The following is a 143,203-nucleotide window of genomic DNA, read 5'->3' as shown; positions in this document are numbered from 1 at the left end:
GTGGTATATATCCTGACGGACTAATGTGATGCGTTCAGATTGGCTCTCCAAGCACGCAGAGCAGCGACCTGGCGGTTAAAGAGCTGCCTGACATTTGGAGGCTGTGTTTTCATATTTTTTTAATACATGACAATGTCCCCGTCGAATACAATAGCAACAATTTGTCATCCGGGGAGTAGTGATTTTAAACAAACACTGATTGGCTTCCACCAATGAAGCGTAATAAAAAACATTTTTGGGTAAGATTTAAGGCCATGGGACATGATGAATGTCAACTGCAGCTCAACAAATAGACCATTTTGAAAGAAAAACCTGTCGTTGTATGCTTCAGTGTCTGTTTTGCATTGCAAATAACTTAAATTCCTATAGTTGAGACGAATGAAGGAATGCCATACTTGTGCTTGCTACTCACAATAAATCCAGGGACTGGATTCTGAGTTATATCCCATTCACTGGTTTAGCCCCACAGCCTAGCGGCCGAACAGGACACATTACACGGCTGAACCTTTGGACAGGAAGTCACTTCCACCTTCTATTGAGTGAGCTCATCTCTGACTGTGTGGCACGCAAGGCAAGGGCAAGACCCAGATTAGAACCCTGAGGCCTGGGTCGGTGGGGTTTGACCCCATCACAGCGCTCCTTACCTCTGGCCCTTTGACCAGCTAGTAGCTCTTTCTAAATACCCTTCCTGTACGACCCCCACAGAGTAATCCACTCGTTTTTGGGAATGCCAATTTCTTTGCTGTCAACCCTGTCAGCAACCCTGACATCTCTATCACAGATGCACAGATTAGAAGAGTATATTGTGTTTGCCTGACAAAACCCATCATTTTTTTCATCAATTTACAACGGCCACCAAATGACACACAACCGTTGGCACAATATGATCGTTATTTCTACATTAAAGAAGTCCTTTGGCTAAAACTGCTGTTTCGTGTCACAAAGACCTGAGCTAACCATGGACCGTCACTTCCTGGCCCGTGGTCCTCCGTTGGCCGTACCCGTCGGCGCCATCACCACACACAGCCATCAGGTTACCATAGAAACCATACAATAGTCTGTCAGAGGAGGGTGTAGGGGGTGGTGGCGGTGGATGCTGGCTGTAATCTCTGCCTGATGCCATCTGGGCAGCTGGGCAGATCTCTAACAAGGGCTCTGCTTCTGGCCTTAACACAGGAAATGATGAGGATTACACCAGAAAGAGAGCGAGGTGGAGTGAGAGACAGACCAAGAGAGGACAGGCTACCAGCAGAAGGATTACATGTTTGTGTGTGACTCTCTTGTGTTTCTGTGGCTGTGTGAATTGGAAGTGAAAGAAGCATATTTCACACATTTTTAATTCTGCACAGGGAGTAGAACCCTCGCTACAAGTAGAATTGTACCTTCATCACACGTTGAATGGCCGTTGAGACAGAGTTTTGTAGCAAGAATGGCATTGTGTTCTAGCTAATAAAGATGTTTTGTTAGGTACACAAGGAATTTCTGAAACACACACTTGATGTAGTCAACGTTGTCTTCACCAGAAATTACTTCCGTAGTAAATGGGAACCGGTGGGAAATGACGATAAGCGACGATGAGTAACAATGTCAGGTTAGGTTGAATACACCATGTTGATAGGGCTAGGCTTACACAGAGTTTTAAAAGTACACATTGTCTTATGGTCACGTTTTTGCCACACTGCTCATCAACATAATCACGATGTGATTTAGATTATTTAACCTAATCCAGGATTGGACAAGGTTAAATGTTTGTCTTTCAAGCTTCTTTCATCGCATCATTAGATCCTGGGGAGACTTGGTCTGAGACAGGGCGCACTACACGTTTTGACCACGCCTCATTCCCCCCTCACGTCCTAGCCTCAAGTTCACCTGAGATCGGGGGGTAGGGGTTCATTAATAATTTAATCAGCATCAGTGTACACGTCGTAGGATTTGTCAGAAAATATGACAACCGTCCACAAATCGGTAGTCTTTACGTTGGAGTGTCATGCCACTTCCGGGATGCCACGTCACAAGCTTTCGACCGATCCCTCTTCCCCCTCGTTCATAATCGCCTCCCAAGCTGAAAGAGCTGAAATTCTCTGACTGCAAAATTCTGCTGGAATCGGGCTGAATTGGTGAAGTCTGATCCTGGCTGATTACTGATACTCAAGTCTAAGCAGGCCTATGACTAGACACCATATGTCCACTCTTTCTTGCAGCTAGGCCTACAGTATGCGTCATTCATTGCAGCTCCACACACAAAAAGCATGACTACCCGGTGGATATCTGTAAGTGGGTTGGCATAATTCATGTCCCTCTCTGAAACCTCCGCCGCACCAGAAGGCCTTCTATGTAAGGATTCCTCAGCGGTGTGGGGCCCTCTTTCAGCCATTCAACTGGGCTGCTCATTCTCTCTTTTTCTCCCGTTGCAGTTTAACTCGGTTTAACCTCAAAGTCCGGAGTCAAGTTGCGTGGGCTGTGTGTGGCAGTGGAGAAGAGCCCCTGGTGCCCATATCCTTCTCCCACTGCCAGCCCATGCATCCCTCCCTCCCCCGTCTCTCTGCCTCCCCCTCTCTCTCTCCCTCTGTCTTTCTCTCTCTGTGTCTCTTGCTTTCACTCCTCTCCTCCTCTCTCTCTCGGGGTCTCTTCTGCTCATTAGTGATTCAGAGGGCTGTCTCATATTGCCCCCCCCCCCCCCCCCCCCGCACACCACCACCACCTCGCTCCCCAGACACGGCAACTCAGACAGCGGTGTCTGCTACCAACAACTCCCCCCGCCCGACTCCCCCCTTAGCCCCCCCCCACACCCACAGCAGCCACCAGCTGACCCCAATCAGCCACAGGGTCTGCTCTATTGTCTGGCAGAGGAAGGGAGAGGCACGCACGCACACACACACACACACACACACACACACACACACACACACACACACACACACACAAAAGGCTCACACAATCACACACGCGCATGAACACACACACAGACAGAGGGTCAGGGATAGAGAGATATAGACTGTCTATTCTGGCTCTGTGACTCCCAACCCCCAACCTTAACATTTTAGATCAGTTTCTGTGTCTGTCTCCTCTCTCTCTCTCTCTCTCTTCACCTGACCTCTCATCTCCTCTTCTCTCTCTTCACCTGACCTCTCATCTCCTCTTCTCTCTCTTCACCTGACCTCTCCTCTCCTCTTCTCTTTCTCTTCACCGGACTTCTACTTTCCTCCTTTTTCTTCTCCTCTCTTCTCCTCTTCTCTCCTCTCCTCCTTACTCTTCTCCTCTCATCTCCTCTACTGTTGTCTTCTCTCCTAATCTCTCCATGTCCCTCCTCTGTTCCCTATCCTACCTTGTCTCATCCACCTCTCTCTTTATCCTATTTGTCCTCCCCTTCTTCTTGCGTTTTTTAGCTCTTCCGTTTTCCAGACTGGCATGAAAACCATGGATGCAGTGTGTGTGTGTGTGTGTGTGTGTGTGTGTGTGTGTGTGTGTGTGTGTGTGTGTGTGTGTGTGTGTGTGTGTGTGTGTGTGTGTGTGTGTGTGTGTGTGTGTGTGTGTGTGTGTGTGTGTGTGTGTGTGTTATGCAAAGTGCTTTTATAACGGATCGGCTTTGTGTTGCTAACAAAGTTATCATGCAGGGGTGTTGGATTCGTGGGCTAGTCTGATCGGCCAACTCTCCAGACGCAAGGCATGTAAATTTCTCTTTTGGGTTTGTTTTCTGGGCAACTAAGACAAAGGCATTCCTCCATCTCTTTATGCATGTTTGGATGTGTGAGTCACTGAGTCCGGGCGCTCAGCTGTGAACTAACACACAAAGCATCATTAGCCCCTTTTATGCAAAACAAATGATTGTCTTTGACCGCCAGGCCGCCTTGATGGAACTCTAGCTGGTCTCCTCTGAACGTAAGGTCGCTTGGCCGGGGGTCTCACTCTTTCAGACAGCATTAAATTGAATTGACTCCCTTGTCTTGTGAGCTAATGTTGGACCAAAAAATGCACCAAAAAAGTGTCCACTTATTTAAGATTTATAAAAAAAGAATAGCTGCGTTTCATTTCAGCACCAAGCACTAAAAAGGACCTGAAATAACTACAATCCAAAAATCTAGTATGGCACTGCAAGTAACCAATAGATGCCTCTTATGCTGGGAAGATCCCTTGTAAAACTGTTCTTCATCCTCTTTCACAGAGCACAATGAAGGGTTCACGGTGCGGCCATGAGAGTTTCATTACAAGGATGCGCCTACCAGCATGTTCTACAGGAAGCTAGGGTCCTTGTGGAGCTGGTGAGCCGGTCCGATCCCCTCGAGATGCTGGGTCCTCCCACTGTCCTCAGCGACCTGATTGATTTTTGACGAATGGCCTTGCGTACATTTTAGAGTGCTGCTGTCTCACTCAAACAATGCTCTTGTTGTTGTTGTTTCCCTGGGCCATTACGGAGTATGTTGGTCCGTCAGTTGTCATGGCAATAGCTGGTATGTGTGTGTGTGTGTGTGTGTGTGTGTGTGTGTGTGTGTGTGTGTGTATGTGTGTTCTTGTGTGTTGGAAAGGCAAGAGGAAAGAGGTTCTGAGATAAAAAAAAAAGGGAACTTTTGACCAAACATTCAACTGAAAGCCCTCTCTCACATGACTGAAACGAACACACACACACACACACACACACACACACACACACACACACACACACACACACTCACACACTCACAAACCTCATTCCACGCGGTAACAACATTGCTTTCATAGCGCGCCTGTTCCAGCCACCTACAGGAAAGCCAACGTAGCGCACTCTTCCCCGTGGGCCCCTGCTCTCCGCTGGGGTTCAGTCACTGTGGATGGTGGCTGTGATGGCGAGGAACAGCGCTCCTCCACGCCGCGGCAGGAAGTTCCTGTTTGAATTATTAATATAGGTCATAGTCATGGCATACACACCCAGTGCCCGGCCCGGCCCGATGCCGTCCCAGCACTGTCCCCCCATACCCTGGTGTGCCCCGCTGCCACAACCTCCATGCCCACCAATGACCCCCTCCCCTGACGTCTGCTTAAGCCCTCTGAGGTGCAGCCTAACCCATCTGTTGGACAGATTAACTCAGCAGTTCACCTACATAAGGCTGGGCTGAAGCGCCTCGGCTAGAATAACTCCTTATGAAGGAGAATAAAGCCACCGCTTCATTGCAGGAAGTATAGATTCCTGCACGCACATGCACACACACACACACACACACACACACACACAGATACACACACACACACACACACAGACACACACACCACACACAAGCACTACCACTAACCACTACCAACTCTGACAGGGCTGTCTCACTATAGCCGCAAAATATGATAAATGCTGTATCATTTACCAAGTGTGTTCTATATTTATTATAAATGAGCATATTTAGAGCAGGTCTTTATGAATACAGACCATTAAATATTAAAGCAGATAACAATGTCCCTGCTTACGAAGAAGTCCAACATGAGAGTAAACCATTCTCATTAAGGCTTAATGGTTTCCTTTTTATTATTGGCTATTTGGAAATCGCAAAAAGAGCAAGCCGTAGCACCAGAAAGGATGAAGGTGGTAACAGGTTTGGGCAAGAAGCCTTCTGCCACACTTACTGAACCACCGGTAAACGACAAGCAAGTTGGCTAGCAACAAGATGGCTTGGAAGTTGGCCTTTGAGTTGGCCAGCAAGCTAGCAAACAAGTTAGCATGCGTCTTAGCCTTTAAGTTTGCTAGCTAGAGGGTTGGCTAGCAAACAAGCTAGCTTGTGAGTTGGCTAGCAAGAAAGTGGACGAGCAACCGAGTCTCTAAACTCTTCGCTCAACTAGAGACCATCTTGTGGGCTGAGCACACATTTGATGAAACAGACTCAAATAATGACATCCATTTCCAATGTGTTAGAAAGCTCTTTCCCTGTTACAAACTGATTCACTATATCTCTAGTTTGCTTCACTATGGAGAATGGGGGCAGAGAATCATTTCCGCTAATTTCCTGTAAAAACTTGCATTGCATATCTCTGATTGTCTGGTTTCGTGAGAATAGTTGACCGAGTTTGCTTGTGAGATTGCTTGTGTGTTGGGTAACAAACAAGATAGCCAGCAAACTAGTTAGCTTGCGGGTTAGCTTGTGAATTGGCTAGCAAGGGAGTTTCACATTATTTCATGCTGCAGGCTTTTTCTTTGACAAGTGCTATATTTATTTAGCTAGAGATAAAACAGATAATTTTTCACATGATGAATTGGGTCTACAGTGTGTATGTGTGTGTCTGTGTGTGTGTGCGTGCATGCCTGTGTGGGTTGTGTCAAGGAGAGGGCTCAGTGATGCTCCAGTTAATACATGACTCTCACTGCAGTAAATGTCTGGCCCAATGTCAGAATGTCTAGCAGCAGTCGCACTGTGTGTGTGTGTGTGAGTGTGTGTGTGTGTGTGTGTGTGTGTGTGTGTGTGTGTGTGTGTGTGTGTGTGTGTGTGTGTGTGTGTGTGTGTGTGTGTGTGTGTGTCTGAGAGCGAGGCCCCCTCCCCTCCCCAAATAGAGACAGACGTGCCCCCTCAGCTGTTTTTTGTCTGCAGGAGCACATGGTCACATGGTTATGGCCGAGCGACAGCGGCACAGATAGAGAGAGGGAGACTCAGACTGCTGGGGTTGCAGTAGACGCTGGGGGGCCACGTAGCGCGGCGCGGTGCCGGGGCGGGCATCACATCCAACAGCATCCCGCATTCTCTTCAAGGAGCCCATCCATTCTCCTTCCATTCTCCTTCGGTGCAAACGGCTTTACTTTGTCTTTCATATATATGTTTATTTTTTGGGTTGTTTGTTGGGAGTCGGACTGAATCAATAGACACAGCCTTGACTCAGAGTCTTAAAAAAAAGTAGACAAAAGAAGCGTACCCACGTCTCACCGTGGTTACCGCAACCCTCCCCCGCCTTAAAGATTTTGTGAAAGATGTCAATTTTTATCTCGGCCTATCAGAGGGCTCCCTCGGTACGGCCGAGCTCGCCAGGAGTTGAACTCCCAGAGCGGCACTCCCAACAGCACGAGCGAGCGAGGATGAAAGAGAGCGAGTGGTTGGTGGGTTAGTTGCTCTCTATTGCCAGCCTATTGAGCACACTCAGGGTCAGGTGGTTTTGAATGCTCTATGTTTGCATTTAACTTGGGAGGTCTGGTAACTAACCAAATGTATATATACATCACTAGCCAAATATATTCAAATATATATATCTATAAATAACTGGCCAGGCACACACCCGTGTACGGACAAGCAACCACTTGCATGCAGTGTTCCTCGAAAGTTGATCCCTAAATATCAAGGCCTGGTTTTAACATTGCTCTGCTCCCCTGAGGGAACCCTGCTTCACAGACACACACACACACACACACACACACACTCAGATATCTCAACATGTACAAAATAAATATATACACGTATTTGACGTCCGATACCATTATATGAAATATAAATTATTCCCTTAGACTTTCATTGTTCACGTGCACTTTTGGCTTCCACGTGCACGCATGAAAACGCACAGCGGGTCTATTCATGGTGGGTCTGTCGGCCGGGAGAGCCCCCCGCACCCAGGTTCTGGACCTGACTAGCTATACAGCTCTACCTCCACCCACCCAGACAACTCCCCCTCCTCCACCTCCACGTGACTGCATCCTCTGCAGCCGCCCAGCCTCTGGCCGCTCCGCTCCAGACGTCAGCATGTGAAATAGGTATTTATTTAGTTGTGTTGTCGTCGTAGTCATCTCCAGTTCCGTTGCCCGGCATCACGCCGCAGGTTCAGCAGCCGGTCAGCGCGAGTGTTCCAGCAGGGGAAAACAAACTAAAGTTCCTTAGGCTACTTAAATTTCTTTGCAGACATGAACTTCCTGCTTTCGGTCTCATACTGCCTCGCCTCGCCTTCCTCTCTCTGTAGCTCTCTGTCTGCTCTCTCTGTCGCTCTCTCTGTCTCTTTCTGTCTCTCACTATCTCTGTATCTGTCTGTCTCTCTCTCTCTCTGTCTGTCTGTCTGTCTCTCTCAATCTCTGTTTGTCTGGCTGTCTCTCTCTCTGTCTGTCTGCCTGTCTCTCCCCCTCTCTCTATCTCTCTTTCCCCACAGCTCTGTTGCCTTTTCTCTTCTCTCCGCTTCATCTTTTTTTCCCTCTCTCGGTCTTGTTCTCTCTTTCCCTCTCGTTAATCCTGCCTGCCAGGCTTCATGGCTGTTAAGCATCTCAATCAGAGAGAGGGCGGAGGATAACAAAAAAGTGGTTGAGGTGGAGACGCGGTGCTTGTGGTTGGTGGGTGGGGGTGGTGTAGGCAGGCGGCGGGGGGTTGGGTGAAGGGGGTGTGGGTGTTATTTTGGAGGACGTCACTCATCTGGCAAACTCACTGAGGGGAGAACGTAAGCCTGGCGGGTTGTTTTGCTCCGTTGCCCGGGCACAATGAGAGCCCATGTGCAAGGCATGTTTCCTCACAGGGCTGGCCAGTGCTGGCTGTCATCACCGAGAGCGGGCAAGACACATGGAGTGGGAGAGAGAGAGCAAGAGAAAGAGAGAGAGAGTGACAGACAGTGACAGTGACTCATAGCTGAACGCAGCAACACACCAGCCTATTGCTGCTTTTTAGGGGATATATTTCGTTTCCCTTTTGAAATTGGAAAACCGGTTATGTCAATAAAGACGGACTGGAATGCTGGAGTGGAATGTTCTTCTCCGTGTCTGGGATAAATCAGCGTTTATGACTTTTTTTCCCCCAGAAGGAGAGTGTGTTGACGGTTCATCTGAAATGAAAATCAGGATGTGATCATACTCCACCTCCCACCCACCTCGCACACCCCGCATGTGACCCGCTTTTGACCTCTTTTTATTGTATCTGCCAAAAGGAGGGTGGGTTTAGGGAAGGAAGGAGATAGTTTTGTGTTCCTACTGTTGCTTAGAGGGGTTGCGTCCTCCACAGCGCATGTTTCAACACACTCCATGGTGGGGGGGGGGGGGTTAGAGGGGAAGCGGAGGGTGTAAGTGTTTGTGCTCGGGCTGCGTTACTGCCGAACACAACGTTGCGCGTTACGCGTAGGGATGACACAACGGAGAAGAATCCCACTCGCTGGCGCCATCTCCCCCCCACTCTCTGTCTCTCCACCCTTTTTTTGATTCTCCTCGTCACCCTTCTCCTCATCTCGCTCTGCTCCACCGTGTCCAAGATGAGACGATGCCGCCGCTTCCTGTTCTTCAAGAACATCTGTCTGCCTTCATCCCCCGTACCGTCTCGCTCATTTCTTCTCATCCTCCTCCTCAGTTGTTGTTTTGTTTTTTTCTCTCTCTCTCTTTCTCTCTTTCTCCCCCCCCCTCTCTCCCTCTCTCTCTCCCCCCCTCACTCTGTATCACCCGCTGCCTCTGTTCTCCGTGTCTCGCTTGCTCGCTCTCTCGGTAAAGAATTCCCTCCCGTCCCCCTCTTTTCTGCGTCTCATGCTCCTTCCGTCTGTGCCTCTGTCTGACTCCCCTCCCAGGGTGCAAACCTGGCAGCTCCCAGGTGACTCCGAGGGGGGTCCTCCGCTATGCTCTGTTTCAAAATAGTTGTTTTTTTTACCATATAAATACCACCTGTAAGGAACCAACTAGCTGGCTGATGTGCTTATTTCAGGAGGCATTTTTAGCTAATGCTGGCTAATTAACCAGCATTAAAATAAAAGAAAAAACGATCAAATTGGTCATTTGGTTATTTGATGGCGTTCTTGACCAATCACACTAACGATAATGTTGATAGCCACTAGCGGATAATGTAAGCTTCGTAATGAGGCATGGCCAGTTGACAGGTCCATGGTGGAGCTAGCCGGTTTCATAATGAGCCAACCCATAAACACGCACAAACCTGGCCTAGACTGACCTTGGTCATGGCTTACAAATTGACATGCACAGGTATAGACATAGAGGCAAACACAATCATGTGACTACACACACTCACACACACATACGCACAGCCTCTTAGCCCTGACCCCAGTGTGACCCTGCAGGCTGGTTCAATCTCCCAGAGCGATGGAGGCTAGAGAGTCTGTCTGGCTTCATGACAGAGTTGGGGGAGGGGGGGGGGTTGGGCAGTGTCTAGACGCTGTCCTGTCTGGCAATGGTACACACACACACACACGCACACACACACACACACACACACACACACACACACACACACCTGAGAAGTCAAAAGCCTAGCTCGAAGGGGAGGGGGGGGGCGTTGTGTGTGTGTCTGTTTATGATTATTTGAGTAGTTATTTTGTCCTTTTTTGGTCTGTGGTATTACAGTGCGCAATTTCCATCCTCATTTTCCCTGGCGTTAAAAATGTGTTGAATTGAAATTGAAGAGATTTCTGTTGATTCATACATTTTGCTCCCTCTCTTGCTCCCTTAACTCTTTTCTAGGAACATTACAAATGTCTGAATATTCATAAAACTATCCCATATTGCAATATTAATGCCATATTATCTCAAAAGCCCCTCTTTCCGCACTCCTTTGGTCATGTTCTATTCATGCAGGATGAGGCGCTAGCCGTCCTGTTGGTCGTAGCATGAGATAAAAGGACATGCCGCAGCCAATCGGTGCTCTGAAGCACAATATCTCCTCCAATCACGTCCATGTCAGCGTTAACCGTACCCCAGTCTTTCAGTTTGGCTTTTCTTGAGCTTTTTTCTGAGCGTTCCTGTCATAAAATGATCATTAACTTACATACCACGAAACGATGAATAGAGAAAGAAACGTGCTCTCCAGTTTCCAGGTTCTTCCGAGAACGCTCCATTGGCACCCAGGGCCCGGCACGGTCCAAGCTGACGGGGCTACTCGTGTTGAATATGAAATATTCATCTGCACTCCGTGTAGCTACCTTGGAGCTGAGCTGTCTTAGTATTAGTGTGAGTCCGACAGGGCGCTCTGACACAACACGCAGATCGTTACATCAAAATCATTACACTCATTAGAAAGCATCCCTTCACACACCCAGTCCTGCCAACTGGGGACGTCTTACGATGTCTCTCACCTCATGCACCTTGTTCAGCTCTGGCTGTCAAGATGGGGGTGAACCTCCATCCTCTGAACCAATGGTGGGGAGTAGGGCTGCAACTAACGAGTACCTACTTATTCGGTTAATCAAGTGATTATTTTTTCCATCAATCAATTAGAAACTGGCATAAATAATAGCAGTAACCAGAGTCTTAAATTGGCTTGTTTTATTTGACAGGCAGCCAAGAGAAAGGAAAGTATCTATGAACCAAATATTTTAAATACGGATGTATCGTGCATCAAGCAGTCTGTTATTTGTACTTGGTAAATGACCAAAACGTTTAATTGATTATACAGATTTTATTAGATTGATTTTCGGTCCAATGACTAATCGATTATAGTTGAAGTCCCTAGTTTGCATTTGTGGAAACAGGAAGTGATGATGATGGGGGGGGGGGCACAGCTCGTTCTATCCCATCCTGTCCCTTTCTGTCTTCTTGTTCTCCATTTGGTTCCCTCCATTTATTCAATTTCCCTCAACCCCCTTACTGTGTGTCAGACCCAGAAACCAGCAGAAGGAGAGATGACTGCTAGCTATCTCCCTGCCACCACCTTTCTTGTCTTTGTTTCTTCTCCTTCCCGCCTCGCCCCCGTCGCCCTCTCCTCTCCGTTGTCCTTTCTTTCCGCCTCTCTTCATTCTCTCTCTGTCTCTCTTTACCTTCTTCCTGTATCTCATTCCCCCCTCTGTCTTTTCATGTTGTCTTCTGTCTCTCAACCTTCCTTTGTTACTGGGCTCCACACTCCCGCAGAATGGGCTCAATCCTCAAACCCACTCCTCAAACACAGAGAGAGAGAGAGAGAGAGAGAGAGAGAGAGAGACAACACATGCCTGCACGCACACATAAACACACAAGCACAGACACACACACGCACAGCCTCTCTCCGCAGGGTTAAACGCTACTAAACTAGTTCATTTATTTCCACAGAGAGAGAATTACCGTAGGAAAGATGGAAGAGGGCCGGGCGCAGTATCTAGGCAGGTCTTTTGCATGTGGAGCTCAGTTGCGCACACGCCCGTGCGCGAGTGCACATGGCCCGTGCACGAGTGCACACAGAGCATGGCATAGAGAGCCTGCCGCTGCCAGGCTGTTATCAAGTGTCTAGACTTTGACAGTGCACCAGCTCCCCAGGGGAGCTAGGTGTGTGTGTGTGTGTGTGTGTGTGTGTGTCGGTGTGTTTTTCTCTCTCTGCACTCCCTTACTGCTTTTTCTTTTCCTCCTTCCTCCAGCAATTCTCTGTTTTTTGTTGTTGTCTCTCGTTCACTCTCTTGTTTTCTCGTTCTCTCGTTCCCTCGTTCTCTCGTTCTCTCTCTCTCTCTCTCTCTCTCTCTCTCGTTCGTTCTCTCTCAGCTCTCCGGTGAATGTCTGTGTCTTTTTCTCCGCATAACTGTGTGTGTGTGTGTATGTGTGTGTGCCAGCCAGGTCGCTGCCATGGTACCCCAGCAGCTCCAGGCCTTGTTGATCACGGCACCGTGCCCAAGGATTACCATAGCAACGGCAGTGGCAGCAGACAGTGCAGTGTGTGTGTGTGTGCGTGCTTCTAGTATTTTACAGAAATAAAAGTGTGTGTAGTAATGCATTCAGATCCTGACCTTGAACAGGTATGGTGGTCACTAGTGACAGTGTTGATGTAGTCAGTAGTTACATTATTACGGTCAGTTGTAACAGTACGGTGGTCAGTAGTAACAGTATGGTGGTCAGTAGCAGTATGGTGGTCAGTAGTAACAGTATGGTGGTCAGTAGCAGTATGGTGGTCAGTAGTAACAGTATGGTGGTCAGTAGCAGTATGGTGGTCAGTAGTAACATTATGGTGGTCAGTAGCAGTATGGTGGTCAGTAGTAACAGTATGGTGGTCAGTAGTAGCAGTATGGTGGTCAGTAGTAACAGTATGGTGGTCAGTAACAGTATGGTGGTCAGTAGTAACAGTATGGTGGCCAGTAGCAGTATGGTGGTCAGTATTAACAGTATGGTGGTCAGTAGTAACAGTATGGTGGTCAGTAACAGTATGGTGGTCAGTAGTAGCAGTATGGTGGTCAGTAGTAACAGTATGGTGGTCAGTAGTAGCAGTATGGTGGTCAGTAGCAGTATGGTGGTCAGTAGCAGTATGGTGGTCAGTAGTAACAGTATGGTGGTCAGTAGTAGCAGTATGGTGGTCAGTAGCAGTATGGTGGTCAGTAGTAACAGTGTGGTGGTCAGTTGCAGTATGTTGGTCAGTAGTAACAGTATGGTGGTCAGTAGTAGCAGTATGGTGGTCAGTAGTAACAGTATGGTGGTCAGTAGCAGTATGGTGGTCAGTAGTAACAGTATGGTGGTCAGTAGTAACAGTATGGTGGTCAGTAGTAGCAGTATGGTGGTCAGTAGTAACAGTATGGTGATCAGTAGTAGCATTATGGTGGTCAGTATTAACAGTATGGTGGTCAGTAGTAGCAGTATGGTGGTCAGTAGCAGTATGGTGGTCAGTAGTAACAGTATGTTGGTCAGTAGCAGTATGGTGGTCAGTAACATTATGGGGGTCAATAGGACTATGATGGTCATTACCTGTATGACACCCTATGTTATGACAGGTCACAGAGTGCGTCCCCCAAATTCCTCCAAAATCACCAGACCGATAACAATTGATTTAGGCTCACCCGTTGTCTGACCGAATCAGATCTGTCAATGTGAAGCATGGATGCTCCCATTTTCCATCACTAGTCTGTCATTTATTTTCTCTGGTATTGTATCTCTCTTCTTCTGCACCACTTCAGCTACCAAGTTAAAATGTTAACCTTTCTCTGTAGCAGGTAGTATTTTTCCATTCCTACATATCTTCCACCTGCGTTCAAAACCCGTTTTTTTTGCTAATGACACCATTAATGTGTCACGGTTTCTGTTGAAGCATGCGCATGCCACTCACAATGTGTTTTTCCGAAATATGGACGATTTCAATGTTCTGCTTTGAGACGGACCCGCAGGCTTTATCAGAACGCAGGAAATGACTTCATACAAAGAGATATGGAAAGAATGTGACAGAGAGACGGGGCAGGGAAAAGAAAGGAAACAGGATCAGGGGAAGAAAAGTGAGATTGAGAGATTCCGCCGAATGGTGAATATCCATCTGAAACCCTTTTTTGTCAGGATGATGTGGGTTCTTTTGTGTTTTTTGTCAAGCTGTCTTTTGTCTTCTAGCCCAAACGACGTAGACTCTTTTACTGCTTGGCAACAAAATATATTTTATGCAAATTGTACCTCTTATGTTGAATGGTAATATTTGGTTTGAATCAATACCTAGTTCATCTCTCATTACAAGATGGATACGAAAACAGTAAGAGTATAAAAATGTACTTTTGGATCCCATTTCTGCTCCACACTGTCTGCAAACAAACCAAACCACAAATATTCAGAGACTCTTAGTAGGTGTGGTCGCACTCAGGGTCTCCTTCCAGGCAGAATTAGAAGTGTTTTTGAGGGTACTTTTTGTTACCATAAAAGCCTCCTTTTTGTACAAAAAGCCTCCATTTCACTCACCTCACCCCGACATTTTGTTCGGCTTTCTTGTTGCGTTGCTCCCAGACCCGGAGCTGGGACTGAACTTTGGGATATTTTTTTCTGTTTTCTTTCCTTTAGTTGTTTTTTCCTATTTCAGTGTTTTCATAAAGTTTTGTCTCAGCTCCAGGGCTTGTTCTGTTGCTGTGATGCAGGCCTGGCTTTCATAATAGATGGAGCCTCGTCTCTCTGGCCTGATAAAAGAGGCATTTCTTCCCTTTCGGCCAGTTGGGCCGGCCCGCCTTACCGCTGTACAGACAGCCCCCTGTATCTCAGCCCTCTTCCACCGGTGAATCATCTGAAGGTCTACACATACCCCATGAGTAGCTAGACTAACCGATACCAGGCGAGCTGATACTAGACTACACCGTGTCAATTATGTTGGGCAATTGGCTGAATATCTGGAAAAGCTTTTACTTTCAATTATCATAGAAACTCTGTTGAAATGCTTCCAATGTCGGGTTATTTGACCAGTAACCACCTGACACCGGACTGGTAGACCCAGATGGTGACCAGGTCTTGTGATGGTCTCAAGACGGCCATTAGCTTGGTGGCCATAAAGGTCTAGCCATCGCCTACTCATTAGCCACATTAGTCACTCCCCCGTCCGGCAGAATGGGGCTCAGCACACGGCTAGTGAGAATCAGGCCTTTTTTTTTCCATTTCAATCGGTGCATCGTTCAAAAAACACGTCTCTGTAGTCTCATTGTTGTCTTTGTGCAGGAGCTAGTAAGCGACTCTCAGTTCCACACACAGTATATTCTTCTTTGTTATTCTACAGGTGGCGTTGTGAGGCATTGACAGGGTGTTAGTGACTACACAGACGCTCTCTAAGAGCATCGCTACGAACCTGCGTTGGCGACTAGCGATGTCCCTTTTTCTGTTTCTTTTCTCTTTTTCTTTCCGCCCCCCCACCCCCACCCCCCTGCCTCTGAGTTTGTCGTGTTTGTTGCCTGTGTTGAGTCAGCTGAACTGTCTGACCTCGTACTGGCCTTTTCACACACACACACACACACACACACACACACACAGACATAGAGAGAGAGAGAGACACACACACGGACACACAGACACACACACAAACTCAGACATAAACTCACACACACACAAACACACTAGCATTGACAAAGCTGCTCATGTACAGATGCAAACAAAAAAAGGTTGGAAAGCTATAAATGTGTGTGAGTTTGTGTGTGCATTTGTTTGCTTGTATTTGTTTATGTAGCTGGCTATCTGTGCCTGGCCATGCTGTTGTGTGTCTTTTTGTCTCATTTAGTGCTTTTACTATCTCTGAAGGCCGCCTACTATAACACTAACTCTTGCCTTGATATGATAATCTTGAGAAAGGGATGCATGGATCTGTTCATAAGGTATAAACACTTTTGTGTCAGCTAGAGATGCCTACAAAAGTCTTCCGTGTGGATCAAAGACAGACCTCTCCTTGGCTGGGTATTGTCGGTTTTTCATTTTCAATCATTCATGTTCTGTGATGATAAACACTTTCATGTTTGTTTGTATGATGCCATGCTAGATACACAGTTTCCTGTACCAACTGAAAAAGAATACAAGTTCTGTCTTCAAGTGTAGCGCTTTGGTTTGAACTATTCAGTTCCTCTTGCTGTGATCTTTTGTGGGAGAACTAAGAATCCAACAAATGTTTAGTGAGCTTGGAAGAATGACAAAGTCGGATGATGATGGTGGCAGATGAAGATGCAGACGTTGCCATATGACGCTACCAAAACCTGACCAAGAAAAGAGTGTTTGGAATGAAAACAGCTAATTTATGATATTCGTCATAAATGCTTCACAATTGCCAAGACCAGTATGGGCTTTGGCTAGATTGTGTCTGACCCCACCAACATCAGCACCCGGTCAGCAGCACGGCCCGCGACATGTGTCCGGTATTAACGCCAGTCTGTGAAAATGTTCCACACGGCGGTGTATGTGTCTACAAATAACCCTGTTGGCCTGCACCCACCAACGGGGGGGGGCGGGGGGTTCACATGATTCGACCCGGTGACCAAACAGGCAGAGTTGTGTTTTTTTTTTTTTGGGGGGGGGGGGCACTTAGCATTGACGTTACATTTTATTTTACGTAACCCAGTGCTGGTGTGCAGTGACGGCAGAGTTCTGCGTGTGGGCTCTCGACGCGATGCAACACCTTCTGTAGTGCAGGGCGGAGAGACCTACACTGCGGTGAAGTGGAAACGAATGGACTTCCGGTGAAGCTGTGACGTCACCGCGCAGTGTGGACGAGGTGTTGAGCAGGAGCTGAGGGTGGTGGGGGGTGGGGGTTTTGAAGCACTCTGGCTTCCGGAGCCTCCAGCTCAAGAGAGATTCATCACCACTACCGCATCCGCCTGCACCACTGAACACGCTGTTCTGAGAGCTCTCAGCGCCGGCTGGTACAGCTGGGATCGGCAGGGAGGGGACAGACCCCTGGACCACCACACAGCCCGTCCCTTAATGCTGCTGACTTAACCTGTCTCTCTCACTCGCTCGCTCTCCTCTCCTCTCCACTGTCTCTCTCTCTCTCTCTCTCTCTCTCTCTCTCTCTCTGCTGTCTCTCCACTGTCTCTCTTTCTCTCCACTGTCTCTCTTTCTTTCCCTCTCTCTCTCGCTCTCTCTCTCTCTCTCTCTCTCTCTCTCTCTCTGCTGTCTCTCCACTGTCTCTCTTTCTCTCCACTGTCTCTCTCTTTCTGAACCCCTCTCTCTCTCTCTCTCGGGTGTAATGATAGACCATTGTTTTGATTCAATAACATTTTCCATTAAGAGATTCCTTCTTGGATGTAATTAGAATTCACAGTAGACTATACTACATTTGGAGCTACACACAAAACTGTGACTTTGTTGAAACAAAATAATAAAAATTGCCGATGGCACTTGATAGCTTTCAGGGCTTTTGTCTGAGAAAAGAGAGAGAAAGAGAGGGCTCTTAGAGTGGAGGAGATGGGGGGAGAGAATGGAGGACATGGTGAGAGAGAGAGTACTGAGAGCGTAGGAGATGGGGATAGTGAGAGGAGGAGATGGGTATGGAGAGAGGAGGAGATTGGAAGAGAGCGAGGAGTCTAAGAGGAGGAGAGGGGTATGGAGAGAGGAGGAGATGGGAAGAGAGCAAGGGCTCTGAGAGAGGAGGAGATGGAACTCGTTATGTCCTCAAATAAAGATGCGTTGTCCAAATGACTACAGCTTTTTTGATTTTCATTTCATTTGGAAATGTTAACGGCCCTAAAAGCTTAAACTCGTAGCTACCAGCCAAGATGGATGTGTATCTTCTTGTAGTGTCACTTTGTCTATCTTGGAGGACTTTATTTCAGTTGAAATACTTTGTTTATGTTGGGGGAGAGGGGGGGGGGGCAGATGTGTCTCATGTGTTTGGAGACCGGGGCGGGCTGAGTGAGGCGTGGTGGCTTTGGTTTCTTGGAAGGCTTATTTTTTGAACGTTGACCCAATTTCAGAGACCCCTCCCTGCAGGCGGACTCCTGTGGTTAACACAGAGCCCCGCCCCCCACTGCCCCTTCCAGCACACACACACACACCCACCCGAAAAATGATAGCGCAGGTTTAGAGGGTTTTCTTGTTGCTTTCCCCATTTATTTCTTGCATGGCCCCTACGTCCTCCATCTTTGAGGATAAGTGTTGTAAAGGAGCAGGCTCGTGGGCCCCGGCGGTGCTCCTTATTGATATTACAACCCGACAGCCCCTCGGCGCCTTAAGGCACTCCGGCTGCCTGCTCGGGCAGCCATCTGAAGCTTCCCTCTCTGGCTCGCGCCATCGTAAAGTCTGGATTATTCTTTCCGTTTTCCTTCCATAAACACTGCCTTCCTCTGCCCTCCCCCACCGCCCTGCCTAGCCTACCGGCTCGTTGTCCGCACTTTCACTTCTGTTCACTCGGGTTGTAAAACAGGACGCGTGAAGCGGCTCTTTTCTCCGTTTTTTTCTGAAGCTGAAACTTTGTTGGGTATGTTGGAGGGAGGAGTCACTTTCAGCTCCTTTCCTGCTGCCTCCCTGTGGTTATCATACTCGTGGAGGAGCGGTTATCGTGACCCCTCTGCTGCGGGCTCCGCCCTTCCCCCCGGAATGCTGCGGGGGATCTCGGCGGCGGCCTTCTGGCCTTTGAGGGCGGTTTACTTTTCAGTGTCTACGCTGGGTAGCTGGCTGATTGCTGATTGAATCGTTCATATGCTGGACAATGCTGGACCCGACAGACAATTTTTGGACATGGCAGAACAAAATACGTAATGTGTCTCATTCATAAGGGAGGGTGTTTTTCCCCTCGCTCGGCACTATATGCAGGGGCTGGTCATGTTGTTAAACACCATCAGGGACCAGGAACTCTGAATGGCACGTAAACAGTACATTTTAATAGTACAATTACTGTTACTGACTAATACTGGGAAAGGTTTGTCTAGGGCACCGTGCATTCTCACAGTAGCAGAGACAGCCAGACGGACAGACACACTACAGTGATTCAGGGTGAGAGTCAGAGGGCAGAATGCAGGCCAAGACCACACAAGGTCAAGACCCAGCCTCAGAGACACAGCGCTGACTCAGTGGGACCATTGGGCAACAGAGGAACAAGGGACAGAAGATGAGAGGAGAGGAGAGGCGGCGGGCACATGCAGATCAGGAGAGAGGGAAGGAGGGAGAGAAAGATGGCTGTGGTCGGGATGGAAGAGGAGGAGAGGGAGGGGTCAGATGGAGGGCGATGGACGGAAGGGATCAAAGAACGTTGTGTCGTCCACAGTCTGTGATGGAGAGGTTCATGGGGAGGAAGAAAGAGAGGGAAGAAGGAAGAGGGGACCGTGTGGAGGCAGTCGGTTCAGACAATGAACAGACGCCGCGAACTGTAAGGAGTCTTTCATGAGTGTCCTCCCCTTACCCTTGACCTCAGCCTACGTGTGTGTGTGTGTGTGTGTGTGTGTGTGTGTGTGTGTGTGTTGGTGTCTTGGCGTCCGTTTATCTCCTACATGTTGTCTGCAGGAGAAAGATACTACGCTCATTCAAAGACTACACAAAGAGTCTGTTGTACCCAGGGACAGCGCTGGCCATAACTTCCTTACAGCATTTCAATATGATGCGATGTTCACTCCTGTAAAGATGTAAAGAGACTTGAAACTCACACACACATAAAAACACACACGTAAACATAAACACACACAAAACACACACACAGAATGGCTGAGAGTAAATCTGCCCTGTGCTGCCCCCTCGTGGTAAATGCATGTCAAGACGTTCTTGACAATGTATTCAACTGGATCTTTCAATAAGAGTCTGTATTTTCTTTTTTGCTGTAATTTTGTTCATGACATAATAGGTCAATGATATACATATTTATTCCAAAGTTATCATTGTAGTCAATAGGTAGATCATTGTTATTGATCTTCTTGTCTTCTTTTTTTTAATGTTTTTTCCATTAAATCACCAACTTGATTTTATTCCTAAATGGAGGGATGCCAGTTCCTGGGCCCAGCTCATGTTCTCGTTCCATTGTGTCTCGGTCTGGGCAGCAAGGTGGGGGTGGGGGGGGGGATAGTAATAAAACCCAACCCACAATGTCCTTGTTGGCAATGTCTCCAACAGCTGAGTTAGAATCAGTTGTAAATGTTTAATGTTAACCACCCCCTCATTCTCTCTCTCTCTCTCTCTCTCTCTCTCTCTCTCTCTCTCTCTCTCTCTCTCTCTCCGTCTCCTGTCTCTGTCTCCCTGTGCAGCTGAACTGGAGTTTGTTCAGATTGTCATCATCATCGTGGTGATGACGGTGATGGTGGTGGTCATCATCTGCCTGCTCAACCACTACAAGCTCTCCACCTGGTCCTTCATCAGCCGCCAGAGCCAGGCCCGACGCCACCAGCACGCCCTGCAGCAGGTAGGGCTCGCTCCACACCACTGTCTGTCCCCGCCTGCAGGTGTCTGTGCTGTCTCCCCTGGTAACAGCTGCGGTAGAGCCAAGTGGTCCGCCGAAAGATTCTGGGAACAAGCCCCCCCCGATGTATGTTGTGTGTGTTCTCGGCGGCGCCCCTGTTTACCAAAAAAATAAGTGAAGCAAATGTTTTTCACCATATGTATCACGTCAATTTGCCGAATGCCATCTCCTTTTCTGTAATCAAAGGAAATGATCGAATCAGGGAGAGCGACCCTGTTCCCAATCAGAATTCCCACTGAGCGTTGTGTTGATGAATCGAATGCAGAGTGAGTCCAGCCCAGTCTGGCTATGAGCAGGGCACCGAGCCCGGTCCACTTGTTGCCTACCTCTCTCTCTCTCCTTCTCCGGTTCTCTCGCTTTCTACCTCTCTCTCTCTCTCTCTCTCTCTCTCTCTCTCTCTCTCTCTCTCTCTTGTTCACTCGCCCGCTCACTCTCTTGCTCCATTTCTTTCTTTCCCTCTCTCTCTCTCTCTCTCTCTCTTACTCTTTCTCTTTCTCTTTCAGTCTCTCTCTGTCTCTGTCTATGTCTCTCTGTTTTTCTCTCTCTCTCTCTCCCTCTCTCTCTCTCTCTCTGTTTCTCTCCGTCAGCCCCTTGATGTTTAATTCACCACAGCACTGTCTAGACAGCTGAGGCTCTGTCTGTAACACACACATCCAGAGACAAACACACTCACACACACAAATCAAGAGATAAACAAACACACACACATCCAGTGACACACACACACACACACACACTCAGCAATACCTATTAGTCTCTTTCTTTCCACAAGCAAAATCAAACCAAAGCAGAGACTTGGCTCAAGGGGGCTTAGCATATGACACACACACACACAAACACACACAAACACACACACACACACACACACACACACACACACACACATGCCCATGCACATGCACAAACAACCTTACACACACACGCAGACATGCACACGCACCCACGCAAACGCACTACAGCAGTTTCAATCCACCCATTAATCCTTTTTCATGCCTGTCTTGTTTTTATTCTAAAACAACTCTGGAAACCTGCTGAAAGAATAGTATAGTATAGTTTTATAATATAATGCTAATATATGTAATTTTTATGTATAGTATAGTGTAAAAGCATAGTATACAAGTATAGTAGAGTTTCATAGAATACATTTGTATGATAGTTAGTATGATAATATAGATAATATCATATTATAATACAACATTACAATACTATACTATATTAGTATAGTATAGCGCCATAGTATAGAAACGTATGATATTTATTCTAACAGCAGTATAATTGTATAATAGAATAGTGTACAATACATTACAACTTTCTCCCTCTGACTCCCTCTCTCCCTCTTGTTCCTTCTCTCTCTCTCTCTCTCTCTCTCCCTCTCCCTCTCTCTCACTCTCTCTCTCCCTCTCTCTATCTCTCTCCCTCTCTCCCTCTCTCTCCCTCTCTCTCTCCCTCTCCCTCTCTTCCACTATGTACGCTAATGACAGCATGCTGACAAATAAACGGTCCAAATGTCATAAATGTAATCTGCCACCAGCAGCAGGCTGGCGAAGCTGTGAGGGAAAGGGGTTGGGGGGGGGGTTGCAAATAGCCTGAATTGATGCATGTTTGTCTGTTATTTTATTTATTTATTTATGGTTATCATGCGCCCGCAACACCAACAAAAAAAAAATCCAAACTTATACCTGATGAAAATGTATTCCAAAACCAGGCAAATAAAAACCAACTATTAGGCGTCTTTTCCTTTTATTCATGCTCCATCTTTCCTTTCCTTTTGGCCTTTGAGCCCGGGCCTGTAGCCTGTAGCCGTCGATTAAACACAACACTGTAGTGTCAGGCCTGGCCGCTTCCTAGGCTTCTAGCCTTCGCTTTGGACCAGGAGCCACTGTGTTCCTATCAGTGGTCTTGTAGTCCAAGAAATAACAAGCAGGTACTTTCCATTCTCCTTGGGAATAGAAAGTGGTGTTTGCGTTTGCGTGCACGAGGCATGCTGACATGTCTTTGTGTGACTGTCTTTCGGTGCTAAAATGTGAATAAAGGTGGGCCAAATTGTTGTTCTCCTTTTTATATGCTACCATCCTACAGGTCTTTACCCAAACACCTGTTTTGTCCCCTGTGTCTCTCTTCCTCCCCTCTCTACCTTCCCCACCCCTCCGCCCTGCTCACAGGACGGCTGCCTGTGGCCCTCAGACAGTGGCTCTCGGCAGAATGCCTCAGAGGTAAGACCCCCGCCCACAGCCTCAGCAGCGGTGACACCTCCGGCATGGGGGGGCAGGGAGGGGCCGGTATTTACTGATATACTTATTGATCCCATAAGGAAATCCCTCTTCTGCATTCAACCCAGAGAGAACATTTTGTGTACATTGCACTGTCACCAATGCTTAAAGACATGGCTTTTAAAAAGTACTCCCCAACATCATCTCCTTCTGTTCTCTATTCTACTCTACTACTACTCGACTACTTTTTTTTTTTTACCAATTCCTAACTAAAGTCGTATTTTTTTTACACTGCTTAGCCAATGTTAATGTTTATAATCCATGCCAATTAAGCTTGGCAAAGCTTTCGGATTGAATCGAATGGAGAGCGAGAAGGAGAGAGAGGGGGGGGTGGGCAGGGGGGGCACAGGTATAGATGTACAGAGGCAGGGGAGGGAGGCGATGTCGCGGTGCGTCGGGGGGAGCGGAGAGCCAAACACACGCTCCCAGGGTGAGACGCTGAGGAGTGTGGGTGGCTGAAGCTCGCCGGGAGAGGCAGCGTGTGCGTGTGTGTGTTTTCTGCCTGAGGGGGGATGCTTTTTGGTGCGTCATTAATCACCAACACCTCCCCTGACACTGTCTAGACAGCCGTCTGAGAGCTGCCCTGCGCTGCTCCCTCTCCCTCGCTCTCTCTCTCCCTTTACACCTCACCTCTCTGTCTCTCTCTGTCTCGCTCTCTCTCCTTCTCCCTCTCTCTGTCTCTCTCTCTGTCTCTCTTTCTCACTCCCTTTACACCTCTCTCTCTCTCTCTCTCTCTCTCTCTCTCTCTCTCTCCCTCCCCCTCTGAGTGTCGTGGTGCTGTTTATTTCCAGTGTGTCACTAATTGAAATCGGTCGCTCTGGTAATGGCTGGCTGGGAGGCTGCGGCAAACATGTTGCAGAATCCAAATATATGAAGAAGAAGAAGCCGAGCATCTCGCGGGCCCCGTCTGAAGAGCTCATTACGGGCCCCGAGGGAGCGGGTGGGCTGGGTGGTCTCAGGGTTGGTAATGGGCGGAAAGGAGCGAGCAGTGGTGGTGGGAGCTGTTAACACCACAGCTCCCAGTTCACCTTTATTTGGTGGTGTGGGCTGGGGAGGGCGGTTTTGGTGGTTGGGCTGGTGATGGAAACCATTCATCCACCGGTGCTCACTTAATGTCTGTTCCTTCCACTTCTCTCTCCCTCCCTCCCTCTCCCTCTCCCTCCCTCCCTCCCTCCCTCCCTCTCCTTCTCCCTCCCTCCCTCTCCTTCTCCCTCCCTCCCTCTCCCTCCCTCCCTCTCCCTACCTCTCCCTCCCTCTCCCTCCCTCCCTCTCCCTACCTCTCCCTCCCTCCCTCCCTCTCCCTCTCCCTCCCTCCCTCCCTCCCTCCCTCTCCTTCTCCCTCCCTCCCTCTCCCTCCCTCCCTCCCTCCCTCTTCCTCCCTCTCCCTCCCTCCCTCCCTCTCCCTCTTCCTCCCTCTCCCTCCCTCTCCCTCCCTCTCTCTCCCTCTCCCTCCCTCCCTCCCTCCCTCCCTCCCTCCCTCCTTCTCCCTCTCCCTCCCTCTCCCTCCCTCCCTCCCTCCCTCCCTCTCCCTCCCTCTCCCTCCCTCTCCCTCCCTCCCTCTCTCCCTCCCTCTCCCTCCCTCCCTCTCCCTACCTCTCCCTCCCTCCCTCCCTCCCTCCCTCTCCCTCCCTCCAGGTGCTGTACGCCCCCCAGGCGCGTGAGGCCCGCTTCGCCGCGCCGTCCTTCATGCAGCGGGACCGCTTCGGCCGCTTCCAGCCCACCTACCCGTACCTGCAGCACCAGATCGACCTGCCGCCCACCATCTCGCTGTCGGACGGCGAGGAGCCGCCGCCGTACCAGGGGCCCTGCACGCTGCAGCTGCGTGACCCGGAGCAGCAGATGGAGCTGAACCGCGAGTCTGTGCGGGCGCCCCCCAACCGCACCATCTACGACAGTGACTTGATCGACATCGGGGGGGTGGGCGTGGTGGCGGGCGGCGGCGGCGGCGGCGGCGGTGGCGGCGGCGGCGGCCCGCGGCCGCCCAGCAGCAATTCTGGCATCAGCGCGGTGAACTCGTGCAGCCGCGGCCGCATGGAGGGCCCGCCCCCGGCCTACAGCGAGGTGGTGGGCCCCTACCCCGGCACGGCTTTCTTTCTACACCAGCACAGCAATAAGCAGAGGGCGGGCGGGGGCCCCGGTGGGGGCCCCGGGGCCAGCGCCGTCCAGCCGCAGAGCCGGAGCCGAACGGAAAGCACAACAGCACCTGCCAAGGCAAAGGACGGCCCGCCGGACGGCATGGTGTAGGGACTACCAGGGTCTGGGGGGGGGGGAGGGGCGGGGGGCCGAGCTTGGGGGTCTGGGGGGAGGCACCTTCACCCCCACACCTTAAGCGGCTCGTCTCTCCCTCTCTTCCGACCCCTGTCTTTACAACCCCCTCCCCCCCCCACCACGGGGAGCAACCCAGCGACACCTTTGAACGCTGAGTCTCTCTCTCTCGCCCCCCCCCTCTCTCTCTCTCTCTCTCTCTTCACACTCCCATGCACAAGTTAATATCAACCTTAGCTACAACAAGTGGAGAAGCCGAGCATCTGTTTAGTGATGTAATTTCATTCTTAGTATTACCTGTTCAGACAGCAGCACTGCGGGGTAGTGAGACATATGCACTGCAATGCGCGGAGAAGACAAACATTCAATTCTAGCAGTGATCAGAATGACTCAGATGTTCCTTTATTTTTTTCAATCATCGCTTTTATGTTTCTCTCCCCTCCTCGTCTTCTGGGGGTTTGGCACTGACTCTCTCTCCCCCCTTCTCTCCCCCTCTTTCTCCCTGCACCCCCATGGAGGCTAAGGACTAATAGGATTAAAATATATTTTCTTTTCTTTTTTGTTCTTTTCTTTTTTTGTCCCTTTCATTTGGACCGGGACCTGTGCACAAGCGGAACTCAGAACGTGAGAACTCGGAACGTGAGAATTCTGGAACGTTAGAACACGATGAAAACGCGACAAGACAACTAAAGAGACGAGACACACACACACACACACACACACACACACACACACACATACATACACACACACACACACATACACACACACGAGAATTAATCCAAATCATAGTGCCAAGGTTCAGAGGGGAGCAGAATTGGGGGGGGGGGGGGGGGGGGGGGGGTATCTTTAACATTCAAGACAAACACAAAAACTCCTGAAAAACAAAAAGAAAAGCTCTCCAAAAGTTGCACTATCTATTTGTTGTAAAAAACAAAACAAACCTAGAAGAAGAGGGAGCTTCTACTCTATGTGTGTAATGGGGATACTGAACTTGTTTATATTTTTGTCCTTTTTCATGACTGAACTTAAGCTCCGGGTCGAACCAGTTCGGAGCAAAAAAAAAAGTATTATAAGCTTATTTTTCCTTTTTTTTTGTTGATTTGTCTTTGTTGTCTTTTTTTTTCTATTTGAGAACCGCAAGTAACACTTGTACCCAGCCTAGGACACCGCTGTCTGCGTCCGCCACAGACACAGTGAGACTTAGTAAGAGGAAGAGCTTGAATATTCCTACGACCTCACGCGCACCTTCTTCCACTGCTGGAGAGAATGGGCTTCTCTCCGGTACCTGCTGGATGGACCATCAGCCGGGGCCCAGGCTTCCTGGGCATCGCTCCCGGCCCCTGCAGACATCCGCTAAGCACCACTGCGGCTTTTTTTAGTTTTTTTCGTAGCTAAAGTCAATGGCAGAAACTACACGGAAATCCTTTAAAAAAAAAGAAAGGAGTAAAAGGCGTGTTTAGTTAAGGTCATGTATTTTTGTTGTTTATTGGTTGTTTTTTATTTTATTCTGTGGTGCAGCGACTTGTCCTCGTTATCGGCCTCAAAATCAATGTCTGTGCCTCCAAGCCGGAAGAAAATAGGTGACACATGCACGGCATGAGGCCTTGAACCACATGTATCTGTTTCTTGTTATGATCACCGGAGAACACAGAAGACTGACTAACACTATCCTAATGGTCCATCCAGCAGCTAGCTGGCAGCAGCTCCTTCTCTCCCAGAACAACCCCGAACCCCTCCCCGCCCACCCTCCTCTGAATAGCTTACAGTACCTTCACCCCCCCCCCCCCCCCCACACTCTCCTTACAATCGAATCACGCGTGGTTCCTTCCATCACCGCCATGACAAAGAAGGAAAACCATTCGACAACTTGAATTAAAAAAAGGAAACGAAACAAAAAGACAAGAGGACTCCACCCTAAAAGGCTCAATGTTTTGTGTTCTACCTAAAGTGGAGACCGCCGTCTACGTCCGACCCCGCCGCAGTAATCAGGGTCCACCAAGCTGCCCATGGTCGGAGTCAAGGGCTATGGAAGGGTCCATGTTACTATGATTATTATTCTTTTTTTAATATATAAAACGAAAACAAAAAATATTTTTGGGGAGAAAGAGATCAAAAAAAACAAAAGGAGAACTAGCCTTTTTCTCTGTTCATCGTTGCCTTCTCTGCTCTCGTGCTTTCACTGTCGGCCCTGGTTCTCTCTCCACTCCTCTATCTCTCCGCTCTCTATCCCTTTCTTCTATATCGCTCCTCTCTATCCCTCTGCTCTCCCTCTCTCTCCATGTTTCTCCCCATTACTCGAAAGCATTTGAAGCCAACGCCCACCAGCTTTCTCCCACAGTGTTTACAGCCCTGGCCGCCTCCCCCTCGCTCATTCCATCCTTCCATCTGTACCCGAGACGATGCAGAGTCCGCGAAGCCCTTTAAAATTGACTGGAGTGGAGGCCCTGTTTGGCAGGGTACACTAGTGTAGTATTCTCTGCCCCTTTATGTGCACGTGTGTGTATGCGTGTATTTGTGTGTGTGTGTGTGTGTGTGTGTGTGTGTCTACAGATGTGTCTGTCTAATATTTCCCTTGCCAACACAGAAAAGCACTTAATTTCCTCCAGGAGCTGTGTGTGTGTGTGTGTGTGTGTGTGTGTGTTTTTGGATCATCTTAGTTCACCTACTTGCAGCTCGATAATTAGTAAAGGAAATAGGATCAAAGGACATATTGGTTATGTAGCGCCATTCACTGGAATCTCCTCATCACTAATTTCATTTCATAGCTTCTCATTCAGAGTAAAGCAGCTGAATCTCCACTATGCCATTGGTCGGAAACAGGCTCGATAAATAAAAAGGAAAATTAACAGTCCAGAGTTGCATTAAGCATCGTGTTCTTCGCCCCCCATCAAATCCAGAGGCAGATCCCAAGCCTGTGACACCCCTTAATCTGTCATGCCTGACGTCCAGACGAAAGGGCAAAGGGTTGCCTTCCCCCAAGTTTGTATATTCTCAGCTCACGGGGTATCTGGTTAGAGTAATGCTGATCTCTGATGAGGATGAGAATGATGATGATGAAGACAGCTGGAGGCTTGGTTTTGAGTTAAGAGGGGGAGAAAGACATCCTTTGCATTCTTATTGGTTCCTTGATCTGCCATCTAGAATGTTTTCAGTAGGTGTTTGTGTGTGTCATGGTCATCTTTCAGGTCATTCTCGTTTTTGCTCTGCTCTTGTGTATCCGTGTGCATGCGTGCGTGCGTGCGTGCGTGTGTGTGTGTGCTAGCTATAACATTGCTGCTGTTGCTACCGCTGCTGCTACCGCTACTGTCGTTGCTACTGCTGCTGGCCGAGTCCCCTTCAGACCTTCCCTTTGTTCCCGTCTGATCCAGAACCCCATCTGACACTCAGAGACCGGGCCATCTGCAGTCAATAGTTGTTGAAGGGGGGGGGCGTGGAGCTTGTTGTCATACTTTTCCAACGTTTTCTTTTTTTTCTGCTCTTTTTGTATTCACCAATGAAAGCACATAAAGAGCCAGAATCAATGATTGTCGCCACCGCCTCGCTTTGATTTTGCAGTCAGTCTCCCGCCCACCTCCTCCCCGGAGTCCAGCAGCACAGTGGAAACATTGCCCCCCCCCCCCTTGCCACCCCTACACCCCTTCTTACCCTCTGACTGTCAGACCTCGCTGTTTAAACCATTCAATGTCCTTCATCCCGCCCTCCCCTCTCTCCCTCTCTCCATTCACCGTGCTTTGGCGTCAGCCCGTTCAGTCCATCGCGGTTATCACCCGTATGTACAAATGAGGATATAAAGATGAATTTTATGTTTTCTACAAGGAGGTTTGCATGTTACTATTATGTGAGTTAATACGGTGCCTAATGTTCAAGTTTTGAGCAGACCACACCCCCGCCAGGCCTCGTCTTGGACCCGGTACCATCTGCTGTTCCCATGGGCCCCCTCTGCTCGGGGTCGGGGAAGAACAGCCCTTTCTGCAAACACTCTCCAAAGACGCTCCCTATTTCAGACCGAGCACTAGGACGGAATATAAAAGCCCTGCTCCTCTGCTGGCTATGACAGGCTTTGTAGCGCTGACATGCCCCCAGGCAGAACAAACCCCACTGCTCTCCGGCACACCGCTGCAGCAGCTCCCTTCTAACAATCAAGTTTTTTCCGGGGGAAAAAAAAGCGGAATTAAATTGCACCGCAATGAGAGTTATTATATTATTATGATTATATTTATTATTTATTCTTTGAGGGACCAAGCCGCCACTCAGGCTCTGTGCAACAGTTGGCCCCCCTGAACCCCCCCGCGGCTCCAGACCGGACCTGGTCCCGGCAGGTTTGCTGTCGCACAGTTCTCCAGAGAGACCAGATCCCGCGTTGGGTTTCGCTTCGGTTTAGATCACCAGTCAGTGAGTGTTTGCAGAAGGGGCCCCCAGGCCTTCTCCTCCGGCCCTCGTAGCGCCTGCTGGGAGCCCAGGGAGAGCGGCCGAGGGCAGGCGTTGAAGCGGCGGCCTGGGCAGCGTGTGGAGCAGACATAGGAACCCACTTGCACTCAAAAAGCTCCACCTTCGTTGTGCCTCACTTCCAACGGTGCTTTTTTAAGTAGTCTGTGTTTCTTTGTGTTTGTTTGTAAGGTGCTGTATATAACTAGAAGATATATTATGCACATATCCTGCCCAATGGGTAGAAACCACACAAAAACATGTTGTGAATAATGTAACATAATGTATAGACAATATAATAAATTTTAAGAAAGCAGCATCAACTTTGTAAATGCCTACCGTTAAAAGAAAATGTGCTTTGTTTTTTTTCTTCTTTTTTTAACAAGAAAACATGGTTTGCAAAAGTATGCTTATAGAAATATGGTTGCAACACATAAAAGTTATTACTTAAAATATTTTGCTATGAATATTAGTCTGTAATGATAAGGATGAACTAACCTCTGGATAAAGGAAATGGTCATAGAATGTCAACAATCGGTTTCTCTTAAAAGAAAACCCTTTTTACCCTTTTTTCAATCGCCTGTGTGTTAATACTGGACACGCACCTTTAAAATAATCAACAAATAAAACATTTCATAGTCTTTACAAAGCTTTCTCCCAACCCTTGTTTGCCTGGGTATTATTTGGGGGGAAACTTCCAGTAGAAAAATCATTGTAATCTTGTTTGTAACTCGTGAAAGAAGGTGAACATAGCCAAACTAGGAGAAGCCTCTGTGATCAACTAACATGGAAACAAAGCCGGTTTCTAAATAACTAGCTTTACTCATGTTCACACAAATTATAGTTTCATGTGATTCCAACACCTTTTTTTTTTCTACCTGCCAAAAGCTTACACTTGCACCACTTATTTGCAGCAAACAAATTAGTATATTTACAATAGCTCTATTTCTGGCTCAGTATATTCTGCTTCGAGTTGTGTACAACCAAACAATTATTTCATTTCTCCACACTGGCATTCTTGTTTAGTTTTTGACCTGACGAGAGAATTATGAATTATGGGCAACAGATCAAAGGAACACGGTCATTCCCTCTGGTCGAGAATTCAGAAAGGTGAGCCAGCCTCAACGACTGACTGAAGTTAACTGATGATTTATGCCGTTCTGCAAAATGTCTTCAAATTTTGTTTTTTTAATTATATTCTTTTTTTTTATATATATATGTTACAATGTTATATGTGACACAGTATATTGGAACAAGAGTCATGTTTAACCTGCAGTTGTTTATTTACAGTATGTACTTAGAATAACTCCACTGTACAAAATAAATACGCAGAGCATGTTTATCCTTATCTATATATGGTGTACATAGCAACACGTCATTTTCTCTTCAGAGCACCAAATAAGTGGCAAGTTGTGTCATTTTTAGTTTTCTCTTGGGTGAGGCCTCTGCTGCCAGCTCTCGTCTCTCTTACTAGACTTTCTTTTATTTTTTCTATTTCCTGCACTGGCTTGAAGAACCTACTCGGGCTCAGACTGATAACACGATATGTATATACACACACGTATACAAATGTGTTTGTGTACATATACATATGTATATGTGCCTTTTTGTGCGTTTGTGTGTGTGTGTGTGTGTAGATATATATCCTTCCGTGCAGTGAATTATTTTTATTTTTCCTCTTTCCAATTACATGTCTGTTCTCAACTACTGACAACAAGTAGCTGTTTTCTATCGTTCCGGATCTGAATAACCATGTTGATGATGATAACCACATTGTCTCTACAGTTTAGTATTCTCTCTATCCTCCACACACGTAAGACTGCTTCCACCATGGGTTTCCTTACATCTGTTTGCTTTACAGTACTAATCCTCTCTCGTTGCCCCTTTGCCCTCTGTGCTGAAATATATCTGACTGTATATGACTACATACAATACATATACAGTAAGTATATATATATATATATAAATATATATAAACACAGAGGTAAAACTGTTGTGTATTTTGCCTCTTTTTATTTAAGCAATTGTGATGTAATAGGTTTTAGATCTAAGGTCTGTTATTGCAATACTTTTACAGAAAATAATGGGAAAATAATTAAAAAATGTTGCTCAAAGTGCTGTTGTAGTCAAAGATTTTATGCTTGTACTTATGCTGTAGTCAAACTGCAGCGTAATGAATAAAACTTTAAAAGTGATTACTCAGTTGGTTTCTCCGTTCATGTTTCACCCCAGTAATTATACCAATAGGGTTTTTGTTTTTAATGGGGGGATACCGTGGTATCTAACTGTATCTCCCTGCCTCGACAGTGATCAATTGCATACATGGGGTGGATTTTTCCATTCAATTGTTGGTCCTTTACAGTGATGCAGGTAGCCTCCTGTCAGCCCAGGTTGCTAACACCCATCATTACAAAACACTAAACTAAATGACTTTTCTCTGTTAAACACAAACAATAGACAATGTCCTCGCCAAGTCTGGTCTCTTCGAGACACATTCACAATATAAATTGCATAAGGAAATACAATGAATTTCTTAAATCATATTCTGGGAATTTATGTATATTTCATCTCACCGAGACCTTGTGAATTTATTGAAGGAACCATCTGGTAGCCTGTCAAAACTTTTAACACTAATAAAAAAAGAAAACCAAACCAACGCTGTAGTGGCCAGAAGGGCAGCGGGGAGGGGAATGGAGGGAGACACATTGTCCGTGTCCTCTGTGTGAACTTCCGTCAAAATATTAAAAATTCTGTTTGCATTTTGCCTGCTAGGCCCTGGCAAAGGTGAGGCTAAGGGTTGGAATAGAAAATTATACACACTCTGTGCTACAGTCTAGCATGTCGATAAGACTCAATGAAATGCCTATCTGGCCAAGCAAGAGATAAGACAACCTTTGTAAATGGTGAGGGTTATAAAAACCTTAAAGATTTAAGGAATTTATGTATTTATGTTTCGTAAAAGGGAGCAGACAAAAGGGATAGTGAATGAATTCATTGTTTTTCCCTCAACATATTTGAAGGCTTGAGTAAATCAAGAGGCACAATGTGACCATTGTAAAGCACTGAACATATAGAAAAGTTATTTTATGAGGAATTATTAGGAAGGGAGAACATAAAGCATTTTAAAAGCCCACACTAGCTTTTTCTTGTACCTGACACTTCAGGTGCCCTCCCAAGCCCTCATAATGGTTATAAATGCTCGGCTGATCCAGGTATGAGGAGATCCACAGGTAGGCTATGTAGCGCGAATGGGTTAACAATGCCTTCATCACATAGTAGTCAGCAAAGATAAAGGGACTGATTGTACTTCCATAAAACAAATATTGTAGTCGTACAATCTACTGCTCATTAAGTGAATGCACAGGCAGATTTGGGATGAAGTAGGGCCTACTTACGGAAGTTTACAGGTAGGCTGCAGACATTGGGGATTAAAGAAACTGTCCGTTCGTTGGCTGATCTCCCTGTCTGGGTTTGAAGTGCAGCCCTTTGTTCCCCTCTCACCATTGATTTGCAACTGAGTGGAGTGAAAATGCAGCAAAAGGATTTTTAGAATACAAATCATGTCTTGTCCTCAGTGTCATACCCCCTAAGGGAGAACAGACAGGTGTGTGTGGGTGCGCGTGTGTGCTTGTGTGTATGTGTGTGTGTGTGTGTGTGTGTGTGTGTGTGTGTGTGTGTGTGGGGGGGGGGGGGGGGGGGGGGGGGGGGGGGGGGGGGGGGGGGGGGGGGGGGGGTGTGGGGGGGGTGTGTGTGTGTGTGTGTGTGTGTGTGTGAGAGAGAGAGGTTTTTTTAAGGCTAGAAAAATACATCCGGCACCTGGTTTGTTCCAACTGTATAAACAGTTGTTCATTACTTTGGACAGTAGAGGTCATTGTAACTCAAATCAGACCATCCGCGAGGGGTGCTTAACTGACTTATAGTTACATGAAGCAGACAGTTGGAAGAACAGTACGAGAGAAGACAAAACTATTTTTTCTGCGGTTTTTGTGCATTAGTTACACTGATAAGATTAAATGTATGCAGCTCCTATACATTATATATGCAATTTATTACTGCTTAAAATTCGACCATATGCTGACACGCTCAATTGGTTTATATGAATAAAACATTATATTAAACACCTCAAACTACTTTTTGGATGGTAAAAAATCCTGTGGCTTTGATGCATAGTTGGAATAATTTCCATCACATTCTACCTAATGTAACTCTTTAAGTAATAAATCACCCTTTTCGCATATTTTGCTTAAAAAACACTTATCTTCCATCAAATACCATTTTCTCCAAAATGTCATTTGACCGTTTCAGCCTCGACGCTGCAGGGTTGAACGTCCTTCGGCTTTCATTTAACAGGCTAAAAGGTCATTACGGTTGATTAAGGACGGGTTTTACTTAGGTTTAGGTTGAGTACTGCGTGTCTGATGCTATAGCTAGTAGAAATAAGGTTGGGTTTGTTTAATTAAACCCTTGAAAGGGCTGTTGGATTATATGTATGAATACAATTTATTCCACACAAAAAAATATCATAGGCCATAATGAGCTTTAAAATGTAAGAAACAAAATGTAACAGTAGTGTGACAAATTTCTTCCCCAAATTTCCTAGCCTGCCAAATTGTAAGCTTCTGTCCACCCCTTCCCCAACTTGGCAGCAATTTGGCCATGTTTGGGGAAACGCATTGACCTACAGGCTATTCAAGGGCTTGCCTGCTTATTTTCAATCTGATGCTGGGGGTGGCTGTTGTTGATGGTGGCTGCTGCTGCTGATGGTGGTGGCCTCTGCTGGCGGTTGCTGGTGGTGGTGGCGACTACTGCTGCTGGTGTTGGCTGATGCTGGCCACGGCTGCTGCTGGTGCTGGCCACGGCTGCTGGTGCTGCTGGTGGTGGCTGGTGCTGGCGATGGCTTCTGGTGGTGGCTGGTGCTGCGACGGCTGCTGGTGGTGGTGGTGGCTGCTGGTGGTGGCTGCTGGTGCCGGCTGGTGGTGGTGGTGGCTGCTGGTGGTGGCTGCTGGTGGTGGCTGCTGGTGGTGGCTGGTGGCTGCTGGTGGTGGCTGCTGGTGGTGGCTGGTGGTGGCTGCTGGTGGTGGTGGCTGCTGGTGCCGGCTGATGGTGCCGGCTGGTGGTGGTGGTGGCTGCTGGTGGTGGCTGCTGGTGGTGGTGGCTGCTGGTGGTGGCTGCTGGTGGTGGCTGGTGGTGGTGGTGGTTGCTGGTGCCGGCTGATGGTGCCGGCTGGTGGTGGTGGTGGCTGCTGCTGGTGGTGGCTGCTGGTGGTGGTGGCTGCTGGTGGTGGTGGCTGCTGGTGGTGGTGGCTGCTGGTGGTGGTGGCTGCTGGTGGTGGTGGCTGCTGGTGGTTGCTGCTGCTGGTGGTGGCTGCTGGTGGTGGTGGCTGCTGGTGGTGGTGGCTGCTGGTGGTTGCTGCTGGTGGTGGTGGCTGCTGGTGGTGGTGGCTGCTGGTGGTGGTGGCTGGTGGTGGTGGTGGCTGCTGGTGGCGACTGCAGGCTGCAGCTGCTGAAATAAGAGGAGACTGGAGGCTGCGGACGGTGTTCCCGGGAATGGAAAGGCCAAATACATCCATGGCTACCAGTAAGGTGTGGCAGTGGCCTAGATGTTATGACCTTAGGTGAGGAAGTCTGCTGTGTTGAAATTACCTTCTTAGTCTGACTCTTTGTGCCAAGGTACCCCTTGTTACGGTTGTTTACCTTCCTCTCAGCCCTGATGCACTTTGCAATCCTTAACCTCAGTCTGATGTATGCAGAGGATTGTTTTGGTTTATTAATCACTTATAATATTCCTGCCTGTTCCTTCAGTTGGTTCTTGTTTTTCAAGTTAGATACACACGCACACCTGTTCACACATTAGTTGTTCTTGTTCCACACATGTCCAACCTTGTACTATTTATTGATACCCCCTAGCTCTACTTTATTTTTCTTGTTCACACTAACTGTAGGTTTACTTTGTTGTTCTTATTCAAATTTGTTTCCACTTGTTTTTTGTTCCACAAACCTCAGCCTGATATATGTGGAGAGTTTTTTCTAAACACTCAGAACCTCAAACACTTCCCCTAAAACCCCTGGCTCCAGCTTTACATGCTACATCCTCCTTTGCAGGTTGAGGATGTTAGGCAGTGGAATTTGCATTTGCTGAAGGGTTTTATAACCAGTTGGGCCAGTGGTCAATTTTATATGTATTGCTTTTTTAATTGTCTCCTTTCCCCACCGTATTCCTCTCTTATTTTTCTGTCCGAGGGCTCTAATTTGGTCTCTGTTAATTATTTGTGTGAACTTTTTCTTCATTCATCTAATGAAATAGTGTGAGATGATATTCTTTAATATATTTTATACTTTGTGTATGGCTTAGTCTTAAAATGATCATGGTTGTGTAGTCAACTCCTGCCTCATCAGAAGATGTGGGCTGGACACTAAATGCTGAACGGACTCTTGCTACTCTGCTACTCTCCAGGTACTTGCACACCGCCGCGCTGCAACCGCACTTATAACCGCCTCGCTGCCGGAGGGTTCAGCGCGGCGGTGTGAAGGGCCAGGCGTTTTCAAAAGCGGCTGCTGCTGCCGCCGGGCGGCTGCCGCCGAAAGTTTCAACACGGGGAAAGCTGAGCGGTAGGGCAAAATCTGTGCGCGTTCACGTGGGCGGCAACCGCTTCCTGGTTTACAGCCGCTTTTGTAACCGCCTCCCCTCTGCCGCCCTTCCCTCATTGAAATGAATGGAGGCGGCGAGTTGCCGCGCGGCGGTGTGAAAGCAGCTTCAATCGTTTTCTCAATCGCTCTCTGACCACGTGCTTTATCCGAAGCGACTTACAATGACAAGTACATTTGTCATAAGAAGTGAAACAATATATCGCTGTCAGTACAGTAAAGATGTTCATAGAGCCAAGTGCAAGTACTAACAATCGCTAGGCTAATCCATTCCCCGTGTACAGCAATGCTAGCAGCTACTGCAGATGTTACACAATTAAGTACTATTAATAAGTGCAATGTAGATTAAGTGCGTACAATAAGTGCGTACATTGTAATGGTGGCCGGAAGGGGCTGGGTAGCTATGCAGAGTCGAGGTGAACTCTGAACAGGTGAGTTTTGAGTCTTTTGCGGAAGCTGGTGAACGACTCTGCGATCCTGTCATCAGCAGGGAGCTCGTTCCACCACTGAGGTCCCAAAACAGAGAAAAGTTGTGACTTTGTTGATCGACCTTTGTTTGCTCTTAGCGATGGCGGTACCAGACGTCAAGCTGAGATAGTTGAGCTGAGGGATCGAGCTGGGGTGTGTGACTTTACCAATGCTTGGAGGTAGGCAGGGGCAGTCCCATCGACTGCCTTGTATGCCAGTACCATCATCTTGAATCTGATGCGAGCTACTACAGGGAGCCAGTGGAGGTCCCGGAAGAGGGGGGTCACATGGGAGAACTTCGGTAGGTTGTACATGAGGCGCGCTGCCACATTCTGGATGCGCTGCAAAGGTTTAATCGCAGAGGCAGGGAGTCCAGCCAGGAGCGAGTTGCAGTAGTCGAGGCGGGAGATGACCAGTGATTGGACTAGAAGCTGAGCTGCTTCCCTTATGAGGAAAGGCCGGATCCTGCGGATGTTGTAAAGTGCAAATCTGCAGGATCGGCCCACCACAGTGATGTTTGTGGTGCAGCATAACTGATTGTCCAGTACCACACCGAGGTTTCTGGCAGTTGGAGAAGGAGATTCAGTGATGTTCTCAACAGTGACCAGTAAGTCCATGTGTGGGCAATCTTTCCCTGGCATTGGGAGGAGCTCAGTCTTGTTGAGGTTAAGCCTCAGGTGATGGGCAGTTGTCCAAGTGCTGACGTCTGCCAGACATTCAGGTATGTGTGTTGCTATCAGGGCATTGTCAGATGAGGGGAAAGAGTTACATTTATATTTGTCTTTAAGAAGGTTGTCTCATATCTGGCTGTAGGTGAGTCTTGAAACTAAGAACTTTAACGTTTTGCTAAACGTTTTAACGTTTAGCATTACAATTGGTTGTGCTAACTTTAACCCTATTGCCGCTGTGTTAGTTTTGGCTGCCATCATTGTTTTTTAGTAATAGGTCGTTGAGACTAGTTTCAGTCACAAGGTGACAACAATAGGCTTGATTGGTGGGCGGAGCTACCTTGTGCATTTAAAGGCTAGCTATTATTAGCGTCAGGACCCTGCAAACGAAGACCCGGGAAACAAAGACTAAGGGAGACTCTCTGTGGGAGTCAAGATCCGGGAAACAAAGACTAAGGGAGTCTCTCTGTGGGAGTCAAGACCCGGGAAACAAAGACTAAGGGAGTCTCTCTGTGGGAGTCCCTTGAGGAAGACCAGGGAAGCCACCCTATTGTAGCTATGTGTCGTACTTTACTCATCGTCAGGACTTCCACTCATAGACGACGCCACCATAGATCCTCTGCCCAGTGCAGCAACCCCATCCAATCAGTGCCATCCACCGACCCTTGCCTACACTGACCTTGAAGTGATGGGAGGACTCTGGAACTGCCAATCAGCGGTCAAGAAGGCAGACTCCATTTCGGCCTATGCGTCCCTCATGACCCTCCACTTCCTGGCCCTGACAGAGACTTGGATCACTCCAGAGAACTCTACTACTCCTGCTGCCCTCTCCACCGTCTGCTCATTCTCACACACCCCAAGACCATCAGGGCGAGGAGGAGGGACCGGACTCCTCATCTCGCCGATGTGGTCCTACCAGGTCCTTCCACTAGAACACTTGGCCAGATCTGCTTTTGAACTCCACGCTGTCTCTGCCACCCTTCCTATCAAGCTCTCCATTGTGGTGATCTACCGTCCTCCAGGTCCCCTTCGTGACTTCTACGACGAGATGGATGCCCTTCTTAGCTGCTTCCCTGAAAATGGCACCCCACTCGTTATCCTTGGCGACTTCAACATCCTGCCAGAGAAGTTGCACTCTGAATTAACCAACTTTTTTGCCACCTTTGACTTAACACTCTCCCCTCCTCCCCCCACACACAGGGCCGGGAACCAACTTGACCTGATATTCACAAGGTCCTGCGGCACCTCTGCTCTCTCTGTTACCCCGCTCCCAGTGTCTGACCATCACTTTGTTGCTTTTTCTCTCCCCTTGAAGTCCTCTCCCGCCCTCCTCTCTAGTCCCCACATTGTCACCACCCGCCATAACCTCAAATCTCTCTCTCTCTTTGCCTCAACTGTTTTGTCTTCATTACCTTCTGTCAAACGATTCTCTCAACTATCCACAGAAGAATCCTCAGACACTCTGCTATCCTCCCTCTCCTCCTCTTTGGACTCCCTCTGTCCCTTCCACTCCAGACCTGCGTGATCCTCACCCCCCCCCCCTCCTTGGCTGTCCGAATCTCCGCAGACTTATAGAGCAGAGTAGCAGGCAGCTGAGAGGAAATGGAAGAGATCAGACTGTCCTAATGATCTATCTCACTATCTTTTCCTTCTCTCTGATTTCACTTCCACTGTGTCAACAGCCAAATCTGCCTTCTACCGCACCAAAATCAACTCCTCTGCCTCAAACCCCAGGAAAATGTTTTCCTTGTTCTCTTCCCTCCTCAACCGTCCCTCCCCTCCACCTCCTTCCTGCCTCACTGCTGATGACTTCGTTACCTACTTTACACAGAAGGTAAAGGACATTAGCTCCTGGAGGATGGAGGCAGGGATAAATCCGTGCCTCCATCCTCCCTGCTCCCATCCCCACCTCTGTCTTTACCCAATTCATCCCTCTCACCTCTGAAGAGGTCAACAGAATAATAACATCTAACCATGCCACCACCTGCCCCCTTGACACTATCCCTTCCTCTCTCCTCCAGGCTGTCTCAAGCGACATCCTGACATTTCTCACCGCACTTTTCAACTCTTCCCTCTCTTCAGGCATTGTTCCAGCGTCTTTCAAGACTGCCAGAATAAAGCCTCTCCTCAAAAAACCGACCCTTGATACCACTGACATCCAGAACTACAGACCGGTATCTCTTCTTTCATTTCTCTCTAAAACACTGGAACGTGCCATCATTAACCAACTGTCCTCCTATCTCTCATCTAACAACCTCCTTGACCCTCACCAGTCAGGCTTCAAGAAGGCACACTCCACTGAGACGGCTCTCCTCACAGTGACTGAGTCCCTCTGTGCTGCCAGAGCCTCGTCCCTCTCATCGGTTCTCATTCTCCTCGACCTGTACGCAGCATTTGATATGATAAACCCCCAGATCCTCCTTGCCACTCTCGCTGAACTTGGCATTGCTGAATCTGCCCTTTCCTGGTTCACATCCTACCTGACGAATCGCACTCATCAGGTAACATGGAATGGCTCCTTGTCCAAACCTTGCACGCTTGAAACTGGTGTCCCTCAAGGCTCGGTACTGGGGCCTCTTCTGTTCTCCCTCTATACCAGATCCCTGGGCTCTGTAATTACATACCACAGCTTTTCCTATCACTGCTATGCTGACGACACTCAGCTATTTCTCTTGAAAAATCGCCCGGAAAAAAAGAAATCAGACCAATGTGATTTTTTTTCGACAAAATAGGTTACATATTGCTTTAACTTGCTTGAGAAAGTACCCTCAGTATACAGTATTTAACTTCAACCTAGTTGAAGTTAAATACTGTATACTGAGGGTACTTTCTTACCTGGGAATACACTTTATTCCAAATGTTTAAACTGGAAGTATGTTTGAATTATATTTGAATTGGTCATGAAAGCCTTCACAAATTCCAAACAATTAAACATGTTTTTTTTGTATTTTTTGCATTTTGATTTAATTAGCCATATCTTATAAGTGTATAAACAGATTTCTGACGGTTTGAAATATATATCAACTACTAAAGTACTTTTATTAATTTTTTTTAGGTTCCTTAATGACATTAGCCTATTAAGTACATTGTAAGTACATCGAAAATAGCACAATTTTAGTACCTTAATCATGCATGAGACGGTAGATTAAATGGATCGAGTTCACTTCATTTATGTAATTAGTGATAGGTTTGCAATAATCTTTTTAATGTGTTTCTATCCAGCACAATTTGACTCATTACATCTATACATTCTGATTTTTTTCCAAGACAAAACTTGTCAGCCTGCAAACAGACTTTCAGGACAAATTAAATGAGGTGCCATCATCATTTAGCCTAACAGTTTGCAATGTGTCTAAAGGTTTTACAAGTATTCGAAAGACAAATAACTGTTTCAACCTTACCCACAGAAAAACAATTTAAAAGAAAAAAATCTTGCTACTCTTTTATGAACCATTTTCATTTCAATACATGTATCAGATACAAACAACGCAATATATTAGCTTTGGCTATCTGATAAAAAATACATTAGAAAACTTAATTTCAGTTATTTAAAAAAGACACAGGGAAATGTGCAGCCTTATGAAAGGCTCTGATGGACTTGTACACATAAATGACACCATTCATTTTAGGCTTTATTTGACTTCCACCTAAATCGTATTATCCACGTAGCCGTTTCAGATTCCGTTTTGTAACAAAGGTTATAAAACGTCATTTTGGACGTTTTTGACGATGCATAGCAACCCAAAACCTTTCTCCAACTGAAACTGCAAGTTATGGACCAATGATGTATTTTATTTCTAAATCTCTTGCACAAGTACAAACTCTTCAGTAAGCCTTGCGCTAACATTGTCCATTAAGTAATTAGATGTTGTCTAGCCTCAGCTTAAGAGGGTGATTTGTGGTCAGCCAAGGACAACTAGAGATGCTATTTACACTCAAGCAGACAGCTGGTGAAACGTTTGAGGACAACGGTAGTGCAAATATCTTCAGAACAGGTCTGGGAAGTGCCATGTCTTGCTAAACGGACCAACCAAAATCATAATTTTGAGACGCTTGCATTGCTCTACTTATATCAGATATGTCAGTCATCACCCTTCCCTAGTCGACTTTCTTCCTGAAAAAGGTTTTGCCCTCCGACACTTTGTCTTTGGTCTCTTGCAGTTTCTCAGAGAACTTGTCCTTGGTCTCCTCCATCTTTTCAGAGAGTCGCTCTTTTGTCTCTTCCATCCTCTCGGAAAACATTTCCTTCGTTTCCTCCATCTTCTCCGAGAGCCTCTCCTTCGTCACCTCCATCTTCTCTGAAAGTTTCTCCTTGGTCTCCTCCATCTTGTCCTGGATGTAGTCTTTGACGGGCGGCGGTGTGGAGAAGTAGCCGTGCCTGCGTAGGTACTGCACCGAGAGCGACGTGCCGCCCAGGGTCACAGTGTATCTAGCTGGGGTCGCAATCTATAGGGAGGAAAACAGACCGCGTCAAGCCAACTGACCAACCAACAATCAACCCACGGGTAAGAAGTAAGGGATAAGACATCATAGCAGAACAGAAACAACCAGACATGTGGCCGCATGTGCATTTCCTGAAGGAAATGCATGTGGTTGCATAAGCCAACTCGTCATGGCGCAATATTCCATGAGCCGGAATGGTAGCGCTTTTGTTTGTTTGCGAGGTATAGTGCTCCACGTCGCTTAAGAGGTACTTTACTCTCAGGAGACCTGCTTATGCGCGGTTTCTATACGTGTACCAACTTTGACAACTCTGAGTTGTAGGAGTTGATAATAACGCGAAATAGGGAGAATAATAATAAGTAAGATGATCACAGTAGTGTGGCTTGCTTTGCAACCACATCAATTATTGTGGGGTTGCACTTACTTTGTACATGGCATATGCAGTGAGGGCGTAGCCACTTGAAGAATTTCTCAAAAGGCCGACTATTGACTCAGGCAAACCGATCAACTCCAGGAATGGCACGACATTCACACCCCTGAAACAACACAAATACGTTGCTTAATAGAAAAATCAATGTGTTTCTGTATGCCAACAATGGACTTGGTCTCACAAAATTGAAAAGAGACTAACATCAGAAACGTGTTCCATTGTGCTTGCCTTTTATCCCAGTGACTAATTAAGGAGAGGGTTGCTTACTTCATAGCGGCGTAGTAGAAGGTTCCAAGCCAGATGGAGGAGGTGACCAGGTGCACCGGGATCATCACCTTCCCATACTGTTTGAACGTCCTCTTGAACCTCTGGATCAAGCCTATGGACTTGTCCTGCAGCGGGTCTATCTCCAGGCTCTCCTCTCCAGGCAGGGTGGAGCCCCCGGCGCCGGAGCCCGCGGAGCCGGCCTCACCTGCGCGGACCGCTTGAGGAACCTGCGCCTGGGAGTGAGGAGGAGGCAGGGCTTCTTCCTCGGTGGGCTGTTGTTTGGGATGCTGCACTGCATGGCTTGCAGCGGAGACAGACAGCTGCCGATGTGAGCCCGCTGCTAGGCGTGGCGAGAGGAGCACGCAGCAGCAGAGCGGGCCCAGACGTTCAGAGCCGGAGAAGCGCACTGACAGCCCGCGCATCGCTGACACCTGCCGCAAGACATGATGGGAAAGGACGCGCTGCATCATCCTCTTCTTTCCCTCTCCCACCTCCACTGAAATAAGCAACACAAAGGGCGTCTTTATTTACAACATTAAGTCCTTATATCTTCGGATTTGTTGTGTATGCTTACAAGAACCCTTATATCTTCAAATCATTTAAAGATCGCTGCATACAACATCCAAATAAACTCAGGTTTTCTACTTTGTAAATTCTGAGGTTAAGTACCATCAAAAAGCATTTGACACCCATCACATGTGCTCTCAGCGGTCAATGCCTACTACTACTCCTCTTTATCAATACTGCTTATCGATTTTTTTTATTGCAAATGAAGAACAAGACATTGCTTACATTTTTGTTAAATTTCCTTAGTAGCACAGCTTTGAATGTTTTCATAACTACAATAAACGCTACAATATTGTGAAAATATTATGTTTTGTATAAAATATAAATAAATAGACAGTAGCATAGAGAAACACGGATGGGGTATGCCTGCAGCTGGGCTGCAAAAAAGGCCTCCAGCATTATTTGTTATTATTAGTCAGCCCTATTATTAAACGTTAGAGGGTGGCGCTGGAAAGGAGTAAGGTGACACAGCTGAATTATTAGCCTATATTGTTTAGGGGACAACCCTGATAAATAAATCAATAGAAAATATATTTCCTTAAAATCTAAATGTGAGGGGATGCAGAGGGCTCCAACCCGGACTTAAAAGACAGGCTTGGACAGGGAGTTTCCTCTTTTGACTGACTGACTTGGGAATAGCGAACAAGTATTTTAATGAGAGTTACAAGGTTTACCTATATCTAGCCTAAATTAATAGAAAATATATTTCCTTAAACTCTCCAATATCGATAGCAGCACTGGGTACATCAGAGCTTGTAAAGAAACTTGGACTTTGGCAGATGTGATTTAATCACGGCTAGAGATCTTTTTATAAATCAACTGTTGCTACCACAATTACATTAATCATACATGACGAATAACATGTTATGTGGGTTATACTACCAACTGGCACACCCACCTTGAGTTTCAGTGTGCCTACCTATAATCTTCAGAGAGAACATTATATTATTCAATCTAGATTCTAAAGGGTTTATATTGTGCTCTTAAATTAACAGATGCCTTGAATAGTATTTTATTGAATTAAACATTCCACACACCCAATTACAATGACCCTTAACATGCTAGAACGGATGACATTTACCATCCGTTCTAGTTTAACTTGATAAGTGGGTAACAAATGTATCTTCTCGATACAAGCCCACCACCAAATGCCTTCATTATTTGAGATAAACAGTTAGGAACTCAGGCATGACTTGGACCTGAACGAAGACATACCTTATATTGCACGTACACAGAGTAATGGAGCTTCCTTGACCAAAACAACGTATGAAGCGCTTTATGGCTAACACACTGAGATAGTGGCTCACATTAGTAGCTAGCTACGGTTAACAATATTTCTAAGCTAGTTAGTTGACATTGGACTGCGACGACTGGGGGATAAGGCGAAACCCACGTCTTCGAAGTGGTGAAACCGGAGTCATAGGCATTAAAAAGACTTTCTAGTAGGTAACATTACGACACCCTTACAGAAGACGTCAGAAGGCTACGGCCTATGAACTGCAGCCAAGCCAACTTCGGAACGCTGTTTGACTTCAGATAGCACGGCATGATGCTAGCCTGCAACGAGTTAAGTCAAGCTAGGTTCCCAACAGAGATAAACTGGTTGTTATTATACCCACATAATAACAGTTTTACATAGGAGCATCGGGACGGAAACAACGCATTACATACCTTCAATATATACAACGATGTGAGGACAGCGATTCCCGTAGGACCAAAAGCCATATAACCATGCCCGAGGTGTCAACCAAGGACCTTAAGTTGCATTGACTGCTGGTGCGACAGCACGCATGAGTTTCCGCATGTATTTCCACCGTGTGATGCACGATGGGAAATGAGGTTTCTTTGGGGGGCACACTGTGGCACCTCCGCGTACCAAACCCTGTTTGGTTTAATTTATATCTGCATGTTTGATATTTTTCTTTTTCGACAACGCTTTTAATTCACTGCAACAAAAACGTTCGTTTATAAATGGGTCTTAAGAAGTACCCCCGTCTTATTCATCACACAACAATCTGATGCCTGAGATGATTTACATGATTACGTTAAAAACTTAACAAAATAAAATAGCCTTTTTAAATTGATGAAACAAAGACATTTTTTATAATAAATGTATTGTATATATTTTTAAGGCATAGCGTCATGATTGAGACCGACACACTCTTGTAATTCAACACAATTCTCAGCAGATGTCAGACTTCTCTAGTCTCCAAGCCAGGGTTATACAGTATTGGCTGGCATTCTTGTCAATTTTTGTTGATAAAGGATGGGAGATTAAGGTACTATTATTCCATCAGTGAAATTAAGATGGATAATGTACATAACAGAACATTAGAGCACATAGGCTTACTCGTTTTAGAAAAAAGAGTACATCCATACAATGGTCCATTTTATAGACTATAAATTACTTGAAAAACATGCAATTGTAGGTGAATCCTATGTAATATGTATTGTATTATAATGTATATGTATTATTTCGTAAATGTTGGTTAGTAGTTGTGATCATAATTTAGAGTAAAGTATGTTTCTTCTTGCTGAAGGTGTGACATTATTTTAGGTTTGCACAGTATGTCATTTTATTATGACATTATATACAACTTATTGTGTCACCATTAACAATAATGCCTTTTAATTAGGAGTCTGTGCAATTGTGTGGACAATGTCTTCCTGACTGTATGCCTGTGTGCCCCCACTGTGACTGCAGTGATTTTCAACACAGAACCAACCACCAATTGTACCCTTGTCATAATAAAGCTTACTTATCTTAACAGCGTTGTATATCAAAGTATACCAAGGTCTCTACTGTTGTCTTGCCTAAGATGGAGTGTTCAAACTAAGCACAGGCAACTTAACAGAATCAACATTTTGTAAGACAAAGATTACTACTGTAATAAAGGTATTTTGATCAGCGCCTACAATTCTTCCAACTAGAAATGGATTCGGAATTTTTTTTTTTTTTTGATGACCTTTCTCCTCTGTGGCATTCTCCCTTAATTACAATAAGTGCATCAATCACTTTACGTCCTTGATCGACGTGTACCACTGGCATTGACAACACAAATTGTTTCCTGTCTCCTGTCCTCGCTCTTGTATCCTTTGGTCTAATTTGCGGTAAATCTGCCCACAAGCTCAAGCATGCAAAATCCTCCCCAAAAAATGAATCCAGTGTCAGATAGAACCATACGATTTGAAAATGGTCTGAATGACAAAATGTCTGATTAATATCAAAACAAATGTATTGTATGTAACGTCAAAATAGAAGGGTTGGTGTTTCCTGGAACTAATCGCTTAGTCCCTAAACGCTTCCAGTGGCTGCATCCTCATACGTGCCTTTTATGTGTTTGATGTTATCTATTTGAAAATAGCCCCTATACAGTGAATATATTTAAAAATATGTATTAATACACACGAGAATATTGCCAAAACAATACCACCAGCAACAATTTGCCTGTACTGATTTAAGCTTGCTGTGATGGGAAATACAAATTGTAAATACGCATGCATACACACGCACACACACACAGACACAGACACACACACACACACACACACAACCACACACACACACGCACGCACACACGCACACACACACACACACACACACACACACACACACACACACACACACACACAAACACACACGCACAGCTTTAATGCAAGTAAAAAAATAGAAAGGAATCTCAGATGTGGTTTGAAAATATGACAACATCAAAAATGACAACTAGCTAAATATGAAACTTTCTCAGAGTTGTCACTCTATCCTAAGTAATCTTTGAGAGACGCTGAGGCCTTAAATGGTGTTTTTCGCATGTGATGTTTGTCAGACATTATGCCATCTTTTGAGGTTTGCTGCAAATGAAAGTCAGTTCATTAACTCTGCGACTAATCAGAGTTGCTGGAGTAGTGTTTCCTTGTCTAACCTTGTAGAATTTAGTGCACTTCTGTATGTATTTTAATACTTAACTTTTTTAAGAATGCACACTGTGCACACAGATGAAATGTTGAATCACCTTTTTTGCAATTCTCAGGGATATCTCCATGAACAGGGTTGTAGCTGATGAAAACACATGATGGTTGGGGTGACCACATACTCCCGATTAGAAACAATAAATAACTCACTTTCTCAGTGCTGGACATATACAGTACTTCTTAAATATTATTTCATGGTGCTGCATTGGAGAATGAGGTTTAGTATGTGATAATTTCACACAGAATCTGTCAAATTTTCATTTCATATGGGATCGCAAATTACAAATACGACATTCCTAAGAAAGTATCCTTGAAAGTTTTAAGCATTGTCTTTTTAAATTTCTTTCTTAAAATTTTGCTTTAGGAGTTATTGCTTATTAATCAATTCACTTTTGATATTTTGTTGGAATTCTTTGTCTCTTGTCACGCTAAAGAGACAAGAAATGAACAGCATTTTCCACAGCCTGTTCATCCTGTTTACCATCTGTCATGAATGCCAACTAAACGATTAATATACAAACAGACATGTAGTTCTGCTATACTCTTGTTTACGTTGCATTAAAGATGTCACACGTTTGAGAGCCGCTCTCTAGTTACATTGACAATGAAGAGCCGAAGGATATGTTTTGGGCCTCTACAACATAACCAGATGGAAGCTCTGCAAAGTCTCCATGTAGGCTATTGGATACGATGGTAACTTCCTTAGGCCCGTCGCGTTATAAAACCTGAAGTGTGTCTTCATTATCACAACTACAAGTTAGAAAATAATATTAATTAAGCCCCCCTAGTCTTTTTGTGTCCTATAGAGCAGCGTTTCTCAACTGGTGGGTCGCGACCCAAAAGTGGGTCGCAGACTCATTTTGAATGGGTCGCGGAGTGTAGGAGAAGAAATAAAATAGCTAAAAATAGTTCCAGTGATAAGGCCATCTGATAAGAGATGAGATTTTAGGTTATTTTTAGTGAGCCGGATAATTTGGATCAGCTCACCAACAAGAGCCGGCTCTTTCGGCTCCCAAACAGCTCTTCAAACCACTTATACCTTTTATAATTCAGCCAAATGTAGCCCGTTTTGACATATGATTCCTATGTGTCGGCCTATATATCACTTCAATTACTAAGTTCAGCACTACCTATCTCTGCGAAAGTGGCTTCTCAACTTTGGTCCAGCTCAAGTCCAAGCAGAGGAAGGTTGGACGCTGGACATGACCTGAGAGTAACTCTGTCAAACATTACCCCAGACTTTGAAACTCTTATCAGGAAAAAAGCACATCCCCAACTATCTCATAAGCTTCACTGAATGCTTGTTGAGTAAAAACAATTCGTTTACTAAGCCTACTTGAAGATTATATTTGTGTGATCAGTTATGATGTTCATCTTTTTCATATTCACCTAAATCAGCAGCACGCAGTATTGATTGACCAGTTTCTCATTGCTAGAGAGCTCTGTATGCGGGGATGAAAAAGGTTTTGTTTTTAAGTAAAAAAACATGATGACATTGTGTATGTGTGATAGTGTTTTAGAGAAATAAATTTGCTTGGTTTTAATAAAAATGGGTCGCGACATAATGACCATGAAAAATGTGGGTCCCAAGGCCAGATCAGTTGAGAACCACTGCTATAGAGCAATGTAAATCCTTAGTGCCAGAGGCCCAAAGGTAATTACATTTTCAATTAAATTACCTTTGGGCTTCTGGCACTACGGTCATTTTTATTTTTGTCAATTTTTTTCAGAAAGTTCCAAAAGAACCTCTTGGGTGTTGAATAAGAGAATTGAACCCTTCCCTATGTGGCATTTAATTTCCTAAGTCCACATTGATTTATTTAGATCACTTAAGGCATGTGATTGCATGCACTAGAGCTGGGAGGTATGCAGTGTGGGCTGCATTGATGACCATGCTATGTGGTAAACATTTGGTGAAGCAGGCTGTTTTTGCCACAGGCTCCATGATGAGAGGCCGGGCCCTCTCTGACCAGAGGGTGCTTCCTCCAGTAACATCTCAAACCACTCACATTATAAGGTGTTGATGGCTAACAGACAAGCTCAAACAAACAATATAATATGGTAAGGTTTAACCGAGTTGATGCCACATGCAAGAATTATGAAATCACAAACTCTTCTTTTTTCGAACAAACAAGGATGATTTATGGCACCATCTCTAGTCACATGTTGTCACTACATTCCTGTGTGCATGTGTGTGAATGTGTGTGTGTGCACACACACACAATTGTGTTTGTGTGTGTTTGGGTTAAGCTACATATATGGACTTAGATGTTAGAACTCTCCTGTACACCTAACTATCCCAAGACGAAGATAAGGGCTGATTTAGAATGAAGCCAAATACCTTAACACCTTCCAATCAATATTGCCACATTGCCGCGACGGTGGGTGTTGCTTTACCAACTCATATTTTGGGATGTTGTCAGAGAAATTGAGCCCATGAGTCATGCAAGGTATTCGCTCTATTTGCATTAATCCAAAGATATATATGCATATGTATATGTATATATGTATGTATATGAGTTTATTTATGTGTATGTGTGTATGTGTATTAATTTCTGATAGAATTGTCGGATTTTCCATGGGCCCCCCCTGACCGATTCTGGGGCCCTCCTGTGCCAACTCAATAAAAAAATCCTGGAATCGCCCCTGCTGCAAAATATTAATGTTTTACAGAGGACCGGCATAACAGAGTTATTGATTCCACAATACCAACTGTGTATGAAAAACATTTTTTGGAACTAAAGAGAGAGGACATTCCACGTTGGACATTCCACGAGCCCCCGCCGGCGCTCCCCTAGTAGAAGTGTCCACCGTCTAGCCACCGTTTGAACTTGAGTATGACATCCTGTGAAAATCTCACTTCAAAGTAAAATACTACTTAATTTAGCTATAATCAGAGTGCGATTTGCCGGCGGGGATGCGTTGGACTAAAAACGAATTAAAGATCTATAATGCGATAGAGCGATAAAAGATAAAATCCGAAATTGACCATCCACTCTCAGCAATCACGTTTTTAAGACCATAGATGACATCATTTTCTATTTATATTGGAGTCATGAAAGGGTGGCAAGCGCAGCGTATCACAGCACTATCCATGGTATTGTAAGGGGGATATAATTCTTTCATGTTTTGTTTGGTTGTGCATGATCGCACCCCCTGTGTGACCCCATGAGGAAAGTCCAAGACAGGCTATTAGAGAAGAAATATTGCTTCAATACAAATATTTTTTTATATAGTCTATTGTATTAATATAGAAATGCAGTGACATTTTTAATTCTGCAATTCTTGAGTAATTTTCATAAATAAAAATGTTTCAAAAAACGTTTTTTTTTGTCAACGGTGCCCAGTATACCCAATTTGGTGGACTGTCTTCCTACTACTACTCAATCTAGAATTTATATGAAGGCTTTTACTTTGACGTGCATAAACCTCATGTAACCGGAAGTGTCCTTTAACGTCAGCTACTTTAACGCTCGCTAGGACGAGCTGCGTCTCTGCGGCAACGTTGTATGCTGCCCGGTTGGCTGGAGAAGCGATCTGTGTGAGTGACAAGTGTCATACTCGTCGGAAGGATTTCCCCATTCATGGTTCTCTTGACGAAACGATATCATTAGAAATAAGGATCCTGAGGAGTTGCATCCAGGGGGTGAGACATTCATTTAAAATGTTTCCTTCTTGTTTGATTGCTATTCTAACCATTATTGACGTATGATTGTTTTGTGGGTTGGCAATTTGTAAATCAACTGTGTTATATTGGTTACATACTGTAACTTAGTTAAATGATCAAATATAATATAGGATATGATATAATCATATAATATATAATCGTAAAATAAATATCTAACTGTGACGCCAAATCAATCAAGGCAATAGAATAACACTGCTTTAACGATTTGCTTGGTAAGTAAGTAGGCTATAGGAGGACATTATTATAATATGTAGCCATCGCCCACATGGAATGACAAACGCTTATAATACACGTTATACTTGTTGTCTTATTCCGTCTCAATTTAAAATGTTCTCCTGCATGTCTTGACATTTACATCTTCTTAGGTGAACAATATTTTCTCAGTGTTACTTGACAGTTATGATGATGAATTATAATTTAAAAATTGTAAGCTTCATTAGAAATTAAGGTAATCTAAGTGCTAAACATTGCCACAACAATAATCGACCCGAAGGAATTTCTGAATATGACTAAATAATGTTCAATTTTAAATTACTATTAGGTGATAGCAATACTGGTCACTTATAAGAGATTATTCAAAATGTTGGCATTGCATGGACTCATTGCTTCCCGTTGTTGATTGAACTAACTTTGCAATAAACAATGACAGAGGTAGAACTTAGCCTACTTCATGATGAGGTATGATGGCATGGTTAACCGACACATTTGACCCTTGCCCATTCATTTCCATAAAGGAAATAATTACTGGGCATAACTAACTGTTACCCATCTCAAGCCTATCACGATATCTTAAAACTTCCTTCACGGCAGCGCCGCATGGCGTTGCGTGATGAGGATCCCTCGAAGGGATTTGAGCGTTCCGGAAATTACTCACGCATAGCAAGACATAACGTCCTTTAATGAAAACAGTCGAGACTTTTTAAAGATAAAGCGATTAAAAGGTCTTCCCACACTGGCCCTTGGGGAAAGACAACACAAAGTCAATGAAAGAGAGAGAGAGAGACCATAATATTAGTGGCATACAGCTGGAGAAAGGGAGTGAGTGATGAGAGTACATAGACCTTCTAGGAAATGGATTAATGACCGCCTCTGGGGATGTGACCTTGAACCAGCAGTTTGAAGGAAACTGTTTGAAGATGCTTGACTAAAGAGACTTAAGGAAGGGACTGCGGTTGAGCTCACTGTGAGGCAGAATAATGGTATACTAATTCTAACACCCTCACCCAACATGAGATGCGCTGGCGGATAAAGAAAATATTATATAATATAAAAAATTTGTGTTGTGTTTTTGGAATCGTTTACCAAATAGGTAGATAATATGGCTGTGGAAAACGATAATTAAGTTTAAAAAGTCAGTGTTTTTTGAAACATTGCACACACTTTAATTAGTAAAACACTAGTTATATTTTTTATTGGTTATAGAGTGGCGAAGTCACGCCCCTTCCGGTAGAGCCCATGGGACCTATGAGATCGAAAAATATGAATGGGTTTCAATGGAGAGAAAGTAATTATTTTCTGGTCCCAGTCTTTGTATGCCCTGGATTACACATGTGTTGTTTCTGGATTTAAATGATAATTTTTCATGCAAAGAAAACTAAAAAAATTTGCGAAGAAGTTTGATAATGTTAGGTTTTGTGTGAGGCCGCTTTGTGAACTACAGCTCTTCACTGCTCTCGACGCGAATGATATACGTCACCAACCGTACTTGGAACTCCGGTACAGACATGGCGATCTCTCTGCTCCACTTCACCGCTTTTTTCCAAGGGGAGGATAAAAGCGTCGACAGTCCATTATAAATCGGGGCATGTGGAGAGTTTCAGTTATGCCGACATGTAGTCTTTCTAATTTTGTTTTCTCTACAGCCTTTAACTGAACAATTGCACAATAAACGGTCAAATTCTTGAAAAATTATCATTTAAATCCACAAACAACATATGTGTAATCCGGGGCATATAAAGACTGCGACTAGAAAATAATTACTTTTTCTCCATTGAAAACCATTCATATTTTTCGATCTCATAGGTACCATGGGCTCTACCGGAAGGGGCGTGACTTCGCCACTCTATTGATCAACACATAAAAGACGGTAAAGAGGTCGATTGCTTAACCTATGAACTATTTTCTCTATGCTGCCATGGTGATATTCAGGGCCGACGGACTCAGGGGGACAGGCTTGGGGGGGCCCAAGGCAGAGGGAGGCCCAATGGAAGTTCCGATTATTGTTCTTTTTTTTTTAGTGTTGTTCAAATAGTTTATTAACATAACTAAGTGTCATGATGAATATCGATCTAAATGCAAGCTTAGAGTATTCATTTGATAATTTGGTATACTATTGTTAAAAGTAAAGACTGCTGTGACTACTCTGTGAACACCCCTTTCAAAAAGCGCAAAATGGTTAAGTCCACACAGCTGATTTCACTGCGAATCGCGCCTTGCTTACTGTGAACTATGTTATCTGGATGGAGATGCGGCACTATGTCACAGCCAAAGTTAAATAAATTGAAGTCTGGCTCTCAGAAGAGAAAGGTGAAGAAAGACAGGGAGAGAAGACAAAATGAAGCAAGTCGGGTTCTGATTAACTTATTTTCTAAGAAAGGTGAGCACAAACGTTTAAATATACTTCACACAAGATGAATCCCCATTCTGATCTACCTCTGTTATCGTTGCTTAAAAAAACAGAGACAACCCAAAAGCAAGAGCAGACAATGGGCTACAAATGATGAGGCTTTTCTTATTAATAAGGTAAATTATAAATATAGTGTAGGGTAGGCTAATATTGCAACATCAGGCTAATGATTTGAAGCAAGCAAATATTAAATGAATACTAAGCCGTTATTAAACTACATGATAAATAATAACCTATGGCATATAGGCTGGTTAGCCCAAGATGTCATGACATTACAAAACTGCTATATCATCCCAGCTGCCTGCTGGTAAATCTAGTCCTGATGGGGGGCCATCAGGACTTCTTGTATATAGGGCCCAGAATTCGGTGCTACGCCCCTGGTGATACTCTCACCAAAAATAATATTTTGAGTTCGACAATTATCTATAAGGGAAACCCAATCCCTCTCAATCCATATTTGCAAAAGGTGTATCATTCAGGCCACTTAAGAAATGAAGACATGTTGTTGTTAGCGAGTGATAACACACCCAGACAGTAGACAGACTTGAGACTTGATTTAGTCACACAACAAAATGGACACAACCTTGACGAAATGGTTGGTATTTAAAGTGTCTGTATTTGACACAGCTGCCATTTGGACATGGGAAGAAAAAGCAAGTTCTAGTTGAAGTCGTGAGACAAAAGCAACAAAACTGGGGCCTTGTTGTGTCCGTTAATCCCCCCATGTTTGAGGTTCCCTTCAACCTCCTTGTTTTTCCATTCAATGTATCTTGACACTTTTCTAGACAACTAGAAAATTATATTTATACAACTAGTATATTCCAGTATTTAACACTGGTATTCCAGTACCACAGTTCAGCTGGCTGGGGGAGGTAATCAGCGATAGTCTTTCTTATTCCCTATTTTCCCTAAGTATTTTCCCTAAGTATCTCGTTCTATTAGTCAAGCCTAGGTGGATGTTTACTACATATTCATCGAAATCGCCAAATGTGGATTCGTATTTTCTAACGCAAGTGCAACAGCGATGGTCCACATGCCCACATTTGGTGCGTAGGTCTAATTTTATGCCCTACCACTATTGGAATAAAAAATAGATGATGCATATTATCTCATTCGTGTTTCCCAGATCAAAGTAGTGTCTGTCCCTTGTGTCATGAGGAAGAGAAAAAGATAAAAAAAACACTCCAGTGGTTATGAGTTCGAAGAAAAAATCGCATGAATCAAACGAAGCATGGCAATCAATTAATACATGTGCTTCCCATAACAATATCCATCTTCTTTTTAAGTCGTGTTTTTTCCGTAACTGCAAGTACAAGGCTCCTAATGCAGCACTCTACAAATTAGTTGTCATTCGTTTATCGACCAGCTTCTACATTCCATCTGTCATTTAGCATCCTTACCGTACATTCTACCGTCTTCAGAAGCCACAGAGATAAGACATGTTTCTGTGTGTGGGGTGGATCTTTCATTGAATATAAATATTTTTTCACAGAACGCACCGGAGATGTATAATGGCAAGCGAGTCATAATGATTGAAATAAACTTCCAGCTGGAAGGACCTGGGTTCAAATCCCCACCACAATGTTCTAAGTCTATTTGTAGCCGTTCCTTTGTTCAATATCCTTAACGCCTACGTCCTTTTTGATATATTTATTTATTCATTTCCTTAATAAATCACATACGCCTTCACGCCTTTTATTGCCATTTATACCACAGCCTTGTTAAATACTTGATCCTGATTGGTCAATAGTGTTCCAAGGGTGTGTATTTAAAGGTCCCATGGCATGAATATTTCACTTTATGAGGTTGTCTAACATTAATATGAGTTCCCCTAGCCTGCCTATGGTCCCCAACTGGCTAGAAATGACGTTAGGTGTAAAATGAGCACTAGGTATCCTGCTCCCCCTTTGAAAAATGAAAGCTGAGACGCTCCGATTTGGTATTTGGCCCCATATGTCATCATAAGGGGCCAGGTTACCTCCCCTTTCTCTGCTTTGCCCCCCCGGAGAATTTGGCCTGCCAATGAGACAATATGCTACGACCGTGCAAGCGTCACGTGTGTGTGAATAAGAGATGGGCGATATGGCCTAAAATCCATATTGCGATATACATTGCAGCCTCTTGCGATAACGATATATATCACAATATAAAATCATAAAGTAACCCTTTCAGAACAGGTTACAGAGACCCTAAGGAAAGCCAAACTGCTAAATGTATTTAAAAAAAGAGAAATATAGTATGTCATTTCGAGAACATTAATTGTGAAACACTGTAATCATACAACATAATGTTGCAGATAAATAAAATTAGTATTGGGTTTCTTTCCTTTAGTGCAAACCATTCTAAAAGGCACTAAACTTAGTTTAAGTCCTTGGTTCTTAAATGCCACCCAAGATGCAGAGAACAGGAAAAACGGGTGTCTTTCTAGATAAGGAACAGACACTGTACTGACAATTAGGGATGGGCATGATTAATTGATGATCGATCATTGATTGTTAAGATTTTTGTCGATTACGTGATATTTTTAGCCATCAAAAGGAGGTTGACCCAGCCGGAGAGGTGGTCTCGGAGAAGTTGCTCAACATGGAGCAAAGAGGAGACGGAACGTCTTTTGGATATTTGGGTCCGATATCCAAAAGACATTCCGTCTCCTCTTTGCTCCATGTTGAGCCACCACCCGACGGTCCGACAAAAGCAAGTAAAAAGTATGCTGGAAAACATAACTTAAAAATGCCGATGCATTTAACACATTCCAAGTCAGGATGAGGGAGAAGGAGTTGGACCAGTCCGCAGATCAATGTATATCACGCTGGATATCCATGATTGTTTACTTTCACCGGTGCTTCCCCCCCCCCCCCTTTTTCTTTAACGCTTTACAACGCCCCAGACCTTTTTGTGCAATGATTTAACCCATTCAGACCGGATCACGCATCTGTGCGTGTTTACCTTTAAGACCGGATTGCGCATCAATGCGTGTTTACCATTAACCCATTTGTACCGGCTGCGCGGAGCAACATTGTATCTACTAGATACAATGTTGCGCCGCACAGCAGCCAGTACAAATGGGTTAACGTTCTTTGCACACATGCAGGTTTGTTGACGAATTCTGGCACTGTTGCGAAAATTGCAATGTGAAAAGGAATTGCACCAAACCAAAAATTAAACATTGTATTTTGCGTCATCAACATGCATTATCGCGATAGAGCGATAGAATTAAAATCTATCGTAGGCCATTTTTTTTTATCGTTTATATCGTATATCGTCTATATCGCGCATTACTAGTGTGAATATACACAAACTGTAACGCAAGTGTGGTACACTTCTTTGTTATTTGGATAACTGTTCTGCTGTTGGTGTTATGGTGCATAACACGCAATATAAGCTAAGGTTTGTCGTCAGGTTCTCTGGCGTCTCTGGGACTTCCACAGCGAGACTCGTAGTGGGGGTCATCACCATAGACATCCTATACATAGACGCAGCATTGGCTGATGGGACGCGAGAAATGCGGCCGCCATCTTGAAGTGGGGATGGGGAGCCAGGGAGCAGCATAAAGTCTGAGGGGAGATTGGAACAGAGGATGTATTTCTGCTTGGGGAACACAGTTTGGCATCGACAACCACCATTCAGACTTGTTATCATTGGTTGTGTCTGTGTTTCATAAGATAAGGCTGCACCACATTGCCAAAATCGCCTCTCTTGAACTTCAGAAAAAAAGCATGTGAAAGAAGCTATTCAAAACAGTCCTCTTTCAGGGTTTTAATCCCACACAGATATTGATATTTTTTATATTCACATTGCCTTGCATACGCTACATTGGTCAGTCTGCATTTACCCTGACTATTTTTTGTTGTATTTTGAATTTCACTCCTAATTCATGATAATCAGGCCTAATGCGATGGATTTATTTTCCATGATAATTCTTTTATATTTTATTCTCTTATTTATGCAACACTGTAAATGGTCAGTCTGCATTTACCCTGGCTGCTTTTTTTTGTATTTTGAATTTCACTCGTTCTGGTCTGATCATTTTCCTGTATCAATTCCCACCTGCAAACTCAAGTCCATTCCATCCATCCATCCACAAATAAACATTCCATCAGCAGATTTGTATGACGCATTCTCATTTTAGGCAAAGTATAAGACAACACATTCTTAAGAGTGTAATTGTAGCCATGATATAAATGGAGTCATTCAAGTAACAATATTCAAATGCTAACATTGTTGGGTAAGACATAATTTGGTTTTATCTGAATCCAGTGAAACAGATTGGTGGTTTTAGCTGATATAAAAACTTTCAGGTGTTTATATACAGGGTGCGATTTGTGAAAAAACCAGAGGGGGGGATAATTTTGACATTTTAAAATGTTTCAAAATGAAGACGGACCCTGTGTATTTTGGTTGTTAATCATTACGATGTAATGGTGAAAATACTTTGGATGGGGGGGATAATTTTTATCCCCACCGAGGATAAAAATAATTCAGCAGAGGGTAGGACGTGTAAACCAGAGGGGGGGATAATCCCCACCATCCCCACTGGCAAATCGCACCCTGTATATATATATCCAGTGTTGGGAAAGTTCACTTTCTACGTGAACTAGTTCAAAGTTCAATTCACAAATTTTAAAATGAACTAGTTCAGTTAAACGTTCATAATTCAAAATTTTGAACTAAGTTCACAGTTCCAAAAAAAGAACTAGTTCATAGTTCTTTTTTTCAATATGTTGCTGTGAGCTATTCGTTTTTTCCGGTATTTTGAACATTGAGCCTCCTTTGTGGTTTGTCTAGGATGAAATAGAGTGGTTGAATCAAGTATTGCAGCGAAGCACAGTTTCTATCGTGTTTTATTGCACATTTAGCGCATTTTGTAAATCCCATTGATTTCTGTTGGAAGACTCATTGCTCGTTGGCCGAAAACGGAAAGGGGGGGTGTTCACGTTTGGTTGTAGACTTTTCTCTCGGTTCTAGCCCTACTGTTGAGACGGAGAACCGAGCAAAAAGACTACAACCAAACGTGAACAGCCCCCCTTTCCGTTTCCGGCCAACAAGCAATGATTCTGTAAGGTATTCTAATCCGCTGAACTATGAGCCAGAGAGCTAACGTTATGGATTGTACATATTTATAATTCGAAATTCGTCTCAGCCTTTATACCACAGATACTCTAGGGTCTATAGCATATAACCGCGTTGTCTGATTACAGTTTAATTCATTTTCCACAATTTAACAGCTCTCGTTTTGAAGAATAATCACCGCGCCATTCGTTTCAATGGGAATCGCGCCGGTCTATACTTTCAAAATAAAGTGTGCATATTTATAATTTGAAATTCGTCCCAGCCTTTATACGACAGATACTATAGGGTCTATAGCATATAACCGCCTTTTCTAATTACAGTTTAATGTAACAGTGAGCTGGCAACACCGCAACTGCAAATTAACCACACGGAGATTACCATGGCAACCGGTCAAACAACACGGCAATCTGCGCGCGCATCCGCCGTGTTGATAAACAAATAACCCCCATATTGAACGAAGTTAAACCAAGTGAGGGTTCCGTTCACAGACACCAGAATGAACGAGTTCACAGTAACGTTCATCAGGCAGTAATACAGTACTTCAGTTCATGTTCGCCCAAAATATGAACGAGTTCATGAACTATCGTTCAATGAACGCGTTCAGGCACAACACTGTATATATCTTACCTTATAGACTATCTCTGACTGTTGCTGCAGCAGCAGAGTTTATTCTGTCTTGACACTTCGTATTGATATTTTGTGTTTACTTTTATCAACAACATTCTTTCCTTAATTATTATAATGTTTACAGTGATTGTTTTATATGTATTTTTTATGCATGTCGCTTTGGAATAAAGCGTCTGCCAAAAACAACATATATAAACAGGGTGCGATTTGCCGGTGGGGATGGTGGGGATTATCGCCCCTCTGGTTTACACGTCCTACCCTCTGCTGAATTATTTTTATCCTCGGTGGCAGGGGCGATTCTAGGGTCAGAGCTTTAGAGGTGCTGAGCACTCAATGAGCCCCACTGCCACACCACCCACCCTTTTTTCACACAAAAACAAAAAATATTTCTATTGAAAAATAACTTCATAATTTTAACATTGGTTCAACTAACTCAAAAGATTTTATGTTTTGGACATTATTTAACAATTTCAAAGACGAACAAATATAATTTTTAGAATAACATTTCTTACTCCCAAGTTTTAGGGGTGCTGAGCCCCTTTTTAGGGGTGCTTCAGCACCCCTAAAAATGGGCTAGCCTCGCCCCTGCTCGGTGGGGATAAAAATTATCCCCCCCACCCAAAGTATTTTCACCATTACATCGTAATAATTAACAACCAAAATACACAGGGTCCGTCTTCATTTTGAAACATTTTAAAATGTTTCTCAAAATTATCCCCCCCTCTGGTTTTTTCACAAATCGCACCCTGTATATATGTATATATAGCCTAATCATATATTGTTTCTTGAATTTAAACATAGCTGACCGGTTTTCTTCCCTTTCTCTGGGATTATGTTCCCAGTTTTGATCTCGGACGTCTGGTCACTTATAGTATATAAGAATATTATATTACTGTTAAGCCAAATATGAATAATAAAACACGCCAAACCATGTGTCCTTTATCATAGCTACACGTATGACAAAAAACGTGTGAAAATCAGTGGTATTCAGTGAGGTATGATTAATTAAATGCGCTGACAGTTCATTGCTCCTGCCAAACGGATTGCACTGAGTGGAGCAGATCACCAGTCCAAAATGGCGGCCCCGCGTCTCGTCAACGCCAGTATGCAGTAGCGTTCGTTGCTCCGTCTATGATATAGGATGTCTGTGGTCATCACCACTAACACCTATATGAAAGCATCCATAAAGTAGCATGCCATGGGACCTTTAAAAGTAATGGGACACCTTACACCTAGCACCTCTGCCTTTTAACAGTTCCTAATCAATGGTCTCCAAATCCAACATTAAAAACAATGGTCAAACAGAACCTTCAAACTATTGTTTTCTGGACAATGCATAAACAATATGCTAAAAGCGCTACAGTAAAATATTTCAATTTCATATTAAATAATGATAAAGAGAGAGAGACAAAGGTTATTTATATGTAACCGTTGTTGGTAAATGGTATAAGTTGAATAAACTACTGTCCAGTTATTGGACAGTAATGTACTTCAGAGACGAGGACAACCTCAGTTCGGCCTCATCACCTTCTACTTTGTTTCCAATAATAAGACACCCACATGGTTTATTCCTCACATATTTCATGGCAATGCTAGAGGGTTCCCCTGAATGAACCTCAGCTATATATCCTTACAGAGCCAGTGGCAACTAATGGTTACTGTAGCATCCTTATGTTCAGTTAACACATACGATCCTCTTACTTTGAGAAAAGTATAGGCGTGCATTCAATAACAATATTAAACAGAAGTATGATATTGAATCAACATTAGTGTCAGGACACAACTAACACCCTCACTGAGTGCGATTCCATATTTCTAAAGATGGCAAAATGAATGAACAAAGTAGTGTGATTCTTTTAAAGAAGTTCACACTTCATTTCCATCGTACAGACAAAGCCAAAAGCTTTAATAACAGCGAACAGCTCCATCCAGGGAGCAGGTGTTCATGCAAGACAACTCTGGACTCTGCTGGACTGATATGGGATTGTCCACGCCTAGACAGACATGAGTCATTAGAAAATGATTATGTTATACCTTATATAATAAGGTTAGCCGGTTATAATATAAAAAATGTGATTTAGAATTACAACAATATAACAACTGCAATCCTAACACCTGTGATTCCTATTTGTTATTGTCAATACAATTCCAGTAGCTAGCTAGCCTAAGTATTTTGCATAAGTTACCGTTCCATCTTTTTCTCTCTGATAATTATGTTATTTGTAAGAGATAAATGTTCCTCTTCATGGCCAATCTTTCACACTAGCTGGACTAGAATGTGGTGAGCTAGCAACTTCTATTTATTCAGTCAGTCAAGAAATAATTACAGGATACATGCATTGCTGTTCCAAGTAGGGATGTATCTGTAATCTGCAAACCCTTCTGCCCTTGCTGGTTGAATGCATGAAATTAGACACAATTAAGTACTTGATAGACACACATTGGCCTTGTTGGAACATTTATATTGAGATGACCAAATAACTTAACACTTTATCTGAAAGGGTGTGCATGAGACTCAAATGACGTGACACAAAAATGGCATATCATATCATGTCATGAACCTAAAGGAGGCTTTATGAATGTTTACCACTGTTGTCAATGCTGTTTGTCTTCTGTTTGGCCATGGTCTTTGACCATTGGCCAGTTTAACAATTTGTTTACACCTAGAATATATATTTTTAAGTTGTATAACTAAACCTGCTGTAGCATTTTTTGGACAGGTTATGCGGCCTTAGTTAATGTCACGTTGTCAAAACAAAGACATTGACAGGTTATGTTGTCACAACAAACACACCTCAAACAATGTGGACTCTACACTAAAATGACATAATCGATCGAATAAACATTCAGAAAGACTCCTTCATGTTGATGACCGGTGTCATGTCTAGGTTATGACATAAAATAAACCCACATAATAATACAAATCCGCTGCTCTCTTTGAGCTAACTTCCCAATTTTGCTTTCCTCTGACAGACTGCCAGCCTTCCCCAGCCCTCATGCACACCCAGAGGTGTGCGAGTGGCACCAGCGGCCGGTGAGTGATCGAGACCTCGAAGCGGAACGGCCACAGCAGTCATGAACATGTCCGGTGAGAACTGGTTCCAGCAGATGGAGTATTCTGGGAACTCCACCATGGGCTACTACTACGACCAGCAGAACTACACCCTGCACCCGTCACTGCAGCCGGGCCCGCCGATCGGCTCCAAGCCAATGGCCTGCGAGCAGGTGCACATCGCCACAGAGGTCTGTATAAACCCTTCTGTGTGGACCTCCTTCTGTTTGCACCTCCTTCTGTGTGGACCTCCTTCTGTGTGGACCTCCTTCTGTTTGCACCTCCTTCTGTGTGGACATCCTTCTGTGTGGACCTCCTTCTGTGTGGACCTCCTTCTGTTTGCACCTCCTTCTGTGTGGACATCCTTCTGTGTGGACCTCCTTCTGTGTGGACCTCCTTCAGTATCTACCTCTTCTGTGTGGACCTCCTTCTGTGTGGACCTCCTTCTGTGTGGACATCCTTCTGTGTGGACATCCTTCTGTGTGGACCTCCTTCTGTGTGGACATCCTTCTGTGTGGACCTCCTTCTGTTTGTACCTCCTTCTGTGTGAACCTCCTTCTGTGTGGACCACCTTCTGTGTTCACCTCCTTCTGTGTGGACCTAATTCTGTATTCACCTCCTTCTCTGTTTACCTCCTTCTCTGTGTACCTCTTCTGTGTGTACCTCGTTCTGTGTGTACCTCCTTCTGTGTGTACCTCTTCTGTGTGTACCTCCTTCTCTGTGTACCTCCTTCTCTGTGTACCGCCTTCTGTGTGTACCTCCTTCTGTGTGTACCTCCTTCTGTGTGTACCTCTTCTGTGTGTACCTCCTTCTGTGTGTACCTCTTCTGTTTGTACCTCTTCTGTGTGTATCTCTTCAGTATGCACCTCTGTGTGTCTGTTTGCTATGCAGTGTGTATTGTTGTCCTAATTATTTCATTAAAAAAATTGCTGCATAATACGCTCATGCAGATCTCTGTACATGCATATTCATGGTCTCTTCACTAAGCATTGCAGTTTACTGCTTTAATATCGCTATACGTTATAGCTCTTGGGTTGTTCCTCACCCATACATCTCTACTGTGTACCTTTCTGTTGGTGGAGCAGATATTCCTCATCCTGGGGATCATCTCTCTGCTCGAGAACATCCTGGTCATCACAGCTATCGTGAAGAACAAGAACCTCCACTCGCCCATGTACTTCTTTGTCTGCAGGTAACATGCACCTCAGAAATGAAATCACAAATCACATCATCAAACACACTCACACACACACTCTCTCTTTGTGTTTGTACACACAAACACACACTTGACATCATTGAAGTCAGGCACGTATGACATCGCAACCGTACAGCTATAAACATAGTGTCTAACACCACTGGCTGCAGTTGGCTGGCTTGCCTCTGTGTTGTTGGTACGTTGATCTGAGGCTGTGTGTCTTCTTGTGGCCCCTTGCAGTCTGGCGGTGGCCGACATGCTGGTGAGCGTGTCGAACGCGTGGGAAACCATTGTGATCTACCTGCTGAACAATCGGCAGCTTGTGGTGGAGGACAGCTTCATCCGCCAGATGGACAACGTGTTTGACTCGCTGATCTGCATCTCTGTGGTGGCGTCTATGTGTAGCCTCCTGGCCATCGCTGTGGACCGGTAGGGCTGACAGGAGAGAGGGAGAGAGGGGGACTAGTTGCTTGGTTAGCTGGCTGAATGGGTTGTCCTTTGACTCAACACAATGCATACAAATGTTGCTATAAATATGTGGATGCACTGATGAGCATATACTGAGAAAAGTTGTCAGAGAGGCCGAATGCTTTGAAGCCTTATTATGTCGACAATAAACAATGAATCTCGGTATAGCATATTGATATGCTTACTGCATTGTGCTTTGCTTTTTTCAGGCACACATGCACAGCATAAAACTGATGACAGCGCTACTTGCTAAATGAGCAGAGTTTTGAGTTCACTGGATAGTGTGACGTTTGCATAGGAGGCTGGTGTCCAAATAGGACAATTACTTCTTGCATCAGTGTATGAAGACAACAAGGTGGTAAACAGACCCGTTATGATCCACCCCCGCCAGGTACGTGACCATCTTCTACGCGCTCCGGTACCACAATATCGTCACGGTGAGGCGTGCCGGCTTCATCATCGCCGGCATCTGGACTTTCTGCACGGGCTGCGGCATTGTCTTCATCATCTACTCGGACACCACCCCCGTCATCATCTGCCTGGTGTCCATGTTCTTCGCCATGCTGCTGCTCATGGCGTCGCTCTACAGCCACATGTTCATGCTGGCACGCTCTCACGTCAAGCGCATCGCCGCCCTGCCGGGCTACAACTCGATCCACCAGCGGGCCAGTATGAAGGGGGCCATCACGCTCACCATTCTTTTGGGCATCTTCATCGTGTGCTGGGCGCCGTTCTTCCTGCACCTCATCCTCATGATCTCCTGCCCCCGCAACCTATACTGCGTGTGCTTCATGTCCCACTTCAACATGTATCTCATCCTCATCATGTGCAACTCCGTGATCGACCCGCTCATCTATGCCTTCCGGAGCCAGGAGATGAGAAAGACCTTCAAGGAGATCATCTGCTGTTACAGCCTCCGCAACGCCTGTGCCAACATCTGGGCACTCACAGGCAAATACTGAGCGAGCCACAACGCGTGGTGGTGGTGGTGTGTGTGTGTGTGTGTGTGTGTGTGTGTGTGTGTGTGTGTGTGTGTGTGTGTGTGTGTGTGTGTGTGTGTGTGTGGTAGTGGGAGGGGGGCGGGGGGTATTGAGGCAGGTGGCTTGGATGAAATGACATGCAGATGGAACGCAACTGTGACGTGAAGCACTGGGATGGGGGAAAAAAAGAGGCTGGGATTTGTAGGTCCGAGATACAGCTTTCAGTGGACACAAGGTTGGGCTGGAGTAGAGGGTGGTCTGCCTCTCCGCAAGAAGAAATGTCTAGGCATGTAGTATTGCAGTATTGTATTTATAAGTATACTATATTTTGTGACTGTACTCGTTTGTGTTCTCAACCGTGGAACAATGTGCTATAGTGAGATGCTGGTGGTATTCACTCAGAAAGACTTTAAAGACTTTTCATTATATGCAACTTGAGGATGTTCTTTGTGGAACCAGACGTTATGCCGTAAGCACCAGGTCAGCTTTGTCTCGCCTGTCTGACTACTTTTTTAAGTCTGTAGTCTGATGAATCACTACCCCCACCCCCACGCACGCACGCACGCACACACACACACACACACACGCACACGCACACGCACACGCACACACAAACACTGCATTGTGTTTGTGTGGGGGTTGCGTTCCCTGTTTTATGAAAAACAAATAACTTACTTCAATCAAAACTCTGCACTGTACCCATTGCAAAATATAATGAAGGTCGGGAAGTTTCCCGGGAATTAGACGTAAACGAATTAGGGATGTTTATTTTCTAGCCACCGTGGTACATTTGCACAGCCTATCTTCAGGTCATTCCATATCACAGCCACTTGACTCTTCTACTTCTGTGAGGAGCTCATGAATCTTAATTATGCCTTTGTATTACAGTTGCCTGTTGCAAATCCCTTCTCTCCTTTGTTATGTAGCAAGAGACAGAGCAGCAGGAGGGATGTAGGATTAGGAATAAAAAGAAACCAAAACAGCTGTTGGGTCACTGTTTTTGAGCCAATCAATAATTGTGGGATGTGTTTTTGTGCCTTTTACATCTGTATGTGGTGAACTGTCCTGTCAGTCAGTTTGATTGAGTGCAAGCATGTCGGCCCTTTTTTAAGATTTATATTGTGTAGAAATTCTCTTCTGATGTTTTCATTTTCTAATTCAGTGCATCGAAGGTGAATTGCCACTGGTCAGGAAACAGTGATGATGCCTTATGCATCCAATTTACTTAAGCTGATACTGCTAATGCTAATGCTAATGTAGTCAATGGTTTGCGCTGTTAATTTGTTATTACGTGTCATGTCATTATGAATGTGCAATGCTGCTTTGTGATTTTATCCGTCCAGAGTTTTTCATGTCTACTTTAAGTAGCAGGTAGTCTCTAAGGAGATCATTTGGAGAAGTCGGTCTGTTTGTATTAATTAACCTCTGGAGTTTGATGGGATTAGCCTTCCAGCAAATGTTCAGTTGTGGTCTGCGGTCTCTGCCGTTAGATTTGTGAGATTTGTCAGCCAGAAGACCAAAAAATACAAAGAAGAAACAGAATGAAAATATCAAGAAAATGCACATGCACGAAAAAATAACCAGTGTATACTAGTCTATGATGATCACTTTACAACTTGAAGCACAGTTATTGAGTTTACACAAATATGACAATTGATTAATGCATATGTTACAAAAAATATCCGAGGCGTATGCACCACAACACAAAAGATACGTAAATTTAAATTTGTAATCACTATTGGCATTGTTGCTTAAAGTGAATTGCTTTGCAAATGTTTTTGTACAAAATACAAAAAAATAAATAAAAATAAATAAATAGTAAAGATGTCATATTTGAAATAGGTTATACATATATATATATATACATATATATATTTATATATATATATATACATACATATATTTATATACTGTATATATACAAATATGCATATATATATATATATATATGCATATGATGTCAGTATGCGCAATGGAAAATGTGGTACTACAATTATTTGTTGCAATATGGCTGTCAAATAAAATATAATAACTATATGGAGTGAAATATGGGGCTTTATTATTGAAAGCGTAAAAACAAGTATCGTATATATGTCGTAACATTTCCGAAACTGGTCCCAAAGAAAACATGAATTGGCTTACCTTCTTGATATATATATATATATATATATTTTTTTTTAATCATGATTTCCGTATTTCGTTTGATCCAATTCATTTTCATTTAGACAAATGTTTTTTTCAATGCTAACTTTTATGATGTTTTCTCCACCAGTAGGCGTGGCTACGATGGGGTTCAACACGTCTGACAGAGACCCTCTGTACAGATGTACAGCGTTGAGTATAATAAGCCTATGTTTTAGGAGTTATTTAAACAATCATCATTGTTTTCTTTAGGTGTGGAGGTTATTGAGTCAGGTATGTTGTAGTGGAACTGTCCAGCCCTCCTAGCTGGCTCAGGTCGCTAGGTTCCAGCCAGTCAGGGGATGCAGTGAAGAGTCTGATAGAGGCTGAAAGGCCCGCCTCAAGCGCTCAGTGGATCACCGTCGTGATAAGTACCTAACGGTGTGTGTCTAACGGTGGTCCTCGGTCTGACAACATTGTCCATGATGTAGCATCAGTTTGAAGAGCATTCATCTCTCTAACCCATCCATGCACCTGGGGTCGTTGGGTGTTTTGGATCTTTCAACATCATACACCCTCGCCTAGACGACCCAGTCGGATGGATTAGGCCCCAGCTTGCGTTCCATCAGCCTTCGCCCATGGGTCCATCACATGGCCTCACATATGTTTTAACTAGTTAACTACAGTTGACCAACTCTAACACAACAGAGGAATAAATTAACACTATAAAGTATAGCAGTAAATAAACTAGCAGCCCCTGTCATCTCTACTTAGCACTCCTGTTGCATTTATTAACGTTAAGCAGAACGAAGAGCTAGTAGTAAGCAATAAAGTAAAAAGTAATCTAACTATTTAAGTTTATAAGGTACCTTGTTATTACCTCCACATGTAAAGAAAACAATGATGATCGTTTAAAGAACTACTAAAACACATAGTATATGGGCCTTGTGATGACGCGGCTATTGGCGCGTCCTCACGTGTCCGTATTGAGGCCGCACCGGGGCATTTATCTTGCATGCAAGAGTAAGCGAGAGTAATCAAGTTTCTGCATTATGTTTGGGATTTGATGTATTATGCGATTGTGGGGCGGGTTTACGTATTGAGTGGTAAAAAAAAACAACAACTGCTCACCGCCGTTGTCAGCTGTGCGTTCAATGCGGCTTCTAGGAAGCGCGCGCCCGGCTGGGGACAGCTATATGGTGCGGGGGCGTGCGCGAGTGACGCCGTTGCGTCTCCGTGAAATCAATTATCTTTATTTGAACATGTACTTTGTAAGTAGTGGCGTGTGTCCACGCAAAAATAATAACTAAGGTCTGATGTAGTTTAATTTATTATAGGTACGTTTGTTTTGACCAGTTTGATGCATATTTAGTTGATTGATATGTAAACACCCCCGGTGATATTTCATGGATTGGTATGTACCAATCTCGGGTGACCTGACGAGCAGATATAAGGGAGGCGTGTCAGTCCCGAGGGGGGAAGCTAGAAGGCGGAAGCTATGCCATGTGCTGCCTGTGTATTCTCAGTTTTGAAAGAAAAAATGGATTAAAATGGATTCGAAGTAATTTTTGCTTCATTGCTGCCTTTTTGTGCTGAACCTAAGACCCTCGACATTCTACCCTTTAACAGGCCTATTATAGACATGCATGGAGTGTGGAGTCATATACCAAATCGAATGTACCCCCTCGTAGCCACGCCTACTGGTGGACAAAACATTTTAAAAAAAAATAGCATCGATAAATAGCAGTGGTCGGAAAAAAAGAAGTGGTCGAAAGAAATACGTAATCGCCCGTACATAAAAAATATTTGATCAAAGAAACTAAGCCAGTTCATGTTCTTTTTAAAACCAGTTTCTGTAATTTCAGTTGCAAGATTATTTTTTAGTACAATACCATTTTTTATGCGCCCATATTCCATTCCATATGTTAGGAGGGACTCACCAATGCAGCAAATATAAATAACATAGATATGGGAACATGTATGTATCTTTTGAAATTACCTTATTTTGTGGGTAATTGGATTGGCCTCCCACTGGTGGTGACCTGCCCTACTGACCGGAAGTATTGACCTGTATGGGTCACGTGATAGCCTTGACCTACGGCTAGTAATTACCGACAGAGGTGTGGACCATCACCTTAATCACCTGTTTTGCATCGTTTTGTTATCATTTTGACTATTATTAAACTTTTGTTTGAAACCTAGAAAGGGACTATTTTTATTTAAAAAATAAGTTGTGGAAACCTTTGATTCCTAAGTTTTTCAACACACACACAATAAATTGCGTCATCTGACATTATCGCCATCCCACGTCTTCAAAAAACAAGAACCGACGACCACCAACAGTGAGTAGAAAACATCTTATATGGATGTAATGAATCGAACGGGCTATAAATGTTAATTGCCCTGAATGCCCTTTTGGCCTTTAGACTTTTTGGAAACTATAATATTTCTCTACATCTAAAGTATATTTCCTATATCTATATATAGACTAACAGTAAATTAAATTGTATTAAAATTGAAATGACAAAACGATAAAAAATAAGTTTATATTCTTGGAGCAAAACGATGGTTCTACTGGGAGCACCGCCACCATTCCGAGCAGAAGAGCATCTTCCGGAAGGTGTGTCTGAGCTCGGCGCTGCGGAAGGCGTAGATGGCGGGGTCGATGAGGGCGTGGCTCATCAGCAGCGCCACGTGCAGTTGGAACAGCGAGCGGTAGCACTCGCAGTACGGGTTGGCGTGGCACGTCATGATGAGGATGAGGTGGAAGAAGAACGGCGCCCAGCACACCATGAACGACCCGAACAGGATGGTGAGCGTCACCGCGCCTCTCATGCTGCCGCCGCTCCAGCAGTGACTCTGACGCTTCAGCCTAGGGGTGTAAGCGGCGATCTTTCTGGCGTGGCTACGTGCCAGCAAGAACATGTAGACGTAGAGGAAGATGATGAGCAGCAGGGAGATGGCGAAGACGGCTATGAAGAAGGTCTTGATGAAGGCGGTGTCGAAAAAGCGCACCATGAGCATGGCCGACACGCCGCACGTCGTCCAGATGAAGGCCAAGATGGCGGCCACCCGCCGCATAGTCATGATGTTGTGATAGCGGAGCGCGTGGAAGATAGTGAGGTAGCTGTACAGGGGTGATAACAAATCAGGCTTTGTGGATAATGATCTGCACTTTCAGTCAACAACAAAATTAATTATAAACGGTTCAAAGCACTCCAGAATAAGATCTAAGATATCCTGATTAAAAGAGATTCATATATCTCTGTTACACAATAACTAATTAAATTCTACTACCAAATAGCCCTGAGCAGAAAACCGAGCTGTTTACTTCTATTTGTGTTTGTATGTATTTGTATTTGACGGTGTCTTTGCCGCTCCAATATGGTGGCGACGTTCACATACGATCCAAAGGCCAATGCAGCTTCTATGATTATACGTATGGATGACAACTACTATCTGTCCAAAGGTCCTGGTTCATATCGACCTCCCTCTATCCCCCCGTCCCTCTATCCTCCTGTCCCAACCCCTACGTACCGGTCCAGTGCGATGGCCAGGAAGCTGAAGATGGAGCCCACAAACGACATGCACAGCAGGGAGTCGATCATGTCGTCCATCTTCCTCGCCGAGGAGCCCTGCTGGTCGACGAGTCCTCCGTCCGCAAACACCAGCATCACGTTCTCCACCGTCTTGGTGAGGCTGGCGATGGTGTTGAAGGCCGCAAGGCTGCAGATGAAGCAGTACATGGGCGAGTGGAGGTTACGGTTGTGCACCACGGCCAGCACCACCAGCAGGTTCTCCATCAGACTCACCACCCCCATGGTGAAAAAGAGGGACACCGGCAGATGGACCTCTTGGCAGTCGGACTGATTGGCCCACAGGGTCTTCGTGGCTGCCGTGGCGTGATTCATACCAAGACGAGGAGGAAAGGTTCTTCACCCACATAGAGTAGGAGGTGGATCGTAGCACAACAACGAGGGTCCTCCGACTGTGACAGTCGTATTATAATGTCCTTATTGCTATAAAGTGGCTATGAAGGCCAAATTCACAGAATAAACTTTATCCATTTCAGTTGAGTGTTTATGTGATTTTCGCAAAGTTCTTAAATGTTTAGATGATGCTGATATTGAAGTAGTTTCCCTTCCAGCAATGACCTTTTTGGTCTCTGGTGATGCATGAGTCGTAATGGCAGGCCATACTCTTAATGAGCCATGATAAAAGGAGAAGCGCGTTGACCGTTCTCTCTCCGGAGATTACCCAAGGGAATAACATCCCTGATGTATTAGAAGTGGGCGTTAGAGCGGCAGTAGGCTGTACGAGGACACACACACAACGGATGGATGAGGACGTCCCTGGTCCCAGGGCTGCCTTGTGTTCAAGGATGGTTAGGATTGAAGAAGTAGAGCCGCTCCAATGGAGACCTCCCCTGTTAAACAACACAGCCTTAGAGTGAAGCGTTTGTCAAAAAGTACTGAGGACATTGCTGATGTGGAACCTTACGCGAGAAAACCTTCAAGCCTTATGATTTGTCATATATAATCAATTCGATCATCTTATTCAGACTACACACTCATCATCTACATTACCTTGTCAAAACTTGCTGGGATACACAAATAAGCTTATTTGAGTCACTAGTCCTAGTTATTTATTTGACTTTTCTCAAACTTTTCTCCCAGTCTTCTGATTCATAGTGAAGCTGACAAAAACCCAAACTATTTAATTCATTGCAAACAAGCTGTCATGTTACTAAATACATTATAACCGATTACAGTACATCTGCCTCCATCTCACTACCTAAACCAGTGCCATCAATCCTCTACTAAACGGCCCAGTCAAATACACTTTTACACAAATAATGTAAGGAATATTTAACAGTAACACAACGGAGGCTGACATTGCAGATGTTAGAACACGTGTTGCCAATCAGGTGTTGCTTGGAGGGGGCATCGATACGTCATTTGGGATAATTAACTGGAAAGAACCCCTATAGGCCTAGGAATGTCCTTAGTTTAAATCAGCCCTTTTGCAAATTAAAAGCTTTCCAATGAAAAGAGAGCCCATCTCCAGAGTTAGACAGTCATTTGCTTCAGCGCCCCCCCCCCCACAGTACATTACATGATGATTAAATATGTTTTTACAGTTTGGCGGCAGAGGTGCATTGTGAGTCAAAGTCTTGCACAATGAAACCAATATGTCCAACTATATTTTGAATTGATTGACCTTTGACATGTGCAACTCAGCTGTATGTCTAGGTTATTGTGGTGTGCTGCATTAAAATAACAGAGGAATCTAAACAACATTGAGTTTCAGGGATGAATTCAATGGCGGCTCGTTGTTTGGATTGACAATGCAATCACTGACGACCAGTGATAACCAATGTCAATGTATGTTTCCTAAGAGAGAGAAGAGTGTGTGTGTGTGTGTGTGTGTGTGTGTGTGTGTGTGTGTGTGTGTGTTTGTGTGTTTGTGTGTGTGTGTGTGTGCGCGCCTATGGGGATGCATCGATTTGTTGCCAAATGCCAATTTCTTTAAATGTCTCCTGACTAAGGTCGCTGTGAGCCCTCAGGCTACTGAAGAGATGTGACATTGCATATTGATGAAGTGACAACACATTGATTATACCTCCCGCCACTACTTCTTGTTACCTCCACTCACGTGTTATTCAAATGGAAAGTGTTCAAATTCGCTCCCATCAAAGTGGAACCAACGACGTACAAACAGCTGTCAGCTAGCTCTTATCCCCTTCACCTGCTCCTCACTGCCTCGTCCCCAGTCCCCAGTATAATCAGAAACACAGCAGTGGCCTGTCCCCAGGATAATGAGAGACATATCACTGGCCTGTCCCCAGTATAATGGCACAGAGACACATATCTGTCCTGTCCCAAGTAGAATGAGAGACACATCATTGGCCTGTACCCAGTATAATGAGAGACATATTACTAGCCTGTCCCCAGTATAATGAGACAGAGACACATCACTGGCCTGTCCCCAATAGAATGAGAGACACACCACTGGCCTGTCCCCAATAGAATGAGAGACACATCACTGGCCTGTACCCAGTATAATGAGAGAAACATCACGGGTCTGTCCCCAGTATAACGACACAGCCACGCATCACTGGCCTGTCCCAAGTATACTGAGAGACACTCTACTGACCTGGCCCCAGTATAATGAGAGACACATCACTGGTCTGTCCCCAGTATACTGAGAGACAATCCACTGGCCTGTCCCCAGTATAATGAGAGACACATCACTGGTCTGTCCCCAGTATAATGAGACAGAGACACATTACTGGTCTGTCCCTAGTATAACAACACAGAGACACATTACTGGCCTGTCCCCAGTATAATGAGGGACACACCACTGGCCCGTCCCCTGCATAATGTCAGAGACCACTTGAAGCACACTCTGTTCCCTTCATTTTAATTTCTGGTTCAGTCTTGCTCAGCTGATTACCATTAGCTGTGCTTTTCTTCCCCCTTAAGCCAAAACTCAGTGTTCCTTCCTGCCATGTTTTCGTGATCCCTCTCTTGTTTATCCCCTCTGCTGCGGGCGGCCATTTGGCGACATCCAGGAGGCTCACATGGTGTGAGGACACTGCAGTGTTGTGCAACACAAGACCAGATGGATTCCACGACTGACAGAACACATCTTAGTCCCCTCACATCCGCTCTCCTTGTATTCATGACAGAACCTCTCTGGATTTTCACCTGTGTTGTCTGCATGTGTTAACTGGCAGCCTAGTGTCCTGGGTGGGGGGGGGTGCTTTTAGATTCACGGTCAATCTGTTGTCCAAGCATGTTGTCTTTGGGTCCTGGAGCTTGAGTTGGCTCTGGTGTCAGGATGACCATCACAATGTGAATACACAGCCGTGTGCATCTTAGACACCACAGTGTTTAACATTTAGAAAAATAAGGCAAATGATTGTTTTATAGGATCGACCTATTTATTAATGGCTGAGGAGGAAAATAATTAAAAAGATAATAAAGATGAAATTTACAATTCATGAATTAATCAAGTGCTGTTTAGGAAGTAAATGGTGTTAGCATGACACTACTACTACCACTACAACTACAACTACTAAAACTATTAATACTACTATTACTACTACCACCAGTGCTACTACTACAACTATTACTACTACTACCAGCACTATTAGCACTACTTCTTGTACTACCACTACTAACACTATTACCACTGCTACTTCTACTACTGTGACTACACAGCCTTCTAGCCTTCTACTACCGTCTATTTATTTCAAAGCAGCACACAGTTACTTCATAGTTTAACTCGGCATACACAACAAAAGCATAGATGCGCGTGCAAGAACATGAAAATCTAACATGAAAAAGTGAACGCCTTACCTTCGTCTCACCTTTGTCTGAGGTGCTTGAGGATAAATTTGATTCTTTGATTAAAAGAAAACGCAGCTGTAGGCTCAACATGGATGTGCTCCTCCAGACGAGTGAAGCCGCCATGGGTCATGTGTCCCGGGTTACGGGACGGCCTGTTGTCGTGCCCTTGAATGGCAGAATCACCAAGGCTGGGCTTTATGTTCGTTTGGCCACAGCTCATCCATCCATGGTAACAGCCCAAGGCCTTGCAGTGCACGCACATCACACACACACACACACACACACACACACACACACACACACACACACACACACACACACAACACACACACACACACACACACACACACACACACACACAATTTGTCCAGAAATACATAAAATATATGATGTGAATAATGTGCAGATGTTAATTGTCAAATACAAATGTAATCAATAAGCTCATGTACTTCTCCCCATTGTTAATTATGCAAAGCAGTTTCTCCTGGGAAATATAAATAAACAAATAAACTGACACAAACATGAATCCAACACACAAAACATTTCTTGTTATATTTTACTCTGCAGTTTCTGACGAATGAGTTTCCCTTCCTGTGTCCTTTGTGTAATACAGCGTTGCTAGATATAAATAAATAAGTACACCTTTGCCACATCCAGTTCCTTGAAAAGAGAGGGAAAAGAGTAGCCTTCTGTATTACAGTATTCAAATATTCTTCCCATACTGAGCCATATTGAGATGGATATTGGCCTAGCAATCTATAGATGATATCATCCAGCATTTCTTTGAATCCAAGACGTTAACTCCAGCTCTTAATATCCTCATGAGCAGAGTAGTGTTGGTTGGTCTGTGGAGGGGGCAGGCCGCTCGGAGGTAAATACGTCTGCCTTTAGGGGAAGGCGATTACCAACCCCACAGCAGTACACTTACAGAAGGAGAGTGTTTGACGGAGCGAGGAGGCGTAATTGGACGGCGCGCACAGAGCACATTGCTCATTGGGACTTTGGTGAGTCATTTCGGTTTCAGGGCTCCATTCATTTCTTATTCTCCTTCTCCTTCACCACATGCCTGCCTAACTGTCCCTGTCGGGTGTCCACCAAACAGTGTTTGTTATCTTCCCTCCAGGCACTGTTGTCTTTTACCACCCAGGTAGTTATTAAATCCATCCTGAAAAGAACTTTGAGTCTTTAACATGGTCTGGGTTGCCATGCACAAGCGAACACGCACGCACACACACACACACACACACACACACACACACACACACACACACACACACACACACAAAGCGCAGAGTGCTTGTGTGTGTGTGTGTGTGTGTGTGTGTGTGTGTGTGTGTGTGTGTGTGTGTGTGTGTGTGTGCGTGTGTGTGTGTGTGTGTGTGTATGTGTGTGGGTGTGTGTGTGTTTGAAAAATACATCCATGTGTTCTGTGTTTTAGTGGAGTGGGGACAAAGAGGAGATTGAAGAGTTCTGTTTTCATCCTTTAGGGGATTCATGGTTCTTTATGCGGGCAGCATACATTTTCAGACATAGTAGCACATACACTCCACTCTTCTCTCTCTTAAACTAGTCATGTGTTTTGGGGGAGTTTCTGGGATTTTTTGGTTGGATACTTTTAAAATCGATCTCACTCTGGGCGGTTTCTCCAAATTGCCTAGCTTTAATGTCTTTGATTTGATGAAGGGTAGTGGCAACGTTGTTAAATATTAACTGATTATCCTGTGAATCGCAAAGAGATGATTTTGTAATATTTCAAATTTCTGTGAAGCAAATCTGTTATGTTTCTCCCTCCAATTTCTATCTGCTTGTTGTTGAGCAAAGGAGAGAGAAAGATAAGATTAGATGGCATTTTAACCTAGTGGGAAAAAGTGAGTTTCTAAAAAATGATAGTATCATCTTATTTCAGATATAGTTGTAATCTTTCTGATCTGAACTCTGGTGTCCTAATTTAGAAGCACTTCATAAAAATGCATATCCTTCCAGATGCAACGATTCCCTATAAAACTCCACATACTAATGTACCGATTATGTATGCAGTATTCCTGTTCATCATATATACCAGTAGGAGTTTACATTTCATTTTCAAAGGCTGGCGTGAGCATCAAAAGGTTAGCTGCAAATGTAAATCACCTCCTCTGTGGGTGGTGGAACAAATCTTTGTCGTGATGTAACATTCTTTATTCAGTATTGACCTCAGCAATACTTGATTTACACATTTCTAGATAGAAATAAAACTACACTTCCATTTATTATGAGGTCATTATGTTTGATCAATGAAAGGAGAGAAGAGAAACTAAATGTAATTGATCTGAATGTCCTCAGGATCTATACTGCCAGCAAACCTATAGAAGCCTAATGCATTCACTTGAGCAAATAATGTTTGCCCTGCTTCTCTGAGTGACGAGATTATTATCTCAGAATTGTGTAAAAAGATCTGTGCTTGTTTTTCAGAATTAATGGGATACCTCAAAACCCTGCAACAGTGCTATATTATTCCAAATATGGGGTCAATACATGTATGGTATCTAAGGAGCTACATGGTACATATTCCAAATTATGGAAGGTGCCGGCGCAAAAGTTGACAAATAAAAACAATACCATCTATAGAACATTGGGACCCAATGTCTCAAACACAGACCAATTCAAAATGGGTTTGACTAAACAGGTGGGACATGTTTGCTTCCATGAAATCTACCTTGAACAGATGTGCATAAGTTCATGGAAATATTATGACTTATAACCTAGAATTAACGTGTTCTAAATCACAAGTCCTTTAGAAACCATAATCACAAAATCAATCCAATATGAAGATATCTAGCTAGATATTTTAGGTTATCAAAGAATTCCCCCTTATATATTTTTCTTTATTTCTTAAATGGCATTGCTAGTTTCCTGGGAAACGTTATAGAGGTAATATTACATTCTACGGGTGCATTCATGCGAAGTATAAATGAACCCTTCAGAATTCTTCTGTGTTGTTAGTCCTATTTCAGAGTGACAAATCCCACTGTAGCCAATGTTGACATAAAGACACTATATTTGCAAATGTCTGTTTCACACCTGAGGTGAGGGAGATTTGTGTTCTGTCACACAGTACTTCTGAATTGTTGGGTTACTTATTAAGTAACACAAATCCCCAGTTGGTTCTCTCAAAATGTACAGAGAAAGCAAAAATATTTGTAATTAATATGGATGTGACCATAAATAACAAATATCAAACCACTGTCTGTCAGTGCCCTCTTGTGATGAACCACTTGCCTGTGATTTGAGAGAAATACAAAGTGAGAGGCGGCTCACTGTCTGACTGACACTATTCTGAAATTCAGGGGGACGGTAGGAGCTTAAAAGTAGGCCACAAAAGAAGTAAATAATTGTTTTATCCCATGATAATAACCTATCATGCAGCAAGCACATAAGTTAATTTCAGGGTGTCCATGGAAACGTGAGCTACTAATGATGCGATCAACGAGTTGCTGTTGTTTTGCCAGAGAGACAATACATGGGAGGGCACCATGTACAGTAGATGCCAAACAATGACAAATGTTTAATGGTCCAAAGGTACGTTGGTTTTACGCCATCAAAGATGTTAATAAATATATAATTGAATTTATGATCAACGTTTTCCACCCCCAAATACAGCAGACCGTAGAACATCTTTCTCGACCGCTTGTCATGTTTCATGTTTCATGTTTCATGATGGACACCATGGACAAAGTGCACCGCACAACCAATGCGAACAATGGTTATGCCACTCGACCGCATTACAAATAACATGCACATCAAAAGGGAAGACTCAGTGAGGGCTGAATGTAAATCCTAACAAGCAACAACAAACAGTGCCTCCTGTGCATAACAGATGGCCTAATAGGAACATCCCAGATGTGGAGGAGAGTTGTTGGATGTTGCACAGACAAAAAAGGACTAAAAACCTCCTTAATTGAGGAGCACTTTAACTGTCTTCTGCAAAATGGAACATACATTTGGCTTAGCATCACCAAGACATTATTGACTGGTATTGGCTTGTGAGTAAGCTAACCATGGTACCTGTTGGAATGACTAAATTGCCTAATATTGACATCCTATTCCCTAATCTTGATTGTAATATGTAATATTTTTGATCATAATATTATGATAAAAAAATCATAATATTAAGCACAACCAACCGCTACCACCAGCCCCCCGCCCCCCGGCCTTCTTTCCCTCATAGAAAAATTCTGTTAAAATAGGATGATGTCATCTGCTTATGGGCTTGTGGCTCGGGGAACCCAACAGAACAGGTTTCAGACGGCTCTGCTTCAGGAGGCTGTTCAGAGGGGACCACTTTGTGTTCCTCATAGCCTTGCAATGGTCTACAGGCATGATCACATCTGTGAATGGACACACACAGAAAGGGTTGAAGTATGTTTTTATACAGTCATCATGTTTATGATTCCCCTGCCATGCTGTTGTACCCAAATCTTGAAGATAAAGTCTTGATCCATGTATTGTGGTGTGAATAAGAGATTAATTTAATGTCACCTTGGCTTCAATACTTGAATGTTTCGCTCCATACTTCCGCACATACCTCCATACAACTACATAATTTAAATGTATGTGATCTGTGTGTCTTCATGAAGCTGTGCATCCTAATAACTGCTATGCTTATCAGTACGGAGGCGGTTATCCAATCTTGAAACAGAGGACACAAGAAAAGCTATTCTTTTTCTTTCTCTTGCAGTTTAGATGCATTTATGGATCATGAGGCCTGAAAAAAACATTTACCAGATTTAGTAGAAGAATAGATATGTCAAACACTGTTTGGAAGGATACAGTATATTGAGTATAATTAAGGTAGTCAAACAAGAACTGTTTATTACATGCTTCAGAACACACACACACACACACACACACACACACACACACACACACACACACACACACACACACACATATATATATATATACAAATACTTATCTTATATATATACCTTTCAACCCGTCACACCTCCATGATAATCTTGTTAGTGTCAAGTCTATTTGGAGCATACTTGAACCTTGGCGCTGAAGCATGACAGGACATTTCATGGATTTATCACTGGGTTAGTGTCTTTAAACTTAGATGATATAGAATGAGTAACATCAGAAACTAGTATGGAAAGGCACAATATGTATTGCCTCATTGTGTGTAATATGAAATCATACATTTAATCCTGTACAAAAAAAAGGTGAATATCTTTTTTTTTAAACATATCGATTTCTGAGTTGTTTTTAATGAATTGAAGACATGGCCTCACTGGGCCGCAGGCAAAGCCTGAGATTTTAATAAGCAGAGGAGACGATGTACTCAAGGGGGAGGAATCACTGTTATAGAAAACAGATAGCATTATGCGTTGGCTGCTGGCTTTAGTTTGATCAACCCCAATCTCCTGGCCATCTCCTGGATATCCACACATGAAGCCTTGTTCCTCTTTATATGCTTTCTTATCTTTTATGCAGTACACTGGATGCAAGGGGTTTGGTTGTCAGTCTAACGCAATATATTTATCACTGTCAAATTACCTGCATTCTAGTCAATATCAAACCTTTTATATTTACATTATTTTAGTGCTGAAAAACATTACTAACGACTTAATTGATACATTTAAAAAAACAAGACAATAGTTTTAGAACTTTTAGATATCATTCATACTTATTTATTCATGTAATAAAATAGAATGCACATTTCAACTGAGTCAGATGACTTAAACGTTTTGCCTTTACAAAGCCCCAACCTTTGCATCATCATCTTCAACGTTTGTGAACCTACTCCTAATTAAAAACAGGTGTTCACTTCCGCATTCGTCACGATGTGTTGTGGTTGAGCCGGGGGGTTGGTGCGTTAAACACTAGCAAGGAAGGAGGATGCGATTTTCTAACAACGAAATGAATGCCTTGGATTAGGTCCTGCTGCAACTTGTAAAGACATTAAGTTCACATGAAGATTAAACATCCGTTGCCTGACGGTTGTCTTTATAATTGTTAGCGAGGAGACAGAGCCGCTGGTGAAAGCAGGTGAGATCTCGCTCACACACACGTTACCCAGTTAGCCAGCAAGCTAATTAAAGCTCCTTTTTATAAACTGTCTCCTGATACCCATGGACTCTAAGGTAAAACCGGGAGTGGCCTCTCTAATCGCTACAAGTGCTAACGGTCTGTCCCGATATCGATGCGTTATCCGGGATGACAGTGCTGGTCATCGTTTGATACTTGACTAATGTGGCTAACAGGCGAGCTAGCCTTCCCAGCACCACCAGCAGGATGTGTTCACTGAGTCAGACTGCAGAGGCATGCAGCAGTGGCATGGGCTGCTGCTCTCTGTGCGTTTGACCTCTGGTGATGTTGATATCCACTGAGCTCTAAGAAGTCCCTGGTTGTTCAAGATGCAAGATAAACTTTATTGTCCGACAAAGTGGAACAACGCATTCTGCGGCCGCAAAAATAAATAAATACAAAGATGGTAGAAAAAAATGCAAAGATGTTATAATACATGCATACAGCACAGCTCTTTAAGGCACCTTTATACACATGATTATGTTATTTTAAGGGATTTTACTGTAGAGGCCAGTGTCTTTTTGGCAAGGTGTTAGTCAAAACCGACATGCGTATACAGTACTTTTTTTTTTTTTTTTATGTAATTAGGATCGGTTTATGTCATTTGGAGGGAAAGGACTCTTTCCCTCCTGTCCTCTGCCAACCACCTTGCATGTCTCCTTTTAATCTTCTCCTAAGACCCTGTCTCTTCCCAGCATGCGGTAGGTGAGCCAGAACCTCTTCCCCTAACGCTGCCAGCTGTGCCTGGAGTGGCTGCGGGCGGCGCGAGTGGCCGGTGTGGATGAATGAAGCATGAAGAGCCCGGTGCACCGATGCAGGGACCCGGAGCACGGCCGCGGGGAGCACGGCCGGGGGGACCATGGCCGAGCGGAGTCCCGGCAGGAGTCCCGGGCCGGCTACCTGCAGGCCGAGCAGCGCATCCCCATCTCCAAGGACATCATCACCTCCTCCTCAGCCTCAGCCATGTGGTTCATCCGGGACGCCTGCGGCATTGTTTGCGCGGTCATCACCTGGATGCTGGTGCTCTACGCCGAGTTCGTGGTGGTGTTCGTCATGCTGCTGCCCTCCAAGAACCTGACATACAGCCTCATCAACGGCGTGGTGTTCAACAGCCTGGCCTTCCTCGCCCTCGCCTCGCACTTCCGGGCCATGTGCACCGATCCTGTGAGTGTGGAGCACGCCCGGTGTTCATACTGGGCCACAGGTCCGTTATAGTGGGACAGGAGAGCGTTGATGATGTCCTGATCTGATAGGTGTTGAAGGGGGTTCTTGGTGGCTGTAGTCTTGCACGTATACAAAGTACATAACTTAAACAAATAATAATAATAGTAAAAAAATATATATATATATTTTTTTAAGGATAAATGAGATGCAGATACAGTGGTTAGAAATTGGTCCACTGAAGCCGCAGAGGTCGAATACAATTACAATTATTGCCTATTTGTAAAGTTGCATCCTCGTAGTAATGACACATTTTTGGCTGTGAATGTTTCATACAGTTTGATGCCTGTCGATGCCCATAAGCCATTCCAATTCAGAAACAATGTTTTTGGTCCTTGATAGGGGGCTGTGCCAAAAGGAAATGCTACGAAGGAGTACATCGAGAGCCTCCAGCTAAAGCCAGGCCAGGTGGTCTATAAGTGTCCCAAATGTTGTAGCATAAAGCCAGACCGAGCTCACCACTGCAGGTAGGAAGAACCATAAGGTCACACAAGTCAGCATCACAACTTCCATTTTGAAAAAGTATTTCACAGTAACAGACTAGGTGCAAACGTTTAGTCATATTTTAGTCTCAAGAAAGTCTACTTTTGGGAATCAGTGATAGTGCAGTGCATGAATAATTAGTATTTTTGTCGTGTTCATCCTTCAAAAGTGTTTGCAAGCGGTGCATCCGGAAAATGGACCACCACTGTCCCTGGGTCAACAACTGCGTCGGGGAGAACAACCAGAAGTACTTTGTACTTTTCACAGTAAGTTTCTAACACAGAAGTCACCCTGAATATTTTTCACATAGTTGGTTCACAGTCCAGTAGTTCCACAGCCACATTATTTGCCCAGAAAGACAGTTGTTTGTTTGTTAGTTATGTTACAGATCTCATCAGTCTCATAATTTCCTCTACAACTAGATGTCTATGTTATGACCTTGCTTAGCATTTCAAATCATAATATGGTCCTTATATGAATACAATGCCTGAAGCAGACTAATGTATAACTAATCACTATAAATGGATCTGTTGGCAATTATAGTCCGATTAGTATCGACCAATCATGTTTCAGAGGGCTTTGGTTGTATCCGGGCAAAAGTCCATATGGAGAGCAAAAGAAGCAGGACGCATTGTCCGAAACGCATCTTGGAAGCCATTGGCTATTGTCTGATGACGATTTTGCCCTTTTAGTAGCTTAAAAAAAAGATATCTGCATTCATATGCAGATATCCGTTTATGGATATTTGCATACATCCATCCTGCATAAATCCATATATCCAAAAGAAAATAGCCTATAAGGGAGATTAGGTTAAATGTTTTCTGAAGCCAAAACAATCCGATGCTTGCAACGTCTCTCAAGTCCTAGTCCATTCACACGTCTCCAGTTGCTTATCGGACTAATAACATTGACCAGTGCATGGAAGAGGAAGTGGCTTGGTGGCTAAACCAGAGGCCCCAAAACCCCGGCCCCGGCCACCTGAGGCTGAACCGTTGTCAGATGATGGGTTCTGAGATTGACCGATACCTAACTGGTGTGACTGGTCATATTTTACTATTTTTATAATTGCAATTCAAAGTTTAAATGTTCCTTCAACCTTTGGCATTTGTAATATCTTGTATTAAGTATTAATAGAGTCTGTCTTTAGCCACAAAACCACAGAATCACACACACGCACATACGCAAACACACCTCATATAAAAAGTGATTATATTACTTTGCATAATCTAATCAATAATTAAAATACATAATAATATTTCTACTGCATTTAATTTAATAAATTACAATTTTAAATGAAAACATTTTGTGGAGGCTGTCAATAGCTTTCTGATTAAATTGGATTACGGCTAATGAAGGAACCATACACCCTGCTGGCACTAATTGCCCTAAAGATGTATCCTGGGGCAATTAGGTTGGATGGTTTATACACTTGTGTTCAAGTGTTGGGTCATATCAAAGCAAGAACACTTCATCACACAAATTATATCTTTGAATGAAGAAATTCTGAATGTGGATTAATCCATCCATTGTTTGCCACTGACTTGTAACAAAGTGTAATAAAACGGCCCTCATGATTTCCTGTATTTCTTTCCCAGATGTACATTGCACTCATCTCTCTCCATTCTCTGACAATGGTGGTGTTCCATTTCCTCTACTGCTTTGAGGACGACTGGACAAGTGAGTATCTTTGTTCCCCACCACCTTGTTGTTGGTCCTCAGAAGGCCTCAGCCTCATTGTAGTTTCTTGATCAATGACAACCGTTACACCTGCCTGAGTTATGTTACGCAGATCCCGCTCCCCCATTCAGTTAGGTTTCTCGTCTTTCTTTTTGCTTCATTTCAATCTTCTTTTTGCTTTGCGTCTGTCCTGGCATGTTCTATTCTTTCTGGAACCTGGCTCTGGTGCAGCCAGCTGTCTGAAGGTCAGTCATACCTGGTAGCCTAGTTAGCATAGCGGCATGTGTAGTATAGAGCCCTTTGGGTCTTTGTGTGTGTGTCTTTTAAGTTCTGTACTTTCATGTGTGTCTGTATTTCCATGTGTTTTGTGAATGTGTTTTTTTGTGCTCCTCACATCTCTCACCCACAATATTTCCTGCTTATTGTTTATTTAATTTTGGTCTATTCATATATATTTTTGGCCAAATTGCTTATCCAAATTGCATATTGTTCAGCTGGTCATTGTTGTATGGCTTTATTATTGCGCTCGCTGGCTGAGTGGTCAGGTCAGAGAGAGGTTTTGGGGAAAATCTGAAGATTCGGACCGAGACGAATCGCAGGAAATGGAACAAGAAAAACCTTCCCTTTCCTTGCAACCTGAAATAATATTTTGGTAATTGTTTTGTTGGTCCAAGGCCCTCGCAAGAATAGAGGGCTTAATCAACCGTGGGACTTTTAATAAAAACAGCTGTCGCTCCAGCCAAGAGTCGTTCACACTAGAGGTTGGTTTTTTGTGGCTGGGTCGTATGATCTCGTGGTCATAGAAGTGTTGTTTTTTTATTTATAATCGGACTGGGGAGTAAGCTATTTGGTGGGATAATCAGAATGTTATATGTATTATAACATTGTTTCAATAAACCTTATGTATCAATCACTGTGATCGGTACGTTATAAGGTAATAAACACGCTTCTGTATTACGCTATTCATGATTCTTTGGATCGATCATATTCATCATTCCATGGATCAATAATGTTATAATCACCAGTTAATCTTTTTTTACTACTAAATTTAATCCAAGTGTCTGGTTTTTGACATGAATGCCGGGCTCAGGCAAATGCTGCAGGGGGTAGGCTCCGGCTTGTGTTTCTGGGACGAGCCAAGCTCTAATTCACATCCATCTCTTGTTGAGGCCATAAGAACAGTTAGGTTGTGTAGGACCTCCTTAAGTGATCCTGTTACCCTCTGACCTCTCTCTGTCTCCCCCTCTGCCTCCCTCTCCCCTCACCCATTCCTGTGCATTCCAGAGTGCAGTTCCTTCTCCCCCCCGGCCACAGTAATCCTCCTCATCCTCCTGTGCTTCGAGGCCCTCCTCTTCCTCATATTCACCTCTGTGATGTTCGGTACCCAGGTCCACTCCATCTGTACCGACGAGACCGTAAGTCACGCCCACACTCCACGGCTCTATACCATTCACCCCATCGGTACTCACCGGACCGTCAGTCACAGCCACACTCCACGGGTCTGGAAGGATTCGGGGTTCTTCTGTGGTCTTTCCTTTCCTGCTTTTTTCCTGCTCTCTCCTCCATCTTTTATTCCCTAGCACTAAGATGTGCATTGGACCGTTCGCTGCCTCTGTAGCTTGCAGATATGGAGATGTGGGACTGCGGATTTGAAGGGCTTGAGTGTCGTTACCGAAGTCATGATTAGTATGAAAGGGAAAATCAGTTTCACTAAGCTGTGTAGACGGTGACGTCCTAGACAAAGCAACAAAAAGTTGAACAAAATAATGTTCTTATTTCCATGCTTATCCAACCATCTGCTGACTGTGAGAGAGGATCCCAAACATAATAGAATCAGTGAAAAACTTTGGCATATGTTGAAATGAATAGATGAGCAAGTTATTATAATCACACAATTTCACACAATGCTGCTTTGCTGCAGTGTTGCATGCATTTTATTTTCTGGGTCCTTGTCATACAAAAGGTACATTCAATTCTGATGGAACTGAATGCAAGTTAGAGTTCAAGTTCTTCATTGTCCCTCAAAGGGAAAGGGATGCACAGAATTTTCTCTGGTAAAACGTTTAGTCGCAGATGGTTTCTTTGTCTTAAGATAAGTCCTGCCTTATTTGGGGAAACAGCTATGCATGATTCCAGGCTGTTACAGGTTTGATTATGCTTGATTTGTCACAGCCAAAGCCTATTAATGAGTTCTGCTACGCTGTGATCCTGAAGTGTGAACTTTCTAGCCATATACCTGATATTCTAAATGAAAAAACCAAACCGAAAAAAATATTTAATCTAAATGGTGAGACATTCAACCTCAAGTTAAATTGGACGAAGAATAAACTGCGAACACTGGCCCTCTTATGAAAACGTAATAGACAAGCTAATAAGTTATCCCTGTATGTCGCTACTGCTCCTGAATCCAAGGAGCCCTTACTTGATCAGTCTGTTAATTGGGGTTACTCTTTATTTTGTATTTTACTCTTAAAGTATATTGCCACGCAAATGGCAAAATACTTTATAAGTCATTAATCTCCCAAACAGTGTGAAGAGTCTACTTGTGTGTTGCGTTTGTGAGCTTTTCTTCTTTATTCGCTTTGTCGAAACCAAGCTGATTGAAGCAAACCCTGACGCATCTTTCTTCCTGCCTCCAAATTATTTTTGTCTTCAACTCTACGACATATCTATGAATTGAATTTCATATTAATATCGGCCTGTACGCTTATCTGTTCATAAAATGAATACTGTGCAGTAAATCAGAGTGGGTCTTGTGCTTGGTGATTGAAATACCCCGCACACCTTGTTTTATCCACCCATTGTGTGTACAAATAAAGGTCAAAGGTTGCAAAGCTGGGCCCAACCAACCGGTTTATCAGTAGGCTAATATTATGGGACGTTATCAGGGCTAATATTTTGGTGTGAATTCCACCAATACTGTACCGATAGGCCAGTACGTAGAGTGTGAACGTGAATAAGGTTGTGATAGAATAACAAACAATACCTTGAAAGCCACTCTTTATCTTTACTAGAGGTGAGTACAGTATACTCGTATGATTTTCATTTTAACTAATTGTAGGTGGAATAAAACAACATATTTGGAGAATTTGTAATATTTACCAATTTGTCTGGATAGCAAACAGGCTGTAAAATGAATAAGAAATAAGAGAAAAAAAAGAAACTTTGACCTGGACAATGTATGCACTTATAAAAATCACTCAATAGGTTAATGACTATGTTTTGTATATATGTATACATGTCCTATTTAATATATGTTCTATTCATCTTGATATTGGTCCGGCCCTAGTGTAAGGCCGAGATGAAGCGGTTCAGGGTTGTGTGTGGTCGGTCACCTGTTGGGGCGCCCCCCTGGAAGTCCACCCACTGAAGTTGCATTGTCTCTTGTTTTCAGGGCATAGAGCAGTTGAAAAAGGAAGAGAGAAGATGGGCTAAAAAAAATAAATGGATGAACATGCGGGCGGTATTCGGACATCCGTTCTCCATATTGTGGTTTAGCCCCCTCGCCACGCCCGAACAAGGGAAGGCTGAAACCTACCAGTATGTGGTGTGAGAGAGAGAAAAGGAGAGAAAGAGAGAGAGCGAGCGAGAGACAGACCGAGAGAGAGAGACCGAGAGCTCAGTAAGAGGAGCCGGCAAGCTGAAACCATCCAACCAAACTAAACCAAACCCTTTTCAACCAATCCCCGCCTAGCTGGCCAAGAGTAGCCAGCTCATTTACGCCTGCTGCTCCCAAACGCTGAACCTGATCACTGAACTGTGACTGCTACACTATCCATGGATAGCTCCTTTCTGTGCTTCTTATGCTGATGAGAACATGCTTTTCATTTTATTTTCCGCTCTAAAAGAGGGGAAGAGACTTCACTGGGAAGAGTTGCAGAGGAAAAGAAACCCTTTTCTGCGTGTGAAAGGTTTTCGCAAATGCTGTACATGTTAATAATACACATTAATTTCATACTTTTTCATAGAAGAAGCCTTCTGCCTCCTTTCTGAGTTAAATCCCGCTGCATCCTAAAGTCTTCCTCCGGTCCCCAGACATTCCCATGTCTGGAATGTTCAAAACGGAGACATAAGACTGTCAATCTTCAGAAATGCTTTGAGCTGCGTCTATAAAATGGTGAAGCATCTGGTAGAATTGCAGACATGAAACTCAAATTGTGATATTGTTTTTGACATTCCTCCATAATTCCCAGCTCTGAAACATTTGCGTGTTTTTATTTTATGAATCGTTAGTCGAGCGACAGCAAGGCCATCATATTAACAGAGCAGATGTTGTTTCTTAAGGTGTTAATTTTAGCTGTTTTGCTACAAGAACATTCTTGCGACTGATGAACATATAAATTCCCCAGGCAATCTAGTTATTCATCAAGCAATACCTTTCCTTTCATTAGGCATAATGGAGACATGTCGATTGGAACACCTAATTGCATGCAAGCAAGGCCCACTTAAATCTCATCATCAAAGTTTAATCAAAGGGTGTATTTCTTTTTGCTTGAAAGGAGTCTCTTTTTTTCCGGATGTGTGATTAGTTGTGACTGAGTTCATTTGGATGTCAAAAGCGCAAAACAGTCGTTGTTTGAAGGGAAAAGAAGAGCAGATCTTTAACAGAAATCTCTCTGTATTCAAACATCGTTTTCAGCCACAACGACTGACAAGAAAACCTGTCTGTTTGAAGCACAATTTCGGCGCGTATGACTGACACAGGGATGGTCATGGTTTGTGTAACTTCACTGTAACAGTCCAGTTCAAGCATTTAACTATTAAACCTTACTGTCACTATCTGCACTATTAAAGGAGCGCTGTTTAAGATTCTATAGTGCTGGGCCTCCAGTGGTTTACAAATACACTGAGTTTATATACTTTATATTTTTCATGTCTAGTAAAAATTTGGTTCAATTTGTGTAAATGTGCTAATAGTCAATACAATTATTTATTACTGTCAATTCACATTTTGCTATTGTGACCTATTAGGAGGATTTCCATTTGATTTAAGGCCCATAAATCAACTAGGGAAGGTCAAGATAATGGAAAACTATCCTAGCTGGACATTTTACATTGTGTGGTTAGAACACAGCAAAATATATATATTTTCAAAGTCTTATCTTTTATTGTTATTAGTTTTCTCAATCTTACACAGTGCCCCTTATGTACTACTTGGCTGACTTGCACTTTTTAAATAATTTTGTTACTTTTATCTCGCCAACCTCTCTCTGTTCAACAGTTCATTTTCTTTGTTTTGCTCTGTTTTTGTATGATGTGCGTATCTCTTTAATTATATGACTGCATGGTTCATGGTAGGACATATGTTTTGTAGGTGATTATTCTGCTGGTGTGCTATTGCCGAGTTTTGCCAGTGATTGGTGAGAGTGCTGTAGCAGATATTGGTGTTTTTATGTTTTAACCATTTCTAATTATAATTATTCTGAAGAACTTTGAGTACATGTGCAAAGAATAAATTCTTCTTGATTGCAGTGTGTGTGTGTGTGTGTGTGTGTGTGTGTGTGTGTGTGTGTGTGTGTGTGTGTGTGTGTGTGTGTGTGTGTGTGTGTGTGTGTGTGTGTGTGTGTGTGTGTGCCTGCATGCATGTTTGGAGCATAAAAGCCTGATGTATTGTTTGGGCCCATGTGATGTGCAATGCATAGTTTACTCTGGGTGTCCTGTTCATCCATCTGAACAGACACCTCTTTACTGATGCAACAGACTCCTTCATGTTCTACCTTCCCCGTGTAAAACTCCCCTGAATTTTCCAACTTCTGTCTATCCCTTCATGGACAACTCTCATCCTCTCATTGTCTGTTATGCTGCACTTTATTCTCTGGGATCTCTTTCTCTTTTGCCCTCCTTACATAACGACTCATGCACTTGCTTTGAATGATTGATAACTTGATGACCTGGTAGATTCTTCAGCAAGCCAGCCTGTTAAGACTTGTCTGGCAGGTTTGCTGGTAAAGAGACAGAGGTAAGCTCGGAACAGAGATCACCCTAGTTGTCCTACTTAACATACATTCCATATGCATGCAAGTCTAAAGCAGAGGGTTTATGAAACATCCAAGGTCTTCATTTTCCTCGTCTGTTTTGGACAGTAGACTCATTCAAACGTGAGTTTAATGAGTGTTTATAAAACTGCATAAAGGAATGATGCATGTTAAAATGTTTTTACCTCCCGTGCCCAGTTGACTAATAATAGATGCCTTCATTCTTCATCATAATTTGCATGTGACTGGCATTGGAACGTTAATCTGTGAATTTATTACAATTTTGCCATGTTTCTTTAGTCAGCCTTAATTCAATATTTCATTCCCAACATGTATTTATAATTTATACTTGGTGGAGAAAAGAAATAACTCAGTGGAAAAAAAAAGTTTTTTTTTCGGTCGCTTTTTTTAGTAGTCGTTGTGCATGCAGAGGAAAAGCTTCCTTCATGTGCTTCTTCTGCACCCTCTCTGACCGCCTGTTCTCTCTCTCCTCCAGGGAATCGAACGTCTGAAGGGAGAGACTGGGAAGTGGGATAAGGTCCCGTGTTGGGAGGCCATGCAGGCTGCGTGCGGCGGGCCCTTCTCCCTGGCCTGGTGCAGCCCGTTCAGCGGCCTGCGCTGTGAGAAGAGGCCCATGGAGGCCCTGGAGCAGGTCCCCCAGGGGGAGATCATTGAGGAGGACATCATAGAGATTCCACTATACTAGTAGCGCCATAAGGCCCTCACTGCTTTTTAATTATGTTTTGAAGGACTATTTAGTCATCTTGTATACTTAACACGTGCATTCGTGCGGCGATCATTTTGGTTTCTAGACCCTCAAAATGGGAATTGAAGGCAGATGAGTCCAATTTCTTGGATGCACAATTCCGTTGAAAATGCAGCTATTTGTAAGAAGTATCGTCATTGGAATACAAACACCCCTACAGTGCAACAATATGCCTCAGCTCAAGCCGTCCATTAGAAGACCAGACAAGATCAGAGAAGGTGTTTAATGCTTCAGAGCTTCAATAAATCTACAACGAAACCAAGATGTTTAGGCTGATGTGTTAATAGAACTGTGCTTGCGTGCCTGGGTTTCAGATTATGCCAGTGTATGGACTGCATTCTTCGCACCAGAACCAAAGGTTTTTGTGGTGGAAGTGGTGGAATGGTCCACACTTTTCCTGGAGCTCAGGGAACACCACTGACCAGAAACAGCATTAAAGGCATGATTAACTAATGGAAGAGCCACTGAGCCGTGTTTTTGATATCACCGTGTGCCTTAAAAGTCGGGAAGAGCAAATTTAAAACATGGACTAGTGAGTGATTGTAGGGGGGTTGGTGTTTGCCTAATGTTCAGCTTTCCGTTTGTCGATTCTGTGCTTGTATTTTAAATTCCTAACCCTCTTGTACTGTTCGACTTATGATACTAATTGTGTAAGAAAAGGGCTTTTAAAATGAATGCTATATGTCTTGGGACCTTTTATGTTACATTGTGTTTACTGTATAATTATGAATGACTTTGCTTTTTTTTTATCAAGCATGTGTTTCTGGGGTTTAACAATTAAATTCAGTAAGTAAATTCATATTTACCAGCTGTAACTTTTTTTATTTTTTGTATTGTGGGGGAATATATTACTTATATGAATTATGAATATTTGCATTCATTGGTTTTGAATACACTACAAACATTGACATTAGACTTCTCAGTTCTTGATTGTATGCAAACATTTATTTGATCAGGAATTCAAATCAGTGACATTCTTTGTATAGTGTAAAATGGCAGTAGTTTGTATTGCATAGAAAATACTTTCCATAGTGCTTATTGGAATGCATGCACGTGAATACAGATCTTCGTACACACAGGTGAATGTATATTGCATAATATATGAGCAACATTTTCACACGCATATATTACATTTATTGTGTATATTTTACAGCTTATCTAGTAACAGTGGACCGGCGCTTGAGCATATCAAACGGTCGATGCTCTTCATGGGAGATAGGATTGTGATCCTTCTGTCCGGAGTGCTGATCCTATCCCTGTAGTTATGTATGGATCAGCAAAGATACATAGAATATAGAACAAAAGTTCCCACAACTAGTGTGATTTAATGTCATTGCAAGGCAGTCGTTTGAGCTTTGGTAGTACTTGATGTTCGTTGACACATATCCTTATACAATGTGATTAAGCTCAGATTGCGGCTGATCATTTAAGCCTTGTGCTTTGGTGACCCTTTTCTTTTGGCTGGGTCTCTAGGGGATCACATTGTAACAGTGTTCTCTTTGGGAAGTGTCATCAATTGTCTTTCTTGCCGTCTTCCTGCGATACGATCTGGGGCGTGGACTCATGGAGCACCAGCAGCCCGGAGAGGGTGAGCGAGATCCCTACCCACCACAGAGCCGCATGGGTCTCTCCGAAAATCATTTTCCCAAGGACCGCCTGGAGGGAAACACAGTGACAAAAAAAGATATGAGATAGTTATTGGAGGTTGGGATGGAAACATAAAGAAGTTATGTTTCCAGACTATCTTGAAAACTCCATTATGTTGGTACTCATCATCGGCTAAAACTGGTTCTACCTGCTGTATCTTATTGAATAAATAGGTCATTAGACATGAATCATGAATTTGATCGCTTCTCCGACTAGGGCACAAAGGTAGAGTCGGGCCTGGTCTTTTCTCTTAACACAAACATCCATTAGTCTCCAAACAAAACAAAGGCCAGTGCAGGAATCTGATGGTTGAACTTGTAAAAGGAATAAAGGTTATACAGATGTGTGACTACAGATCACACTTGATGGATCCCTATTGATTCCCCGCTGTTATAGTTAGAACATAACTTACAGAAGAGACAAAGTTTGATGCAGTGGTGGTCACTGTGGCTCTGGCGGAAGAGGAGCAGTGGCGAAGCGCCTTGGAGAAGAACGTCCACATCACAGCATTGCAGGTGAACAGCAGACCTCCGCACATCAAGCGCAGAGGAATGTGGAGCTGAGGATGAACCCGGACGTCAGAGATATATTAACACACATAGATCCAATATCTGTGAAATACTAGTGTGGCTCCCATACTTTGACGTTATGCGTTAGTAAACGATATATATGCATTCGTGAGGGCAGTATACTGTGAAACAAAAGATACATATAAAATACTAAGAATAAACCAAAACGAAGTGTGAAGAACTCACAATAGCATCGAATATATTTGCAATAGAAAATATACATAGCTCAATGTGTAATGTGGCCCATATGAATACAATACACAGAAGGTGTGAGTTACCCAGTCACAGGGGGTTTCCTCCTCAGCGTGTCTGCTCCAGTGGTCCTCAGTGGTCCATCTCTTCATCCCTGTGTCACACATGTCTTTCAGGTAATCCGCCCCGAGGGACAGTTTAGCAGACGAAGAGGCTACGGCTCCAAGAATGCCGGCCAGCAAAGCGTAAATATCCCCAGAAATCATATTCCAAGGACAGTGCGTGGGGTTATGCGGTCATAGGAAACCACGCATCGTTTTCAGGTACGTCTTGTCGGCGGGCGCTTCCCTGGTCCACGCCAGGCAAGCCTCAGAATATCAGCCAATCACATTGCTATCTCAAATCACGTGACTTATTTATTTTTATGTTGTTGGGAAGCGCACTCTGATGACGTTTAGTTCTGCTTAATCTTTTCTTGCTTCACGCGCCTAGTACTACAATGAATAAGAACATAAAGAAAAGTGATATATCTTGGGTGAAACCCACCGAACCGTCGTTTCTAAAGAAATTCAAGAGTGATGTCGGATACAAGGAAGGACCCAACGTCGACACGAAGGTGTGTGTCCTTCTTGCACGCTACATAGCGTTAGCTGCTGTGCGTGTCGGACTGAATCACATCATCTCTATTATGGATAATCACATTTACAATCAACCCATCGCCTCCTGTAAATAAACACTTGACAGTTCTTTGACATGCATCCTAAATGCAATAAGGAAACCATTTAGCAACAACCCATGATACAATACTCCATTGTCCATACACTAGGATGCCTAACATTGACCATCGGCAGCTCGTTAAAGGTTATTGCCTCTATTGTGTTACGTCTCCAGCGTCAGGCGATGCCAACGCTAGATGATGACAGCGGCAGCGACCGCGAGGATGAGCTACCGCAGGTCGTCGTCCTGAAGAAGGGCGACCTGAGCGCCGATGAGGTGAAGCAGATCAAAGGCGACGGCGCTTCAGAGAAAGGTGGGTAGGAAGGACTGGCAAATGTGGAGAGTATTGCTCATGCAGTTCAGTGGTTATTATTCCATCCGTCAATGATCGTACTATTTTGGTTGAGTAGTTACACTCATCCTTTTAAGATTATACATTTTCTTTAATTCAGAAGTATATTTTCAGCATACCTAGTTTAATAGGAGTCAGGACCGTGGTCCTGCCTGGTGTGTTGATCCTATCCATTTGGTTTTGTATGGAACAGCAAAGGGAACCACATTGGATATAATTCAAGTTTTACTTGCAAGAGAATTGTTCTCCCGATACTATTGCTCATTTACTTCATTATTGATATTACTGTTTTAGTTTAGCTAGAAGTCCCTCTGACTAAGTCCGCATTACGTCTGGAGAGAGAGAGGAAAGGGATGCTGTTATTCAAGTGCACGCGTCATGCTTCCTATTGGTTTACAGAGGACGAGCCTCCTGCAGATGGTAAAATCGTGTTCAAGAAGCCGGCCAAGCGCTCCTCCACAGATAAGTACCAGGGCATCACAGCCAGCTCCAGCAAAAAAAAGAAGAGTGCCACGGGGGAGAAGGAGGACAAGAAAGAGGAGAAGAAAGAGGAGGAGGAAGAGGAGGAGAAAAAAGAGAAGGAAAAGAAAGAGGAGAAAAAGGAGAAGAGGGAGGACAAGAAGGAGAGGAAAGTGAAAAATAACAGTCTTCTGTCATTTGGGGGCGATGAGGAGGAAGACGAGGGCTAACTGTTTATAGACTCAAGACGAAGGCAAGTTTTTATTTATTTATGGTGAACCCCTTTTGACGATGATATAAATCTGGGAAAAAAAACTACAATTTTCTATTTTCCCCCTATCTGGATGACTGAACAAAAGTTTATTCAGACAGCGACTTATTCACTGTATGAGGTGTTCAACTTCAACAAAACAAAAAAAACCTTATCATCACAGTTTCCTGTTCAAAATGTGTTTATTGCGATATGTGTATTTCAGTAAGTGTCCTATGAATGTTGTTTCATCCTAAGTGTGGGGAGAACTTGCCATGAGGTTTGCAACTCGTCTTGAGTATTGTTGGGTGTTTATTCATAAATGGATACATTCATATTTTTGTTGAATGTATGGATATTATAGCTTCAATGATGGAGCTCTTAAACTTAAAGCGTTTATGTTAAAGCAATGCATTCATGTCAATGCACGTGTTTTTCATTATTTTTTTTTACATCGATGTGCTTTTGTTTTGTAGCTTCAGAGTTTTAATAGTGAACCATTTGGATGATGTATTAAACATCTTGTTTTTATTCAACTGCTATCGTCGACATACTTTTTGAAAATAATTTGATAAGATCAAAAACATGTATTACAAATAATATAAAGAAAAGAGTGTGACTAGTCTGGATACGTAGTATATCCTACACAAATAGAATGGACATGAACCAAATAAATGCAATATGTCTATATAATATTCTCCAGGTAAAATATACCAATATCGAGTATGTATTCACCACAAAATCAAAAAGAAAAGTGAAAGTCTACTAGTCTTTGTCTTTGAACTTTGGCTTTAATTATAATGGTAGAAAGATAAATGCATTGTTCAGAACACTGGGTGTTTAATTGGGCTTTAAGCATTTCGTGACTCAACTATGGGGCGTTTATCTATTGTCAACCATATTTGAACATCAAAAAAAGCTTTTCACTATTTTAGTCTGCCCATAATCTATAATTAAGTATCAAGACCAGTATCTGAAAGCCATATACGTATTTTTTTTTGTAGGATTAAATCCCGTCATAAATATTTGGGACCAAAATTAAATGGTTTGTTGCAAGACAAACCGTATTTAAAACAGCCCACATATAATGTTAGGTTCTGTGGTTTGCCATTAAACAAGTTAAAAAGCTGAAGGAGGAAGTAAGATAGTCACCTGAGTGGCAGTTGTAGCTAAACATGACGTACCCGTAAGAAAGAAAGAAGAATCTACGGTATATCAACATCAACTGAGCAAAAGGAATGGCCTCATCACTACAGCACTGAAAAGGATCAGGGACCTATTGTTGTTGGTAGACAATAATTCTAACTACACATGGCCACCCTGTAACAGGAAATAAGTTTAAACAAATGGTCACAGCATAAGAATGTGTTGCTTTCTTTATACAAAGCCAATCAAATAACTAACTGATTACAAGGCTGTTCTTTAGAATAAAGCTATTTTCCTGATGAACGTAATATACAAGTGATCATTTGGGTATTTAATTAGTGGGTATTGCGTTGCCGTATTGCAACTTTTAGCATTATTGTGGGAGGTTCAGGTGTTGCTGAGTAGTTATGTTTCTATATACGCAACACATGTCATAACCTCATATGTGCCACATGGTTGCGCTGTTAAGCCTGAGATGGACCTATTCTCAAGGAACGACGTTCGTTCCTGAACGCCAATCGATAGTTAGATTTGGGGCAGTTTGTCTTCAAGACAATAATGATGAAAACAAGGAGGCAGGAATAAAGTCATGGGGATGTATTTGGTAAAACACAACACTCAATATTATAAAGTCTAATAGCGATTTGACATACCAATGTGAATCACCAAATAAATGGCAGTTAATCTGCTCAAAGACATTTTTTAATCCTGTCTCCAAGTAATGCTTCGTTCTCCATTTTAGCTGGACATAGGATCCTGTATTGGGATTATCATTATTAACATTATTATGGGATTATCCTCAGATGATCCGTTTCCAGCTAAATTTATAAGGAAGTGATACAAGACAAGGATGGGACGGCTTGAAAGCCTTTCACTTTTGGCTTTGGTTGAAGAACACTACCCAAAAGAGAATACAAGCCAGTAATTATACTGATAATATCACAAGTGCAACCGTTTCTCCATGTAAACAAAATTGGCAGTGTTAGGTGTGCAGTCTGTCCAGCCTGACACAGAGTGGACAGGCCCCCGTACAGGTTCTGTGTCGTGTTATTAGTCTCTAAAGCTGCTTTGTATCGTCACAGTAAGAGGAAAGTAAAATGTATCAAATTTGTTACAAAAATAAAGACCTTTCAAATGTTTTTGCAACTCTAAATGTCTAAATGGTCTAAATGTTAATATCATCCCGCCATTAACTTCAATGTATCATGATTGATTATTGAAATGTTAATGTTATTGGTTTTTTAACTGGAAAGGTAAGCTTATTGGAGGTAGTCACCAAAAAAATATACAAAACAGGTAACAAGTGCTACAATTATTACAGGTTGTGTTATTTTGTACAAAGAGCCGCCGCCATGGATCTGTTATTCAGACTGTGGTATGCGGGGCCCCCTGAGGCCTCAGGTCCCCTACAGGTGCTCTGGGTGGCTCTGCAGGCAGGAGATCATCTCCCCCACGGCCCTTCCCTCGAAGCAGATCTGATACACGGCCGTGAACAGCGGGAACCTGCAGAGAAGGGACCCAGGAGGGGGTGTTCGTTATCAGCACAGTGTCACAGTATCTCAGAGGCTGAGTTGTAGAGTCTCTGTAGCGGGAGGAGAATAAACTCATTTTGAAAAATAGTCGTAGTCACTTGTCAATACGAAAATAGTCCTAGTGACACTCTGGACAACTAACTTGTCCAACAAGACAAGTAAGTCGTCAGATAATAAATCCTCAGAGTTTGAGTGGCATATCTTTGCACATGGCTCAGTCCAGAGATAAAAAATCAGAGAAAGGAGAAGTTAGAGGTAGGAAAGAGAACGCATCGCTCTATGTGGACGGAAGAGCAGAGCCAGAGGTCTAGAGAGAGGGGAAGGCGATGGAGGAGCTGGTGGGTACTGACTTGTCCACCAGGCCTTTCTGCTGAAGGATGTGGTACACCTCGGTGGACGTGGCCGGCCCCTGGAGCTTCTGCCCGTTCAGCATTTCTCTCTCCAGCTCCTCTATGCTCTGGCAGGAGAAGGACCAACATATTGTGAAATATTCACATGGACACCATTGGCAACATAACGGCTGGATTCCTATATTCGATAGAGATTTGACAATCGCTTCCTGCAAGATGTTTTCCTCGAACCGCCATTTTACCCGCTGTTACAATTGCGATACTTCTTAAGCTGCAACGGGCTTAATAGGCCAGCAAATCATTTTAGGGACCAATACAGTATACTAACAGGAAGTGGTTTATTTTGGGCAAGCCCTCATGTTTACATATCTTGGCTGATCGCAACACCATATTGCCACAGATAAACACTGTCCTTGGCTTCGTAGACTGAATATTGTGATTGGCCATAATCCTCAACATCGTTGAAGTCTCCCTCTATGACCATGAAGCAGCTCAGGATCATCTGTCTCAATCCCACATTGCTCCTTTCCTGGCTCGGCGACTACGGCTTGACCAATCAAGCCGTAGCAGGAGAATCAGGAAAGGGTTCTGTTGGGATATGTGGGGATGATGGCTGCATTAAGGAGCTTCACCTGGCCGAGTCTGACTGGACTCAGGTGTGCAGCCCCATCCAGCCCCATTTGCACATTGAGCAATCAGTGTGCACAGAATAATCCAGCTATCTCCACACACACTCAGGGAGAGATCTCCTGCATGGCAACATGGAGCACCAGGCCATGTTTCACTTACAACAAACCTTTACAATAAACCATTGATTATTTATTATTTATTATCATACTGTTCATACTTATAGTACTGTCCATCTATGCTGCTCTTATCCATTATACCCATCTTATGCTGCTCATAGCTCACTAGGTGACTTTAATTTTGCTGCTGTATTGAACTATATGACAATCCACATTCAAACAACATCTTAAATGCTCTTTTGCACTTCTATTTAGATCTCCAAATACATTTCATCGTCACTGTACTCTGCACAATGGCAATAAAGTTGAATCTGAATCTGAATCTGAAATCGGTCTTCTAACATCACCACCCTGCGTCTTCCATCTGGAGGAGCCCAACAGCGGCCCCCTGGGTGGTTTGTAGCATGGACTTTGTAACAGGTTCTACCTTGCCGGTCTTGGCGAAGGCCTCTGCGACGCGGCGGTTGCGGCCACCGTAGCAGGTGGTGATGAGGTCAGCCACGCCGCAGCTCTCCAGGAAGGTGGCGGAGGAGACGGCGTCCGCGTCCTTGGAGAACAGCTTGGCGAAGGCGATCATCTCCATCAGGCCCAGGCGGATAACGGCGGCCTTGGTGTTGTCCCCGCAGCTCAGCCCGTCGCAGATGCCCGCTCCCACCGCCACGATGTTCTGGAGATCACAGCGCTATTATTCAGGGCCGCTGTTACAGATAAACCCTGAAAGGAATGAAACTCTTCGAGTCAATAAACAACAACCTCACCACAAGATTCTAGCCTGATTATTCAGAAGTGATAAGATATACTCTGAATTCTTGGATTCAAAACTTTCCTCCAAGATTGATGCAGAAAGATATTTGAGCTGCGACCTACGTCAATACCTTGGGTGACAAAGAGAGCAGAGAAGAGAATTGATTGTAAAGATAACGCGTAATTATAATCACAGGGTTCTGATAACGCACCAGATAGGCTGTCAATTTCCTCTGCTAGACACGTTGAATGCGATCAGAAAACAAGGTGGCATAGTACCGACCTTTACCATATACATCACATATATCTCAACATTTATATCCACCTATCCTATCAATGTTGCCTTGTCTCTTTTTGGCGAGGAGGTTGGTCTGTGGTGTAGCCGTGTGTTGCTTAGCGACTGAGCTAAAGTGTGTGTACCTTCAGTGCCCCACAGAGCTCCACCGTGTCTGCATCGTCCACCACCGTGATGCGGAAGTTGGGCGTCTGAAGGAGCTCCTTAAACAGCAGGCCGTTCTCAAGGACCTTACTGCCTACCCACGCACACACATGCGCGCGCACAAACACACACACACACACTTTTTAGAAAACATGTTACAAAGGGCTTTACCATGTGATAGTTAAGAGGCTGGATATGCAAACGTGCTAAAAATACAAAAGGGCAGAATTCCCATTCCACATCAGTGGAGACTAAATAAAAGTGTGGGGTGACCAGGGCTCGGTTTGCCGTGCCAGCTGTGAACGTGTCAACGTCTTTTATCCAATACAGCCGGAACGCTGAGGCAGGAACTATAAATGTCCGGCAAGTTATCGTAAAAAAATACATGTTTGGGCACAAGGCCCCTTTTTACCTATGGTGGTCTCGCAGAACTTCTCGGCCGCCACCTCGTTGGCAATGTTGGCGCCCATTAGGACGCTGACGTCGAGGCCCATCTTCTCCCTGATAATGTCAGAGATCAGCTTCAGCCCGTCGGGACCCTCGTCTATCCCCTGAGAGAAGGTGTGTGTGTGTGTGTGTGTGTGTGTGTGTGTGTGTGTGTGTGTGTGTGTGTGTGTTTGTGTGTGTGTGTGAATAACAGAGAAAGACGAAGCGCAAAAAGCAGTTGGACCGAAGCACAGGTGTAAAAGCCATTCTTCATGCATAAAGAAAATACCTAGCTGGAACACTGCCCCCTGGTGGCTACCTGGAAGAGCGGCCCGATGTTGGGGCACATTTAATTCTTGAACAGTACCTTTGAAATCAAAATATGGGACTATTTGGACCCTTAATCTTCCCCCTCTTTGTTTGAAGGCCAGTTTAGGTTCTTTGATTTGGAAATTTGTTTTTTGAACTCAACAAACAAATGCCATAGGAACAATAACCCTGCACGTATCATGTCCCAGTTAGAAGAACCCCAACGAAAGGAAGGACAATCGTCAGATACGTTCATTTGTCAATTAAACGTATTATTAACTGTGCTTGTATGACTGACTTCAATGCTTTATCTGAACAAATGCCCTCCCTGAAAAGTGCAGACCTCCCAAGACATACCATTACATAAAGCCCTCATATTCTAAAAGATATTCAGCTGAGCTGAATAAAGCCAGCCGAGCTGATTACGTTTATTTGGCCGTAGCCGGAACGTATCGTATGAGGTCATAGGGGTTTAAGCCACATACGGCTCTGACCTCATTGGTCCTAATTTCAAAGGCTGAACCGGGTGCATCATGGGAATCCATCCGCTGCTCTATTTACTCAGTAATGGATTTTACAGCAAAATGGTCAGGTTTGGTCATCACTGTTTCAAAAATAAGCCTAAACACTGCTTCATCTTACCGCTTAAGGTTTCACACACACACACACACACACACACACACACACACACACACACACACACACACACACACACACACACACACACACACACACACACACACACACACACACACACACACACACACACACAATCCTCACTCTGGTCTTAATGGTCCGGAGGTTTAAAGCAGCCATTTTACCTGGTGAGGGGCATGGATTTAGCGTCCACAATAGCCAGCGAGAAAGGAGCAGAGAGGGGAACAAAGCAATGTGTGTTGTCATGGCTTTGATCTCGACAGTATTCAGACTCTAGGTAATAACCCGGCCCTCTCTCAGACTAGCCCGCCGGGCCAGAGACGACTCTGTTTGTTATTATAGCCACATCACATCTATTAGAAGAAGTATTCATCTGGGCCTCTTCGCTGTTCACTGACTCACACACAGATTACCTCATTTAAGTTTTTTAGAAACTTTTTGTTTGAGAACATACACTTTGAAAATGACATCTTCAACGTGAATTGTAAATGTGAATTATCAGCTTCAATTATTCACAACTCATAAATGTTTAAGCTGTGCAACTTCGACAAAATGTGATGACAATATATCACACTTGTTCGTTAACTGCATCTGTTGATGCCCAGAAAGCTCAATTTCTCCCAGCCATTATATTGTATGTAGGATGTAGGATGATTTATTGGTGAATTATCTTTTTATTTCTCCACAAGTGGGGTTACCTTTTGCTGCGGTATGTTGACAAATTAATGTTCCTCCTGGGATTTATAAAGTTTGTTATTAAAAAGCTGTGTAATTGATAAACTGTGTTGTTAAAACAGTGAGTCCTTAATAAAGTGTGTTGTTAATGCAATGTGTCATTAGTAAAGTGTGTTGTTAATACAGTGGGTCATTAGTAAAGTGAGTTGTGAATACAGTGTGTTATCATTTCATCCTACAGTCCTGAGCCGTGTTACCTTGATAAGTGTGATTCCTCTGGCCCTGGCCGACACACAGCCCACCATCTGATCACACAGGTTCCTGATGAACTGGTGGGGAACCACAAACACCAGCAGGTCCGCCCCCTCTGCAGCATCACTAAGTGTCGGCACAGCAACCTAAAGAGGAAGACAGGAGAGAGAGAGAGAGCGAGAGAGAGAGAGAGAGAGAGCGGTACAACAGACGGAGGGAGAGCGAGATAAACAGAGAGAGTACAGAGAGTACAGAAAGAGAAATGGAGGTTCAGAGAGAGAGAGGGAAAGAGATAGAGAGTGAGGAACAACAGACAGGGGGAGAGCGAGATAAACAGAGAGAGTTCAGGGAGAGAGAGGGAAAGAGATAGAGAGTGAGGAACAACAGACAGGGGGAGAGCGAGATAAACACAGAGAGTTCAGGGAGAGAGAGGGAAAGAGATAGAGAGTGAGGAACAACAGACAGGGGGAGAGCGAGATAAACAGAGAGAGTTCAGGGAGAGAGAGGGAAAGAGATAGAGAGTGAGGAACAACAGACAGGGGGAGAGCGAGATAAACAGAGTACAGAGAGTACAGAAAGAGAAATGGAGGTACAGAGAGAGAGGTACAGAGATAGTCAGTACGTTTACATGCACTGCTTAATCCGAATGCAGCCATAGTTCGACGGTCAGCCAGAGTCAGCGGTTGGCATGGTGGCTAGCACTGCTGCCTCAGCAAGAAGGCCCTTGGTTCGAACCCCGAAAGGGGGAGGGGCTTTCTGTGGGGAGTTTGTATGTTCTGCCCGTGTTCACAGGGGAGTGCTCTTGGTGCTTCAGTTACCTCCCACAAGACAAAGACCAAAAAAAACAAACATTACAGGTTAATACTCCTGCCTACTGAGCACTGAACGATGCTCCTACTGCTGCAGGAAGTGAAGAGTGCTGCCCACTGCTATAGCTAGTGAAGAGCACTGCCCCCTGCTCCTACTGCTGCGTCTAGTGAAGAGCACTGACCACTGCTCCTAGCACTGCAGCTAGTGAAGAGCACTGCCCACTGCCCCTAGCGCTGCAGCTATAGTGATGGGTCACATGCAGATGCAAATGCTAATTTCTTGTGTACAATGACAATAAAGATTCTAGGAAAAGGTCCAACAACACATCACACTAAGTGAATATGCAGAGAAGAGGAAGAGTTTCTACTGGTTCTTTACAGCGGGCACACACGCACACAGAGGCCCCCCCTCACCCTACCACGTTCTCAGGCAGCTTGAAACCCGGCAGGTACTTGACGTTCTCGTGCTCTGTGTTGATGATGTCAGAGAGCTTCCTGCCGTTGACGTTCTCCTCAAACACCCACATCTTGACCGTGGTGGCGAAGCGCTCCAGGGACCTGGCGTTCCCCCCTATGATCCTCGCTATGGCGGAGCCCCTGTAACCATGGCAATCAGAGGAGGAGGTGACAGTGAAACTCACCTGCGCTTCACAATGACGACACTGACACTGATTTACTTAATTGGTAGAATTTATTGGTTGGTGTGTATGTGTGTGTGCAATCTAGTGAGTTGAAGATGCTGTAAGCAAGATGTGAGAGTTGTAAGAAAAGAGAGAGAATACGAAACTAAACAACCCAAAATAATGTCCCCACTTCATCTGCCCCCTCCCTCCAGGATAATAATCATGATAATAACATGATAATAACCATGATAATAACATGATAAAAAAACATGATAATAACCATTATAATGCCATGATAATAATCATGATAATAGCATGATAACCATCACAGAAGGTTATGACAGTATGCATAACTCACCAGTTGCCTGAGCCGACTATACACACTTTCAACGGCAAGGCCATCGTAGTCTTTGTCTTCAAATATAACTTATGTCTTCATATACCTTCCTGGTCATTAACTTCCTTTAAAAAAATATACATATGTTATATTAAACTCAGAGGTAGGGCGGATGATGGAAACAGGCGCCCGAGCTGCGGCCGGACGTCGACTATATATGACGTATTTGCCGTCGCGATTAGTCCTGCTGGGAATTGTAGTTGAATGGCAGTTGTATTTTCACCAAATTTGTTACAGCGAGATTGAATGGGATGTGGTCAACTAATATTTTTTTAAAGTTGTTATGGACGATAGCTGTAAAATAAACAATTGAACTATCTGTCGTTTTTTTTGGACATCACTTATCAAGTGAAGATCACGTCTAGCTACCCATCTATCATCACATCACTCGAGCAGGTCGTCCCACTGAAAGGCACACACAGCATATGATAAATGCCATAAATTTCTGATAGATAAAAACCCTTTCTCAACATGGATTAACTTTCTGGGACACTTTCTGGTTCCATAAACTAATCTTTTAAGTTCCTAAAAGCCCTCTGAATACATCGAGATGACGGGATCAAACCCTAACCAAGGAGTAGCTGACGATGACATCATCTAATATGCTGCATTCCTTACAAGGAGGGGGCGTGTCCCGAGTTATTGGGGGGAGTGACCAACCCGGGATTTCCAAAACAAAAACGCAATAACGTCAGAGAAAGGGAGCTAGTGTACACCGCAGCGAGGACACAGTCGGAATATACCCTCCCTCTGTCAACATTTCCAAAGGGTCTCTCTGTTTCTCTGTCAGCTCTTGTTTTTAACTCGCGCTACCATCACTTTGATGTGCATCGCCGCTGAATGAGCGTCGTGTTCCCCTCCTCCTGCTGCGCTCTCTCTACTCTGTTTGCCACTGTTCCTACTTCCACACAGACGTTCTGCAGTGGACCCTGGGGGTGCAGGAGAGCCACTTGGATCTGTCGCCACAGACATGAACCGTTCCGCGCGTCACGGGAGCTCTGCGGCGGGGCGGCAGCAGGTGTGGACCGGGCGGTCCGGGAGTCCGGTGGGGGACGGCAAGGCGGGCGGCCCGGCCGCAGGTGCTGTCCAGGGAGGGCTGTCCAGAGGTGCGCAAGACGGTGACGCTGGCCCCGGTCCTCCTCAGCTTCACCAGGTCCGCAGTGAGCGGCTCCTGGAAGGCGTGCTCAGGAAATACACAAACCTGCTCCAAGGCTGGCAGAACAGGTAGGATGTTCTTTCAGCTTGAGTTTAATCGTTCTTTGATGTGCTTCTTGTATTATATTTCTTTTGTTTTACTCAAGTACTACCAACAAGTCAATGTAGCCGCACAGGTTTAGGCTGTTACTATTTTAGTCTGGGATATTGAATGTTGCTACTTTGCATTTTATTTATTTATTATTATTTCACTTACTATTGTGACTCCTCAGACTAGAAAACAAGTCAATCCATCATATGCAAAGTTATTTTCTCATGCAAGCTAATGGTTATTGATGTGTCGCTGGACTAGCCTACTGGTATAACTTCCTGGACATGCATCTATCGAGCCACGTGTTCATTCCAATCATCTTCCAGTCCCATCGATCAGATCTCACGAGCTCAGCCCTCTAGTCGTTCACTTGGGAAGCCGAAGGGAAGAGGGCATTGGGCATTGTTGCGTCTTATAGATGCCGGGGCGGATGTGTGCGAGTGTGTCCGCGTTTGTGTGCGCGCGTGTGATTGTGCGTGTGTGAGTGTGCGTGTGTGAATGAGAATCACTGAATGAGTCATCCACTCGGGCAGGAAACCCCCTGCACTACTCCTGTACACCCACGCGTCCCTCCCCCTCCTCCCCTCCCCCTCCAACTTTAATCTCCTCCCCTCCTTCCCTCTTTTTCTCTCCTCCCCTCCCTATCTCCTCTCCTCCCCTCCTCTTCTCTACTTCCCATCTCTTCTCCTCCCTCTCCTTCCTCTCCTTTCATTCATCTCCTCCCCATCTTTCCTTCCTCCCCATCCCTATCTCCTATTCTCCCCCCTCTTCTCCTCTCCTCCTCCTCCCCCCCACCCCCACCCACACTGTCCTACTGGATCGATTGGAAGACCATCCAGACGTGTAATGAGCTCTATGATCACATTTGTGACCGCTTGTGGCACACACACACACACACACACACACACACACACACACACACACACACACACACACACACACACACACACACACACACACACACAAAGACCTAGCTGTACAGTGTGTGTGTTGAGGGGCAGATCTGATGTAGAGTTCTGCCTATGCATGAGCTCTCTTGCTCCTACAGTATTAATATTGAAGCCATCGCAGCATATCTCAATTCTGTCACCCAGCTCCCAACTTTAATTCCCCATTCTGTTCGAACCAAAAGAGGGGGAGACAGAGAAAGTGCTGGATGCTCTCTTCGATACTTGCAGCTTAATTAGTTCTCTCTCTGCCACACGGGAGGCTGTGTTCCTCTGTTTGTTGTTGTTTGTCATAAAGAGGCGCTTGGCGGGGAGTTGGCCAAGGGGCAGACTGTTCTCCGAACCTGCTCTCGCTTTTGGCAGTCGGTCGACTTGCGTCTTTGATCTAACGATGTCATCCCCGGAAGGTGTAATCGATGTGCCTGGCGGAGAAGGACAGGGTAACATAGTGTAGCGGTAAACGTGTGAGCACGTCATCTGAGAGGCAGGAAGTGCCTCTCAGATGATGAGAAACCACCAGCCTCAACCCCGTCAGTGCTTGATACAGTCAACTGCCGCAGCACTGAGGAAGACCGGGGCACGCTATTGGTTCAACCCTCTGCATTCAAAAACTCATGAATAATAATAAATAATGCATTAGATGGATGGAAGAATATTAAGATTATGTTGGGAGTTTCACCGTTGTTATGGTTCGGTCGTGCCATGAAGTGTGAAGTAGGTCAGTGTTGTTGGCGGCCTTTGTGTCCACTCCACAGGTCTCTAGGTCCAACCTCGGAAGACATCTCTGTTTGCCACGCTGTCTGCGTGTTCTGCTTTCCCTGCTTCAAGCTCTTGGCTGGTGACAAAATCTGTTATCTCACATCAAACACTCTTCGGAAACACTTCTCCCCTTTTTCTCCCACCTTTTTTTATCTCCTGTGATTTTCTTCAACCCGCTTCTCTCCCTGGTTCTTGTTATATCTCATTCTTTCTCACATCTTACGTGTTATTCATCTCTTAGCTTGTCTGTGTGTTTTTCTATTATATTTGTGTGGGTGTGTGTGTGTGTGTGTTGCTGTTCTAGTTTGTGTGTGTGTGTGTTTGATGGGGTGTTTCTTTGAGTGTCTACATATTTGATATACTGTGTGTGTGTATGTGTCTCTGTGTTCCTCCCATTTCCACCCAACCCGCCTGCACGTTTTGGGATCTATGTGAATATTCCTGTATATCGAGTGTAGCCCCTCACTAAAGAGAGCTTTTCCCCCCCGTGAGTGGTGGGGGAGGGATTAACCCCAGGTCATGGTTCGGAGGTGGCTGCAGGTTCAGTCTCTACTGCCCGCTTGATGGAGAGGATGAGGTCACTGATTCACCGCCTGCTGGGGGCAGCAGGCACACATTTTCCTTGAATGAAAGCAACAACTAACCTATAAATTCAGTGTGCATTTTTAAATGTACGTTTGCAAAACATATTTTTTGTATATAAATGACTTATACAAATGCGCACGCACACGCACACGCACACACACACAGACACAGACACACACACACAGACATGGTGGTATCCCTGTATACGGACTGACTATGACACTTCACTCTTCTAGTATAATAATCTGTACATTACAGTTGCATGGGAATGCTGATGGGCTAAAAAAGGGGTTGATTGCTCTGTGAAAACAGAGATTTAAATTATTCATTGCGATCTCTCTTCTCTCTCCCTCATTCTCTCTCTCTCCCTCTCTCACTCCCATGTGTGCACTCAGTCACCATCTCTGTCGTTCTCTTTCTCCCTCATTCTCTCTCTTTTTCTTTCTCCCTCCTCCACCTTCTCTTCCTCCTCCACTTCCTTCTCCTCCTCCACCACATGGACACATGGTGAACCCAGATTCACACTCTTTTGCCTGTAGCTGCTTCGTGGCACACCATGCAATGAAATAAGATTGCTTACAATCTCTCATCAAGGCAAGAGAGAGAGAGAGAGAGAGAGAGAGAGAGAGAGAGAGAGAGAGAGAGAGAGAGAGAGAGAGAGAGAGAGAGAGAGAGAGAGAGAGAGAGAGAGAGAGAGAGAGAGAGAGAGAGAGAGCTCAATTCCCCCAATTCCCCCTGATGGATGTTCTCCTACCTTTAATGATCGTTGACTGCCAGCTCTACACCTCTAGGACAATGTTCCACAATATTGCTTTCTTCTACAGTATATCCCCCAAAATGGTTCTCATTTTTTTTCCCATTGCTAGTGAAAAAATAAAGTCAACTGGACAAATATGTTCCTTGGTAAGGAGGAGGCACTGTTGGCAACAATTACATCCAGTTCCATATCCGTGTTTCTATTTCCAGATTTGGAACGGCTGGTAGAACTATAGTGGTTGCTGTTGTCCTACATTTCCCTCCAGTCTGTGGTTCCCCGTCACCAGCAGCTCCTCATCTCTGCCCCTGGGTTCCTCCCCTGCAGGTACTTTGTGTTGAACCAGGAGAGGAGTCACCTCCTCTACTTCCTGAATGAGTCCTGCCGGAACCAGCGGCCACCCCGGGGGTCCCTGCCGCTCCTGGGCGCCTCGGTGGTCTCCTGTGAGGAGTTCCCCTACATGTTCACCGTCTTCTCCGTCAACGGGGACGTCTACAAGCTCAGAGGTGAGGTGGTGCTGTAGTGGGCGGAGGATCTGTGATGAGGATGAACTGTTGTGGACGGCGGGGAAGTCAACTAGCTCTGCCTTGGAGAAGAAGGTTAGGGTTAATCCTGTAGTCTCAAACCAAACTCGATTCACGAGATGAAAAAAGAAAAAAAAGGTCACATTTCAGAAAAGTGGTGCCAGCACATTGCGAGGGCAAACATATTAGTTTGAAGCCAAAATATTCTTTTATAATCAATTAATTAGCAGCAACTTAAAACTGCAACAACATCATCACCCTCATTTCATTTAAGTAATTCTGATTCCTAACAGCCTCTTAACACTAAAGATAAAGATAACCTGATTGGGGTGGGATCCAGCTCCTGCAGCCCACAATGTGCGTCACATACTTGTTCACACAATCACACCTCAGCGACTCTGTGTGTGTGTGTGTGTGTGTGTGTGTGTGTGTGTGTGTGTGTGTGTGTGTGTGTGTGTGTGTGTGTGTGTGCGTCTGGAGGGACAGTATAAGCTGGCTAGGGTTGGATTCACCCTGACGCTTACAGTAAGGAGTGGTATAGTGAGGTACTGGGTACCTCACAGCTACAGCTTGGTTCGTCTGCTGGCAATATAGTAACAAGCAAGGATATGTTGTTGTCGGCAACTTTTAATCGGCAGAATTTGTTAGTGTGTGTGTTTGTGCGTGTGTGAGTCAATGTGTGTGTCTGTGTGTACCCATCTTTGTGTGTGTGTGTGTGTGTGTGTGTGAGACAGACACTTGTACATTCTCACACCATACACGTACACATACACACACACACACACACACACACAGACACACACACACACACCGACTCACAAACAAACATAATCAATGTCAGTTCATTAGATATCAGCTATTAATAACTATATATTTCATCACATTCAATCAGCGCAAATAAGAATGTGGTCTTTCACTGCAAGTTAGGGACACTGTGTGACACGCATTCGTATTCAGTCTGAAATACTTCAATCAGTCACTTCTTGAGACTCAATTGAAACGAGTGCATGATTGACATTGATAGAGAGGGACAGGAAGTGCATGTGCAAGTGCACAAACATGCACACACTCGTGCACGGCTGCCTTTGCGCCTCAGAGGATTTCGGTATACAGGGGTTGTACAGAACCGGACTACCAATCACAATGGTCTGGTGGGTCGACCGGAGGGGTCAGCTTCCTCCAGCTGTGTCTGTCTGGATCTGGGGTCTGAACCTTTTCAACATGCAGTGCCAGTTTGACATCTTCTCGTCAATGAGTGTGCCTTAAGCAGCAATAGATTAAATATTAAGCTGAATTACGACACAGTGACCAAAAACATTTCCATGTAGTCCGCAATCATGCATCAACATTTCAGAACACTGCTTTTAGTAACTCATTTTAACATATTTGCACTGGGAGGAAATGCCCAAAACAGAATAAAGTGCAAAAATAATCGGTACTAATGATTATGCTGCCACGTGCCACTGGTGGCACGCGTGCCTAGGGTTTCCGACCCCTGGTCTGGCTCGTCCTCACCATCCACCTGTCTGGAAACCCTCCCCCAGCCATTCCCCCCCTCCCGGCCCCCCTACCCTCTCCTCCTCTTCCTTTCCAATGGGGGGGATGTTCTTTGTCCCTTTTTTATAACTTCGTCCATCACCCTTTCTCTCTGTGACATTTAATCTCTCCATGTGTTGTCCGTCGCACGGGGTGTGACCAACGTGATCCCTGGTGGAGGCTTTGTTTGGAGATGTGTGTTTATTCACTGGTCCTGCTCTCTGCCCACACTAGCAGAAAGACCCTCCTTGTAGAGTAGCCTGAGGTTAGCCTTTTTCTCTGAAAATGTATTTTATTATTGTTTAGTGTTTGATATTATGCTCATGCAGCTAGATGTTTAGCTGGTTCTAATTATATCCTTGTGATTAATCTCCCTTTGTGTCACAACCAATCCGTCTCATCGGCCTCCCTTTGTCTTACCACCAAATACTCTTAAATCCTTCTTTATAGTGTTTCTCACCACACGAATAAATAAAAAATATCTGAAAAAAGTAATGAGAGATGTGATTATACAAACCAGCAGCACTTTGGATTTGCTTGACAGCCCCCCCCCCCCCCCCCCCCACAAACACACAGGTTCCTTTAGGTAAGAGGTTCCTGTAGGGGTTATAGGTTCCCGTAGGGATTGGAGGCTCCTGTAGTTAAACGGTTCATGCAGGGGTTACAGGTTCCTGTAGGGGTTAGAGGATTCTGTAGGGGTTAGAGGATTCTGTAGGGGTTAGAGGATTCTGTAGGGGTTAGAGGTTCCTGTAGGGGTTAGAGGTTCCTGTATGGGTTAGAGGATTCTGTAGGGGTTAGAGGTTCCTGTAGGGGTTAGAGGTTCCTGTATGGGTTAGAGGATTCTGTAGGGGTTAGATGTTCCTGTATGGGTTAGAGGATTTTGTAGAGGTCAGATGTTCCTGCAGGGGTAAAGGTTCCTGTAGTTAAATGGTTCCTGCAGGGGTTATAGGTTCCTGTAGGGATTCGAGGCTCCTGTAGTTAAACGGTTCCTGTAGGGGTTATAGGTTCCTGTAGGGATTGGAGGCTCCTCTAGGGGTTAGCGGTTCGGCTAGGGGCTGGAGGTTCCTGTAGTGCAGGAAGTAAGGGCAGTGGATGATGTCGTGATTTGATGTCAGCGTGTGTTTGTTTTGCCCTCAGCCTCCGACGCTCAGGAGCAGCGGCTCTGGATGACTCAGCTGCAGCTGTGCTCCCGACGCATCTCTGACACCAACGACAAGGTACAAATGTGCACTGACACTCACAGATGCACACACATGTCTGTCTGTCCCACTCTTTCAGTCACTCACTCATTCGCTCGCTCACAAACACACACACACACACACACACACACACACACACACACACACACACACACACACACACGTATACACAGACAAACATTATAGTATAACAACAGTGGAATAAATGACCAAATGGCGCAGGTTAGATGTTCTCTGCCGGCCTGTTCCTCGCTGAGAGGATTCACAAGGTCGGCCAGCCCTGCTGACTCAGCTCTGTCAGCAGGCCTACAGTCTCGTTTCACAGCCCATGGATGACCATCTGGGTGTCTGGCCTCTCACTGGCTGCTTCAATGGTAGCAGCAGGGAAATGTATTTTGTGTGTATTTTGCGACCGAATTGTAGTCCCTTATTACGGGTTTACTTAGAAAAAAGGAGTGATTGAGGCTCTGATTCTCCAAATCCTACCAGTGCAACATTCTGCTATGTAGTCAGCATTTTATTGGCACATAGTGTCAGCCAATCAGAGGTGATCCAGGCAATATCATGTAATAACCTTTAAAGGGAGTCATCTAATGAAAGCCCATGTGCTCGAAGTGTAGGGGTGGGGTAATCCTTAAAGGTCTCTGGTGTCCTTTACCAACGCTTGATCGCTTTGGGAGACTCGATCTTCATGGTGATGTCACTCAGTGTCTCTTTCCCTCAGTTGTTAGCCCCCCCGAGCCAACACAACGTGACACATGGAGAAGACATAGGGGAGGCACTCAGGCACAGCGTCCGGCATGAAGGAGGCGCTTAGCTGCAGTCTGCTGCCCTCATCGGGCCACTGCTCTGAATGGAGGGAGGCAGAGAGAGCCACTGAAATAGTGTATATGTTTGAAAAATTGATGACCCAGGCGTTTGCTGATTCTCAATAAAAAATGAGTGTGTGTGTATGTGTGCGTGCATGTGCGCGGCTGTTTGCTTTTGCTGTCCTGTCTCGTAAGTGACTCATTCAGTTGTGAGCAAGCGAAACTCTCGGGCGTCCTCACGGTGAAATGTAATCATGTTGCTGCGGTGTCTTTCGGATCCGGCTGAACCCGCCGCTGGGCTCCGTGCCCTCAGATGACAAGCAGGGGGGTGTTGTTCACAAATCATTCGCATCTTGATGGATGCGGTAGTATCAACAATGAACCGACTCCATAAAGGTTCACCTCGAAATACACTAGAATTTACATTTCTGTCTCTTTGTCTCTTTGTCTCTCAATCCCTTTCTCTCTGTCCCCCGATATTTCTGTCTCTGGCTCTGTCTCTCTCTCTTTATCCCTCTATCTCTATCTCCCTCTATCTCTATTTACCCCTCTCTGTATCTCACTCTATCTCTATCTCCATCTCTCTTCGGAGGCCTCTTCATTTAACAAACATACCATTTTATGTAAAGCGCTTGGTATCCAGTCAAGCACTTTGTAATGTTTGCTTGAAGGAGAACATTCTGAATCTGCTCATCAGTATTCTGTAATGGAGCGCAGTGTTGACGAGTGAGTCCTCCTTTCCCTGCCTGATCCCCTGCCAGCCTGGTGTCTGTTTAGCCTGTAATTCAGCGCATGGTGAGGAGACTACCAGTCAGCGCAAAGATTGATTGAGACACATTTGCTCTAAGTGTTTACCAGTCCCCCCCAGAATGTGTTCTGAGAGTCTTCCAAGTTATGATTGACGCTCGGAGTGCAGATAAACAGCGATCAAGTCAGCTCAGTGCTGCATGCCGCCAGTCCCCTTCACTCTGAGTGTGTGTGTGTGTGCGTGTGTGCATGTGTGCGTGTGTGCGTGTGTGCGTGTGCGCGTGTGCGTGTGTGCGTGTGTTATGCCTCTGGAGGGAAGTAAGAGAAGGTATAGGAAGAGCTGTATATAACTCTGATATGAAACTGCTTACACGGGAAAGGTCGTGTTTGACTTTGTTATCTGTAAAAGTTGAATTGGTATATAAGCATGACTTCGGCATTTTTGCACTATTCGGCAAGTTCTTTCGGGGGAAATACTCTCATCTCTATTACAAGCAAGTCAGAATTATCTGACATTTGAACCAACCAATTACCAGGTGATAGTTTGATTATGGTCTGCCTGTTTAGTTTGAGGAAATATTAAAACACAGGAAAACCAATTCCTAACATATTGAGATTCTATTACCTTCCAGATAGCAGTGGTAATATATCGGCCTTTTGGGGAAATTTAAAGATACTCAATTAAATGTAATAAGGGTGTCCAATCCAACCATTTAGCATCAATCAGCAGGAACTTCAATGTTCCAATGTTCTGTAATGACCAAGTTTAAACCTTACAGCAGCAGTACAGTAGTTTGTGTTCCTGCTTGTGTGTGTGTGTGGGTGTACGTGTGTGTGTGTGTGTGTGTCTGTGTTTTTGCGCGCTCCCACCGGATAAACTATGCACGCAAGATGTTCTTACTGCATGCAGCTCTCTCTATCCGCCCTCTCCCTTCAGTTGCCTCAACTCCGCAAGTCCTGCGTCTGCTCTCACCGGACGACACCCCCCTCCCCCGTCCCCTCCCCCTTCCCTTCTCTGCCCTCCCCCTCCCTTCTGCTTTTATTTCCTCCGCTCATCTCTGTGCTCTGTGCCCAAGCACGTCTCATCTCTCGGTGACTCTCGTCCCTCGCTCTGCCCCCTCTTCCCTCCTCCTCCTCTCTCCCTCTCTCTCCCTCTCTCTCCCTCTCTCTCCCTCTCTCCCTCAGTCCCTCTCTCCCTCTTCCATTCAAAACCCACTACATTCACCTCTTCTGCACTCTGTTCTCCTATCTCTGCATTTCCCGTCTTTTGGCTTTCCCGCTACGAATGTCTCTCTCTCTAAATCTCTCCCTCACTCTTGTCTCTCTGTCTCTCTATCTCTTTGTCTCTCTATCTCTTTGTCTCTTGTCCGTTATCTGCTGTATCTCTCCAGTGTATGCATGGCTGACTGAGTGCCCCTGTGCCAGGGTTGTGTGTGTGTGTGTAGGCGTGTGTATCTGTGTGTGCACTGGGGCAGAAGATGCCCTTGTGTGTGACGGCGCCGGCGCCAGAGTGCGGTGACACGGTGTCCGATGCCGGCAGGGGAAAGCAGCTCGGGCAGCTGCTGATGCCAACCTGCCCTCCCTGCATCGCCTCCTGCTCCTCCTTATTCCCTTCTCCCTGCACCTCCCCCCTCACCTCCTCCTGCTCTAGCTGCTGCAGCCATCTCTTCCAGACCTCATGCTGTGTTGCCTCCTCCTCTTACTCCTCCTCCTCCAACTTCCCAGCATGCTTCTCTTCTTCTCCTCCTCCTCCTCCTCCTCGCCCCTCCTCCTCCATCTCCTCATCAGAGGTGACATGTTGCTTCTTCCCCGGGTCTCCGCACCTGGGTTCACCTCCACCTGGCAACACCTCCAAACCCCAACCCCCACCTGCTCCTCCTCCAACTCCTCCCGCTGCTCCACTTCCCCTTCCTCCCGACCACCACCACCATCACCTCCATCCTCGACCGGAGCTCCGCCCTGGGGGTTCTCCTCGGCATAACCTCGGCCCCCTCAGCCCCCACCAGACCTGCAGGAAAGCAGGGTGTTCCTGGATCCTGGGCTGGCCCTTCCTCGGGAGTCTTCTGGAGGTTAGAGAGGTAGGAGGACGGGGCTCACCCTGAACAGGCCTGGAGGTCGTAGGACCGGCTGCTGCTGAGACTGTTGGAATCTGCCGGCTGCGTTGTGTGTTTCCAGGGCTTCTTGTCGTACGGTTTGGAATGGCTTTGACGGGACATTCCTCTAGTGCGATTTGGTTGTAGCTCGGTTGTCGTGGGGTTAGTTGATAGGTGATGATGGTGTCAAAGTGGGCTGTAGTCGATTGAGTCGTTCTTCAGGGCTTTCTGCTAACAGGAGCTCTACTGGCCGTTACTGTCCTCATTCCTTCAGCGCGCTCGGGGAGAAATCTGATGTGCCCTCGGGTACACTGCTCGATATTGATCCGACCCGCCTGATAAAGAGGAATCGGGCTTCTCAAATATTAATATCAGCACCCTATCCTTATGAGTGCTTGCTTATTTGATTATTTCATTATTTGTTTAAGTGGGGGGCAGGAAATTCAATAACGCCGCTGGCCTTTGGTCTCTGGAGAAGGCGGCGACCGGGGGAGATCCCGCTGAGCTGAGGGAACCAGTCCTGTTCTTGCTGTGTTTGTCAAAACCAGCCAAACGGAAATTATTTGTTGATTCTGAACGTCTCACCCCTGCTGTTAGGGCAGGAAATCGTTTACTCAAGCTTTTAGCTGCTTGCTTAGGGGTGAGTTCCAAGTGGTGGGAGATTAGATTGAATGGAACAGAATGAATCATTACACCTGTCTTTATTATTTATATGTGTATATGCATGTATGTGTATATATATATATGTGTTTATTCAGAATAATAACATGTTTATTTATTTACGTTTCTTTATTGTGTGGTACAATTGCGAGTTGCGCTCTATCATTCCCATTCTTCTGCATTCATCCAATCAATGCAGATATTCAGATATCAGGTCGGTGTACTGGGAAAATGTGTTTAACTACCAAAATGATTGTGAACATTGTCGTGTTTCAGATTTGGTATTCATAACACAACATTTGAACAATTACTGAAAGTGATTGCAGGAACAAACAGAAGGTCCTCAGGTCTGTCCGTGATCACCCTTCCTCTGGCCTGTTATTTGACCTCTCTGGAACCTCGCTTACTGCACCTTTTTAATAATTAATAAAGGATAATAATATTATAATATCATTGTGAAGGGGACATGAATATCCTCTTGCGCACGCGCACACACACACACACACACACACACACACACACACACACACACACACACACACACACACACACACACACACACACACACACACACACACACACACACACACACACACACACACACACACACAGACAGGAGCTGTCCATGGTGCTGAAGGGCACCATGTCTTTATCTGGGCACATTTGAAAGGCTGGGTGTTTGCGTGTCTCCATATTTTATAAACCAGTAGCCTCTTAGCATTATTACAAGCACTAGTGTCTACTTCTACTGTCTTCTTACTTATACTACATCGTCTAATGCTACATTGTGTGTATTATGACATTACGTTCCATTTATTTAGCTTACCCGTTTGTCCAAAGCGACTTACAATAAGTGCAAGAACCACGATTGTATATACAATTCATTCAGTAAGCAAACTGCTTCAAGTTCAACTGCTACCTCATCAGAACAACAGATAGAGCTTTTGGTTTTTTTTCATGGGCCCGGGTGCAGTCTGAACAGATGAGTTTTTATTCTGCAGCGGAAGTTCTGAGGGGTTTCAGCCGGCCTGATGTCAGTGCGGAGGACTGCAAACACTTAATAATTTGTTGAGCGTCAGTTGAGGTCTCGTTGTAGTGAGGGCATAGCAAGCCATTTGGCAGTCATGGAGTATAGTGGAGGGGCCGGGGTGTATGGTCTGACCATGTCCTGGCTGTAGGAGGGACCTGAGCCGTGCACAGCACGGTGGGCAGATACGAGTTGTCGTATTGATGTTGGCAGCAAAGGGACCGCTGGTCATCAGGTCATCCAGTGTCACATGCAGGTACCTTGGATGTGAGACTGGACACCCAGTCTCACATGCACACATGCACACACAAACACACCCAAAGAAAATCAAAACGAAATTACGCTTAACTTTTTAAATTAACGCATGCTTTTAACGTGTCAGATATGCTGCTGATTATCCACAGGTTGGACTTGTAAAAGTTCAGCCAGGTGGGAAGATATTCCGGTCAGTGACATTATTCTGAATTACGAGGCGGGCGAGAGAGGTTGAGGGAGACAGGACGAGGGCTCGCGTTTCACAGGCAATGACTCACAAGGACACTTCGTAACTGAGCCAGCACTTAAGACCTCTGTGCTCTCGGCCGATTAGCAAAGTAGAGGAAAGGGAGGGAAAAAAGGGGAATGTACAGTTAGAGGGACAGAAGATTGGAAAGAAAAAAAAAAAGTGAGATCTAAGTTGGCTGTGTGGTTGAAAACTTCAGACACTAAATAATATTGTCAGAGGAGTGGTAAAAAGAAAGATGATTTGTGCTCGACGGAGGAATAAAAAGAGGATAAATGGAGAGAAGGGTTGGCTGCTGGAAAGATGGATGCCTTGGCCTCAACGTGGAAGACAGTGACAGACAGAGATGGATGGCAAGGGAAGGAGAGAGGAACCACTCTTGTTCATGAAAGGAAGCAGGGTTTATTGAAACAAAAAACTAGTTAATTTAGGAAGTAACATTTCAAGAAGCATTACATTAATCCACACCAAGATGGCAGTTGTAAAATTAGATTTACTTGAAGCAATCGTTGATTAATGGATCACGGATACGTTTAGGGAAATGTTACTTTTCTAAATGAGATAATGTGGAGATTATGTTGAGAAGGGAGAGGATTCAAACATTGAACATTTCAACACAGTGTTTTTCATCTATTGAAACATTAATTATTACATTTTTCTTCGCTGAGGGTACACACACACTTTGGAGGGAGAGCAACAAGAAAATGCTGTTCAAATTTGGAGAACCACTTTTTACTAAACATAATTGTCTGTGTTAATTATATCACATTCACAATTAATAGACTACCTGGACCTATCTATTGTAATATCCTATTCTGTCTCATTATCAGCACAACGATAACCTAAACATATGGCTGGCTTCAGCCATAGCCAATGCTTTACTCTTCACTATCGTCACACCCCTCACCGGAGCTGCTCTCTGTATGCACTGTTGATGCTCTATTGAATCAAATAGTTTGCCATCAAAAAGTGTCCTATAATAATTTATTTAATGAAGTAATGAATTTGAAAGTTTTGCGCAGCAGGTGGTATATTAAAGGTGATTTAGGTACAATTTAGGAGCTATTAATTTGATTATTAATTGTTCTCATGGCCATTAAAAATCTCATGGCCATCTGTCAATTCAGAGTTAGTGAATTATGCGGGGAGAATATCTGTTTCGAGTCACCTGTGCCTCTATGAGCCAATTTACATTTTAGACTACCTCCGGCTAATTTCTGTCCAATCAGGGCATCTCTTCCCTTTTTGTGTCAGGGATCCCTCTTGCCTGTCAATCACAGGTTTTTGGAAATTACCAAATTTTACCCACTCTTCAAATAGAGGAGGGAGAAGATTTAAACACTGTGTTGAAAAATCCATGTTTGAATCATCACACATCTCAACATAATCTCAACATAATCTTGCTCGGAAAAGTGAAATCTCCTGAAGCTGAGAAGTAAATTGACTTTGGAAGGCAGAACCAGCTGTGGGGTCAGGGTTCTGTGACGCTTGCGCCCCTGGCTCTGCCGTATAGCGGTGCGTTCTTGTTGATACCTGATCTGATATTTTTTTCAGAGCAGCTAAAGAAGCGGAGAGAGACGTTTTTCATCCAGCAGGTTTTAAAAGGGGAATCTATCTCGTCCAGTGATTCGTCCACCTGTCGGATCAGCTTTTGGTGATGATTGTATATCAGGGAGTGATTCGTCTGTTTGTTGTATAAACCCTCCGGTGTTGGGGGAGATCTATGTCTGCTGGTCATGGGACCCTGTGCAGGGGAACGATCTTAGTTACCGGTGTTCCGGCCCGTGCAGGACACACAGGGTTTCAGTTATGACCGTGATTAATGGTCTGAATCATTAGCTTGTCCATTTAGTGATGACATTGACTTGCCAGGTCTGAAAGCGATTCGTCATCCTGTCCATTTGTTGTTCCCGGAAGAGGGCTATTTTAAGAGTCTCTTCATCAATTTGGGTTTCCAAACTCAGATCCCACATTCACTCCAACTCAATAGTTAATAGCCCCCACCCCCACAACAGCCCACCTCTCCCTCCCTCATTCATTCAGGTTTGGGAAGCGATTCATCTGCCCGTCTGCTGGGGCTCTGGTGAGTCATGCACAGAAGTTTCTGGAGTCTCGTTGTGTCTCTTGTTCCTCCCCCAGTTGACTGCATGAGGGTTTGATGCGGGGGAGAGAGAGGGAGGGAGAGAGAGAGAGATAGAGAGAGGAAGGGAGCTGAAGAGGGAGAGGGAGAGAGAGTGGAAGGGAGAGAGAGATATGGGATATATTTTGATCACAGACAAGATCACACTCAAAGGGTTTTGTGTTGTTTTGTGGCTTTTGTTCGATTATATGTCACGCGTTAGAAGCGTTAGTACTTAATTCGTTCATTGCCTACCCTAAATGTGCAGCTACCTGTAGTAAGCACCTTGCTCAAGAAGGCCTCGTGAGGCTGCAGACCTTAGGGCTCGAACACAACCTCGTGGAGTCAAACCGCCTTCCCACTAGATGGTCCTGCTGTATAGTGCTGTCGTTCTTCATTCATTCAATAGGGACAATATAATTGTCCTCTAGTACAATGGCAGAAATGAAGCATAGAAGCCTACTGAGACTGTTGTTTTCTTTTCATGCGTTAAGCATGCTAAGATAATGCTAATTATTTAACAGCCACAGGGCAATAACTCTTTCACGGCTCGACAAGCAATATTTGGTGTCTTGTGCTATTTATATATGATGGGAAGAAGGGGAGGGGGAAGATGGGGAGAGAAGCTAAAGTGCGAGGCAGAGAGGGAGGGAGTTGGAGAGAGAGAGTGAGAGAGAGAGACCCAGGTTTCTCTCCTCATTTCTACTTTAGAGAGCAGGGAAGGAAAGAGCCTTGTGAAGCACTTAAACTGGAGAGCAACGGTGAGAGTTTGCAGTAAAGAAAGAAACATCTCCTTGCAAGGAGAGAAGGCAAGGCTCTCTCCCCCGGAGGTTTACATACGTGTGTGTGTGTGTGTGTGTGTGTGTGTGTGTGTGTGTGTGTGTGTGCCTAGACACTACTCCACTGAGGATATAGGAGTCGTATTATACTGCTTTGTATAACTCTGCCTTACAGGGAACACTGCAGGATAGATAAAAGTAAGAAAATAAGTGAAGATCCTGCGTCAGGTATATATCTGTGCTCTTTATATCTGTCGATACACGTGACTGTAGAGTGCTGCCAGCCAAACTGAATCCTCAAAAACAATATGACACAAACAAAGAAATGACACTTTATTTTTACTAAATTTAGACTCTGTGTTAAATCTGAAAAATAACAATTATACGGTTGACCATGCTATTGCTTCGCTGGACTTATAAAACAGATTATGGTTCTGCTTACGGTTAGGAAAAACAGACAAAGGACATGATGGATGATATCCAGTGAAGCAAAGCTTTAATGGAAATGGTAGAATGGATCGGACGTTTATAATTAATTTGACCGTCTATGTTCTGCGGCAAGGAGGACACAGGCCACACACTCCCTTTTATGCTACTTTAATTCACTTCACAAAGAACAAAGATGAAAAGAGAATGAAGGGATGGCTGATGTTCCTCCTGGTTAAAACACGATTGGAAGATGATTCAAAAGGAGGCAAGAAACAGAATGAGTTGGGGGGCGCCGGTGAGCTAAGCGCTAGCTGCTCTCTCGCTGTGGAGCTGTTGAGCGCTGATGAGTCACCGTCCCCTGGGAGCAGCACTTGTGGAGGAGAGACACGGTCTAGCTAGTGCTAGCACTGTGAGAGCGTCTGTAGAGGGAGAGCCAGCCTGGACATGTTAACTGTATGTGTGTGTGTGTGTGTGTGTGTGTGTGTGTGTGTGTGTTGGGGCTGCTTATACACCAACAGTATTTGTGTTGGTGTTTGTGAGTATGTGAGCGAGAAACTCTGAGATGCAGCCTCTCCCCGCTCCCCTCATTCCGTTGTCCTAGATAAGACTTGATATCCCACTGGTCTGCAATCTACAATTAGAACTGACATGGTCGTGTCAATTATAATTACTGTGTGTGTGTGTGTGTGTGTGTGTGTGTGTGTGTGTGCGTGCGTGCGTGTGTGCGTGCGCATGTGTGATGCTCTGATGCATTGTTGCAGCATTCTCCTCAATATATTCAATACTCTATTCCTTATCCGCCTCCAATCTCTTCATCTCTCTGTGAGTCGTCCTCGGCCCCAGTGCGGTGCTGAACCACCGGAGGAGAGATGAATTCTAGGCTGGTCATTTGAGGGGGACTCCCTTGGGAATCACCCTGGCATATGGAGCCGCACATAGACTCTTAGCCTCCACGTGGACCTTCAGCAGTGTCTGTCCGCACAGCCACGGTTATACTTACTTACACAATCACAACGCTGTTCTACTGACTGCTGGTTCCCATCCACTGAGTCGCCACCGTCCATCCCGCCCCCAGGCCCCCTACTGAGAGACACAACCAAAGCAGTGTTTTGTATCCCATCCAAGAACTGCCTAAGTATCACTTACTGCTTGAGCCACAATCCCATGTTGTGATGGTCACAAAAACACAAAACAGAATAATAACGTTTGGTCTGGCCTCCGTCATCTTCAATAAACATAATTCAATTTATTAGGATAATGAATAAAACCCATAAAAGCAGTTCAAAAGCTGTGTAATGTGTCTAATACAGATAAATTAGACGCGCCAAATACTATCTGCTTGCTTAATTCTTATGTTAAAGAAATTCGGTATCAAGGTGTGTGACGCGGAATCGGCAGCCGTGAAAGAGAGCAGTGTTTTGTCTTTAAAATCTTTACAAAGCTTACAGACTGAAGGCTGTCAATATTCACAGATTGATCAGAACAAACATTGATCAGAGGGCTGTCTGACGTGTTCAGAGCGTAAATGCTGTGTGTTCAGATGTAAATGCTGTGTGTTTAGTCGCTCTGCATTGTTGCAGGCCTGCTTCACTATCCCAGCATGTGTATGTGCATGTGTATCCGGATTACAGGATGGAGAGGATGAGTTTTGTTTGGACAAAATGCTTTAAGCTGTCTTTGAAATGCAAATTAACAAACAAATCGACTTAGTAGTAGTATGTACTCTCATTCAGAAAATCAACATTTGGATGTCCTTTCTATCTTGTATGAAGCTGTAGCTCTCTTTGTGTCTCTGTCCTTACACCCTCTCTAGGTCTTTCTGTCTTTCTCTGTCCTTACACCCTCTCTGGGTCTCTGTCTCTGTCTCTGTCCTTACACCAAACATGTCTCTCTGTCAGTCTCTGTCCTTACACCCTGGTTATGTATCTACGTACATAACACGTGTCCATCTCCTGTGTATAGGTGCTGAACCAGGTGGCAGGTCAGCAGAAGAACCTGGTGAACTCCATTGAATCCCTGCCCCCCCGGGGGGGACCCCTCTCCTCTCTGGATGAGGTAGGACACCAGCCTAGCAACCCAGATCATGGACAGTATCATCGTTGCCATAGCAATTGACCATTTATAGAGTAGGGTGCAGTCACTGGCAATTGACATTCAAACCAAATCCAATGTGTGCTTTCTCTACTAGTTTTTTAATTGTGAATGTCAATTCGCTATAACTTAGCGGTGAGCTATTACTATTTAATAGTGCCAATTAGGTCATTGCTAAATGGTAATGAGAAACCGATCATGAGATAGCAGTTGTAGTCCACAATGACATGCATTTATGGGAAAAATGTAAAAATTAATAGTTATTTATAAGTATTTGGAAAGGGCTTGAAAAATAAATCCCCAAGACCATCTGTGTGTTTGGTTCCCCGATGGGACATGAAACATCTGGGTAAAGTGGTCATTCTGAATACTGATGACAATGTTGTGTTGCCAAGCTGTAACCGTGTCCCCCATTGCTCTTCCTTGCTCAATCTTATCTGTGTGTCTGTGTCTGTGTGTCTTGTCTCTGTCTGTCTGTCTGTCTGTCTGTGTGTCTTGCCTGTGTCTGTGTGTCTTGTCTGTGTCTGTGTGTCTTGTCTCTGTCTGTGTGTCTTGTCTGTGTCTGTCTGTCTGTGTGTCTTGTCTGTGTCTGTGTGTCTTGTCTGTGTCTGTGTGTCTTGTCTCTGTCTGTCTGTCTGTCTGTGTGTCTTGTCTGTGTCTGTCTGTCTGTGTGTCTTGTCTGTGTCTGTGTGTCTTGTCTGTGTCTGTGTGTCTTGTCTCTGTCTGTCTGTCTGTCTGTGTGTCTTGTCTGTGTCTGTCTGTCTGTGTGTCTTGTCTGTGTCTGTCTGTCTGTGTGTCTTGTCTGTGTCTGTGTGTCTTGTCTGTGTCTGTCTGTCTGTGTGTCTTGTCTGTGTCTGTCTGTCTTGTCTGTGTCTGTGTGTCTTGTCTGTGTCCCCCCCCCCCCCCTCCCCCGCCCTCTCCTCCTGGGCAGGACTTGCTGCTCCTGAAGGCTACGTCGGCGGCCACCCTCAGCTGCCTGGGGGATTGTCTCAGCATGCTGCAGCATAACGTGGCCCAGGCCCTCACCACCCAGCACCCCAGCCCTCACCACAACCACAACCAGAACCACCTCCCCCTCCCTGTCCTGGTCCCGGCCGCGGCCCCCACCTTGACCCCCAGCCCCGTTCCCTCCCCCAGCCCCAGTCCCAGCCCCAGCCCCAGCCCCAGCTTCCCGGGCCTGGGCGTGGCCCGGACCCCCAGGGAGAGGGTGAAGTCGTGGAGCCAGCGGAGGGCCTCGGGGGTGCCGCAGGGGGTGCAGCAGGTGGAGCCGGGCCGGGCCAGGTCGTGGAGCCAGAGCCCCGGCCACAGCTTCAGCGACAGCCGCAGCCCCAAGCAGGGCCCCAAGCAGGGCCCCAGCGGGCCGCCAGCGCTCGCAGGTCAGCCTCATGATGGCTTGTCTGATGCTCGCTCGTTTTGGAAAAGTGTTGTTTGCAAGATCTTAAAGTGGCAAGGGCAAAGACCTCCAACGTTTTCCGTTGATAGTTCAGCCCATAAAGCCACCATCTATTGGTGAATGAGTACAGGATGTTTGAGCCTATGGCCAACTGATGAAAGCCTTGGCAATTAGTAGTGGGTGTACTACCGGGGTAGGCAGAGCTACCGCAACAGACTCGCTCTTCAAACTCACTTGTGTTTGTAGCGGTGTACTGGTTAATTACCACTAGGGCCATCAAAGAGAAGGAAACAGAGATCTACGTTATTGCCACTTTAACCATATAGTTTCTAGGTACCTTTTTAATTCAATTTAGCAACATTTCTTTGTTTTTTCATGTTAATTCATCGATTTTTAGGGGGGGAAATGTACATTTTCCAGTGCAGTTGTTAACTTACAAATGATCATTTATCATCAACAGTCAGTAAGTACATGTACGACTGGTCTTGATGTCCTGTTTCTCCTCTGCTTAGAGAGCCCTGGGAGTGGGGGCCCCTGTTCCCCCATAGATGGACCCGTTCAACCTGGAGCCCCATCCCCCTTCTCCTCATCCGCCTCTTCCTCCTTCTCTTCAGCTCAAAGACTTGCGGACCACGATACAAGCACTCAGGTAAATTACACTGAGTCCTAACCACTTCAGCTTGATGTTAAACACAATGACGTCAGCTTGCTGTTACACTAAATGACATCAACATTCTAGGCTAAATGACATCAGCCTCTTACACCCGCCATTTTGCAGTATTCGAAATGCAGTATATACGACTAGTTTCTGGGAATATATAATTATCATACATTTTTTGGACTGCATAAGTGTCGAGATAACGAGATAATGTGAGCTGTGGTGCTATTGCAAAGCTGAGATGCTAATGCTAATACATGTGGTGGGTGCGAAGCCATGGGTTGCAAAAGTCTCCTTTAGGAAGCACGTCTTCCCAGCTCACCGGTGACTCATCAACACTTTATATTTAAACCAGTGTAGGTTGAACAATTCACAGTTGGGATTATTCCCTTCTATCCCCTCACCATGACCGACTGTCAACAACGTACAGTCGCTGTGTGTCTCGGTCCAAGCCCTGCTTCAAGTCAAGTCCATGCCTAGCGCCACTTTAACTGCATTAAAAGGACATTAATCACCTTCTTAGTCTCAAGATGTGACAAGGATAGAAAAAGAGAGGAAGGTTTATAGAGATATGGAGAGAGTGAATAATAAGAAGTGAGAGGCATAGATGTAGAGAGATAGAGAGAGAGCAAGAGAGAAAGCAAGAGAAAGAGGTGGAGGAAGGGAGAGGTAGAGCGAGGTAGAGGAAAGGAGAGAGGTAGAGCGAGGTAGAGAGAGGTAGGCCTACGTAGAGAGAGGTATATTCAGGGAGAGAGACACTGGCAGAGAGGGCGGATTTGGGAGGGAGGTGGAGAGAAAGATCTCTAGTGCAAAGGTAGGAACCTCAGTTCTAAGTATTTGATACAGCTCAGTGGACTCAATATTCAAAGAGATAGAGGGAGGATATTTCCGGTGTAGGATGTCTACAATCCTGACTATTAACAACTCCTGTAGCCCAGGGCTCTCTTCTTGTTGAGGCTGACGACACTGTGTGTGTCTGTGCATGTGTGACGAGACACTGTGTGTGTGTGTGTGTGTGTATGTGTGTGTGTGTGTGTGTGTGTGTGTGTGTGTGTGTGTGTGTGTGTGTGTGTGTGTGTGTGTGTGTGTGTGTATAAGCATATGTGTATGTTCGAGTGTGTGCATTCTTTTGGGGCTTTTTGATTTGTTTGCATAACTAAAGGTTGCCCTGTGCCTATATATTGTTTTACCGTTGTTACTTATCATCACGTTTTGTATGATCTCTGTCTCACAGCTGTTTTTCCTGTTTGAGCCAAAGGATGTGAAAGTTAAGGTGGATTTAAGGACTGGAACAGAGGGAGCTAAAGTCTGAGAACAAAACGCCAGGGTTTCCTGTTGATTCCTAGTTGTTAACCTTTGATATGAACTTGATTTGAATGTTAAAGCTACTGGAGGTATGATTTAAGAGCTATTATATGGGCGTAGTTTGGTAGAAATGGCCAAGCCACCTTTAAGCTATCAGTTGACTGAGTTGATTTCTGGATGAGCAAATTTAAACCACTCTCGGCTCATTTCTGACAAATCAGGGCGTTTCTTGCCTGATTGGTTCGGGTAATCCATCCTGCCTGTCAATCACAGGTGTGTCAATGCAACACGTCTGAATGGAGGAGAAACGCAGCTTAATACTGAAGCAAACAAGCCAGTAACAGTAACAGCCCCGCTCTACGATTAAGGTGAAGTAAAAAAGACACAGAATCAGTATCACTGACTCACTGTTTGTATGTGTGTGTGTGTGTGTGTGGGGGGGGGGGGGGGGGGGGCGGGGGGCAGGTAATGCAGATGAAATATGCTGAGGCCCAATGTAATGTTCCTGTCCCTCCCTCTTCCTCTCCTCTAATCTCATTAATTTGCTGAACATTTCTCTCTCCCTCTGTCTCTCTCTCTCTCTCTCTCTCTTTCTCTCTCATGCTACTGGAATGAGTTCCATTAATCTGAGTCGGCGGACCAGAGACGGTTGCGTCACATATCGACAGCTTGATATGCCTCTCTCCCCCCATCTCTCGCGCTCCTTCTCACTCATACTCTCTCTCCCTCTCTCTATTTCTTTCCCACCACATTTAGGCCTACTTAATTAAAAATATTTTTTTATTCAACCTCCTGAGTTGCTATATATATATATACATATATTATACAATACTGTATGCATAATATATGTATATATGTTGTTATTATTATTATTATTATTATAACTAGAGTTTTCGCGCTCAACCTCTAGTTGTAATTAAACCCATAGCAATAATGTGGAAACCCCAGTTGATAATGTAACAAATTTCTGAGCGCATAATATAATAACATTTTGCCTACAGTATAATTTTACAACGTATAACATTCGTTCACCACAAATGACTCTTAAAAGCAGTGGCAACACTATTTTTTAACCATTCAGCGAACAAAAGGCAACAGGCTGATTATCATTTAGGGGGCCACTCAATGACATGCAGAAGCATCATCAACACGCCCACTGAAGTGGTGGGAGAAATACCTACTTTCTACTCATTCACACATAAGGTAATTTACATTTCCTACAGAGAAAATACTACCTCGGGGGTAGTAATATTCAGGAGATTTTCAGGGTACAATTGTCAGGATATGTTGTTCACACATACAGCCCATCAGGAGAATATCAGGACTTACACGTGTATCTGAAAGCAGCTAGTGTGTTAGCATTTGATCACACTATAAAATTAGTGAATTTATGGTAACAGAGGTAATTGTTCAATGGGAAGTGTAGTATACTATGCATGCAAATCAATTATTAAATAGCTTTTACTGTTATTCAGGGGTGAAAAGTGCATTGACATTTTAAAATGCAAGGCAACTACTATTGGTTAGTTGAAAATGATAATCATCATTGGGATTAAACATCTCTTCCAGTGTCCTGGCCAAGACAGGCAGCAGTAGCCTACAGTCACACATGGCATACACACAAAACATAAGAAAAATAAAACAACTAAAACAGTCCGCAGGGGGGAGGGGGGGATATCAATATTGCAAGACATTTTGGTAGGCACAAGGAGGAGGGTAATATTACATTTGAGCAACAAAGTGTAGTTTTGTTCACCATACAGTGTTATTGACAAGTTTTCGTTCAGCCTTATAGGGACACTGTCTCTTTAAGATCACATCACTTGTGTGTTGATATTCCGGTCGGTGCGATGTTTGAATTTAACGTTTTTTATATGACAAAATGAACGACCCGTCGTTGCTTGTCGAGGTGAGAAATAGTCTCTTCCCTTCTTTTATCGCAATTTCTACAGTCTATAGACAGAACGTGTAACGTGGGATGGTTTGTCGATGGCGGAGCCGTTATGTTTAAAAACATAACGTCTTACCTGGGAGAGTGTATCGCTGTGGTGTGTGCGTGTGCGTGTGTGTCTAACCTGCGCATGTGTCGATGGCGGAGCCGTTATGTTTAAAAAAATAACATCTTAGCTCTGCGAGTGTGTCGCTGCCTTTGTCTTGACGTGCGGTGTGTGTGTGTGTGTATGTGCGTTTCCATGTATGCTTGTGCGCATGTGCGTGTGTGTGCGGTGTGTGTATGCGGTGTGTGTGTGCCTGCTTGCGCGTGCTGTGTGTGTGTGTGAGCTGCAGGCTGCTTGGCACATGCGCACATGAGTAACTTGAGTAACTGGTGCGACAGGCCTGCTGTTATAGTAGTACAATTATTTTGTTTTAGTAACTCACAACCACGTCATCATGTTATCTTTGCACAAGCTTTAAATTATGCAACACACACACACACACACACACACACACACACACACACACACACACACACACACACACACACACACACACACACACTGTGAGAGGGACCAGGCCCCCTTGTCCCTGAGCAATTCCTCTTGTGATGAGATTATACAGCAGACTTGGCCCAGCGACGCCCAAACACCGAACATGTTGTTCATCCATATTCTGTAACACGTTTATATTCTATGGTTCTACTGCCACACGTGTGCATCGCTGTGTTAAGTTCCTGGGATTAAAACTCACCAACAAATGTGTGATCCTCTAGTAAAAGCAGCTATTTACAACTCAAAGCAATAGGGATTGGAAACCTGCTATTGTTTGATATCAAAGAGAACGCTGGGTGCGATAGCACTGTACTGATGTGTTCTCACAGTGAGAGAGACTAACAAACAGATCCAGCTGCTCTTCTCTGAGAGACTCCCGGATATTCAGTTACTCATCTTTAAACAACCAGCACTTCCCTTTGATGACATCAGGCTTCTTACTTTGTGTGCCTACAGCACATTAAAACATATCGCTTTGGTCCAAATTAATCCATTTTATGTTTTAATGAACCAGTGTCGTCCCCCCCCTTCCACACTTACTGTATTTTATTGGGTTTCCATCTTCAATCTCTTCTGCCACTTGGATCACTGCCAGCCTATACAGTTTTCAGTTCTCTCCTCGAACAGTAGAGGGTGCCACTAAACAAGCCTATGGACTACAACAATGTGTGTGTGTGTGTGTGTGTGTGTGTGTGTGTGTGTGTGTGTGTGTGTGTGTGTGTGTGTGTGTGTGTGTGTGTGTGTGTGTGTGTGTGTGTGTGTGTGTGTGTGTGTGTGTGTGTGTGTGTGTGTGTGTGGTCAATATGTCAAGAGCTGCAAGGGCTTCCAATCAAGTCTCACCAGAGAGTACATTGACCCCCAAAGAAACTGTCTCCTGAGTGTCTCACAAACTCCTCATGATTGTCACTTCCAAACTGCCAATCCCCTGACGCTTCTCTGAGCAGATAGGAGACAGACCGCTGTCACGAGGAGACCCAGACCCAAGGGTCTCTCTGTGTGTCTGTGTGTCTGTCAGAAGGGAGGGCACAGCTCACCGCTGTCACAGCAGAGCACTGCTGTGTGATAGTCAGGGCTGTGATGTCTTGTTCTTCTCCTTTCAGAGAAGAACAAGACAGCAATGCTGTTGGAGATGCTTCATATTTAAAGGGGACATATCATACCACCAGGTATGAGTGTGATTAGCCATTACAAGCCGTTTTCAAAATGTGCAGCATTGTGACATTACAGGTGGGCGTGTCCATCTAGATGTGTGACGGATAGATGGACACGCCAACCTGTGATGTCACAATGCTGCACATTTTCAAACCTGCTTGTAATGGCTAATCACACTCACACCTGGTGGTATGAGATGTCCCCTTTAAGGGTTTCCATCAGCTCTGTAAACCCAGCTCAATAATGGCTGGGTTTACACTGAGTTGTTTCCATCCAGTGAGATGCTGTTGTAAGCCTACCGGACGGACACCGATGGGTGAGGTTCAGGATGACGTCGGCCTCCTAAATCCCAGTAAAGAGCAGTAAATGAACGAAGACACACAATAAAGTGGCTTTCAGGATTCCTTTCCATTCCTCCCAATGACAGGGGAAGGGAGAGCTGCATTTCCATGATGTAACCACCTATTTAGCAATATGATGACATGCAGCTTGGTGATCGTTATTCCACTTGTTTATGTTGTTGTGCAGCCTGTCCCTTTAAGAGACACCCTTGCGGTGGGGTGTTGAAGCATGCGGAGTGAGGCAGGGGACAGGGAGCAGGTGTGTTCTACATTAGAGCTGCGTTCAGTAGGGCCATGTGTTTAGGGGCTCATGTGGGGCTCTTTACACAAAACAAATTGTATGAACCGTTTGCTACTTACTGTCTCTTCCAGTTGATGGGAGAGCTCAGGTCTTGCTTGTTCATGACCTAAAAATAAGCATTAATAGCTAAGAAAAAGAACAACCCTAATGTTATATTGTGGCTTTAAAGAACAACGAGTGGGGGAGAGTACTGCACATAAACTGGAGTTGGATTCAAATCATCTGGGAGTACTGTTCTCCCATAATCCAGAATAAATATGCAATGCATGATTCATAACCTTAAAGTTGTCATCAAAAGTTTAAGAATGCCTTTTGTTTGTCAACTAAAAGTAATGAGTTTTTCTTGAAAACCAAGTTGACCAATCTGATCAAATGTTAAAGACGTTTTCCTTGTATACAAATTGCTTGGGGGAGGGAATGGATTGAACCACACACAAACACACACACACCTTGTTTAGTTTCAGTGAATACTTCCTTTCTGCTATGGGCTAACACAATAATACATTCCAATTCAATATTCCATGTAATATTCCATGTCCTCCTGAGGAGAAACTTTATTTTTATGCTCTTCCCCGATGACCACCCACCTCTTTTATTATTCATCATCAATCCTGCTTCTTGTCATGCCACACACACACACACACACACACACACACACACACACACACACACACACACACACACACACACATAAATTCTATGATAAGCGTATGTGGGACAAGACTCAACTCACCCATTCCGTTTTTTCCAGTGAAATATAATCAGCAACAGTATGGTTAGGTCATGAGATGAGAAACCCGTTGCCATGACAATGACTATAAGTCCACAGAGGTGATGTTGCAGGATGTGTCTACTCCAGAGCTGGGGATTCTGTCATTAGTTGGATTCATGTCTCCCCTTTTCCGTTGTCCGTCTTTACTTCTGCGCAGTACCCCTCATCTCTGCTTTGTCTTTTCACCTATCAGTCTTTATCTGCACCTTGAGAAAAGTTAGCCTATTAAACCTGATTTGACCGTTGCAGTCCCTTGTTTGAAACCGAATCCACTCCAAATGTTAAATGAGTCGTCACCCTGACCCACGGCTCCAGCCTGGGCCCAGGAATGAGAACTTGAATGCGTTTATTTTTGGCCGGCCGAGACACAGATTTAGACTTTTCCCTTTTCAAAGGGCATCGGTGTGACTGGATTGTTCACAGAGAATCAGACTCACTGGCGGCCTGGTGGAGAATCTGATTCATGTAAGCAGCCGAGACAGTTTAGGGTCGGAGGAGAGCGGCCTTAGAAGAATTCATCCCACATCACTGGGATTTAATTAAGATAATTAAACTCGGAGGAATCAATTGTCAGCTGTGTAAAAATAGACAGTGCGAACGATGTGTTAGCGTGCCATGGTGAGAAGTGGTATGTGTCCAATGAAAAAAAAAGCTATAAAGTTGAGGGGTATTTATAGTAGTGTTAAAATGGCGTGTGAACACATTAACAACAGACAATACAATGTTTACGCCGATACTTTTGGGTTCAGTGGTGCACCGGCCTAGACAGGGACCAGACCCTACTGAGCTCCACCTGGCTGGACCCTGCCTGACTTTCAGCTAAAACACTCATGAGGGTCCATTTCCCCAAGTTCTATTGAGTTATCTGTACACAACGTTGTCTGTACACAACGTTTACAGATAACCGCGACCTCTGTGGCTACACTCTCACTCTAATTTCAATGTGGATGAAACACGTGGCCCCTTGTTCGCCGAACACATCCTCAAAATGTGTTTTTAGAACACGTGTGTTCTTCCACACACTCCCATGTACAGTGGCTCCGTGTTCCCCATAGCGAGGCGGAGCTGGTCATGTGTTAGGGCCTGCTGCTGATCAGAACCCTGGGTTGAGACAGGTCATGGGACAGGGGATCAGTAGGCAGGGAGCGGAGCTTCACATGGCCGCACACCGCACTCACACACACACACACGGGGAGCAGGCAGGCGCACGGGCACACGCACAGACACACACGCACACACACACAGGCACGCAGGGGCACACGCATGAGCGCACATGAATGCAGACAGGCAGGGAGGCACACACGCACAAAGCCAGAAACAAATTTACTCTTTGAGGGCTCCTTAACCGACAGTTTAACAAACATTTACACAAAAAGTAGCCCTCTGCAAAATGATTCTACTGAGGGGCAGCTCTGGAACCCACAAGGCTTTGGCTTTAAACACCCCTGATGAGACTGACCTGGAGGGAGGCAGGGGGCTCTGAGGGGGGAGGGAGGGAGGGAGGCAGGGGGCTCTGAGGGGGGAGGGAGGGAGGGAGGCAGGGACTGTGAGGAAGGGAGGAAGGCAGGGGACTGAGGGAGAGGGGCTGGGGATTCTGAGGGAGGGAGGGAGACTCTGAGGGAGGGAAGGACGGAGGAAGGGGACTCTGAGGGACGGAGGAAGGGAGGGGGTCAGGAGACTCTGAGGGAGGCAGGGGACTCTAAGGGAGGGAGGGAGGGAGTCAGGAATCTGAGGGAGACAGGAGACTCTGAGGGAGGGAGTCAGGAGACTGAGGGAGGGAGGGGACTCTGAGGGAGGGAGTCAGGGAGTCAGGAGACTCTGAGGGAGGGAGTCAGGAGACTGAGGGAGGGAGGGGACTCTGAGGGAGGGAGTCAGGGAGGCAGGGGACTCTGAGGGAGGGAGGGAGGGAGGGAGGGAGGGAGGGAGTCAGGAATCTGAGGGAGTCAGGAGACTCTGAGGGAGGGAGTCAGGAGACTGAGGGAGGGAGGGGACTCTGAGGGAGGGAGTCAGGGAGTCAGGAGACTCTGAGGGAGGGAGGGGACTCTGAGGGAAGGAGGGAGGGAGTCAGGAGACTCTGAGGGAGGGAGTCAGGAGACTGAGGGAGGGAGGGGACTCTGAGGGAGGGAGTCAGGGAGTCAGGAGACTCTGAGGGAGGGAGTCAGGAGACTCTGAGGGAGGGAGTCAGGAGACTGAGGGAGGGAGGGGACTCTGAGGGAGGGAGTCAGGGAGTCAGGAGACTCTGAGGGAGGGAGGGGACTCTGAGGGAGGGAGTCAGGGAGTCAGGAGACTCTGAGGGAGGGAGGGGACTCTGAGGGAAGGAGGGAGGGAGTCAGGAGACTCTGAGGGAGGGAGTCAGGAGACTGAGGGAGGGAGGGGACTCTGAGGGAGGGAGTCAGGGAGTCAGGAGACTCTGAGGGAGGGAGTCAGGAGACTCTGAGGGAGGGAGTCAGGAGACTGAGGGAGGGAGGGGACTCTGAGGGAGGGAGTCAGGGAGTCAGGAGACTCTGAGGGAGGGAGGGGACTCTGAGGGAGGGAGTCAGGGAGTCAGGAGACTCTGAGGGAGGGAGGGGACTCTGAGGGAAGGAGGGAGGGAGTCAGGAGACTCTGAGGGAGGGAGTCAGGAGACTGAGGGAGGGAGGGGACTCTGAGGGAGGGAGTCAGGGAGTCAGGAGACTCTGAGGGAGGGAGTCAGGGAGTCAGGAGACTCTGAGGGAGGGAGTCAGGAGACTGAGGGAGGGAGGGGACTCTGAGGGAAGGAGGGAGGGAGTCAGGAGACTGAGGGAGGGAGGGGACTCTGAGGGAGGGAGTCAGGAGACTCTGAGGGAGGGAGGGGACTCTGAGGGAAGGAGGGAGGGAGTCAGGAGACTGAGGGAGTCAGGAGACTCTGAGGGAGGGAGTCAGGGAGTCAGGAGACTCTGAGGGAGGGAGGGAGGGGACTTGAGGGAGGGAGGTCGGGGGTGCTGAGGTTTTCCACAGGGGCAGGAAGTGCTGAACGAAGGCCCTCACAGTGCTCTCAAACTGCGGGGGCCTTCACACTTCATACTCCCACAGACCAGCCTCATTTTACTCCAGTTTGGATTTAAATAATCGATCCCATACAAAATGATGTTATTATACTTATAATAATGGAAGTTAACGTAAATAGTTGTAAAAAATGATAGTTTGAAGTATGTGATTGTATTCCTCTTTTGCCTTAAGAATAGACGGGTATTTCAACTGTATTTTATTCAAACTGCACAAAACATACACAACTCTAAGAACACCTTTATCTGCTATTCTGTTGCACCCCTGAGAACATCCACACTTCAGATTTAATAGAGCGAGGAAAATGTTCTACTGAGTGACCCATAAAGTCTCCAACTCCCATTCTATATTGGGCAGTGGTGGCTTAACACACCTCTTAGCTGACAAGAAAGATGACCTCCTGAGTACAGCCCCATTCACTGTCTTCAGAAACGTCAAATGGGTTTATTTTAAGGCTGAATTCACGTATCCCTTAATTTCTATGTTTGTGTTAAAAATGCATGAATTGTTTAGTATGCATAATTCTGTATAGTTAACCTATATTTTTAACAATTAAAGTTGATGAAGGTAAGAGCTATGATCTGAATGTAATTAGGCAAAGCCGTCTGTCAGCTATAAGTGAGTGAAGTGCTCTGGACCAAATATCCAATTTGAGTTGACTACGCATGCCTCCGTATGAGACTATTCCGATTTTCTACCTTTTCTCACCATTTAGTTGCTATTGGGAAGGCGTCTCTTCTGAGAAAGATTTGCAGAACTTGCCTGTCAATTGCCTGTCAATCACAGGTACCTGAAATGCAGCGTGGGAGGGAGCAGTATGGTGTTTTTTTTGGCTAAGTTTCAAAACCTCGCTCTGCCCTCTCTTTGCAACTCTTGCGTGTTACCTAAATCACCTTAAACCTTCAAATTCAAATTTATCTACTGAAAAGCAGTGAATGAATTGAAGAAATTCAAAGGATGGAGTGGAGGTGCTCATCTTTAAATCACACGTTCAAATCCATGCAGTCCTGCAAATCTATTCCAAAAGGTTGCGTCAAAAAAGGTTCATATTACACAACTTCTTTGTGTCCGTGCTGCGTGAACACGATGGTTCACATAGAGAGGGAAATGAATGTCATTCGCTCCCATTCATTAAGTATTCTCCTGTATCACGTGCAGAGGAGCTGAGTCGAACCCTTGTCGTGGGCTGAGGGTGAAGTGATAGCAGGGAAAAAAGAAATGGCGACTGGAGAGAAGGAGGGGAAAGAGTGTGGGGTGGGAGGGGTCCGCGGGGGGAGGGACTGGAGCGGCCATGCTATCTGAGGTGGGAAGGGCTACAGTCCAGTGTGTACAGGAGGGGAGGGCCCTGGAGGAGAAGAGGGGTGTGTTAGTTTGTGTGTGGGGGGAGTGATGGATTTTCAGCATCACTTTTGATCTGCCTATCAGAAGCACAGAAGGCACCACTGCCACCGCGCGCGGGTCTGACTCTTCTCTTTATCCCCCTCTTTGATTGAGTTTGTTTTGGTTCTCTTTTTTCTTTTCTTTTTTTTTCTTCACTTTCTGTTTTCTTTCTTCCTCAATGTCGTTATTCTCTCTCCTCTTCCTCTTCCTCTCTTCCTCTCTCCATCACTCGCTCTGGTTGGTGGCTCCAGCGCTGTGATCCTTGCAAGGCTACTTCTGTGAATGTGTGTGAGTGAGTGAGTGAGTGTGTGTGTCTGTGTCCATCTCCCATCTTCTCTCACCGGATGGTGGATATGAGATCCAGCAGGACTTCCAACAAGCCGGTCTTGGTTCCGTGCCTGCCACACAACGTGAGTGAGTGTGTGTGTTTGTGTGTGTGCGTGTATGTTTGTGTGAGTGTGTGTGTGTGTGTGTGTGTGTGTGTGTGTGTGTGTGTTCCAGCTTGTATTTGCCTTGGAGTATTGGCATGTTCACGTAGTAACATTAGTGTCCTCTGTAGCTACAGTTGAACTCTGCAGCTTAACTTAGTGTGTATAAGTGGGTTGTGGATGTGTGCTTGAATGTTTGTGTGTGTGTGTGTGTGTGTGTGTGTGTGTGTGTGTGTGTGTGTATGTGTGTGTGTGTGTGTGTGTGTGTGTGTGTGTTTGTTTGTGTGAGAGAGAAAGACCTTTAAAGGACACTGGGGGCGGAAAGCACGTTTGCTTGTGTGTGTGTGTGTGTGTGTGTGTGTGTGTGTGTGTGTGTGTGTGTGCGTTGCCGTAGATAACACACACACACACACACACACACACACTTCTGGTGGGCAGACTGTGGGAACAGACCAGCAGCTTATCATCAACTTCCTGATCCAGGACACACTGGGGAACTGGGCCCTCAGATAAGAAGGAGAGAGAGGACAGGCGGGAGGGAGGGTAAGGTAGAGTTAGGGAGAGAGAGGGAGAGTTAGAGAGAGGGAGAGTTAGGGAGAGAGGGAGAGTTAGAGAGAGGGAGAGTTAGAGAGAGGGAGAGTTAGGGAGAGAGGGAGAGCAAGAGAGAGGGAGAGTCAGGGAGTGTGTGAGAGAGGGAGAGTCAGGGAGAGAGGGAGAGTTAGGGAGAGAGAGGGAGAGTTAGAGAGAGTGAGCTTCCGGACAGAGAGAGGGAGAATGAGAGTTAGGGAGAAAGAGAATTGGGGAAAGAGAGAGAAAGAGAGAGGGAGAGTTAGGGAGAGTTAGGAAGAAATAGAGTTATGGCAAGCATTTTCAGCAGGTACAAACAAGCCAGTTTCAGTTATGTTGGGTTTGATTTGCTTTTTTCTTCAAGGTGGATTTGTATTATTTGTATATTTGTATTAATTGTATTTGTAAGTTATAAACTATTTCTTTATTCACTAATGTACATATATAGAACAAGGATTTCTATAACCATATCAATGTTTGATAAACGCATACAATTCTAATGAGTTAATCAACCTGCCTCCTAACCTATACGACTAAAGTTTTAATTTGACAGATTTAATTAGAAAACGTGCATCTGATTCCGTGATTCATATATGCTTACATTTCAGGGATAGGGTAGATAAAGTTTGAGTTTATTCACATTCCAACTGAATAATTAGTTGGGCGTTACTCTTTCACTTTCCTCTAAATGAGAACAGGAACTGTGGTGAAACCGGTTGATTGCTGATTGGTAATAGAAACAAACAATGAGAGACTCTGCATTCGCGCTGTGGTGATTGGATGTTAGGCCTGGCTATTACAGCATCCGCGGGGAAGCTTATACAAATTGCATTAATCTGCGGCGGAAGACACATTTCTGTATGCTTACATATGGACAAAAGAGTTTGGAAACTTTAAATCTATAAACGAGAGTCCCCGAGTAGATAATGTTGGACAAAGCGTCCAAACCACAGCTGTTTTCTGAATCAACACCGATGCGGGCTGCAGACGCTGCAGGCTTTCGGAAGCAAAGTGTCTCTAAAGAATGCTATCTCTGAGAGGGTCACGAGTGCTCTTGAGAGACAGTCTGTTCTATTGGCTGAGGCTAAGGGGATCCTTCAAGTGGACAATAGCTTCTCTTTATTGAGTTCCAGTGTGGCCCCCGGGGGGGATACGTGTCCAAAGGAAAAACTTTCAATATCTCTCTTAATAACCTTTCTTATCTGTAGACTTAAACACACCGCTGTACGGATTGATTCAAAAGAGGATTTTAACGCTTACACACAATCATAGCACTCTTTGCTCCTGTCCTCATTCATGTTTTTACCCTGGAAATACTCTGGAGGGGACGGGAGGGGAGGGGTGAGAAGCAAGTACGGAGGCCGGTTCTGGGCCAAGCCGCTTTAAGTATGAAATGTTAATCTGTAGTAGGTTTGTCTGGAACAGACAAACCAACTCTCACGAGGAATCTGGAAGCTTCGGGGGGTAACCCAGGGCAGGTAGTAGAGAGACAGAACAACTGATGCCATATCGACTACCTCATCTGTCCCCTGGGGTGAAGATAGTGGTCCTTTGAGCCCAGGCAGCCTGAGTGTGTGTTTAACTTAGCACAGAATAACAAAGCTTGGATCGGTTTTTCCTGTATTTTTGAAAAATGACTGTGTGTGTGTGTGTGTGTGTGTGTGTGTGTGTGTGTGTGTGTGTGTGTGTGTGTGTGTGTGTGTGTGTGTGTGTGTGTGTGTGTGTGTGTGTGTGTGTTTGAAAGAGCTCTGTTTCACCCTAGGAGTAATGTTATAACCTGTAGACAGATTGGGTGATGTAAGGATTGGCTTGTGACTGAGTGTAGGGGCTGGTGAGGTGTCCAGCTTCTACTAGGCCTCCTACCGGCCGACATTTGAATCAATTGGATTTCTGTAGGCTGGCGTCTGGGTTTTATATGGTGTGAGAGTTGTGTGTCGTTTGTTGAAATGGAAATATGCATCGCAATTACAACAATTCAATGAATCAGTGTTAAACAAAAGGGTTTAAGGTGGCAATTGACTCTAGAATGATTATTATTATTCCATGTAGGTTCATCTTATTCTGTATGGCTTTCATTATTATTATTGGTAGCACTGAAGACTGACTAATTAAAAATCGGGAAGAGACAAAAACACTGTTCTATTATTTACAATTAGATGTCATAAACTTTGTCAGCAAAATAAACATATTTAGTCTAGAGAGTCATATTTACAGCGTGCATATGATAGATGAGCCTAAAGGGGCCTCATTAGCATGGTTAACATTCCTCTGCTACAAGCTTCCTTTGGACATATAGCTGGCTTCTCCTTTTCCTTCGTGTTGACGTCCTTTTAGAATGAATAGTAACCTCCCACCGAGAGGGGGAGAGAGAAACTGAACAACGGAGAGAAGTAAATAAAACACTTTTCCTTTCTGTCCCTGTAGTGCTTTTGGGACTAAGTGGGCTACCTTACATTACTGGCTTTCTTTCATTCGCTCCCTTCTCCTGGATAAATCATACAGATATTAGGTATAGGGGAAGAGAGACAGACTTTAGGTATAGGGGAAGAGAGACAGACTTTAGGTATAGGGGAAGAGAGACAGACATTAGGTATAGGGCAAGAGAGACAGACATTAGGTATAGGGTTAGAGAGAGAGACATTAGGTATAGGGTTAGAGAGAGAGACATTAGGTATAGGGTTAGAGAGAGAGACATTAGGTATAGGGTTAGAGAGAGAGACATTAGGTATAGGGTTAGAGAGAGAGACATTAGGTATAGGGTTAGAGAGAGAGACATTAGGGTGCAGAGGAAGGGAGACATGGGAAGGCACAGCTTAGTCACGTGTACACCATCAGGAATGCCTTGGCTCATTTAATATTACTCTAATTCACTGACAGATTAACTGGAACGCATCATTAAAATTTTCTACTCCTACAGAAGAAGCACATTCCACACCAAAATATCATGCATTTTGTTTCAAAACTCGTTCCTTTTTTCTGGTCTTGGAGCAAACAAAATGACCTTTGAGATTGTCAACGAGACTTTAATACTTAATTATATCCTTGCCGTTCTGCAGGCGGCCCCTGTCACAGAGCTCAGTGAACAGAGTAGAAACAACAGAACGACCATCTTGTTCTCACTCCAATCTCACCGCGTTGAGAATTCAATTTCAAGCTGCCTTCCTCTCATTCCACCCCGGTCATGGACCAGCAGGGTCAGCCGACGCCGCAGCAGGCCAGCCAGCAGACCGGCGGGCCCCCGGAGGCCCCGGACCCCCGGGAGGAGACCACGGACACGGAGGACAACGAGGAGGAGGAGCTGGGCGTGCTGGACGACCAGCGCAGCGTCATCCTGCACCTCCTCTCGCAGCTCAAGCTAGGCATGGACCTCACGCGGGTGAGTTGGGGGGGGGGGAGGAGTGGGTTGGGAAATGTTGTTATCTTTAATGAAAACTAACAACTGTCTGACAAAAAACATGCTTGAAAGTTGAAAACAAAAGTGAAAAAATAAATAAAAAATACAAAGGCTTAACTATCATTACTTTGGTTTGGAGCTTGATAGATGGCTGAGGGGGAGGGAGGGAGGGAGGGAGGGAGGGAGGGAGGGATGGAGGGAGGGAAGGAAGGAGAGAGGGGATGTTGTGTTAACAAAGTAAAACATGAATGAAGCCAGGAAACAAAGGCCGGTCTGTGAGGCCTATGAATCACAGCTGTGGGAACACAATGTTAATGGAGCACACAATGCAAAAGCTTAGTTATGATAATAGTGTTATGATATAGTTACGATGATCGTGTTATGATGATAGGGTTATGAACTAGTTACGATTATTGACATAGTTATGATGACAGTGTTATGTCGTCATCCATCTATCCATCACCCATCCCTCAACCCACCCTCCAACTACTTTTTATGTGTACGATACATTCATTCAATAATGCACACCTCTATAAATCCATCATGTAGACGTCTGTTCAGCGTCCAGCCTTTCCATGTTCCATTCCAGATGGATGCATGACCCCCCACTGAGAGGGGGAATCGATGTGGGTATCGCGGCCCCCCTGGCATGGCTCCATTGATGGGTCTATTAGGGAGAGAGAGCAGCAGGCTGATTGACTGCTGGTTGCATAACAGCTGGTTAGGAAGTTGATGTAACTCAGTGGGTCTTGAGAGGTTCTCTCTGTGATCCTCTTCTTCCAGCTGTGTTGAGGGCTCTCCTACGAAGGGGATAGATGACTGCAGATCAGTCAGGCCGCCAGGTCGTGTTCCCCTCGATGCTAACTCCTATTGATGGGTCTTTGTTTCACAAGTCTGCTGGCCTACATTGTTTCTTGAATGAGATGTTTCTTGCAGATCTGTAGTTCATCCCTTGCACGTAATCAAAGTGGCAGTGAACAGTTCTGATGAAAGGGAATAGGTTACAATATCATTCATATAGCATAACTCATGAACCGCACAATTTGCAGAGAGAGAGAGAGAGATACCAACCCGATGGATAAATGGATGGAGGGAGATAATGATGTTTGTCAGGCAGGGATGAAGTAGAGGGTTGACTGTTGCACTATTGATCTCCTACATGCATGCTACTCACACACACACACACACACACACACACACACACACACACACACACACACACACACACACACACACACACACACGTTGCACACCCTTCTATCTGAGTTAACATGATGGGCTTGCATTGATTTATCAAGAGCTGTTGCTAGTTATGTGATCTGTGTGTGTGTTTGTCTGAACATGTTTGCATGAGTGACACAGAGAAAGAATGAGAGATATAGTCTTAAATTGAACAGAATTTTCCTGTCAATAACATTGACTCATATATACAAGTGTATAGTAGTAAAGCACTCTCGGGGAGGGGGGGGTTTCTAGAGATGTTATATATATATATATATATATATATATATATATATATATATATATATATAAATGTTTTATATATGTTATAACCTCATTATATAGCACCCTCCATATCTGCTAAACTCTGCTAAATCTGTACCAAACAAGTCTCAAAAACTTTTTTCTAGCAAACTGTGCCATTTTTCAACAATAACATCCTCACACAAACGTGAGTCATCAGTAACCAATCAGAGCTTGTTTAACATAAAAATGAGCTCTGCCTGGTTTTTGGAGCATTGATTTCAAACTGGGACGGCTAGAGTTGTTTCTGACTGTGACCTCACTGATCCATTAAAGGTTCTGGGTTCAAGGTCCTAAAACCTAGGTGCTAGGGGCTGGTGTTTCTTTATACTCATTCTCACCTCAGTTTAGCCAAGAACCTAGCACCTAGCACCTAGAACGTACAGCTGTAGAACCCAGCTGGATTCCAGATGGAGATCTAAGAGGGTAAACAGTTAATTGTCTAACCTGTCTCTCACCCCCCCCCCCCCCCCCCCCCCCCCCACCAGGTGGTGCTGCCCACCTTCATCCTGGAGAAGCGCTCGCTGCTGGAGATGTACGCCAACTTCATGGCGCACCCGGACATGTTCCTGTCCATCACGTGGGGCGCCAGCCCCGAGGAGCGCATGGTGCGCCTGGTGGAGTACTACCTGACCGCCTTCCACGAGGGCCGCAAGGGCGCCGTGGCCAAGAAGCCCTACAACCCCATCCTGGGGGAGAGCTTCCACTGCTCCTGGGCGGTGCCCTGTGACCGCGTGAGGCCCCTCCTCCGGAAGGGCGGAGCAGGCTGCGGCACGGGACCCGGCTCCGCCCCAAACCCCACGTCCGGCCCCACGGCCCCGGTCGGGTGCACCCAGCGCGGGTCGGGACGTGACCCGGGCAACGCCACCACCAACAACACCGGCGGCAGCAGCAGCAGCAGCAGCTCTGGGGGAGGAGGTGGAGGAGGAAGAGGAGGTGGTGGTGGAGACGGGGGGAACTCGGACTGCTACCACGTGCGTTTCGTGGCGGAGCAGGTGTCCCACCACCCGCCGGTGTCCGGGTTCTACTGCGAGTGTCGGGAGAGGAAGATGTGCGTCAACACCCACGTGTGGACCAAGAGCAAGTTCATGGGCATGTCGGTGGGCGTGTCCATGGTGGGGGAAGGTGAGCGGGCGTGGCCACCGTTAGGTCCTCTCCACATATGTGACCATAGATACGCTTCCAAACATAACACTGAGTGTTCACTTAGAACTGGCGATGGACCAACCTCTATTTTTCTTTTTTTTTATATACTCAATTCTTCATTAGATTCCATTTAATTGCTATTATTTAATTGATGGATAGATCATAACTTTTACGGATGGATTAAAGTTCCTGAACTCACTGAGAGCCATTCAGGAGGGCCTACCATTATGGGCAGGCGTTATAATTACATCCACCCGTACGTTTAGATGTTCAAACTATGCGACGGAATACGTAATTTCTATTTTTATGGCCCTATCAGGGCTAATTCATGTGCTGCTTCCGCATGCCAAATTATTCGGCATTGCTCACAGTGGGACTAAGTGGTTTCCTAATGGATTTAAGTCCAGTGAAGTTATGCCGTAACCCAACGAGATCCCATCTCGACGGAACATGGTGATTAATAGGCTGCTAGACACCCGTGAAATAGGTTTACGTTCAGCTTAGGAGTGATCAAGCCCCGCGTGATAGGCTGGAGATTTATGATGCTACAGCCCACAACGGCACCCAATGAACGGAACAGTAGACACAAGTTTGACTCTAAGTCGCCTTATGTTGAGATATAATATTGTTCTTCATGTAGTTCTTCTTAACTTGATGTCGTGCTGTACTTGGCAGCAGGTTAGTCTAGCGGTGAGGGTGCCTGACACCCAGCCACAAGGTTAGAGGTTCCAACCCTGTGTCTGTGTTCTTACCAGTAGGCGCCGTTGAGCAAGATGTCTAACGAACCACTACGTGCTCCTCACGTACATGTGTACACGGACCTGGTGTTGGTATTGAAGGAGCTCTGTCTAAGTTAGGATCTTTTAGCCACTGTACCGGGTGCCGGTTCACCACTTGCTGGACGCCTGAGGCGCTCCGTGCTAACTGGTGCATATCACTCGTCAGCTGCTGTGCACCACCCACCTACGCCGCCCAAGGGCGTGGGCAGGTGCT

At 44.9% G+C, this 143,203-nt stretch overlaps 9 protein-coding genes across 17 annotated transcripts in view; 5 read left to right on the top strand and 4 right to left on the bottom strand.

Moving 5' to 3' along the window:
* LOC307089659 (low-density lipoprotein receptor class A domain-containing protein 4-like) overlaps nt 1-27,109 on the top strand; it is a 141,343-nt gene extending 114,234 nt beyond the window's left edge. For all 3 annotated transcript variants that reach the window (XM_079756046.1, XM_079756047.1, XM_079756048.1), the window contains 3 exons: nt 20,236-20,390; nt 22,610-22,660; nt 24,353-27,109. In XM_079756046.1, the coding sequence (XP_079612172.1) occupies nt 20,236-20,390; nt 22,610-22,660; nt 24,353-24,961 (815 nt within the window). In that variant the 3' untranslated portion in view covers nt 24,962-27,109. The remainder of the gene's footprint in view (nt 1-20,235; nt 20,391-22,609; nt 22,661-24,352) is intronic.
* Nucleotides 27,110-40,189: 13,080 nt separating this feature from the next.
* On the bottom strand, nt 40,190-44,689 carry LOC307071970 (uncharacterized protein C18orf19 homolog B-like). Of its 2 annotated transcripts, none has more exons than XM_079731111.1 (4): nt 44,569-44,689; nt 42,331-42,826; nt 42,058-42,169; nt 40,190-41,636 (listed from the first exon to the last, which is right to left on the bottom strand). In XM_079731111.1, the coding sequence occupies exons 2-4, from the start codon at nt 42,798-42,800 to the stop codon at nt 41,289-41,291; spliced, it is 930 nt and encodes a 309-aa protein (XP_079587237.1). In that variant the 5' UTR covers nt 42,801-42,826; nt 44,569-44,689; the 3' UTR covers nt 40,190-41,288. The 2 variants fall into 2 exon arrangements, with proteins under 2 accessions (XP_079587237.1, XP_079587236.1); XM_079731110.1 differs by having other exon boundaries at nt 42,331-42,761; nt 44,569-44,657.
* Nucleotides 44,690-59,952: 15,263 nt separating this feature from the next.
* mc5ra (melanocortin 5a receptor) lies at nt 59,953-64,554 on the top strand (the record flags this gene model as incomplete). Its single annotated transcript, XM_079753966.1, has 5 exons — nt 59,953-59,980; nt 61,948-62,120; nt 63,015-63,121; nt 63,365-63,553; nt 63,984-64,554. 5 exons carry the CDS (start codon nt 59,953-59,955, stop codon nt 64,552-64,554), a joined length of 1,068 nt encoding a protein of 355 aa, XP_079610092.1.
* A 4,710-nt stretch (nt 64,555-69,264) lies between these two features.
* mc2r (melanocortin 2 receptor) lies at nt 69,265-70,604 on the bottom strand (the record flags this gene model as incomplete). The annotated part of the gene is made up of 2 exons (XM_079747643.1): nt 69,265-69,820; nt 70,231-70,604. 2 exons carry the CDS (start codon nt 70,602-70,604, stop codon nt 69,265-69,267), a joined length of 930 nt encoding a protein of 309 aa, XP_079603769.1.
* Nucleotides 70,605-79,896: 9,292 nt separating this feature from the next.
* On the top strand, nt 79,897-91,072 carry zdhhc3a (zDHHC palmitoyltransferase 3a). Of its 4 annotated transcripts, XR_013812288.1 has the most exons (8): nt 79,897-80,078; nt 80,813-81,281; nt 81,681-81,805; nt 81,991-82,087; nt 83,417-83,498; nt 84,783-84,913; nt 89,970-90,457; nt 90,554-91,072. XR_013812288.1 is itself a non-coding variant. In XM_079747613.1 (7 exons), the coding sequence occupies exons 2-7, from the start codon at nt 80,910-80,912 to the stop codon at nt 90,177-90,179; spliced, it is 1,017 nt and encodes a 338-aa protein (XP_079603739.1). In that variant the 5' UTR covers nt 79,897-80,078; nt 80,813-80,909; the 3' UTR covers nt 90,180-91,072. The 4 variants fall into 4 exon arrangements, 3 of the variants coding, with proteins under 3 accessions (XP_079603739.1, XP_079603740.1, XP_079603741.1); XM_079747613.1 differs by having other exon boundaries at nt 89,970-91,072; XM_079747614.1 differs by having other exon boundaries at nt 80,796-81,281; nt 89,970-91,072.
* Nucleotides 91,073-91,198: 126 nt separating this feature from the next.
* Nucleotides 91,199-92,990, bottom strand: tmem42a (transmembrane protein 42a). Its single transcript, XM_079747665.1, has 3 exons — nt 92,734-92,990; nt 92,299-92,445; nt 91,199-91,895 (listed from the first exon to the last, which is right to left on the bottom strand). Exons 1-3 carry the CDS (start codon nt 92,911-92,913, stop codon nt 91,752-91,754), a joined length of 471 nt encoding a protein of 156 aa, XP_079603791.1. The 5' UTR covers nt 92,914-92,990; the 3' UTR covers nt 91,199-91,751.
* Nucleotides 92,991-93,116: 126 nt separating this feature from the next.
* kiaa1143 (KIAA1143 ortholog) lies at nt 93,117-94,961 on the top strand. Its single transcript, XM_079747654.1, has 3 exons — nt 93,117-93,263; nt 93,539-93,677; nt 94,116-94,961. Exons 1-3 carry the CDS (start codon nt 93,147-93,149, stop codon nt 94,403-94,405), a joined length of 546 nt encoding a protein of 181 aa, XP_079603780.1. The 5' UTR covers nt 93,117-93,146; the 3' UTR covers nt 94,406-94,961.
* Nucleotides 94,962-96,153: 1,192 nt separating this feature from the next.
* On the bottom strand, nt 96,154-103,662 carry gpd1l (glycerol-3-phosphate dehydrogenase 1 like). Of its 2 annotated transcripts, none has more exons than XM_079747591.1 (8): nt 103,492-103,662; nt 102,930-103,107; nt 101,707-101,847; nt 99,795-99,933; nt 99,364-99,476; nt 98,627-98,866; nt 97,454-97,560; nt 96,154-97,074 (listed from the first exon to the last, which is right to left on the bottom strand). In XM_079747591.1, exons 1-8 carry the CDS (start codon nt 103,533-103,535, stop codon nt 96,978-96,980), a joined length of 1,059 nt encoding a protein of 352 aa, XP_079603717.1. In that variant the 5' UTR covers nt 103,536-103,662; the 3' UTR covers nt 96,154-96,977. The 2 variants fall into 2 exon arrangements, with proteins under 2 accessions (XP_079603717.1, XP_079603718.1); XM_079747592.1 differs by having other exon boundaries at nt 102,933-103,107.
* A 31,553-nt stretch (nt 103,663-135,215) lies between these two features.
* The window catches only part of osbpl10b (oxysterol binding protein-like 10b), a 15,683-nt gene continuing 7,695 nt past the window's right edge, over nt 135,216-143,203 (top strand). Inside the window, exons 1-3 of one of the 2 annotated variants that reach the window (XM_079751265.1) lie at nt 135,216-135,561; nt 139,340-139,522; nt 141,553-142,189. In XM_079751265.1, the coding sequence (XP_079607391.1) occupies nt 135,496-135,561; nt 139,340-139,522; nt 141,553-142,189 (886 nt within the window). In that variant the 5' untranslated portion in view covers nt 135,216-135,495. Of the gene's footprint in view, nt 135,562-139,336; nt 139,523-141,552; nt 142,190-143,203 lie in introns of both variants that reach the window. The other variant, XM_079751264.1, reaches the window with a different exon arrangement.

The sequence above is a fragment of the Pollachius pollachius genome (assembly GCF_949987615.1).
Source record: "Pollachius pollachius genome assembly, chromosome: 1".
Taxonomy (NCBI): domain Eukaryota; kingdom Metazoa; phylum Chordata; class Actinopteri; order Gadiformes; family Gadidae; genus Pollachius; species Pollachius pollachius.
Note: the sequence above shows the minus strand (reverse complement) of the source record. Positions and strands in the feature narration are given on the sequence as shown.

Coding starts and splice junctions, on each gene's coding strand:
- LOC307071970 (XM_079731110.1), bottom strand. CDS start 44,622: ATGGCTTTTGGTCCTACGGGAATCGCTGTCCTCACATCGTTGTATATA. Junction 42,170..42,330: donor TTCTACTACGCCGCTATGAA/GTAAGCAACCCT, acceptor GTGTTGTTTCAG/GGGTGTGAATGTCGTGCCAT. Junction 41,637..42,057: donor CTGCATATGCCATGTACAAA/GTAAGTGCAACC, acceptor TCCTCCCTATAG/ATTGCGACCCCAGCTAGATA.
- zdhhc3a (XM_079747613.1), top strand. CDS start 80,910: ATGAAGAGCCCGGTGCACCGATGCAGGGACCCGGAGCACGGCCGCGGG. Junction 81,282..81,680: donor GGGCCATGTGCACCGATCCT/GTGAGTGTGGAG, acceptor GGTCCTTGATAG/GGGGCTGTGCCAAAAGGAAA. Junction 83,499..84,782: donor CTTTGAGGACGACTGGACAA/GTGAGTATCTTT, acceptor TGTGCATTCCAG/AGTGCAGTTCCTTCTCCCCC.
- tmem42a (XM_079747665.1), bottom strand. CDS start 92,913: ATGATTTCTGGGGATATTTACGCTTTGCTGGCCGGCATTCTTGGAGCC. Junction 92,446..92,733: donor AGGAAACCCCCTGTGACTGG/GTAACTCACACC, acceptor GTTCATCCTCAG/CTCCACATTCCTCTGCGCTT. Junction 91,896..92,298: donor CATCAAACTTTGTCTCTTCT/GTAAGTTATGTT, acceptor GTTTCCCTCCAG/GCGGTCCTTGGGAAAATGAT.
- kiaa1143 (XM_079747654.1), top strand. CDS start 93,147: ATGAATAAGAACATAAAGAAAAGTGATATATCTTGGGTGAAACCCACC. Junction 93,264..93,538: donor GACCCAACGTCGACACGAAG/GTGTGTGTCCTT, acceptor TTACGTCTCCAG/CGTCAGGCGATGCCAACGCT. Junction 93,678..94,115: donor CGACGGCGCTTCAGAGAAAG/GTGGGTAGGAAG, acceptor ATTGGTTTACAG/AGGACGAGCCTCCTGCAGAT.
- gpd1l (XM_079747591.1), bottom strand. CDS start 103,535: ATGGCCTTGCCGTTGAAAGTGTGTATAGTCGGCTCAGGCAACTG. Junction 101,848..102,929: donor TCAAGCTGCCTGAGAACGTG/GTAGGGTGAGGG, acceptor CTTCCTCTTTAG/GTTGCTGTGCCGACACTTAG. Junction 99,934..101,706: donor GAGGAATCACACTTATCAAG/GTAACACGGCTC, acceptor ACCTTCTCTCAG/GGGATAGACGAGGGTCCCGA.